The sequence below is a fragment of the Anopheles merus genome, chromosome 2L (assembly GCF_017562075.2).
Source record: "Anopheles merus strain MAF chromosome 2L, AmerM5.1, whole genome shotgun sequence".
Lineage (NCBI taxonomy): Eukaryota > Metazoa > Arthropoda > Insecta > Diptera > Culicidae > Anopheles > Anopheles merus.
In genome coordinates this window covers 4,483,195-4,627,373 of record NC_054083.1, presented here as the reverse complement: position 1 = coordinate 4,627,373, position 144,179 = coordinate 4,483,195, and the positions used below count along the sequence as shown (strand labels likewise).

Sequence of the window (144,179 nt, the reverse complement as noted above, 5' to 3'; positions counted from 1 at the left end):
CTAGGCCTTTTTTAAGCACTGGTTTTGCAGAAAAAAACATTTTACAGCTTGAAAAGCTTATTATGAATTGAATAGGTAGTTTTTATTACTGCAATTTTTCATATCGACAACATTCTATAATGTTCAAATTAAGTTGATTATTGGATAAATAAACGATTTTGAATCTTTCTTTTTTAAATACGAATAATCTCGTAATGGCCCATTGTCATAATCCTGGCTCATTATAAACTTGAAGTCTGATATGTTCAACTTTAAAATAACACAGCCTAAATCATGGAATGTCTATGTCTATCTCAGTTAAGGACCCCGAAAAATAAGAAATTGATATATATATTTTATTCAATGTACACTTTCCCGTGTAAACTAATGTTAGAGCTTTCATTAAAACCACTTGAGTTCAATGTGTTAAATTTCGAAGAAATGAACAAATAAATAAACATTTTGTGAACATTTGATTTTCTTAAACTTCCCTTAACAATTAATTGTTCAATTATAGTGAAACTGGCTTATTATGAATTAAAAAAAAGCCTAAGAGAAAACAACTGGCAATAATCTCTAGAATTATGAAGACACTTTCCATTTTTAAGCGACCTATATAAATTTATACCAGTACATTTATGATACTGGAAACCATTTTTTCACATTTAATATAGATAATATGAGAAAAAGTCTCCCGCACTGAAACAGATTTAACTCGTTGTTTGGGGTTATACGACTTATTATTCCAATCAAACCATACCCCATAATTGCGTAAATTTATCGGTAATATTTTTTTAAATGCTGTTATAACATAATATTTATATAGCTTGATCTAGAGAAAATCTAGAGCAGTGGTTTCCAAGCTTTTCATGAGCCGGGCGGGAGGTTCGTTGTAACCATGGGTTAAGCGAAATTTTGTTAAAAAATTCCCCCCAAAAAACAAATTAAAATTTCCTCCCTATGGGAGAAATACTACACCGGCTTAAAACCGCTGATCTAGAGTATCATATAAAGAAACTAAAATGTCATTCTACAAATATGTGCTTGCCTTAACAGCCCCTTATGAAATTTGTATTTAGAAAACAAAATACTTAGTATGAACATAAACGAACCACAAAATAAAAATATGAAAAAGCTAAGTTCTTGCTCTTACTCAACAAATGCACAGGCTAGCAGGGCGTTTATGATTATGATTTAGAATATACTATTTGATTAGGCGTTCTTCATATCTAGTCCTACGTATGGGAGCACGGTGCATTTGAGACTTGAACCCATAACGGACATGTTGTTAATTCGTAAGAGTTAAATATTTTACCACGAACCGATCACACTACCCTACTAGCAATGAGAATGAAAAAGTATGCGACTTTCAGGCGAGGGGCATGTAGAAGCATGGGGAGACGGTTGGAAATACGCGGAATTACGCGGAGGCGCGAGCGTGTTTTGGTTTCTACACAGTTTTTGCACTCACACAATTACACATGTGTGCGTTCACTTTCAGCCTGCGCGCTCAGTTTGGTTTTCTCGCAGCGGCATGCGGCTATCGGTATCTCGCTCGCACTAGTGCAGCGAGTGTTCCTCTGTGCGCTCCCTTTCTTGCCACCACACGAAATCGTCAGTTCAGCTCAAGCGTTCGCCGTGAAAGGCCGCGCACGTGTTAGCCTAAGTCCCGGGCAATCGAAGATTCGCTAAGTGTTGTGCACATTGAAATGAAGCTGCGCTTATCTTTCACCATTTATCTTAAATGTGTGATTTGCGCTGCTTTATTTCAATATTTTTTTACTGCATTGAACAGCAACAAAGGTATTCATGCAGTTAGACGGCTATTTTAAATAAGACGATTTTTTAAATATAAATAATGTGTGTGATTTTGTGGCAAGATTGTGTGAAGCTATGTGCGAAAATGCCCCTTTATTTGCAATAAAAGTGATAAAATATAAACCAACTTTAATGTGTTCAAGTTTTTGTTTTGATTCGGGTGCACCAAGTCCGAATGAAGGGAAGCGCACAGCGTGCTACGAAAGAAACAAGTGGGAGGGGGTGTCAGTCCAGCGCAGCGCAATTCGCTGGAATCAAGTGGGAGGGGGTACCAGCTCAGCGCAGCGCAAGCCGAAAGAAACGGGAAGGAACGGGTATGATGAAACAGCGCGAGCGAGCGTTCTTTACAGCGAGAGCGCCTCGTGTATTTTAAAGGCAAGCAAGAGAGTGCATTCTCTCCGTGGTAGCGCTCCATCCGCCATTTTTAATTTCGAGCCCAAAACAACGGACTTCGGATCCGATCTTGGGCCGGGCCCCAACCGCGTGTTTCTACCTACCCCTCGCCTGAAAATTTCGTTCTCTTTGTCTGTCGGGTAAGCATTAGGACGAGTAATTGGTTGGAAAATGAAACAGTTCCATAGGAAGCAAATTTCTTACGTGTACAAAAACAAAACATTTTTTTTTATTATTATGGAGGAAACAATTTACAACATAAAGGCTACATATTAAGCAAAAATGAAAAAATTAAGCGCTTAAATGTAAAAATACTGTTGCTCGTAAATATCGAAATGTTGTAAACCACATAAATATTAATAAAATAATCTTTGATGATCATGATGATACTTATAATAAGACAATTACAGTCTATCAGTACCTAGTATTGTATACCAACACATCAGCAGATGTGTAAAATTCATTTGTTCGGTGGACCACTTGTTAACTCGAAAATCTATTCATCCATACTTCATAGCATATATATCTATCTTATCTATCTATATATATAAAAATCTCGTGTCACGGTGTTTGTTGCGAGCAACCTCCGGAACGGTTGGATCATTTTCAACGAAACTTTGCACACACTTTATGGTGGTATGAGAATAGGTTTTAAGATATAAAAATTGTTCAAATATAACACTAAAATCAATTTAATAATGATTTTCTAACTCCCATACAAAGAGCAGGATTGTTGTTGTTGTGTTATTGTAAAAAAGCAATAATGGAATATTTTAGTTTTTTTCGGAATAACTCAGTTTGTCGGGCCAGCTAGTATATAAATATATATATATATATATATATATATATATATATATATATATATATATATATATATATATATATATATATATAATATATATATATATATATATAATATATATATATATATATATATATATATATATATATATATATATATATATATATATATTTGCTCGATTCATACTTCACAAGGCTCGAATAGAAATGACAGTGCCCAATTGAGGGTTTACGTCGCCCGAAAAAGTATTTACGGCGACCGATAACGCTTTGACGATGCCGGATTGGCTAGGTAAACCCTGTATTGTCAATTGAACACTTTCTAGTACGTTTGCATCCACAACTGATGCAAGATAATTTCAACTGAATTATTTAAAAATAATTCTAAAACAACATTAACAAATATGTGCTCTGTTTTTAAAATACAGTCTGTTCCGGAGATACGCAGTTTATAAGTAATCGAGGAATTCGCGTAACTCGAATATCCGCGTAAGTCCATTACTCGTTATTTTTTTATTAGATTTAGTACTTTTATACACTTTATCTTTTATTTGATCAGATTCATGCAAAAAAAATGTGATTATTCTAGCTTTAAGTGGTTTAAAATTCTTAGCAAAAATGCAAATCATACTGATGTGAACAATTCCTGAGGCAAATTGTACTGATTTCACATTTGATCCTTTTAGAAAACCGCGTTTCTCCGCATCCGCATAAGTCAAGTACCGCGTAAATCGGTAACCGACTATAATTAGAAAAATCCGGAAATGTTGTCATTGAACAAATGTTGACACATTCTCAAATTCTCATAGACCCGAGCCTTAGTTTGATGAGTTATTCTAATAGATATAAATTAAGTTATGTTATTGTTGTATGACCATTTTTTTATTCAAATTCTGGTAGTTGAGTCTGGTTGAGGCTCTTAGGTTTTCAACAACTTGTTTATTTTGACATTTGCTGTCATACTATTATTCGGCAATTTTGTTCTGTAAATCACACCACATACAGAACATTACAAACGAGATTTCAGTCCAACTAGAAATATATTTATAAATGGTCAACCATGAAGTTATGTACGATAGTATGTTTCTAACAGTAATTGTAGGTACGTTCTAAAATAGTTTTGGTTGAAATGAAAAAAAAAACTAACATATTGGATTGTTGCATAGTATGCAATATTGATTGAATATAATAGCTTGTAATAGCTTGAGGAACTGTATTTGCTAATATTAATACGGTTCCTAAGCAAAACCGTATTCCGTAACACAAACAAACAATAGATCACTATCGTTGTTCGGCCGTTATTTAAATAAAATTAAATAAATTTTACTGCTTTATGCACTTCTATAATCACTCTGAGCACAAATAAGTTTGTCACCACACAGCTTTCTCAGAGTCCAGTTTATTTAAAATGTTGCCACCAATAAATGCCCAAGACAAACCTCATTTTCCTCGGTTATACTCTTACATTCTCTTGCTGGAGCGAAATTCTCTCTATTTCTCACATCTCATTTTTGATGTACTCTCGTTTTCTTGTTCTCATTTATTCCGTATCGTTTTCTCTCTTTCTTCAACTTCGCTCTTTGGATACTTAGGTATTGTATGACCTATGGTTCATACTAGTGGACTAGCTCTGTTGCAGGTTGATGTATGTCCTTAGCGGCGCCAACTAAAATCAATATCATATTCTCGTGTCCATAATCAAAGCTTTTCAAGACACTTTTTTATTTTCTATTGCTATTTTCCAACTAGCATGATAGTGGATAATTGTATCACAATGTACCACGTATACAATACGAGTAGGAACAATTAATATGTGTACATTTGCATGTGGTTCATGTGAATCAAGCATTCAGCAAATTCAGCAGGAACTTCGTTACTTAAATTAAAAAAAGGCATAAATAGCAAGGTGATTTAGGATTGCAATGTTGAATATAAACTGAAAATTTTAGTTTAATAAAATGCCGTCTATAAAATGGCAAAAAGAACAGATATAGTTTAGAACCGATTCAGATAACGAAAAAAATAATAAAATAAAAATAATTCAAACGTTTTTGTTTACGTTTTCTTTTTTATTGTTGCGTCTTGACAGGTAGGGCTACAATGTAAAACAGAAAAGTTAAAGTTAAACCGCATACGGATTCTTCTATTTCTTTTCCTAATGGCGTAACCGCCCTACGAGGACATGCCGGCCTGTGCTAATTACAGGCTTTTAAAATATTCGAGACTTTATTCAATACCACGCAGCTGGATAGTCAGTCCTTACTACGGCGGGTAGATCAATTCTAGACTAGAACTCACAACGGGCACGTTGTTAAGTCGTAAGAGTTGAAGACTGTACCACAAGACTGCTTCATCGAATACGGCTAGATTGCCCGAAAAAAATAGCACTAGCATATTCAAATGTGATGTGTGAAGTACCAGCTCGTAGATAAGAGCGACAAAAATGAATTTGTAAAACTTATTCCCCGAAAAAAGAGTACTCACGAAAAAAGTGACTCACAAAAGCGTGCTAATAGAACCCCAAATATACTATAGGAACCGAGACCGAAACTGACATATGAAAAAGCTCAACCTTTCCAACAATAAGGAAACATGTCCTAGTAAGCTTTTTTGTATAAACGAAGTTTCCGATATACGACTAACACATACACCCAGAAAACAGGATGGCACCAATACTACCAAATATCAACTGTCGCACTTCAAAACGAACTTAAATTGGAAGTGTGCGCAATACATACAACGCAAAGAAGCTTAGGAGTGTAGTCGGAATGGATAAAATTCCTCTCAGGGCTGAAGAAAATCGATAGCTTTCGAGCAGGAAAGTAAAACAATCTACATTATTTAAATTCAGAAAAAGTGAACTTTTGAATTGCACACGATATAACAATTTGTTATTATAATAATATAAATGTTTCTAGAATGTGCAATCTACAAATGTTAGTTATAGATTATTAAACCAAAGATCTTAAAAAAACATGCGATGGTAAAAAAATAAAAACAAAATTATTCATCTAAACATTACATAAAATACATAGAAGATGTTTGTTCAAATATGTCCACAAAACGTAACAATTACCGATGAATATCTTACTTTCTCGAAAGCACCGTAATATAGTTATATCGTAGCGTAGAGCAAAATCAATCAAAAGCTTTTTGATTCCTAAAAGCTTGACGCAGCTGCTGCGTGTAGTTATAGTTGCTTTTCAACTATTCGATTTCTTTAACTAAGCCTTTGTGTTCCTGGTGGTAATGCTAATATTGCTAGCACTGCGGTTGCATTACTACCACTGCTATTCCTTATTTCACGTAGTTCCGGCTCTGGCTCTGATAATGAAGATAATGAAGATGTTCGGAATACTAAGCAATTTATCTGGCACTAATCACTTATAATTCGCACAAAGCTAAGGGAAATGTTACTCCACACATGAGTAAAAAAACACAAATCGATGGTATCGAACAGGCCGTTTCCAGCTATTGATTCACGTAGTTAAACGGGCATCTTTTTGCATTATATATATATACCCAGCACTCACTCATTTACATTCATTCACTACCGCAATATACGTATCTAGTTGTTCGCTCTTGAACACTTGATTTATTTTTTGCTTTTTAATAGATGAAATATCTATGGACAATTCAACGAAAAAAAAAAATAAAAAAATACACATGCTATCAATACGGCGGAAAAAAAACTTTATCACTATCGCTTGATTAATCCAAAAACTCCGCGTATTAAATTAACACAACATCAGTTTCATTTTCAGGACAAACCTTTGCGCACTAAAGACTCACAGCAAATTCTTCAAATATCAATTCTAAAAGCAACTATTAACTCGAATGCAGCAATTCTTACGTTCGTCCGTTCGTCACTAAAGTCTCATACTGCAATACGCAACGTTATTTCATTTTATGATTTCCAATCGGAGAGAAACGAACTTGGAGAACTTCTCTCGATAGTGGCTCTGCATGAAACATTCTCTGAAAAGTATCGCCTTTTTACTCAGTAATTTCTATGCAAGGAATGAATGCTTCTTCCATATCCTGCTCTTGCAGTGGCTTTTCTCATTTACACACACATCTGCAGCAGCTTAAATCGTTCTCTAAAAAATATTTAGGTGGCTGCTCTTACAATTAGGAATGATTCTCTTTTTTCTTATTTCTCATTTTCACTGGCGTTTCAGACTAAATTGAGTCTTCCATTTCATTGCAACGTTTGAATAAGTGTAGTATATAGTAAACACGGCGAAACGAATTTCTCTTCTCTTATTTGTGTGCACACGCACAAAACCACACCACTAATATTATATGCCACGAACAGAAAAACACGAGCGAAAAAGCTCCGACCATGTCAATAGGCAATCGGCAGCATAAAACAAGTAAGGATGAAGAAAGGACAAACTCTCTCAATTTTCCTGGTTTTTACAATTATTAGAATAAAAAAAAAACAATACAAAATATTGATGGGTGGTATGGATTTTTCTGAGAGAAAGATTTTTTTTACTGACATCCAAGTAGAATGAAATGACAAAATCAAACATAAAATGCATACATTTGCATTTTAAACAACTTTTTGATGAAAATATTAGTTCTTTCGATAAATGCACTTATGAATTGCATGAAGAGAAGGTAGTTTTTTCAATATTCAATTATTGATATCTAAGAAAAAAAAATGTATCACGTTGATACTACCACGACACTATGCTACTTTCCAAACGCTTCCGTCACACGTTACAACACACGGTAAACTGAAACGTTCGTCATTGCTCGAGCAATGATCCTATCGATTCATGCATTTGACATGAACTGCAAAGCGCGTTAGTCTTGACACAAATAAATACAGTCTGCTCTCGAGATACGCGGTTTATGCGATCCCAAGGCATCCGCACTCGAATATCACGTTTTTCCGCCAAGATCAATTTGACGAAGAGATATTTTTGATATACTTTAAGTTTTATTTTACCCATTAACATTCGTTTCTATGACCAAAAATACACCCTTATCTTTATGACCACCTACCCGGGTAGGTAATTCAATTTATAAGGTAATTTGTATTTTTATTGGTCAAAACATGTCTTATTTAACTTATTCTATGCAGCTATAATAACAATACTTCTTTTTATGTTATAAATTTATGAATTATGGCTTTTAGTTACATAAATTTAATGCACAGCAACTAGTTCAAATGACACTAATACATCACCATGTCTTTCCGACTGTCTGGGCAATCATTTCAATCTATGTGACTTTAGAAGAATATTAGGAGCATTAAAACTTTTGAAATAGATTCTATAAAAATAAATACATGCATTACTATACCTATCATTACAAAATTAACGACTAACCGAAACCAAAATCTTTTATTGCATGTATTACCTACCCGGGTAGGTGGTTATTGAAGTAAAGGGTAAAAGGTGATTTTATTTTTAGAGCACATTTAACAAAATTGAAAAATTCTGAATTTTTTACCAATTTTTTAAAACATATTCCTCTAGGCATTCTATTTTTTTATCGATTCAATAATCCAATAAAAAAAATCATAAAAAGAATAAACAAAACATACCTGGGTAGGTGATAAACAAAATGAAGGTTAAACACTAGTGAGACTCGGGCTGTGATTTTGTTCTCCGTTTCTATTCAATCGTCGCGGAGGAGATGAAACATTGATACATTTTGCACACCATCTTTTATGTAAAGCTACGGTTTGTAAAATGGGCCAAAATTAGTTTCTTTCATTGACGTTTTGCCAGTATCTGATTATGGATTTGTACATTTTCTACAAAATTTAGAACTGTCAAAGGGTTAAAACGATTCTTGTATTAAATTAATATATTTAAGGTTTTTGAGCGGTTTATAAATTTGGCGAAAAAGCATTTTATTTTGCATTTGACAATTCTTGGAAATGCACTTGAACATGAACTTTCATTTAAAAAAACGCGCATCTTCGAATCCTCTTAACTCAGCTCTTCGCTCTTAAAAACTCTTAACTCGAAAGCTCTTAACTCAGGAACAGACAGTGGCCTGGATCGAAATCGAAATCCGATGAATAAAAGTTAATTTTGAATGAACAAATTCACTTTGGCATCGCATACGGATTATTAATTCGATCGTAATAGAAATCGAAAAGTCAGTTTCGACCAGTAGACAAATCCTGTGTAAAACATCGAGCAGTCGACAATTTTGTCGACAATTGATATCGCATATGCTCTTTGTCGATCGAATTCATTTCGACTAGGTAGGGGGTAGTCGAAATCTATTGTATAATCTGATTTCATTCAAATATTACAGAAAAATAATTTAAAAATGCATGCAAACATGAAAAATACCAGTAAAAATATTATTTGCAAAACAGTAATGTATTGATTGAGGCAACAATTGATGAATAAAAATCTGTTTTGAAATACTGATTTTTGTTGTTATGTAAATCAATACAAATGTATATGAATATGTATGTAATCTCCAAAAAAAACGCAGGACAAAACGTGTAAACTTTCTCTGTACTGACTCCAATTTTTTGAACCAAAAGCTGGATGAAGGAGACCATACTACAGAACAAGACTCAAGCAGTGGACGAACAAGAGACTTGTACAACATTAAGAGGCAGTGTGGGTCGGAAAATTCTCTCGATTGTCTGCGAATGAAACCTACCATTTTGTTGGCCTTGTCTAAAATATCGGAGTAGTGCTGATGAAAATTTAATTTAAAGTCTAGGCTAACGCCTAAGTCCCTAAAAGTCTGACAACGTTGCAGTATGGTTCCAGATATATTATAGTTATGGGTTATGGGACAGGCAGTTCGGTGGAACGACATACACATACACTTATCGACAGATATTAGTAGGTAATTTTTCTCACACCAGTCGGAAAAGCAGTTCTCTGAACTTTGCAGGGAGATAACATCGGATGCTTGACGGATTGGAAGGAATAGCTTAAGATCGTCCGCGTACAATAAACATTCAGAGTAGCTAACAGCCGAAGTAACGTCATTGAAAAAAGTGAAAAGAGTAGTGGTCCCAGGTTGCTACCCTGTGGAACGCCAGAAAAGCTCTCAAACACGGTAGAAAAGAAGCAATCAACTTGTACACGGTAGCTAGGCATCTGTTCATAATCGAGTTTTGCACGACGATCTCAAGAACTTTGGCACCAGCGGGAAGTGTGGTAATCCCGCGATAGTTAATGGCAGAATTTTTATCACCTTTTTCGTACACTGGAAACATCACAGAGGATTTCCAAGCTTCGGGAACAGTGCATTGGTTTAACGAAAGTTTAAAAATGCGTGCCAGAGGTTCTGCTGACATGCCAGCAGAGCGTTAACTATTGAATTGAATTTGAATTGAATGAATAAAGAGCGTTCAACTATTGAATTCTGACTGTAGCTAAATTAAAATTAAAAACAAATAGCCAGAATTCAATAGTTGAAAGCTTTTTACTTGGCATACAGTTTAGTGTATGCCGCAAGGCCAGACGAGGTGAAATATACAGCAAAATGAATGTTCCCTCTCGTTCTCTTCGCCCTCGTGATCCTTTGTCAATTGAAACACGTCATACTCTTTATACTTTCAATGATCCTCTTCTATCCTGTTTCAGGTTATTTAACCACTCTTTACCATCTCTTTGATTTCGACTCCTCTCTTAACTCTTTTTTTCTCTTCTAACCGTATTTTCTCTTCTAATTCTCTTTAATTATTCTTCTAAGTTTTCATTAAGTTTATGATAGTAAATGAAATGAAATGAAATGAAATGAAATGAAATGAAATGAAATGAAATGAAATGAAATGAAATGAAATGAAATGAAATGAAATGAAATGAAATGAAATGAAATGAAATGAAATGAAATGAAATGAAATGAAATGAAATGAAATGAAATGAAATGAAATGAAATGAAATGAAATGAAATGAAATGAAATGAAATGAAATGAAATGAAATGAAATGAAATGAAATGAAATGAAATGAAATGAAATGAAATGAAATGAAATGAAATGAAATGAAATGAAATGAAATGAAATGAAATGAAATGAAATGAAATGAAATGAAATGAAATGAAATGAAATGAAATGAAATGAAATGAAATGAAATGAAATGAAATGAAATGAAATGAAATGAAATGAAATGAAATGAAATGAAATGAAATGAAATGAAATGAAATGAAATGAAATGAAATGAAATGAAATGAAATGAAATGAAATGAAATGAAATGAAATGAAATGAAATGAAATGAAATGAAATGAAATGAAATGAAATGAAATGAAATGAAATGAAATGAAATGAAATGAAATGAAATGAAATGAAATGAAATGAAATGAAATGAAATGAAATGAAATGAAATGAAATGAAATGAAATGAAATGAAATGAAATGAAATGAAATGAAATGAAATGAAATGAAATGAAATGAAATGAAATGAAATGAAATGAAATGAAATGAAATGAAATGAAATGAAATGAAATGAAATGAAATGAAATGAAATGAAATGAAATGAAATGAAATGAAATGAAATGAAATGAAATGAAATGAAATGAAATGAAATGAAATGAAATGAAATGAAATGAAATGAAATGAAATGAAATGAAATGAAATGAAATGAAATGAAATGAAATGAAATGAAATGAAATGAAATGAAATGAAATGAAATGAAATGAAATGAAATGAAATGAAATGAAATGAAATGAAATGAAATGAAATGAAATGAACTATTTTACAGGTGTAAAGGCCGGGCTACATTGATCGTACTCTCTGGTGTAATTTCGATTTTCACTAGCGCATCTGGCGGCGGCTGACCGAAGCATTTTGCCAAACAATTTGGAGCCTACCACTACTACTTATAACTACCAGCATGGTTATTTATAATATACATTTAAGTACGCGAGTGCAACAACTACGGATTTTTTTAAGCATTACTCGCCTGCTCTATTAGCGGCTGGATAAACTGGCTGGCTTACTAGCTCACTCACCGAATAAACGTGGCCACATGCCTGTTGTGTTTGGTTGCTGCTGGTGGATCGAGTGGACGAACGTGGCGATAATCATACGCACGTAACTATGTACAGTAATATCTTTCTAAAATCAATTCTCTTCAAGATTGATCAAGGAGAAACTTAACTATAGCTACGTACACGATAGCGACTCGCCCAAACACATTATCGGACGAATTGGCCATCGACCCGCTGAAATAGCGGAGTATCACGGACGATCGTAACAAGCAGGGTACGCTCGTCTATCAACTACGCACCTGCTTCCAGCGCAACGATCGATTGCCAATTGTTATTGCCGATTGCAATTGCACTATGATTCCGGACGGCTATACATATTGGTCTCGTGCTGTTGACGTGGTGCGGTGGTCAGCATTTCCTGCTTGTCGTGATCGTCCGTATATGTGTACATTTTAAGGATCATAGGAACACTTCGTGTGTGAAATGATTCATTTGTATTAAAACTTTGACGAACGAAGCACATACTACTGTGGTGTTATGGGGAAAACCACCATGATATACTTTGTTCGTCAAAGTGTTAATTATATAAGTGCAAAAGAGAGCTTTTTTATGTATATAACAAACGAGCTTCGCATTAAGTTAGTTAAATAGAATGTGAGTAAGGTCAATTAGTTCGTCGGAGAACATTTATCAATCATGTGTATTTATGTAAAATTGATTTGAAAGCTGACATTAGCTTCCACGCCAAAGATTAAACAAACTAGTTGACCCACACCACTAGTTATTTAAAAAAAGTATAAACATACTCACCGTGTCTACATGCACCGCATCTTGGGTGGCCTCGTCTACAAAAGACATCGCATGGTAGGCGAACCACCGTGGCCGGAACACGTCGTCATTGCCTAAAATAAAACAATAATCAATTGGGATGAGAAATAATAAATTAACTGTATATATATATATATATATATATATATATATATATATATATATATATATATATATATATATATATATATATATATATATATATATATATATATATATATATATTTTTTTTTTTTTCTACATGTACCTGCACCGGTTTGCGTCGTCTTCTTAACCTTGGCCTTGTTGGTCCGATAAATGCCAAGGAGTCGGGACCACAGATGTTTCGCATCTTGTGGCGAAACCTCCTCCTTGGCCGCTATCGCAGCCCACGCGTCGCCCTTCAAAACTACATTTTTGTAGTTTTTATGTTTTTTCTCCCACAAAACACGGTGCTTTTGCACCTCGGCAATGAAGCGGAGGCTTTTTTCATGGTCCTGGAATGAAAAAGAAAATTCAGTTAAATACTTCCCTTTTTTAATTTAAATTAAAACAACAGAAAGGTCGATAATCGCGTGATAATTCGGTCATGCTAGCCGTCACACCGGAACCACAGTGATAATAATAACACGTGCTATTTTTATATTAAATGTATACAAATAGGCCGGTAAATTTTGCTTACAATTTGATAAAAAAAAACGTTCTACCAAGCAATACGACAAAACCGTTCCTCATGAATAAAAAAAACACGCTCTATACTAAAAACCGCTACAATACCAAAACGAACAACCAGTTTCACACACTCTGCAATGTAGTTTAAATGATGAAATAAATGGACAAACCCTACACCAAATTATTTAAGCACTTGTGATACCTACAAACACTAAATTATTCAATAAAATGTTCAGCACAATTGCGGCCCCGAGCCGAGCCGGCGACTCACAGACAACAGTTCACACACACACACAAACATTTTCGTTAAAAACAGTTGTACTTACTATTTTTTCATTGCGTCGACTGCTTCCTGCTTGTTCCATGGCTAGAAATACAATATGTATGTTAAATTACCACATATTTTCAAAAAAACATACACAACAAAATATCAAACATACTCACCGAGCTGTTTGTTTACTGGTTTGTGATCAAAATTATAGGCTCCTCGACCCAAAACGCTTTTTGACAGATAAATTATACCAGCCTCTAGCTTCGACCCGCCGCCGCTAGATGGCGTACGCGTTCACAAAAATTAAGGCCGGGCTACATTGATCGTACTCCGTAGTGTAATTTCGATTTTCACTAGCGCATCTGGCGGCGGCTGACCGAAGCATTTTGCCAAACAATTTGGAGCCGCTCAAGAAAATACGTTAATTTTCCATTTGTTTCACTTAAATCGGAGAAGAAAAGTTTTGTAATTGATAGATAAACATATTGTGCAAGTATTTCAGCCATTTTCGCATAAAAAAACGATGAAAAAACTACTTAATTTTGAGATCCGGTGCGACCGTTCCCTTGATGACGTGTACAAAATCACAACTAAATCCATTAAAAAACTTCCATATCAGTTATTTCATCAATTTTCAAGAGATTTTCGAAAGCAGATATTGTATCTCCCTCAACCCTTTAGCTTTACCTGTAAAATATTTCACCTGTCAAATAGTTCATTTCGCTGTATATTTCACCTCGTCTGGCCTCACGGTAACGCTCCTCAAGCGCCACAGAGCCACTAGCCGGGTAAGTTTTGCATTTTTATTCCAAAAAAATTTGAGTTAAGAAGTCGTACTAACTTCAAATTTAAAATATGCTTCAGGAAAGATGTTTTCTAACCATGTGCAAAAAATAAAAATATAAAAAAAAAGTTTTTTAATTTTTAAGTTTATATAACCATCAGATGAGCAACATACATTTTATATGCATTTAACATATCGTAGTAAAATTAAAATTAAAAAAATCCTATCAATATTTTTTTCCATCAAAAATGTGCTGTAACTCCAACACCACCTTGGCCTTGCCGCATGTTTTGAGTGGATACGTATGTCTTTTCCTTATCTTTCATACTTTTTATTGCAGTAACACTGATAACTTCTTGTTTGTAATGATATCAACCACTACAAGCAAACGAAATACAGTCAACTCTCTCTTGAGAGGCGTTGGGACTGTTGCTATAGGAAACTGCGCACACGATTGCCAATTTGAGCATATATCATTCAATAACCATGGCAACACCATACACAAATAAGAGGGATGTAGAATTCAGAGGTTTTCCAAATTAGGGGGACAAAAATGTACTGGAAATCAAGGGACTGTGGAAAATGTTCAAATAAGATAGGTTTTTCATATGGGAGAGGTATCAAATAAGAAAGAGTTCACTGTAGAATACGCTGGCTGAAAGTTAACACCAGTGCTGCAACATGTCATGAGTATCACGAGATTTTCACCAACACCACGGATGAACATATCCGTGATAGCTTGATGCTCATTGCTGATAGTCAATAAAAGTGCGTCATGACATGCTGAACACGACATTTGAATTCTTGAGTCCAACGCGATACTCTGACTGACAAGCTTAGCTTAATGCCGGCGCAAGCATAATCATGGTTCTTTCTGGCTGTGAACAGTGCTGTCAAATGCCACTGTTTCAGTCACCAACACTGATGACTGAAACGACGCTCAAATCAGATCACGTACACAACTGAGATGATCAGTGACGATACTCAAACAGTTGGAGAATCAATCGCATGATTGGTGACATTTTGATTAGCACCCAACTTTTGGTCACTCACTTGGACATGACATTTGTCGGCGATAATCACGACATTCCTGAATATACTCGGCGCGTGGGCTCTAACAACAAAATGAGCATGCTTTCTCCCTCTGACTGTTTTGAATACCTGTTGGGCCAAACAGAGCGAGAAAACATGCTTCTTTTTGTTTCTTGGAACCATTCGCACGCACCGCATATCTCCCATGACCATCGCGATGATCACCGACTGAAAATATCGCCTGAAACTGACTGACCATGATTTGGATGCACACAATGTCACCAAGCACGTGATGGTTGCACCAACTGTTTGAGGCTCGCCTATAATCATCGCAGTAGAGCTCGTGACGCTGACATGATTTTGTTTCAGCTGGAATTTGTCATGAGTATGTCAGTGACATTTTGCAAAACCGATCACAGCAAAAAAAGTCGGGACATGTCATGAGCATGTATTGGTCACACCAACCGTTCTAAGTATTACCTCTGATTATCTCAATTGAGTACGTGACGCTGTTGTTTCAGTTAGATTTTTTATGACATTGACGGTGACATTTTGCTGCACTGGTTAACACACACATTCATACGTTTGTTATAGTGTAACTGCCGGAAAGTGATGAGCGTTCCAATGGCTCCGAAGCCGGCTCCGCACACTCGGCTCCGGAGCCGGGTCTGCACTAGTGATGGGTAAATTTAGCAAAAATCCGCAGTCGTCTCTGATAAATTCGGAATCGACTACGGAAGGTAGGTCCACGCTGCAATATCCGGAGTCACCCGGAGTCGCCCGGAGTCGGAGTCGTCCGGAGTCGCCCGGAGTCGTCCGGAGTCGTTCGGAGTCGTCGGAGTCGTTCGAAGTCATCTGGAGTCGCACGATTCCGGAAGACTCTGGAAGCCTCCGGACGACTCCGGGCGGATCTAGTGGTTCCATTTTGCCAGAGTCGGAATCGAACTAACAATAGTCGGAGTCGGATCGGAGTCGTGGGTGCGCTCAATACAGCACATCACTAGTCTGCACCAACAGCTCCGGAGCCTGCTCCGCACCAACAACTCCGGAGCCGGCGGCTCTGGACTAACGTTTCAATAGAGACGGCATTGTATGATAGCGTAAAAAAACTAATCCATCTTCTCGCAAGTGTAGAGGCTAACACCCTATGTGATTGATTGTTGAACAATGTTCAAATTTTATCGATATTTTTAAACTTTATTGAAAAAGATTTTTTGATTCAATCTGTTAAACCCGGCTCCGTAGCCGTGGATGCGGAGTCGTTAGTGCGGTGCCGGCTCGGGAGCCGCTGGAGCGGAGTCAGCTTCGGAGCCGTGGGTGCGGAGCCTTCTCCGAAATTGTCTGGAACCGTTCGGAGCCAATTAAAAAAAAAGGTCATAACTCCCCACCGGTTAAAATTAGTCACTCAGCGTAAAGAAACCACCCTGGTACCAAAATCCATGCGATTTTGGCTCTCACGGATTGATTAAATGGCACCCGATTAGATGATCCGATAGAAGCACTTTTCATGCTTAACGGATTGAGCGAGATACACCGTCGCGGCGGCGTGATACGTTGCATGCATGTGTACTAGTGATGGGTAATCCGGAGCGGAGTCATGGATCAACTCCGACTCCGGTGCGCAAAATATGACTTCCGACTCCGGGTCACACCCGGATTCAACTCCGGATCAGTCCGGATCACTCCGGATCACTCCGGATCAGTCCAGATCACTCTGGATCACTCCGGATCACTCCGGATCACTCCAGATCACTCCGGATCACTCTGGATCAGTCCGGATCACTCCGAATCAGTCCGGATTACTCCGGATCAGTTCAAATGAGTCCGGATCAGTTCGGATCAGTCTTGATCAGTCCAAATGAGTCCGGATCACTCTGGATCACTCCGGATCAGCCCGGATCAGTCCGAATAAGTTTGGATCAGTCCGAATGAGTCTGAATGAGTTCGAATGAGTCTAGATGAGTCCGAATGAGTCTGGATTAGTCTGGATGAGTCCAGATGGGTCGGGATGTCAGCGCCTACACGCACGGTCCAAAACAGCCGAAGTCATACAAAACCATGAAAAAGTCTGCGCCCTTTTGTTCCGGCGTCCTCGTGAAGATTACCGAGCCGAACCGAATAGTTGTGTTCGATAAACATGTGTGCGTATCAGGTAGCATTTGTACTGCTTACCTGCCGTATGCCGCTGTGATACCGAGCGAGACGCATAGAAAACGCATCTAGAGGACATGTGTAGCCGTGTAACTTTTCTATGTCTCTTTTGCCTTGTCCTTGCCTTTAGATCCTGATGAGTGAAGCATGCACACCTTTCGGGTACGTTCGTGGTATATGCTCTGTCCCTCTCATGTTGACCGGCATCGGTTGTTGAGCCAAAGAAGAAGAAGAAGTGATCACGTTCAAGGTTTCTAATCGATCTAGCTCCTCATCAACAGTCTTCAGCATTGCGTATGCCACCGGCCGCTTGGGACGAAATATGGGTCGACTGCCTTCCTTCACTTTCAACTTTATGCTTGATTTGGTGCAAAGACCCATCCCTCGGAAAACTGTTGGAAAACGTTCCTCCCATGTCATCTGAGTTGCACTTTCCGCATCGATGCTACTACAATAATGGTCCATCGAGATAGATCCGAGTGAAAAGGACTCCACGACGTCTGCTGCTAGTAGCAACAGGTTAGCATATGCGACTCGAACTACTGCCTTTTGGGTCCTAGAAGCAATGGTTAATAACGCTTCAAACTCACCCATTAGTTCAAGATACTCCTGCGAGGCCGCCTTAGCTTTTACCGTAGCCCTTATCAGAGATGGCTGTCCGATATCCTTCCACAAGCCCTCGCTGATCACCGTAATATCTGATGCCGTGTCTAGCTGCAACTTAATTGGTCTTCCGTTGATCAAGATATGTACATACTTTTGCCTTGCTTCTACGTTGCACACATTTATGTTCACGACGCGCGTTGCCACATTTGTACCTTTTTTATTGTATCCACGCCGCTGCAATCGATTTACGACTTCACAGTGCCCTTCGCGATGCCCATACCTTCCACAATCCGCACATTCGTGGGACCTATATGGACACTCACGCTTCCAATGCGGGCCACTGCACAACCAACACGCATTCAACGGTTTTTGTACTGACATGGTGTTATCATTTCCCCGTGCATGCGCCTGTGTCAGTTGACCGTAGGACTTGTACTGCTGACGATTAAATTGAAATTGTTTCTGTCTACAGCCACCGCTCTTCACTGCAAGGACCCGTTCTCCTGATTCTTTGGCAATTAATGCACTATCAACTTTTATATTGGTGATACGCTGGCATTCCGCTGATAACTGCTCCAACGTCACATCATGTTTCTTCTCGATACGGGCTAATAACCGATTGCGCATGTCACTATCGACTTCTTCTTTGAGCCCGCAAACAAGGATAAGGCACTTGAATTGCTCCTCGTTCATTCCGGCAAACTCAAAGTCGACAGAGGCACGGTTTGCGCGGCAAGAAAACGTGAGCAGATCTTCCCGGGGTGCTTTGGTTATCTGCATGCACTTGTAACGTTTGCTGAGTAAGGATTCCGTTCTACTTAAAAGGGCCGTTAGCTTTGCAACCGTTTCGTCAAATGTTAGTTCACGAGGCGCGCGAGGTAGTATAAAACTGGTGAAACGAGCGTGTTCTGCCGTGCCCATCTTACGCCCAAAGAGCCGTACTTTCGCCCAATCGTCGAGTCGGGAAGCGTCCCTAAAAAATAAGTCCTCATAACGCTCGTACCAGGCCTTAAACGTTGCTCCTGATTCAGCCTCATATCTAAATTCGCTTATGTTGCTCGCCAACGCATCAATTATAAGCTCAGGATTAGTTGGTATCAAACTTGGTTGCGAAGGCTGCGGGACGGATTGCTGTTGGTATTGCAACATTTGTGCCATAAGCGGCTGTTGCTGGTTCCTTTGCTGTTGCAATAATTGCAGTATTTGCGATAGCATCCCGGCGTCTTGCCCCGAGGTCGATGCACCTTGCTGCGATGGCGCCCCGACTACATTTTGGAATGGTGGTTGAGCTAGTAACGCTACGTTGCTCTGCGGTGGCTACTGCTGCCCATTACCAAAAACTGCATTTCCTCCCCAATTTTGGGATATGCGTCGATGCTCTTTTTCCTCCATCATTTCGTCCGGGTTTAGCATCCTTCTACGCTTACGCGAAATTGTACCGATTTCTTTTGGCGCGATTCACAAACGATTAATAAAAAATAATAATAACGACCTGATGCGTATACGGCCGACACACTTTGAATAAATAATACGTTATAACGAAACAAAATAAATTAACTCTGCGTTCGGTTCGATAAAACAGTTGAATAAATAAAAAATGTAACTAAACTCGTCGCCACTGTTGTGATATTGCCACCCTTCTATCGAATACAGTACACTTCGTCTTTCTGCTGGCCGTGCGGTAGCCCTCAGTGTAATAATGCACTTTGCCGCTCGGCTCTCTCTCTCTCTGGTCCGACCTGCTACACTCACACATCACCCGAAGACCCTTGCCTGTCATCGGTGAGTGCCCTTAGCCGTTAAACAGGTTGGGCCATAACAATTATTCCTTTTTCTTTTGACATCTCAACAAGGTGCATGCATGTATCAAAGTAGCTAGACATTCCTTTCCAACAGTAATTACATTCAAAAGGGATTGTTTTATAATTATTCACTGGAAAAAGGGTGGGAATAACAAAATAAACAGAAGTAAGGAAATCATACCACAAGCGCTACTTTCCATGACATTGCTAAACACATTTAAAGAACTATAATATGCCACACATAGAAATAATTGGTACGATACTTCATGCGTTACGCGCTGCAGTTTGTTTTGACAAACAAATCGATTTCAGATCAATTTGGTGGCAATGTCTCGAGTCAACGAAAGAAGTCTCTAACAAGCTTGTATAATACCGATTTCGTTTCAGTTTGTGTAGCGCGGTTTTGTTTGACACATTTCCGTTTGAATAAGATAATCGACACTGATGTGTATTTTTGTCAGGTTCTAAATGTGTTACGAAAGTTTACATTCAGCCATACCGGTGAACTCGTTCGACGAGAAACATTCGTCAATCATGAGTGGACAGGATTGTACACACTAGGTTGGCCAGTACAAAATCTATACGGTTTTCTAATTTTTGATCTAGAGCAGCGGTCGGCAAAGTCCGGCCCGCGGGCCAAATGCGGCCCGCCGCAACATTCCATCCGGCCCGCGAAAGGTTTTGACTGATTTTGAAAGATGGGAAGAAACTGTTCGTATACAAATTACTGAATATTTTTTAGAATAACATTTTATACCATCGTACTCTTTCAACTTCAATTAAAGTACTATGGAATGACGGATCAATTTCCCGGCCCAGATAACCCAGTAATGTACCCACTTGTACCTCTGTCTTCATTTTTAGCTTCTTTTGGAACCTCAAAAAATAAACCTGGGCTCTCTTGCGATGCTTTGATTGTAACCTAATAGTACCAAGATGTTGGTGACCAAAACGCAGACACGTTCTTATGCGACGACAGACTTGTGTACGCAGTCCATTTAAGACGCTACGGGGCGTCATTCGTTGATCGCGCACGCTTCTACGTTGGTTAGTTCGCTTTTGGTGATTATGGTAAGAGTTCGACTGATAGAGGTGTCAAGGTGAGGTGACTGATAGAGGTTTTCCGTTGTCTCATGGGATGCTACTATTCAAAGTTCAATTAATGTTTTGTTAGAGCGGGTGAAGATAATCCCATGATAAACCTATGAATTTGTCAATTGTGTTAATGCAACCGTTATGTAATTTTAACATTGTTTCAACACGACAATAAGACTTTCGGAATGAAGGAAATCGCACACAAAATTTAATATTGATGAGATATACTAAAGCCTGGTTACAATAAATTTATTTAAAGTTTTGAATGCGACTTGGTTTTGATAGGAGAGTATTAGACTTTCACCAACGCAAAACATTCAATACAACATTTTAAATATAGTGAAACAGCTCCATACATTTTCGCGCTATAATTTTTTTATTTTGTTTTATTCGATTTTCTTAATTTGACACAAATCAGTTGGTTTCCCTTTAAACTATTTTAGAGATATTTTCGATCGTATTTGAAAGCAAAAACAAATAATTAAAAACACCTGTTGTTTTAACGAGAACGACGATTCCACACTGTTTCTGTTTACGAATACAACAATTATGAAAGAGCTTTTTCATAAGGAATCAGTTATCAATTGATCTGACATGGCATTACTTATCCATAAAGCATTTTTAAAATTACTGAATCTATTTTTACTTCGATAATTTTTCAGCCGTTCAGACTTTTGTATCATCCCCAGAATATCTTGAATATTTTTTGCGGCGTTGAGCTTCAAGTTGTTGAGCTCGCTGAAAGAAGACACACACATTCACAGACGGGTCGTCAAAGCACGGTATTTGTATTGGTATTAGTGAAGCGCGCGTATAAAACAGAATGCGAACTCTCATCGCAGCGCGTTTCTCCTTGCTTCCTCAAGCTTCCTCATACCCCTCGGCCTGAATCACTCAAAATTTGGGGTCTCATTGTTTGCGTGGTGGTCATGCGACACACTCGCAATCCACTACCCCCTCCCATGGAAAAACGATCCCACCATCGAGGTGTTGACCAAAATTTCGCTGTATGCATGAGACACACACTCGCACTCCTCCAGCCCTCCATAGCCGATCGTTTCCACCGTTGCGAAGATGGGAGAATTTTTGCTCTGAGTGTGAAACCCTGAAGCGCAAGAGATGACACACTATGTGTAAAGACGATCATAATTCCATATGGTGAAAATGCGTCGATTGTCGTGTCATTTATCTGGTAATGATGTTTTCACTTCATCAAAATTTTAAACATTAACAACTAGGCTGATAACAATATTTGAAATGTAAATCAGAATAAAATCAATTCAATTGAAGTAAAATAAATTCCATTATACTTCATTATGATCATATGATCAACACTGTTACATAGTGTCATATACTTTGTGTTCTTCGCTCTCGCGCTGTGTTGAAAACGTTCGAAACTCATCGCCAGAACAAATGCAAAGTTCATTTGGCAAGGATCGGTGCCGGAAGATGCAGCGAAAACCTCTAAGTGTTAATAGAAAAGTGGTTAAGTAAATCGTGACAGATGTCAGCGCAGGCGTAAATGCAGTTTTTTTTGTTACTTGATCTACGGGTAAGTGCATGCATAGTAAAAAGAATTTTCCAAATGATGTTTGTGTTCTAACAATCGTACTACTTTTAATGTTTGTTTATTTTTCTTTTATTTTTAATCACACCTAGCTATTTCATTACCAAAGCTCCTTATAACAGATCAAAGCAGATGGATTGGGCATACAGAGTCGCCGTTTAACTTAAAATATCTTCGTGAGTTTTAAATAGTACTAGTTTTGTTCACCATTCTAATGCTCGATTTATCTTTGATATCGATATTATCGTGTATGATACTTTCTGTATGCTACATTATTGTTCAATTTCTTTCATTCTCTCCTTTCTACCAATACAAACTCAGACTATCTCTCATTTTTCCATTCCACCCATTCGCTCTTTATTTTTACCTCTTTACTCGCACATACACTTTTCAATACTCACACAATTCACACTGCCGAAAACCGGTGCAGGATACACACGTACCCGTATTGCCTGTCTTCTCTCCTCGTTTCTCCTTTCATCCAGCGTTGTCTTCGTCGAATGATGTGCACACGTTGAAAATTCTCCCTGCTGCTTCTCCTTCGTCCTGCTCTATCGCGTTGAATGATCGTTTCTGCCTTCTTTCCTCTCCTGTTGTTGTCGACTCTCCTAGGGATAGAGGGAAATATTAACTATTTTGCCAACAGCTGTTCCATTTAACGCGAAGCACAATACAGGTGTCCCCCGAGATACGACTGTATTTGGGACCGGAAAAAAGTCCCAACGCAAGGCGTAAGTCGAAAAAGTCGTATGTCGAATATCTCTCAATGTAAAGTTTATAACCGAAGTTGAAGAGTCGAAATCTATGATATCGTGTTTTTTATTTGAAACAATGTTCGATAATGTATTAATTTTACACAAAAGTCGTTTACACGATATAGATATTCAATATCGGGTAGTTGTGGAATCTTTGGAAATTTGTGTGTAACGGTTATCAGCTCAGAAATTCAAAAATATACATCAATTTCTTCTCGATGACAACTTTTCACTGTCAAAATCAAAATCGTCGTATCTGCGAATTGTCGTTGATCGCGCAAATCCCTAAGTTGTGTTATATTTTTATGAAAACCAGAACACGCTTTCACAATTTTACAAAACTTTATTATAACGCGCGCTGTCGAGAGCCGTTTCTCCTTCGTGGTCGGTTACCCAACCAGCAAAACCGAAGCTATTGGAAAACTTTCCTGTGTGCCAAAGCGAGAGAGCATGTCTTCTTTCTCTAGATTTTGGACGGCGCAACGCCGATCGTGTGGCCTATGAACGAAATACGGGAGAAGGGGAAACCGATATCCTTCGAGTGACACACACACACATGCATCTGCATGCGTATTCCGCTGAACCGAGACTACCCATCTCTCTCGATCTCCCATGATTTTTCTGCTATCGCGCTCATCCGGGTGTTAGGCATCCTCAGTCTGTCCAGAACTTTCACTGTGGAAGGATGTGTTGGAGTGATGTGTGATTTCTTGTGCCCCGTACTTTGCTCGTTTACGTTTTGTGCCGTGTTCCATCTTCTTCAATTATGGAATGATTTATCCTTGTAAATTTTTAAGGTAAATTTCTTATCCTCGTGTGTGCTTCAATGAGTACATTCAACTAACGCCTGTTGTCTAAAAAGTTATAGTGCACGCGCATGTTAATCGACGGTTGCCAACATCCCGCAAAACGATCGACGGAAGGAAAACGGTGTCCGGTTTTAAAATATCAAGGTAAGCGTTTCTATAATCAGATGTGCAAAATATTGTTTAGTTTGTTTATTTTTTTATAAAAAAAATGGATTAATTATTGATTAATTTTTATCTACAGGGTTCATCACAGCTCTTTCGTAGAAGAGCGCACTTCAAGGACGCCTAGGATACGGCTAAACATGCGCAGCACCAGTCCGTGACGTCATTTCCAGACAGGCGCCGGCTGAACACGCGCAGCACCAGTCGAGGATATCCTAATGCAGAGGGTAGAAGGAAGAACGAGAGGAAGGGTAACAGAAAGCAACCGCAGCATTTGAAAGGGGTGAAGTATCCAGCCGTATACAGAGTGTGAGTGTTCCAAAACGTATGTGGAAAGAGTAACACCAATAAATAGCATGCGAAAGTGTGCATAAAGCAAAAAGAAAAAGCATTACTACTACATCCAGCAATCCGAAGATATAAGGGGAGGGATAAATACATTTGTATGCGTGAGCAGGACCAGCAATCCAAGCATTTGAATGTGTGCGTCGGTTTGTGCCGTGCTGAAAGTTTTTACTTTAGCTGCTGCTAGTGTAAAAACTTAAGGAAAGCTTAAAGTAAATTTTTTTTACACGGGGCGCCTTCGTAAATTGTTGGCTGGGTACAAGATGAATGTCATTATGGCAGCTTATTCCCGCGATCTAATTCCCTACCAATGTACACAAAACCAGCACCTGTCAATCGTTTCGTTTATCGGTGAAACGCATATGCAAATAACGCAAGTGAAATATTTCACTCGGAACTATGGGCATTTAAAAACATGAAACGTAAACATACTCCCCGCCTTGATGGGACATCAACAGCAAAACAATAACAAACTTTCACCTGTCAAGGCGGCTCCGCTTCTAATAAACATGTGCTTTCCACTCAACGTTCTCTAAACTGTGTGATTACTAGTGAGTAAAACGCAAATTTTCGTAATCGGACGCTTAATCGTTCCCTTGGCGGTACGCAACGTTACAACTCGTACAAGTCCGTCCAGTCCGGGGTGAGTATCAGTTATACGCGCTAACGGCCAACGTGTGGTAGGGAGTAGCTCGTCGACCACAATCACCATCCTTCCAGGCTGGATGTCATCTGCTCGTGCGTTCGATCGCGGGACCTTCTGCATTTCCTGGAGATACTCTTTCTGCCAGTGCTTCCAAAACCTCTGCACTAGTAGTTGAAGCTTCTGCAGGTGCTCGTAAGTGTTCATAGGTACGTGTTGGAAATCGGGGTCTGGCAAGGCAACCATGGACGTGCCTATTAAAAAATGAGAAGGGGTTAGTGCAGCTAAATCATTAGGATCATCAGATACCGGCAATAGAGGACGAGAATTCATAGCAGCCTCGATCTGATGCAGCACCGTGTAGTAGCCCTCGAAGGAAAGGCGTGTGCTCCCAAGGTGACGAAACAGATGACGTTTTGCTGTCTTCACGGCAGCCTCCCAGAGACCGCCAAAGTGTGGTGCTCGCGGTGGTATCATGTGCCATCGGATACCTTGCTCAGCACATGATTTTGCGATGGCGCCCATCTCGGCCTCATTGGACAGCCGCTCGAATAACTCCTTCAATTCGTTCCTAGCTCCTTCAAAGTTCTTCCCGTTGTCTGAGTGCAAATGCTCTGGTAAGCCTCTCCTTGCACAGAATCTTCTTAGGGCAGCTAAAAACCCTTGCGTGGACAAATCACCAACAAGTTCCAAATGGACTGCCTTTGTAGCAAAGCAGACAAACACGCACAGGTACGCCTTCAACGATGCGGCACGACGATGTACTGGTTTCAAGTAGAACGGTCCAGCATAATCAACACCAGTAACTGCAAATGGTCGACTCGGCTGCACTCTTCCGGATGGCTGCTGACCAGTTTGCTGCTCCACAAGTGCAGGTTGGTAACGATTGCATCGATAACAGCTTCTCACAACGCTTTTGACAAGCATTCGTCCATTCATCGGCCAAAACTCCTCACGGATGTGTGAAAGTAATACACGACCTCCACCATGCAGCAATACACGATGCTCATGTTCAGCAATCAAACGAGCCAACGGGTGATGTTTTGGGAGAACCGCAGGATGCTTGGTTTGGAAGGGCAGTTGCGCAAAGTTTAACCTACCGCCTACTCGGATGATTTCCTTTTCGTCAAGGAACGGGGTAAGTCGATTTAAAACCGAACGTTTTCTCACTTGCTTTCGTTCTTTTAGATCCCGTAATTCTTCAGTGAATACTTCACGCTGCGCAAGACGGACTAAAACATTGACGGCTTCTACTCGCTCTTGAACGGTGAGCACTTCTGCAGAGATTGCATCCTCATTCACTTCATTCGTCGAAATAGCCGCAGAATTGTTGCTCCTTTTTTGCTGAACAAGTTGCCGAAGGTACGTGGCAAATCGTAAACAATATGCAACAACATTTACAAGGCGAGTATACGATGACCAACGCAGGAAAAACCAATTGTAACTCGGCGCCGTATGAATCGATGTCTGCAACACCTTCAGCGCTCTCTCTTCATCATCTCCTTCAGAAGGATCGGATACGGGCCAAAACTTCTCTGAGAGCGCGAGCCACGAAGGCCCATGTTTCCACGATCCACTCTCGTTAAAATCAGCAACTGACATACCACGAGATACTAATCAGCTGGGTTCTCAATTCCAGCAACGTGTTTCCATTTGCATCTGGCGGTAAAATGCTGTATCTCGGAAACTCTATTGGCAACAAATGTCTTCCATGTATTCAGCGGCAGCTTTAACCAATTTAGACAAATTGACGAATCGGTCCAAAACCACGATCCATCTATCCTCATGTCGATAGCACGCTTAATGCGGTTATGTAAGTGCGCAGCAAGGACGCAGGCACACAGCTCAAGTCGAGCGATGGATAACCGCTTCAGTGGCGCTACTTTGCTCTTGGATGCCAGTAGCACAACACGAACAACTCCAGCTTCCTCCGACCGCACATAAGTACATGCTCCGTACGCAGCGATGGACGCATCAGCAAACGTGTGCAGTTCCATTTTGGTTACATTAGGAAGCAACACATAGCGATCCATGCTACAATTAGTCAAAGAAGATACCTCGCGTTGAAACTGCTTCCATTTAGCAACAATACAATCAGGCAAAGGATCGTCCCAATCGCACGAAGACACCCACATCTCCTGCATGATGATTTTGGCGCGAATGATGATTGGAGCCATCATTCCGAAAGGGTCATACATTTTAGCTATAGTGGAAAGTACTGACCGTTTTGTTGCGACTGCACTGTCTGGTTGTATCATGCAATCAAATTGCTACACATCTTCTTGAGGCTGCCAGCTGATGCCAAGGGTTTTCACCGTCTCATGCGTAGTGAAACACAACGATGATTTTGTACCGATCTGAGAATCATCCAAACCCTCAAGCACCTCTAGACGATTGGACGTCCATTTTCGCAGCTCGAAACCTCCTTTGCTCAGTAGAACGCTCAACTCTTTCCGCAACTGGATGGCAGCTTCGATGGATTGCGCTCCACCGATAAAATCGTCGACATAAAAATTCTTCTTCAGCGCGGATCCAGCAAGAGCGTAGCCAGCACCTTCATCCTCTGCCAATTGCAATAACGTTCGTGTCGCAAGAAACAAAGAAGGAGCCAGTCCATACGTTACGGTATTCAGCTCATATTCTTGCAAAGGGTGTTGTGGTGAGAATCTATACAAAATGCGTACAAGAGCCCGGTCATCAGGGTGCAGTAACACTTGCCTATACATCTTGCCAATGTCTCCAATTAATGCAACACGGTATGTGCGAAAACGCAACAATTGATCCAGTAGATCATCTTGCACCACTGGGCCAACGCAAAGAGATTCATTAAGAGAGAAGCCATTTGTGGTTTTCGCCGAGCCATCAAATACTACTCGTATTTTGGTCGTGGTACTTGTTTCTTTAAATACTGGATGGTGAGGTAAATAATAACATTCTGTAGGTTCCGGCGTTCCTTTACGTACTGCAGTCATGTGCCCAAGATCCAGATACTCTCTCATGAACGCGTGATACTCCTCCTTCACCTTTGAATCGCGTTCAAACCTTTTCTCCAGAAGGTGAAACCGGCGCTGTGCACCTGATTTAGATTCGCCAAGCCTCAGTCCAAAGTCAGGATGACGTGGCATGCGTACAACATATCGACCTTCTTCATTTCTCTCCGTCGTCTTCTGGTACAGCTCTTCACACCTCTTTTCTTCGGGAGAGTATCCATCTTTATTTTGCAGCGATTCGATCTTCCAAAACCGCTCCATACTTTCTTCCAGCGACAACATACACACGGCTGCAGATACTTGTGACACAGGAGAATGAGGAGGAAATTGTGCAGTTGCTGAGCCGGCTACGATCCAACCAAATACACTCTCGATCAGCCAAGGAAGTTTATCAGATAACTGAAAACGCGCAGAGGAGGGGAACAACGAGTAATAGTGTTTACCCAAGTAACATTTTAAGTTTTATCATAGTTCTAACAATGTTGTTATCATCATGGCATTAAGTATTCAGTTAATAGGTGTTTTTCTTGTATGTCCTCATAAAACCATAATAAAGCTCTTTTAAGCCTGCAAGGGCCCATCTACAGAACTCTATTAAAACTATTCGTTGCAACCTTCTCTAGACTTTAAGATCTTGTACCTTGAAAATTTAATTAAATCTCCAAGTACATGTTACGACTGAGATAATCATATTTTAACAAGATTTGATGGTCTTTAGAAAGTCTTTCAAACACATAAAAAATGAAATCATGGGATAAAAATCAAAAACCGTAGCACTGTGAAATGTTTATTCTTGAAAGATTTCAGTGGCAATAAAAATACAACCATAACATTATCTGCCTGTGAATCGTGATAGTCAACAAATGAAAAAGTCATATTTTTATGTTAAGCAATATAACATTGCCGAAGGGCAAATGTAAATGCCAAGAAAGTTTTACTGATGAAATATTACATTGTACCTCGAATTTTTACGAAGCGCCTACAAAATAATAAACTTAATAAATAAAGATTATTGTTATAAAAAAAATTAATTAAAAATAACTGCCGAGTGTTCTGCTATTTTCCAATAATAAAAAAATCTTTGACTTTAATCCCATATTGTAGCATAGTGTAAAGTAATATCAAGTTAAAAAAGGTCATGTATTATTAAAGATTTAAATTATAAGCATGAAATCAAACACATGCATACACAGAAATTCAATATGGCATACACATTTATGTACCAATAAATGTCAATTTCATTAATAAAAATGGTTTCCATTTCATTAAGACGCTTAGATCTTGATTTACGACTCTTTCACGCACATTTTGATTTAACATGTATGGCAACAAACAATGTTTAGACTTATAACTCTTAGTTTACCTATTCAGCACATGTTAAGCATACGTAACAGCAACAGAGCACATGTTAAGCATAAATGACTGTACAGCACTTTACGAGATTACATGTGAAACATGTTAACCTGTATGGCAGCACTGGTGCAAGCTATTGTGTCTTATGAAGCTTCATCGTGTCAAGTGTCAAACTTATAAACAAAAGCGTCTGTCGTTGTAGTGCTCCCGAAAGAATTGGAAATTCAGTGTTGTAATTAAACAAAATTGACCCAAATAGGCCAGAATTCGTCTTTCGAGCTCTTATAAAGTGGGAGTCCATCAATGTTTATATTTAGCGATATACTGTCCAGCTGATGAATTGCTGGGAACGTCTGCTCAAGGCACGCTCCAACTCCATTATGCCAATATTTATCATCACCTATCGTGTCTATTTCTACATTTCGGTCAGTTTTTAGAAAAGTCCGTGGATCCTTCGGAAAAACTCCCGGTATCCTTTTGTCAAGTAAACCCATAAGCGACTTCAGGGCTTTTTTTCTTATGTTGAAACGGACGGAACAGCTTTGAAGATCGTTGTACAGTTGTTCATCATCATTAAAAGAGTTTTGAACGGGAGTTACACTTGGGCGATGAATTTCATCATTTACAGCTGGGAAAAACATTTGTTGTCCCAGTTGTAGAGATTGTGTGGATTCCCGAGGCGTTGGTTTGATGTTTGTTGGTCCAACTGCATTTTGAAAATACTGATTTACTGCTCGTAATGTTTCCACTATTCTTATAGGATTTTATTCTGCTCAATTTGTCAGACATGATAGCTACTTTTGTTGGTACAAAAATATGACAACTAGCAACTATTTTTCCAACATTCTTTTTATAATGCTGACGTGTCGGTATTAAGAGATTATAGTTTTAACGAGCGTAATATTAGACAGGATGGTCTTATTGCTATGAGTTTTAAATAGATCTTAAATCAACGGTTTTTAAAAGCTCTTTACAGCACATCTACAGTGCGATTAAAATCACCCAAAAAAAAAACAATTTTGGTTTTAATAGGTGGTTTTGTAGGTGTTTTAAAATGTTTTAAAGATGCTCCTATTTCAAAGACTGCTTAGCAAGTAAAAATTGTGTATTACGACATTTATTTCTTAGGCCAATCATGATAAAACTTTGATACGACATGTTTAAGTCTAAAAAGCGTAGGAAATGTTCCTTGGGTAGCCCCTATGATCAAATCAACTGGCTGCGCTTTATTGAATTGAGGATCTGCTAACACGATTCCTTCTGGTATTTTCCAATCAGCGATAGATACGTCTTGAGCAGGAAGGTTAGCAGTTAACTTGTCCATCAACAAAAACTTCATTGTGCAACTAAATGGTTGCTTTTCGACACCACTTCAGCTACGACCGCTTCTCGAGCATGAGATGTACAACTGCCAGCACCGTTGATTTTTACATTCGCTCTCTCTCGTGGTAGTTGAAGTAAACATGCGAGCCTTTTGGTCATTAAGTTCGGCTGCGACGCGCTATCCAGCAGAGCACGAACCGGATGTTCCTGGCCAAATGCGTCAGCAATAACTAATCGCACAGTGAGAAGAAAAACATGCTCATTTATCTCGATGTCTCCAGCGGCATTTTGGCTGTGCACGACAGTTTCATTTATGGCTTTGTGAGGACCGGGAGAGGCTGACATCGCCATACTAGATTCCGCTCGGCTTTCGGGTGCGCTATTCGAACCGCGATGCAACAAAGAATGATGCCTCTCTCCACAATGTCTACAATTATGTACCGCAGGGCAGCTACGTACTACATGTCCTACCTTTAAACAATTGTTACATACCCTCTTCGTATGGACTATCTGCATACGTTCAGACAGCGGAAGGCGGATAAACTTGTAACAGTTTCCCAGCAGATGGTCATGTTGGCAGTGTGAGCATTTTCTCGTAGTACTCGCAACAGACGAGCAAGAAGAAAGATGCGTTGGCGTTCGTCTCATCTGTGGGTAGGTAGGCTCTCTGCTCGATTGATGGTTCATGGAGAGAATACTCAAGTATTCTCATTTTTCGTTGCAGGAACTCGATCAAAGTATTGTAGTCAGGCGTTTCTAATGTGGAGGCATGATCTTCCCACGTTTTTAGGGTCTCTTCTGGCAGCTTGGTGCACAGCACATACTCTAGCATGGTGCTCCAATGCTCCGTTTTCTTGCCGAGTTGCTGCATCGATTTACATACGATCAAAATCGTCCACAAGCTTATGCAGGGCCACAATAGATTCCCTAGTTACACGAGCCATACAAAATATTGACTGCAGGTGTCTCTTCTTTCGCAGATAGTCATTAGCGTAGCGATCTACCAAAGACTTCCAAGCTATCTGATAATTTCCTGTGCATAATGGAACCAATTCAATGAGCTTCGCAGCTTCACCCTTTAATGCAGCGCGAAGATAATGGAATTTTTTAATTTCCATAACTTCGGAATTGTTGTATATAAGCGCTTGGAACGTGTCACGAAAAGCAGCCCAATGCATGTCGTCTCCACTAAACTCCGGTAGGGCAATGGTAGGCAGTTTTATGCCGGACACTGCCACGCTGCTGGCAGATGAAGTAGCGGAGGACGCGTGCGGCAAAAGCGCACTTAACGATGCTCTCGTGACGTACAGCTTCTCTTCGATGACAGCACGAACTTGGCCTTCTTCTCCACGTAACTCTGATGTTGCCAAGTTTTCGATATGCTGCTGAACATTGTCGAATTCTGCCGCCAGATTCTCAAGTTCCGCAATCCGAAACGGTACTTGGGAGCAGTCTCTAGCAGGAACGTAGTTCGATACGAAAACAGATGCTCGGTTCAATTTCTCTTCCAGGGTTAAGCGGCGGGAAAGCAGAAGCTCCATGTTGGCCATTTTTGACGCGCTGAGGACGATGAACTAAGATGACGATTTTGCGCGCGAAACCACTCGACACTTAAACCGACGTGTAGAATACGGAAATATCTTACGCGAGACGCGGAACGTGGGACGGGGTTACAACATGAACGCGTAAATGTTCAAAGAATCGTATCCTAACGTAGAAGACGATTTACACGACGAATAAATCAAACACTCACGGAAAACGCACAAAATCTTAGTCCTGATTTTTGAAAATGGTGTCCAAAAAAGGTGTGGCCGAAAAACTGTCGCAATTGCTACGCAGCAAACGTACAGACGTAGCAGGACAAAACACGGGCGCACAAACACTTTAAACCAAAAAAACGCGAATCAGCAACTAGCGAAATAACGATGTGTAAGGTCCACGATTTAACCGAAAAGAATGTTCACAAATCACGAAGGAGAAAGTAGTGTCACAAATGTTCACAGAAAGACGGTACTGTGAAGGGACGGAGCACCAAATAAACGGACAAACAGGCACAAAAGTTATGTAATTAAATTTCCGCAGCGATCCTGGTCACGGCACCAATTTATGATCGTGCAAATCCCTACGTTGTGTTATATTTTTATGAAAACCAGAACACACTTTCACAATTTTACAAAACTTTATTATAACGCGCGCTGTCGAGAGCCGTTTCTCTTTCGTGGTCGGTTACAAGATGAATATCATTATGGCAGCTTATTCCCGCGATCTAATTCCCTACCAATACACACAAAACCAGCACCTGTCAATCGTTTCGTTTATCGGTGAAACGCATATGCAAATAACGCAAGTGAAATATTTCACTCGGATCTATGGGCATTTAAAAACATGAAACGTAAACAGTCGTAACTCGAGGGGGTCGTAACTCGGGGGACGCCTGTACTTACCAATTGAATATTTTTTCTATCGTGGTCCGTGCTCACTTCTGTTCGTGCATGTGTTACGATTTGCTATAAAAAACTAAATTGATTTGATATCACCAATTATTAATACCATTCAGTTTGATAAAGATTGATATAACCCTCAATTAACACTTTAAGCGCCGTGTCATATAAATTCGTATGACGGTTTTGCTCACCGTTCAGCTTTGCATCTGACGCTCAATGATTCTCTTGAGAACGAATGGGATAGGAAAGAGAGAACGAGAACGACATGTGCTACGCCACTTATCGCAATTAAACAAAAAAGTGATAACAATGACACGAGAAACTGTCGCTCTCATCGCTCTCTTGCCATGCGCTACGTGCAAACTCAAAAACTGTGACGTCAGGCCGGCGTTCAAAGTGTTAAAAGTCGTACTTACCAAATAGTTTTTCCGTACTGGTTTCTCGAGAGAAAAAACGAGCACGCATCGACGCGTCCTTCCCCGCTGCGCAAAGCAACGGAAGAAATCATGGCGTTCGGAGAATTTTCTCATACCTTCTTTTTCCCTCCAACGGCAAATTTGTCAAGCAGCTCGTCGAGCTACCCGTCCCTGGCTCCGCATCATACCCCTCGCCTGAGCGTGCTGTCGAAGGTTTGGATGTGTTGGTGCGTCAGACGGCCAATCGCCGTCGTCCGTGCTTTTTCCCTCCATAGCGCTATCTCTTACTCGCGTGTGGTCAATGCTCGCGAGCTGTTTTGGCGCTTGAAAAAGCCGTTAACAAACATGCAATGGTGCAAATGGTTCTCCCGCCACGGAGCCCCAACGAACATCTTTCCGGGGTCCCTTATCGCTAATACTCTGTCCACTTGTAAACATGCAACATACTACAGACTAGACATCTTCGGCGACCGCCTAGTCCGCCTACCGGTAGATTCACCGCTGGTTCATGACGGTGTTTTTTTATTGTAGAGTGCATCCTTCCCCCTGCCTGCAGCGTATGCATCGGGCAGGAGACAGTGTGGCAGTATGTAAGTTGCCCGCTGGATAGGAGCGGTCCCGCGGCACCGCCTTATTCCGCACATCTCAACAGCATGCCCGTCATGGGTTCTAAACGCGTATGAACCGTCCGCCGTAGCAAGAGCTGACTATCCGGCTACGTGTACGTCAAGTCCTGAAAAGGCCAACATGATCGCGTAGGCTATTACGCCAATAATAATAATAAGAAGAAGAACTTATTATAACAGTCCACACCCGGGGAAGAGTTTGTCTTGACTTTGTTGCTGCCGGGCTACCGCTGTGGCGCGACAAATCAACGGAAAGCAATCGACCAAAACATGAACCTACCGATCCAAACCCATTCCAAGGCATTGCCGGTCAATCGGCGTCATGATAACTACTCCAAACCAACAAGCCACCAGATTCTGGACGGACAGGTGCAGTTTACTTCGATCGTGTGTTTTTTTAATAGCCATCAGAGCCATCAACATCAGAGCCGGTCGCAAAGATGGAGGTGCAAATCCTATGGTTGTGTTGTCTCTCAGGTAGCGAGATCGAAAATGCATGGACTTTGTAGCCGCAGCGGATGAAAATGTACGCATAAGATTCAAACAGTGTTGGTTTCCACACGCACGCACTAACACACGCATGCACGCGCCTACGCGAGCCCCCACCCCCGAACGCGCGCATGCGAGAACTCACCCACGAACGCGCGCACGAGCGAGTACAGGCGTTCCCCGAGCGCATCCTACGACTCCGATGCGACTCCGAATATTGTTAGTTCGATTCCGACTCCGGCAAAATGGAACCACTAGATCCGCCCGGAGTCGGAGTCGTTCGGAGTCGTCTGGAATCGAACGACTCCGGATGACTCCGGACGACTCCAGCACCGGGCGACTCCGTACGACTCCGACGATTCCGATCGACTCTGAACAACTCCAAACGACTCCGAACGATTCCGGACGACTCCGACTCCGGGCGACTCCGGACGACTCCGAACGACTCCGATGACTCCGAACGACTCTGAACGACTCCGGGTGACACCGACGCCGCGCGAATTCGAATGACTCCGGACGACTTAGGACAACTCCGGACGACTCCGGACGACTCCCGGCGACTCCGACTCCGGGCGACTCCGAGTGACTCCAGACGACTCCGATGACTCTGGACGACTCCGGACGACTCGGACTCCGGGCGACTCCGGACGACTCCGGACGGTTTCGAAAGATTCCGGATATTGCAGCGCGGACCTACCTTCGGATCGGAGTCGACTCCGGATTTTTGCCAACTTTACCAATCTCTACACGGTACCTCTCATACGCGGATTCGGAGATACGCGGTTTTCCAAATTTTACAAATCTTATGGTCTTTGAGAAAATTGTACTGATTTGACACATGCATTGTGAAAGACCAAATAATTTCCGTATTGATCGAATGTAAAAAATACAATTTGTAAAGGTTTGAAACTGTTCAATTCAATAGAAACATATCAATTAATAAATGTGGTGGCTAAAACCATCCCCAACTTCCAAAATTGCATGAAAATCAGCGATATTATGGCTAGAAATCACGAGATTCGACTTATGCGGAAATTCAAGATACGCGATATTTTGCGGCCGTTTTCGGTCCCCATTAACCGCGTTTCTTGGGGACCGCCTGTATCGGGGAGTACCTGTACAATGATACAACCCCGGTACCAAAATCTATGCGATTTTCCGCTAACGGATTGATTAAATGGCGCCCGATTAGACGATCCGATAGAAGCACTTCCCAACCGACATTATCGCGCGGCATTTTAAAATTTTGTATGAGAAAAAACGGGCTCAAAACGTTCTCAAAACGTGCTCATTAGCAGCACTAAAGAGCACATTTCTGCAACCGTGCGACAGCGTGAATCATACATGTAGTTTCTGTATGCTACATTATTGTACAATTTCTTTATTCTCTCCTTTCTCCCAAAACAAACTCAGACTCTCTCAAATTTTCCATTCCACACATTCGCTCTTATTTTTATCTCTTTACTTGCACATACACTTTTCAATACTGTAAACGAAGTAGCCGTGTAATCGAAGTAGACTTTAATATGTGTAGGAACGATCGATTCATTTAGTCAGTCGCAAATCAACCATTGACGAGAACGGTCGCATAAAAGAGAAACTTGTTAAAATAAAAAACTTCTAAAGTATTTCAAAGAACAGAGTTCCTTTAGGTTATGGGCTCCTCAGTAAAGGAAGGTGCTGGCATTCCCCAGCTGAATGGAACGAACTACGGAAAATGGCGTTTTCGAGTTCGTTTGTTCTTGGAAGCTTCGGAAGTTTGGGAGGCGCTCCAAGAAGACGTGCCTGAGGCGGTCGGAGAACCGCGGAACAAGTTTTTGCGAATGGACCGGAAGGCAAAATCCTTGCTGGTTGGATTTGTTGGAGACGATTGTCTAGCCATAGTCGAAGAAAAGGGAACAGCCAAGGAAATGTGGAAAGCCCTTGAAGACACTTTTGCGAAGAAGTCGGGGGTAAGTCAGACGATCTTGCGCAAACGGTTGGCCACGTTACGTATGAAGGAAGGATCGTCAATGCGAAACCATCTTGCCGAATTCGACGACCTGGTGCGTCAGTTGAAAACTGCAGGTGCAAAAATGGAAACAAGCGATTTGGTCTCTCAACTCTTCATAACGTTGCCGAGCAGTTACGATCCATTAGTGACAGCTCTAGAAAACATGGACGATAAAGATCTCTCCCTAGAAATTGTGAAACATCGGTTGTTAGGTGAAGAAGCAAAGAGAACAGATCGAGCAGACTACTGTGGCGAAGAAAAATCAACAGCTTTTGTCGGTGGAAGTTTTCAGAAGAAAAAGTTCAAAGGGAAATGTCATCGTTGCGGAAAAGTAGGCCACATGCAAAAGGATTGTCGATCCAAAATGCAAGACAGAAACGCCAACTCTGTCTTGGCAGAGAAAACTGTGAGTTTTATGGTGAAATCGCAGCTTCAAATCGGAGAAAAAGAGCTCGCAGTAGACTCTTTCATCGTTGATTCTGGATGCAGTGACCACTTGATCAACAACAGAAAATATTTGAAGAATATAAGGAAACTTAACGAACCGTTCGTCGTGGACGTTGCCAAAGACGGTGTAACTTTGGTAGGCGAATACGAAGGTAGCGTTACAGGAAAAACCAATGAAGGCGTTACGGTGGAAATCAAGAACGTAATTTACCTACCGGAGTTGAGAAGTAACCTACTTTCTGTCAAGAAAATGTCGGAAGCTGGAATTGATGTTCTCTTCACTCGCGAAAATGGCTGTGAGAAGGCTATAATGAAACACAAGAAGGAAGTGATTGCTGTAGCTCATATGCGGCGAAACCTTTACGAGTTGCAACTAGAGCTGGAAACGACTGGATCATCTGCAAGTATGTGTACATCTGAGGTGAGTACACTATGGCACCGTCGTCTTGGACATGCAAGTCAACACTCTATGGACACTTTAGTGCGGCATAATATGGCAGTTGGTTTAGATCCAAAGCCTAAGCAGGTTGGTTTTTGCGACACGTGCGTTCTCGGGAAACTTTGTAGAGAACCGTTTGATGGCAACCGAGTACGAGCCACGCGCCCACTAGAGAGGATACATTCAGATGTGTGTGGTCCTATTGATCTTGTTGCATGGAACGGATCCAAATATTTTGTTAGCTTCGTAGATGATTTCACGCACTTTGCGGTAGTATATCCAATTAAAAGAAAGTCTGAGGTATTTGAGCGATTCAAAGAGTATGAAGCAATGGCAACAGCTCACTTCGAGAGAAAAATAAGCAAAATAACCGTAGATCAGGACCGAGAATATTGTTCCAGTGAGCAGCTAACATATTACAAGCAAAAAGGAATTCAATTGCAGTGTACGGTAGCCTACTCTCCACAACAGAATGGTGTTGCAGAACGATTTAACAGAACGTTGGTTGAGAAGGTCAGAACCATGCTTATTGATTCTAACATGCCAAAGCGAATGTGGTCAGAGGCGGTGTTGACGGCTACATATTTGATAAACCGCAGCCCAACAAGCGCGTTAGAGGGCTATATGACACCTGCTGAATGTTGGCTGAAGGTAAAACCAGATTTTAGAAAGCTGCGAATTTTTGGATGTAAGGTTTTTACTTGGATCCACGGACCAGAAAAGAAAGAAACTGGACAATAAGTGTGTTGAAGGAATAATGGTCGGCTATGCTCCGAACGGTTATCGTATTTGGGATCGAAGATCTGAGAAGATTATCATCGCGCGAGACGTTAAGTTCGATGAGAAGTGCTTCCCGTTTTGTCAAATGAAGGATGTTGAAAATCACGATAAACAAATTATTTCTATCCGTTTTCAGCAAGAGGGGGAAACGGAGGATAATAATAATGATGCTGTTAACGTAGAAGAAATCAACACCAACATGGATGAACACGATGACGCCGCCAATATCACGCAAGCACTTCAAGATGTCGCACGTAATGATGAAAACGAAACCACACCGCATGATGATTTTTATGAAAATAACGAGGAATATCGCGATGCAATATGTGATGATGAATCTCGCGAAACTGGCGAAAGCGAACAATCAATAGCAACACGACATAGTGAACGAGAACGAAGGCTCCCGAGAAAATTTCGTGATTATTTCACTGGCTTTAGTGCAACAGCTGGAAGAAATAGACAGTTGTCAACTGAACCACCATGTGCGTACAGCGAAATCGTGGATCGGGAAGATTGTACATTATGGATGGAAGCTATTGAGGATGAATTGTTGTCAATGAAAACAAACGATGTTTGGGCATTAGTGAAGCGACCGACATCGTGTAGACCATTGAAATCCAAGTGGGTATTTCGTGTAAAGGAGGATGAGAATGGTAATCCAGTGAAGTATAAAGCCCGACTAGTAGTGAAGGGTTTTCTGCAGAAGCCTGGAATGGATTATCACGAAACATACGCGCCGGTGGCAAAACTAACAACAATTCGAACAATACTGGCCGTTGGTATCCAAAAGGGATGTTATTTTCATCAAATGGATGTCAAAACAGCATTCCTTCACGGCGAGCTTCAAGAAGAAATTTATATGGAAGTTCCACATGGCGTAGAAGCTGCTCCGGGTATGGTGTGCCGTTTGAAAAACTCGTTGTATGGGCTAAAGCAATCCCCCCGTTGCTGGAATGAAAAATTCAATGACGCACTGTTGCAGCTAGAATTTGTTCGTTCCAAGCATGACTACTGCCTTTACACTTGGCTCAACAAAGAAGGTAACGATTTCATATATATTGTACTATATGTCGATGATTTGATAATAGCAAGCACAAACAAAAATACCATCATCCCAAGTGCCACAAATCCACTAAACGACCACTAAACGCCTTCTAAACGCCTCAAATTCTCTACCTAAACGGAATATAGAAAGACTTCGTTTAGCAGACGGCAAACGACTCATGCATTCTAAAAATAGCAAAAAAAGCTGGTGGCGCCATCTGTTTGTGGGATACCCCCCAACCTGTGGAGCTTCCTCGCTTGGAGGAGAGCTTTCTCATTTCCTCTGTACTGTTGTATGGTTTCGCATTGAAGTTATGCATCGCTAGAACTAGAACGGCGATACGATTGTTTAAATACTAAACTCCAACGGAAACCACCAGTACTGAAGCAAGTGAGATTTGAGTAATGGTCGTTGGTGTGGATACCCACGTATCTGACCACACGACCATTCATATAGATTTTTGCTCAGAAAGTTAGAAGGCTATATAGGTCATTATAAGATGAAACTTGTCGAAACACATTGCAAGAAAAGGATAGCAATATAATGATGAGTTGTAATACGCCATCTATTGATCAAACCAATGAAGCTGTGAAGCTTTCATTTTTTTCCTATGGATATTCAATTTTCCAGTCGTTTAAGCTTAATCTGTGGCGCTTGGGATGGAGCTGAAATTTAAACTATTGGAAATATTCGAGATGAAGGATTGTGGAACTTTAAAATATTTTTTGGGAATCAAGATCGACTACGATAAAGATGCAGGAATTATGCAGTTGTCACAAGTTGCCAATATCGATCGACTTCTTGAAAAATTTGGAATGGCAGATTGTAATTCTTCAAGAACACCTATGGAGAAAGGTCTGAAACTTGGAACAGAAGATGCCGGTATAACAGAACCTTACCGTGAGCTTTTGGGAAGTCTCATGTACGTTATGATGTCCACCCGTCCGGATATCTGTTATCCTGTTGGATATATGGGTCGTTTTCAACAGAATTCTGGACACCAACACTGGATCGCGCTTAAGCGAATTGTACGGTATCTCCAAGGAACAAAGAATTTGGTACTGACTTTGAAAAGGAACGAACAAATCGAACAACTCGTTGGATTTGCAGATGCAGACTGGGCAGCCGATACTGTTGATCGAAAATCAGTTAGTGGCTACATATTCAAGGTTTATGGAAACACAGTTTCATGGTCAAGCAAAAAACAAACAACTGTAGCCACATCATCCAGTGAAGCTGAATATGTCGCTTTAAGTGCTGCTACGGCTGAAGCTATATGGTTGAAGGGACTTTTGGAGGATCTTGGACTAAGATTTATAAAACCTGTCCCAATATTTGAAGATAACAGAGGATGTATCGGTAGGTCGAAAAATTTAGAATGTAAACGGGTCAAGCACATAGATATCAAATACCATTTTGTGCGGGACCATATTGCAAAAGAAAACATAATCGTTGAACCTATTTCAACTTTGAATCAACTAGCAGATATTTTTACTAAAGCTTTAGAAGCTGGTCGATTCGAAGTCCTCAGGAAGAAACTTGGAGTGAACGATCGAGAGGGGGTGTAAACGAAGTAGCCGTGTAATCGAAGTAGACTTTAATATGTGTAGGAACGATCGATTCATTTAGTCAGTCGCAAATCAACCATTGACGAGAACGGTCGCATAAAAGAGAAACTTGTTAAAATAAAAAACTTCTAAAGTATTTCAAAGAACAGAGTTCCTTTAAATACTCACACAATTCATACTGCCGAAAACCGGTGCGGGATACACACGTACCCGTCTTGCCTGCTTTCTCTCCTCGTTCTTCCTTTCATACAGCGTTGTCTTCGTTGAATGGTGTGCACGCGTTAAAAATTCTTCCTGCTTGCCTCGTCTCGCTTTTCTGGGACTTGTCCAATTTCGCTTGCTACATCAATCGTTCACGCAAGCGTTCTCCTCTCGCCCGCTCTTTGTATCATTTTACAGGTACTCCCCGATATACGCTATCAATGCGGACCGGAGGCATTGGCGTATCTCGAATATTAGCGAAAATCGAATTTCGAGGTTTTCAGTCAAATTATAGCTGATTTTCGTATAATTTAGCATGAAGTGGTAAGTTTTAGCCACTAAATTAGTTATTTGATCTGATTTCAACTGAATATTTCAATTTTATACCTTTTGAAATGGTTTTTAATGCTCAACCAAAAGGGAATTTATTTTGCATTTGACATTCGATTTCTAAAATTAGTACAATTTGCTCAAAGAACTGTCAAATTTAGAAAAAGGTGTATAGCGAAATCGCGTATTTCGAGTATGGCGTATATTGAGGCATACCTGTATATCACCACGAGGAAGGCGCTGCTTCGCGTTCTCATGAAAAAGTGGTAGTGTGAAATCAAGTTTGCAAGCAGATGGATGCGTCGATGCGTACTCGTTTTTTCTCTAGTGAAACCACTACGAAAAAACTATTCGGTAAGTACAGCTTTTAATAAAGGGTATGTCAATCTTTATCAAACTAAATGGTATTAATAATTGTGATATCAAATCATATTCGTTTTCTATAGAAATTGTAACACACGCACGAACGGAAGTGAGCAGGGACCACGATAGAAACAATATTCAATTGGTTTGTAAGTATTGCGCTTCGCGTTACATGGAATAGCTGTTGGCAAAATATTTAATATTTCCCTCTATCCCTAGGAGTGCCGAAAACAACAGAACAGGAGGGGAAAGAAGGCAAGAACGACCATTCAACGCGCTAGCGTCGGTGAAGTGGCAGGGGGGCAGGAACGATCCTCCAGCGCGCTAGCGCAGCATGTGGGAGCAGCGAGAGGGAGGCAAGCAGGAAGAATTTTTAACGCGTACACACCATTCGACGAAGACAACGCTGAATGAAAGGAAGAACGAGGAGAGAAGGCAGGCAATACGGGTACGTGTGTATCCCGCACCGGTTTTCGGCAGTGTGAATTGTGTGAGTATTGAAAAGTGTATGTGCGAGTAAAGAGGTAAAAATAAAGAGCGAATGTGTGGAATAGAAAAATGAGGGAGAGTCTGAGTTTGTTTTGGGAGAAAGGAGAGAATGAAAGAAATTGAACAATAATGTAGCATACAGAAATCCATGTATGATACAAGCTGTTGTCTCTTGCAAAAACCTTCTCTTTAGTTCTGCTATCGAGAACGATTTGACCGCACTATAGAGAACACTTTTTCAATACAAAAAAACCGGTTGCAACGTGACAATGTCGGTGGGTTATAATGAGAAAAATGATAGATACACATAAAAATCGCGCGATAATGCCGGTTAGGTTGTTGTGGAGACGGACAGCGTCGCGCAACAATGTGGCTCTGGATTGCTCGCAGAGTGGGACAACCCTGGACGTCACCCGCGCTGTCAGTCCATTGCGACCGCGTGACCAAGGTGGATTGAAGATACCAGATTGTGTAAAAGGGCCTTTGGGGGTCGCCATAGGCGGCGCTCTAGAACCAATCGAGCACGACATCTGACTCGAACAAACCCATACAATCATACATAGGTGCACTGTCACCCAGCGATCTAGCTCCAATCGAACGCGACATCGAACATGAAAAATGTATGGGATTTGACATGTTTGTCTAGTTTGTTTGTTTGTGTCTGACAGTGCACCTCCATATGATTTTAAGGGTTTGTTCGAGTCGGATGTCGTTTATGATTGGTGCCAGAGCGCAGCCTCAGACACAAACAAACAAGACAAACATCGAGTCGAACATGTCAGTTAATGCTGTCTATGATGTTCGATACCCACCTGCGCTGTGAGTACCTTGGCTGTCAAACGCTTCACAGCTACAGTAGATAGAGCTCAATTCGGGACATTTTCATGTTTATTTTCGTAGTTTGTCTCTTTTTCTTCTTATAACTGCGTGCAAAATATTTAAAATAGCTATCAAAAATTATTGTTATGCTTCACAATCAATTATAACATCCGCTATACAAGTTTGAAACGTAAAAAACTATTACTTGTGCACAATGCATATGTATGCACTGTATGTGTTTTGGAATGGACGTTTGTTTACATTTTCCAGTATCTGCGTTCCAATATCTATTCCTAACTCGGGAATAAATCAAGAGTAATCTTTTTGAGTTTACGCCTCGTGTGACGTCCGTATTATGTTCAAAATTGTTCTTCTAGTGAAAATACGCACCTAAAGGCGCAAGCCCACGGGAGTGACAAATGGTGATTTTTTTTGCTGATTTCAAAACGTGAGCTTTTATCAAAATTTCCTACCCTGGAGAAGCCAGGAAATCAAGTTGACAAAATTAAACGTTGGCAAAAAAACGTAGACTATTTAGCTCAGTTTTGACCCATTGCCTTGATAATCATCCTATGCATGTTTTTAATTGATTTATGTACCTATTTAGTACTTCTTAAACAAAATATCGATGATATTTGGATGTTTGAGCTTTTGTCGTTCTTGTATATATTTTTGGTGCGGCCACGAGAAAAGCTCATTTTTCCTGTTGACAAGCAATTTTGAAAAAGTAGATTTTTTTTCAACATTTTGTTACCTTAGTAGTCACGCGTTAAAACACAAGGGTTTTACTGAAAATTAACTGTTTTCGATGCGTCAATGTCATCACAATATCACATGAATTCAGGTATTTTTAGGGTGTGTGTCACTCATAAATAATTATTTCACTTGAAACATCATCGAGAAATATCGTTTTACGAGAATTTAAGGTAAAAATTCATGAAACGGATTGAACGAGGCAACCACCCAAGTAGCACAATCCTGTTAAGAAACCGTTAAAAGTATGCCTTAAAGTATTACTTTCAGCTTTCCATACAGCAGTAATTTCAGGGCTTAAAACACTGCGTAGCGCTTTCCTGGCTTCGTCAATGCTTCGTTAAAAATTAAAATTTTAACCAAAAATATCAAACTCAACGAGCAAATCGACAGAGATGGCTGTATAGCTCTTTCTCATTCTATATGCATTTTCTATATCTTCGTTAAGTTGCAACAAAAGGTATTAATATTTCATTTCATTTCATTTCATTTCATTTCATTTATTTAATACAATATCTGCCATCAAGGCTAAATATAATGGACTTAAAACTAATTAAATACTAACAAAAAAACAAAATGATTCATGAAAAACTAAGCCTAACTAACCTAGTCTTGACCTAGCAAAAAAGAAAAGAAAAAAACAAGGGTAGAGCGTAGAGACTATCATAAACTTAACAAAAAAAAAAGAGAGTAATAGAAAACTAAGGAGAATAATTAAAGGGAATTAGAAGAAAAAATACGGTTACGGAAAGAGTTAAGAGAGGAGTCGAAATCAAAGAGATAGTAAAAGTGGTTAAACAATCTGAAACAGGACAGAAGAGGGTCATTGAAAGTATAAAGAGTATGACGTGTTTCAATTGACAGAGGATCACGTGGACGAAGAGAACGAGAGGGAACATACAGCGAGATGGACGAGAGTAAATCAGGAGCATCAGTAGCAGAAAGTAATAAGCCACCAATAAAACAAGCCTGAAACACTTGGCGGCGGAAGCTTAAAGAGTGAAGATTGAATAACTGCAATCGCGTTTCATAGGGAGGTAGTGAGGCAGCACCGAACAAACGACGAAAAGCAATCCTGGTAAAGAGGCGCTGAATGCTTTCAATTCTCGAACAGCCATCAATAGTGGGAGGATTCCAGATGATACTAGCATATTCAAGAATAGGCCTTACCAAAGCACAATAAAGGATTCTTAGGATGCTTTGATCTCTAAAAATAGAGGTAAAACGTAAGATAAACCCAAGGGTTCGGTTTGCTTTTAGTAGCACCTCATCAAGCTGCAGTTTAAAGTTAAGACGACAGTCAAGTATAATACCAAGGTCACGGATGGACATAACACGAGAGAGGGAAGCGCTAGAGAGAGTATAGTTAAATAAAACAGGAGAAAGAGAGTGAGAGAAAGAAATAACAGAACATTTTTCGGGGCACAGGCGAAGTAAATTGGATGAACACCAATGAACAAATGCATTGAGGTAATGCTGAAGTCTCAGACAATCAGAAGAAGAAGACACAGGTAAAAAGATTTTGATATCATCCGCATAAAGAAGATGACCATCAGGAGGTAAAACATTACAAACATCATTGATGAACAAAGAAAACAGAAGTGGACTAAGCACACAACCCTGAGGGACACCTGACGTACAAAAAAACTCCTCAGATAAGTACGACCCGGTTTTAACCCTGCATGATCGATTACTTAAATATGAGGACAGCCAGCTAATAATGCCATCACCAAAACCAAGTTTAGACAATTTAGCTAATAATAAAGAGTGAGGTAAACTATCAAAAGCAGCATGAAAGTCGGTGTATATTGTATCAAGTTGGGTACCGGCCTCAAAAAATCTAAAAATATTGGAAACAAAAGACATGAGATTAGTTGAACTAGACCTACCAGGCATAAACCCATGCTGTTTAGGGCTAATAGCTGAACTACAACTATGAAGTATGGTTGGAAGGATACATAGCTCAAAAGTTTTGGCTGTGGCGCATGTTTGGGTTATCCCACGATAATTAGAAACAATGCTACGGCAGCCCTTTTTGTGTACCGGAAAAAGCCAACAGGATTTCCAAAGAGCAGGAAAAACCCCAAGAGAAAGTGAAAGGTTGAAAATTTTAGCAAGGTGTGGAGCAAGCACGTCCTTACAGTTTATTAAAACAGAGGCAGGAATGCCATCTGGACCAGGAGTAAAAGAACGTTTCAACCCAAATAACACCTGTACAACTGTTTCAGAACTAACCGGAATTTCATGGAATAAATGCATAAATTCACCACAAATAATTTTATTCAACATTTCATCGTTTTGCCACTGCATATTGTCACTGTATCACATAAGTTGCTTTTATTCCATGGGTTTCTTCCTGTTACGACGGCGAACGGATCTGTGGGCCACGCGAAGGATGCGGCCTTGTAAGTCAAACCCGCTCGGGTAACAGCGATCTTCTCAACCGTTCGACACCAGTAATCAACCTTCCCGCTAGTTGCTCTCTCAAGTAATTTGAGGAGCCTATGCCGCAGAAGGGGGTGAAGAGGGATGAGAGATTTCTTTCGTGATCCGAATATGCAAAATTAAAAAAGAGGTTTCTTAGAGTTGCAAAATCCGAATGGTTCTTTATTCGAAGTGTAGTCCCTTTTATACCCCCGGAAGCCCATACATTTTTTAGGGTGTTAGTGTATCCTTTCCGAGGATAATTATTACATAAGTGTACGTACGCGTGAGTGCCGTGTGTTAGTGTTTGTGACGCATGTTTATTCCGCTTTTACACGTAGCGTATTCCTTTTCTAGTTTAAGGTGATCGCGCACCATGCGAAATTACAGTTTGAAACTTTTTGAATAATCGCACGCGTAACATCCTCCTCCTCGTAATTTACCGCGGTCAATTACCCAAAAGAAAAAAAAAAAAGACGGGTGACGATTCTTCATTCGCGATCTGAATTGTCCGCAAGCAATCTGGTTATCCAGTCGCCAGCTGTGATGATCCGCTTGGTTGACGGGGCCTCCCTCAAAGTCACGTCATCTTCCAGCACCCGCTTGGTCGTCTTGGATGGCGGTTGCTTCACGACGAGTAGATGCTCCTTGGGCTTCACGTCCACTACTGCTACCTTGACGGCCGGTCGCTTCAGGATTCCGGTAGCCGTCTTCACGGACACGACGCGAACTTGCCCATCCGCAGCTGGGTGCACTTCCAGCACCTTGCCCTTCAGCCATTGTCCCGCGGGTGCGTTGTCGTTCGTGAGCACCACTACATCGCCCACCTTCACTGGTTCTGCCTTGTTGGTCCACTTGTTCCGCTTGATGAGTGTAGGCAGATACTCCTTCTTCCAGCGATCCCAGAAAACCTTGGCGTTATGCTGGGCCACTTTAAACTGCTGCCTGGATACATAGGATGTGTCCAGACTGTCCGGCGGCAGGCTCTCAACGCCTCGTCCAATAAGGAAGTGGAACGGCGTTAGAACCTCGTCTTCCTCGTTAGACAATGGTATGTGCGTCAATGGCCGCGAATTGATCATAGCCTCTATCTCTATTAACGCCGCTCGCAACGTTTCCGGGTAGGAGTGTCGCGTCTTCCACTCAGTCGCCATGTGGTGTAGCGCTTTCTTCACTATTTGAATAAGCCGCTCCCACGATCCTCCGAAGTGGGGAGCGGACGGCGGATTGAATTTCCATTCAATCTGGTGTCTCAGGGCGGCTTCTCTTCCCATTCTCTCTCCGATCTCTTCCACCAACTTCTTCATCAGCCTATCCGCGCCTATGAAGTTGGTCCCGTTGTCGCTGTATAAGTGGGTGATCTTGCCTCGTCGGTTCGTGAAATTCTTCAGGCATATTAAGAAGCTATCGACGTCCAACTTCTCGGCCAGTTCGATGTGTACGGCCCGCGTGCTCATGCAAGTGAATATTGCCCCCCATCGTTTCTCGATGGACCGCTTCACGGTAACGTCGAGGGGCCCAAAATAATCCACTCCCGAGTGTAGGAATGGCGGATTGTGAGGGTGTGTCCTGAAAGATGGCAGGGGTGCCATCAAAGGGGTTTGCGGGGTAGCGGTGTTGAGGATACATCTCTGGCAGCAACCTTTAACAGCTTTCAAAACGTTCCGCAGCTGCACGATCCAGTAGGTTTGTCGCAAGGTACCGATTACGACATTGTCGGCCTGATGATGATACTTCTCGTGGTAGTTCCGCACGAGAAGCTTCACGATGCGCGGTTTTTGCGGCAGAAGTATTGGTGAGCGCGCGCTTTTTGGTAGCGCCGTTGCGTTCTCTAAACGGCTTCGCGACCTCAGGAGATTGTGCTGATCTAAATAAGGCAACAATGTTTTGATACTGCTCTTGCTGGATATTTCCTGCCCCCTCGTTAGGGCCTCCATTTCATCCGGGAACCCTTCCCATTGCGCCTTGCGTAACAAGGCGTATTTGGCGTGTTCTACGTCCTCGCGTCCAATCATCTTGTTGAACGCATTCCGGTCTTTCAAAAAATCCACAAATTTCTTTAAAAATGTGTGATGGCGAAGCAGGCGGTCCCATGTTGAATAATTTAGCTCGGGAACCACTGTCTCGTGATGGTGAAGCACTAGATTTGCGGCGACACGCTTCTCCTCCTCTGTGTCTGAGACAGGCTGCTGCTCGGGCCAATCACACTCTTTTGATAATAGAAATGCTGTACCATTAAACCACATGCTTGCGTTGGTTACCTTGGTGGCGGCATCGGCTGGATTTTCCTTTGAAGGGACCCACCTCCATTGGCTGGCGCTGCTCGTGTCCAAAATTTCGCTTACTCGGTGCGCCACAAATTGTTTGAATTTCCGATGCTCGCTATTGATCCACGACAATACTGTTCGTGAATCAGTCCAGAACGTGGTGCGGTGGATTGGCAGTCTGAGCTCTTTTGCAACGGTTTCGGTGAGCCTCGCTCCCAAAATGGCGGCTTGCAACTCGAGCTTTGGAATCGTTAATGAATGGATCGGAGCCACTCGAGCCTTGGCAGCGACAAGCCTCACGACATAGCACCCTTTAAAGCAGCTTCTTGCGTACACGCATGCTGCAAATGCATCTAGGGATGCGTCCACAAAGGTGTGGATATCGATCGGCGCATTTCCTGCCGCGGTGATTGGTCTAGGAATGGCTAGATCCTTTGCTTCACTGATGGTTGTCGTCCATTCATGCCACTTTGCTGCGAGATTGTCGGGAATCTTTGCGTCCCAGTCCTCAACGGCTATGTGGACAGCTTGCATGATAATCCTCCCTTGAATTGTAAGGTGGCTGATGAGACCGAGGGGATCATATATACACATGACGAAACTCAACACCTCTCGTTTGGTGGGTAGTTCTCCGCCGACATCGGTGCGAGCTCTTGCTATATTCACTCTATAACCAAACGTGTCCAGCTGCGTATTCCACTGCACACCCAATATTTTTTCGACGCATTGGTTTTTTTCCTTGATGTCCACTAGACTTTGGTGGAGTTGATGTTCTTCCGGTATTGTTTGTCTCAACTTTGAATTATTCGACACAAAATTCCTTATGAGGAATCCACCCATCGCGTGAACCTTTCTCACCTGTTCCACCGTTTCGATAGCTTCTTCCAGCGAGAAAAAGCTGTCCAAGTAGTCGTCCACATAATGCTGACGAGTGATGGGTCTAAGGGCCAGCGGGTGAGTAAGTTGATGCTCTTCGGCGTTTCGATTTTTTACCGCTTGAGCACATGATGGCGAGCACGTTGCACCAAACGTCATGACCTGCACCGGCTTGTTTTTATTCACGACCACGAAGTGCGGCAAATAAAAGGTACGCGGCCCGTGCAGTGCTGCTTCTTCCCGTGAGAGCTTTCTTACATATCCCTTCTTCTCGTACTCCTTGAAGGTTTCACACAACCAAGTCTGCATTTCAGGGTTCCTTTTCAGCTGCTTTTCCTGACTCTCTAGACGTCGTAAAGCAGCTTGGTAGCTGTCCGGAAACTTCACTTCGTCGGTCTTCCATAATAGACCTATCTCGTAACGTCCCTGTGATTTCACCAGGGTGTTGGCAATGATTTTCTCGGCACGTTCCATCTCGCTCGACTCTATTGTTGCTACTGGTTTCACTCCAAAGTCTTCGGTACTGAAGTAGCTTCGCATCATGCTATTCATGGCATTTTCCTCGTAGTGGATCATCAGAAAATGTTCGGAGGCTTCGCGAAGTTTGGTGTCCATCCCGAAGATAACCCATCCCAACTTCGTCTTAATCGCCATTGGCTCATCACTTCGGCCCATTTTTCGTCCTAATGGTATTAGTAGATGACTATGGTTAAGGCCAATTAGAACGGTTGGCTTCGCTCTCTTATATTCGCCTACTTCGATTCCTCTCAGATGAGGATATTTCTCTGCGAGATCACCGCAGTCGATGGATTGGCTCGGGAGCTGGAGCGTTTTTACGGTTCTCATCTTCTCTAGGAGATGCTCTCTCTTCTCCTTTTCTCCTCTTACGAGGCAGCTTACTCTCTTGCTCTCGTCCTCTCGGATGGACAAATTCTGTGTCCATGTCATCGTGAGGGGATCGATCGGTCCTTCTAATTGAAGCTCATTTGCAATCTTCTCCTCGATCAATGTTACCGACGATCCTGCGTCTAGAAATGCAAATGTGGCCTGCGTTTTGTCTCCGTTTCGCAGAACAATTGGCACAATTTGATAGAATATGTTTTGCTGTGCCTGGTGATAGTTTGTATTGGATGCGACAGGTAAGTGTAGCAATTGATGGTGCATTTCCTTGCACCCTTGTATGCCGCATTCTCTTGCTGCTCTACAGTTTCGTGCGCGGTGATCATTACCGGATAGGCAGGCGAAGCATTGTTCTCCTCTATGTGCGATTTCTACGCGTTCTTGTGCCGGTCTCCGTTTAAATATATCACATCGGTATAGTGCGTGGCTTCCGTGACAACACGGGCAAGAAAAAGTTTGGTTCCATTGTCGTGATGCAGTGTGTGTAAATGGTCGAGCAGTATTTGTGTTAGTGGCTGAGCCGTGTGCGTTGCGTGCGTTAGTGAAGCGATGGTTTCTACGCGGCCCTTCGGTGGTTCTTGCTGGAGGCTGGTGTACATTCAATAATTGTTTTGCGCGTTCCGCCCGCTTTGGCAATTCCTTCAAGACTTTTGCTTGAGGGAGCAACCATTTTCCAAAGTCTTCTAGCGATGGAAGCTCGCCCGGCTTTATGCTGGATGCTTTGTACTCGATACATTTTATATGTCGATCAGTGGGTAATTTGCAAGCCAATTCGTTTACCAACCGATGGTCTTGCAAGTATGCAGCTTTGTTTATTGCTTTGAGGTTGGTAATCATATCCTGAATCGCGTCGGATAGTTCAGGAATCTTGTGCTGATTATCAATTTTGATTTTTAGCACGTCTTTTAGGTGTTCATCGTACACAAGGTCCGCTCTACCGAATTGTTCCTCCAATTTGGAGATTATTTCGGGAACGTTTGCCGGTTCTAAGAATAGTCGGCGAACATGTTTCTCGGCTTCCCCTTTGAGCGCATGCTGGAGACGGTTCATATTTTCGACGTTGGAAAATTTTGCTTCTTCTGTGCTTTCATCGAACGCGCGCTTAAACTTGGGCCATTCTCCTGCCTTGCCATCGAACGGAGGAAGCTGGTTTAGTGTCGTTCGTTTTAAATAGGTATTAGTGTCAATGCTACTACCCTTCAACGCTTCGATAAGGGCTGCGATGGCCGTGTCTTGGCCAGAGCCCGTCGGCGTTGGAGCCTTAATTTTTGCATAATCCTTTGTGCATTTAATGCACAAGAATGGTTCGTCCGCTTTAGGCAACCGGCTCAGTTTGGCACATGCCATATGGAACCAGCGATCGCATTCGTCGCATTGGACCATATTGGGATCATCATCCCGGCTGCATAAGCGACAGCTACCATTGTCGTTATCCACGAACGGGGTAAGATTTCTCTTGGTAGTCATGACGTAGCTAATCGGATTCGTGTGCGTGTATGGTGCACGGATTCTTAATTAGTGGTATGGGTGTGCGATGTCGCACTGGTTCAACGGTGCGCAAGGGCTCTCCCTTAGAGCTCTCTCTTAGTGCTCTCTCACGCTATCGCATACGCAGCTCGCTGGAGCTGTACACGTGTAAGTGGAGCCGTATACGTGAGTGCACAAGCGTAGATGGAGAGCGGAAGCAATCCTATCGGAAGCGATGCTGTCTTCCTCCTAGTGTGAGTGCTTCCTCTGGAGCGAGGATAGGTTCGTCTAGGAGCGAAGCAAATTCTCTACGGTGAGAACGTGGAGGGCTAGAGAATTTGCGGAAGCTTGCATCCAACGGGCAAATCTCTCTACTAAGCAAATGTGAGGAAGATTCCTCTCTGGAGCCACCAAATGTTACGACGGCGAACGGATCTGTGGGCCACGCGAAGGATGCGGCCTTGTAAGTCAAACCCGCTCGGGTAACAGCGATCTTCTCAACCGTTCGACACCAGTAATCAACCTTCCCGCTAGTTGCTCTCTCAAGTAATTTGAGGAGCCTATGTCGCAGAAGGGGGTGAAGAGGGATGAGAGATTTCTTTCGTGATCCGAATATGCAAAATTAAAAAAGAGGTTTCTTAGAGTTGCAAAATCCGAATGGTTCTTTATTCGAAGTGTAGTCCCTTTTATACCCCCGGAAGCCCATACATTTTTTAGGGTGTTAGTGTATCCTTTCCGAGGATAATTATTACATAAGTGTACGTACGCGTGAGTGCCGTGTGTTAGTGTTTGTGACGCATGTTTATTCCGCTTTTACACGTAGCGTATTCCTTTTCTAGTTTAAGGTGATCGCGCACCATGCGAAATTACAGTTTGAAACTTTTTGAATAATCGCACGCGTAACACTTCCATTATATCAGCATGGAGGTCAACTGCAGCCGTGGACAAAAAACATGATGTCCAAACGCTATCCAAATCAAATATGCTGCGGAATATAAAACTTATGTAGCTCATGTGAAGATAATGGTAATATCGATACACTGATCTGTTATAAAATCATGCTGACACACAAATTAAACAATAGCTGATAGAAATTGTCGCAGACGCTTGGTTTCGTTGCCATCTACACATAAGCTACACACACGAAGCTTGACGAACTTTTTGACGTAAGAAATGGAGGCGCCATGTACGTGACCATGTACAGTATGTCTCAAAAATTATCCTCATCAAGAGCATATTATTTTGCCCAAGAAAATATATATATATATATTTTTGAAAAATTTTCTCATTTGCAAATATTGCATACCCTTTATCAAACTCTTCACATGTATTATTTGAAAATATGAAAAAAAAAATTATTTTTAAATTCTGGTTTTATTATCACCACAGATTCAAATAGAGGAATAAAAGAAAACATATAGTTTTCAAACAGTTAATAAAAAAATAGTTAGGTATAATAAAAATACGCATTGTTACATAAATAAGAATGAAAAATGATTTTCCGAATATTGAATAAATTGGAAATGGTGTTGATAAAATTTTAAAAACACTGTGTGTTACATTAACCCGAACCGAAAAAACGAGTGTAACGGAATACGTCGTTATGATGTAACGCTGGCAAATGTCATATTCTCTTAAGAAACTCTAGCTGGCATCGCGAAAGAATTGGTATAAAATTAACAGTCGTTAAAAATTAACCAAAGTCGTGAAAAATTGCTAGAATTTGGCATCGCGAACGCATTGAGTTCAATTGTTAATTTTAACGACTGGTCCTATGCCGCCGTTAAACAAACGACTGTCAAGAGCGTATGCGATACAAATTAACAGTCGTTTAATTATACTGCTCGATTTTTTTCCCCGTGTTTGCCTATATGCGATATCGAGCAGTCGTTAACTGTTTTGACGATCGTTTATTTTAACAGGAATGAACAACAAATGAACTCGGTTAAACCAAAATGAACTTTAAACGACTGTTAAAATGTGTTCATTTATTCGCGATGCCGGCTTCTATTTGATTTTTAAAAGCTTTAAAATACTGTTAACCATAGAGTTGGCAACCAGATTTACACACGTATGTTGGCAACCGGCATACCCGGGTATTCCACGCGTTTTGACGCAAAAAATTAACGATTTTCATAGGTAAACAATGCTTTCTATATTTTAATGCTGTAAGCAAGTACCCAAGCGCCACAGATTAAGCTTAAACGACTGGAAAATTGAATATCCATAGGAAAAAAATGAAAGCTTCACAGCTTCATTGGTTTGATCAATAGATGGCGTATTACAACTCATCATTATATTGCTATCCTTTTCTTGCAATGTGTTTCGACAAGTTTCATCTTATAATGACCTATATAGCCTTCTAACTTTCTGAGCAAAAATCTATATGAATGGTCGTGTGGTCAGATACGTGGGTATCAACACCAACGACCATTACTCAAATCTCACTTGCTTCAGTACTGGTGGTTTCCGTTGGAGTTTAGTATTTAAACAATCGTATCGCCGTTCTAGTTCTAGCGATGCATAACTTCAATGCGAAACCATACAACAGTACAGAGGAAATGAGAAAGCTCTCCTCCAAGCGAGGAAGCTCCACAGGTGGGGTATCCCACAAACAGATGGCGCCACCAGCTTTTTTGCTATTTTTAGAATGCATGAGTCGTTTGCCGTCTGCTAAACGAAGTCTTTCTATATTCCGTTTAGGTAGAGAATTTGAGGCGTTTAGAAGCCGTTTAGTGGTCGTTTAGTGGATTTGTGGCACTTGGGTAATATCGACCATATATTCTCTTCTATTTCATTTATTCATTAAGTTTTTTTCATTTTATTATAAAAATAACGGTCAAATAGAAATTTGGAATCGCTTGAATTTGACTCGAAAATAAGCACAATACGAAAAGAGGAAGAAGAGAAACGTCATTCTCCATACAAAATGTATGGAATACCTGGGTATGCTGGTTGCCAACTTACGTGGTAAAGTTAAAAAAAATCAAAATAAAATACTTACGGGTTGTTTAAAATTACAATATATGCACCAAAAAATCAGAAATTAAAAGTCGGGAGGCTACGGAAAATTTCAGGTGAATAAAAGCAATGAATCAAAAGTTATTGCAGTTCGAAGTTGAACAAAATACCCGGATATCCGGTTGCCAACTTAAAGGTTAATAATCAAATAGAGTTTCTTAAGGCTACTTGGGCAAAGTCCATATAGGAAACAGGTCGATGCATGCCTAAGAAATTAACAAATGAAAGTAAGTCAAGGACCGTAAAGATATCAGGTCAAGTTATAAGCCCGTTTTGACAGCGGAACAAAAAAAAGTAAAATTTTACTGAAGTTCAATTAAAAAAGTTGTTGGCGTATGTTAACGATCGCCTTTCGAACAAAGTGGTGTTTGTTTGTCTTGTTCAATTGGTGCCAGAGCGCCGCCTTACGCGGATTCCTCGGGAGCGCATAAACCGCGTATCTCGGAAACAGACTGTACCGTGTATCTCGGGTACTAACTGTACATTGTAATGGAATCGTTGCTTTGTTTATTTCTAATTGCAACGTTCGCTGTACAGTCTGTTCCCGAGTTACACGGTTCTCGACTTACGCGGATTCGGAGTTACAGTCATTATCCGATATACGCTATCGTACGGGACCGAGCGCAATAGCGTATCTCGAGTTTTCGCGTATAGCGGATTTGTATGGAAAAATAGTTTACACTACCAGTTCGAGGGTTGAAAAATATCGCCACAGAATTTTGCATTAAAGTTTTTTGTTGTAAAACAGGTATCTTTTGCACAAATTCAATGCAAAATGCAAAAAGAACATTAAAGAAATCCAAAAAGAGCATAAAATATTTCAATGTATTAAAATATTTGCAAAAAACACATGGAGCTGTCAAATTTAGAGAAATCGCGTACTGCGAATTCGCGTATATCGAGTATCGCGTACTGCGGATAATTGCTGTACGCGGTTTTCTAAATTTGACAGATTAAATGTTAAATCGGTACAATTTGCTTCAAGTTCGGTATAAATTGCATTTTCGTTAACAAATGGAAACCGCTTAAAAGCCAGAAATATTAGAATTTTCTGCACGAATCATATCAAATAAATAACAAAGTGTATAAAAGTACTCCATCAAATCAAAAACTCCGAGAAATCAATAGTATTTTAGGCTGGAAATAGACGAACCGAGATCGTCGCGGTACCGCGAAATTCGCGCCTTGTTTATAACAATTGTAGAACAGTTGAGCTGTCAAATCTTCCGCGCCTCCAATCGCGCCTGCTGTTTCGCAGAGATACCCAACTTCGGTATTGCTGAGATTTTCGCGGTAGCGAGAACCGATTATTTTTACTTTTTCTGGTGGATTTGTGTGAAAACTCATGTCGAGAAACGAGATTTGTATTTCATTTTGCATAAACTATGTGAAATAAATAATTTGATTCGCAAATTGATTAAAAATATCATGTTAGCATATTCAATCGTCACCAGACCTCGGATGGTTAAATACACGAACCGCGATTATCTCGCCTATTTGTCAGATTTTATAACAGAATTGACAGCTCAAGTCATACGCGATTTTCGCGGTACCGCGACGATCTCGGTTCGTCTATTTCCAGCCTTACCGTCCAAATACACATAGAGCGACGAAAAATAGCTCAAAATTTCACTCGGTGTAGATCAAAGTAGCTCATTTGACTCAGTCAACCAACTTGTTTTTTATTTGAAAACACACAAAAATAGGTTAAAATGTGTTCAAATCTATTTTTTTTGCGTTTGGCATTAATCTGGCTTGTAAACAAAGTAGATAATTCGATTATTTCGGATGAAGCAAAATTGTCGCGCGTGACGAGTAGCTCTGTTTGCAAAATTGAGCTACTTTTTGTCGCGCGCGACGTTGTCGCTGTATGTCTATTTGGACGGTTAGTCAAAAAACATGAAATTCGACTTACGCGGATATTCGATTTACGCGGATTCGTTGGGAACGTAGAAACCGCGTAACTCGGGAACAGACTGTATGTCCGAATTGGTGAATCTCCTTAAATCAGGCACAAAAATATTCGGTCTTTGTTTGATACCGAGAATTAGATTGTTATCATACGTATGAAGCTACCAAGGCAATAATGGTTGTTCGATGCAGCATCATGGATCAATTATAATAATTGATAATTCAATGTTTGTGCCGCAGAGTATGACTTGCAAACATGTTATTGAATGTGATATATTAAGCCCCGCTTGACATAGCGTTCTGAAACATTGGGCGAATGTGCCGATTGACAATTAGCGTGAAAAATTAAGTGTAATAAGTGATTAGATACTTTAAAATAATTAATAAACGCCATTTGAAAGATAGCCCTGGTATAATCCAGTTTCTATTGGGTTAATTATGTATCATTCAGTGAGTTTAAAATCGACTGAAAACTCTGGTTACCAACTGTGTGTGTGATAAACCGTGCTAAAGGTGAAAGTAAGCTGGCGCGTCATCTCTAGATGCAGCACCATGCAAACGTAATGAAGAAGTATAATCGATATTGGATAAGTGATTAGACAAGCTAAATAAATATCGGTGTTTGCTTGTGTTAACATGCTAGATAGCATGAGAGTCCTGATAAAATATTTAGCTTCCTAAAATATGGAATGGTGTAAATGCTGGTGTAACATATTCAAACCAATCCTACAGAGACAGATTGCAGCGATCCTGTACAACGGTCTATTTAACTAGTGCATATTGTTGTGCACTCTATCGTAAATGCGTGTTAAGTGTTAAAAGATATAACGTCGTCATTTTCGAATATCGAGTGTATGTAATTGGAGCAACAATTATAATAAAATGCAGGTCGCAAGTAAGTAATGTTCTATTCGTTTCAAAATGCATGAAACTACTTCTGACACAAAATTTTTATGCATTACAAAAACTTGACAGTTTGTGGTGAAACAAAATCCATTACATAAAGCTATTTTTATCAGGTCTTGAAATGATTCACACCCATTTTGGACCGGCTTCCGTCGACAATTACCAGCCACAAACGCTCTATCAGCAGCAACAAAAGCGAAAGCAACAGGAGCAACAACATCAACCCTCACAACAACAGCAGCAGAAACAACAAGATCAGCTGCATCCGCAGCAGGAGGAGCAGCCACAACAGGAGCAGCAGCAACAACAGGAGCAGCAGCAACAGCATGAGCAGCAGAAGCAGCTGCTGCAGTCACAGCAGCAGCAACAACAGAAGCAGCAACAACAGGAGGAAGAACACCATCAGCAGCAGCAGCAGCAGCAGCAGCTACAAAAACAACAACAAGAAGAACAACAACAAAATCAACAACAACAACAGCAACAACAACACATTTCTACAATTATTTGCAACCCCCCACCATCAATAATTAGTACTTCAAATGGAACAACAATGTGCGTTGCCAAACTTATGATTGGGCTGGATCATGCGCCATCAGCATTTAATGTACGATCGCGCGTCCTGGGTGAAGGAGGCACAAATTTAAACTACATACGTACTGAAACTGGTGCTATAGTAACACTAAGAGGTCGGGGATCATTGAATCTTGAACCACAAACTATGCAGGAAGCTCCAGAACCACTGCATTTGTTCATTGAACATCCGTTGTGAGTTTATCTTCACAAGCTGTGTGTTGTATGATGCTAAATTACCTTTTTTTATTTTTAGGTTGGATGGTTTGCAGAATGCTAAGCAGTTGGCAAAAAATTTGATAGAAACTTTGCAAGAAGAGCTCAGCTTTTTTCAAGAGAACACTATACCTAAAGCTAATTTTCGGTTAATACCAGAGCCAAGCCTAATTCAAACAAACCAAGTTGCACAAATGCCTCCCATTATAAGAACGCAACATGTTACACAACCCAATGGTATAATTCATCAACCACCACCAGCAGTTCTTGGACCGCCACTACCAAGCTTTGTGCAGCATCCTCCTGCTTTGCAACAAAGTCAACCCCCTCCACCGCAAATAATTCAGCAGCCTCCAACAATTATACAATCACATGTGCCATTACAAATTCATCAGCAGCCGAATAATGTAGTAATCTCACAAATCCAGACCACAGCGCCTCAGTCACAAATTCCAAATGTAAGCAATCCTCCTCCGGGGACGCAAATACGACCTATTGTGCAGATAAAAAACACCCCTGGCGCTCATTTGACCCAACCTCCTCCAAGCATACAAATTCAACAGGCACCTCCTGAGGCTGCGCAGCAAATAATAGTAAACCCTGCCCCACCATACCAAGTACAATACATACAGCAGAATCCATCCCTTCAAACTGCCAGTGGTGCTCATTCGAGTGGACAGGTCACGATTCAGCATCTAATTCAGCCCCAGTCACAGCCTGTCCAAGGCATTGTACAGACAACAATACCACCGCCTCAATTTGATCACTTTCAAAGACAACCACAAACCCAACAGATAATCACTGTCCAAGGAAGTACAGCGTTCATGGTTCCGCCGCCAAATATTATTCATCAGACAGCACCACAAACACCAAACCAAATAATTTTTCAAACACAGCAACCAATTCTAACGCATCCTCCACCGGAGTTGACCCCACTGGGACCACAAGCAGGCATAATTTTAAATGGGACTGAAGCTAAAAAAGTTGTTGGCTCTACTGAGATAAAAATCAAGCCAGAACCGATGAAGCTCGATGACGGTCCTTCATCTGGAGCCATCCTTCAGCAAATTCCTACCAATAGCCAACTACCAAAAACAACAGTGATTCCCGTATCTTCAATAGCGGGTATACCAATTAGCCAGCCGCCGCCACCAATCATGTCTGTGCCTCCTCCTACAGTGCAACATATAGTTGGCAATACAATCATCACTTCGCAGCCGAATCCACCAATTAGTCATGGCGGGATATCGCAACAAATATTTAGTCAAATTCCGGTATCGATTCAATCTTTTACTCCCGCAGCACCCCCACAACAATTGCAAGTTAGCGGATCCCATTTTGTTGTAAGTGCTCCACAAGCATGGCCCGTGGTAACTGCTTCGGCAGCAGGACAACAAATACAGCAATTACCAGTCAGTACGGTGCCTAGTATTCAAATTACTACACAACCCATGCGAAATCCTAATGAAATTCATATCATAAGTCAACCTACGATTCTAAGTGCAGCAGAATATCGCCCGCCTGCATCTCAACAACAGCAAATAATAGCTAACAGTTCATTTAACCCTCAAATACAGCCACCTCAGGGTGAGTATAACTTTTGAAGAATAAATTGTATAAAAGCCATTACAAGGTTTTAATCACATAATGGACATTTTCAATCAGATATAGGCTTACAGGGTTCCCAAGTCAATTTCGAATGTAAACGTTGCTATTCACCGCGTGTATGTTGTTAGTCCACATCAATCTGAGATTTCATTTTCATCATAATTTTTAATTTCGTCAATATGATTATATGATATAATATGATCTGATGAACGATTAATTTATTTCAACACATGATTTTCAACACACAACAAAGAACTATCAAACTCAATCCAGCATGAGCTTTGTTGAAAATCATGCTGAAGAAATGAAAACTCATTATGATGCAAAGAAATGTCAGATCGATGTGGAATAACAATTTGCACACGGTGAATAACAATTTTTACGTACGAAAGTACAGTCGTTGTCGCTAAATTTTGACTTTAACTCACCTATTTTTGTCTCGAAGGCACCAATTTTTGACAGCGTGTCACGATATTTGCCTCGAAGGCATCAATATTTGACAGTGCGCATCAATTTTTGCCTCGAAGGCATCAATATTTGACTGTGAGTCATTCGCTTTATTTACAACATTTTACGTAACATCTGAAACTGTGTGTTCTGAAATGATTGAAATGAAGTTAAGTAGTGAATATTTTTTTGATAGAATTTAAAATAAAACAATTGTTTTGCCAATTTTGGAAGTTCTAATGGAGTCTCTAATAATCTAAAATTAGATCATGTTTTCTCAAGAATCAATCAATTTACACAGTTTTTGTATTTTTTATGAGATGTGGAATAACAATTGTTTATGTTTATGTTTGATTATGTTTAAAAAAAATCTGTTTAAATACTAAAAATAAATCTGCTTAAATACTTTGTAAAATTGTCATAATTCCTACAAGAGTCAAAAATTGATGACTTACAGACAAAAGTAGGTGCGTTAGATTCAAAAACTGATGCACAATGTCAAAAGCCAAAATTAGGTGGCAACGATTGTAACTTGGAAAACCCTGTGAATTATTAATGCTTTGTTTTCTATTCTATTTCTATTTAAATATTGCAATACATGATTGTTGCTCCATATCAGAGTCTCATTCGCGTAGAATGTGCGCTCTGCTCTGTTTATCAATTGCTTCGAAGCAATTGGTAATTATATCTATCGATATAGTCAATTTTTGTCGTTCGCGATACAAATTACCGATTTTTTAACGACTACTCGACTCTTTACCCACTATTGCTATGGCAGCCATGACAGTTGCTTCCACCGTTCTACTCAAAGTGAGTTGATATGGGCTTATCCGTGCATTTTGACGACTAAAAACGAAAATAGGAAGAAAACCTGGTTTGACAGTTAGATCCATAACAAACTGGATGCTTTGATGATTTTTCTATTGACTCACTCCTAACTCTATCCAAAATTTTCACAATTTTACACTATATTTGAGATAAATCGGTGGTCTGTTGAACAGGACCAAAGGATATATGCGCAAGCACTCTGATAAATTCCTCTCTTTCAGTATAAAATCATATTTGGTTCGGTTGGTACACTGCTCATTGCTTGCTAGTAGAAAGGATTCAATAATTGTTGCCTATGTATCAGATTTGGTGAAGGATTTTTTTTTGAATCTATAGTCTTCAAATCTACGTTTTAATCCAAGAACTGGCTGCCACTTAAGTTTTTTTGCTTCTTGCTTCGTGCTACGCCTGAATAAAACCATATACAATTTCTACGAGATTTCGTTTAAACTTCAAGGCATACTAGATTTTGTTATGGAACAAACCGTCAAATTGTGTGTCGATGTATTGGTGAGAAAGAACACCAAGATCTATTAAGGAGAACAGGTCGATGCAAAGCCCGTTGCTAGGTTGCCATTTTCAGCTCGCTTTTGACAGTTTCATGAAAAAGTGTTTACAAACAAACGGCTAATAGTTAACGCGCAAAAGTGGACGAATTTATTATTAGGAAGGTTATATTGGTTAAATTTCTTGCGGTCAATCACTTCTGGACAATAAAGGAGAAGTAATTGCAGTCTACTCTGTATTCAGAAACATTGATAACCTTTTTCATTGTTTGCCATTCCGTGACCACAAACCACTACCGTTTGCAACGGTCCTGCTGGAAAAACGAAATTTTTAACATGTTCAACTGGGTTAAAGAAGTCCTTTTTAATTTCAATTGAACACTGAGAGTAAAATGAAACATCCAATCGATACACACTGGTACAATATGCATACCGTCATTTACTTATAACCTGACTACGAATGATAAATGAGATCCTTGGATTGTATCAGTCATGTAATATTCTAATTGGATTCTAATTATTCAAATATTCTAACAGGAATTGAATGTGAAATGCTGAACAAAACTCTCATTCACTCCATAGCAACGTCCATCGCTAAACATAAACAATGTTCACTTTAACTGTCAAAATTTTCCCATGGCTTTCTGTCAATTTACTCTAAGCGCTTCGACCTGTTTTCTTTCAAGGACCTTGAAGATCACCATAAGCCCACCTGATATATACACTCACTTTGGTTTTGATGTACTGACTGACAGGTCAATTTGACAGAATTATTTTTTTTCAGTAGGGTAACTGTACCAGTATTCGGCAGTGTACCTGTTTTCGGCAGGGTAACTAAAAACGTGTAATTACGCAAAAACGCGTTGTAATTGGTCTCAACATATATTTTTTTCAAATATAAATATGCTCATTTGTTATTTATATACAAAGTATCACATCATTTCCTTGCATATTTATCAATTTATCAAACAAAATGTGCAGAGTTCACAGTTTTTCGCCAGATTTGCTGTCAGCCAATAGTTCGGCAGGTTTCATTATTAAGAGAACCAGAGCAGTAAAACAATGAAAGTGTGGTTTTTATGAAAGATTCTTTGGTTGCAGAATTCATTCTAGCCCGCTTGGAATTTTAAAATCACGAAAAACTAGTAATAATTAATTTGAAGTGCTGCCGAAAATTGGTACACGGTAAATGTTGATTTTTGACGGATAACTGCTGTTGGCGCCTGCCTAAACATGAAACAAAAACACACTTTTAATTTTGCTGAATAATCATTTAAAACTTGACCAAAACTCTAGAATGCGTATGTCGAAACATAAAACAATATTTTTTGTATCAAATTTGTATTCAAATTTGGTTTGAAAACATGCTATTAGACCACCTGGACTACATACAGTTTGATTCTAGATTCCACCACGTGATCTCTTTAATGCACCTTGGCCCGCTGTGCAAAGCGAAATCATTGAGTTCTGAGAATTTTATCATGCCTTCCTTTTCTCTCCAACGGCAAATTTGTCAAGCAGCTCGTCGAGCTGCCCGTCCCTGGCTCCGCCTCATACCCCTCGCCTATGCGCGCTGTCGACGGTTTGGATGTGTTGGTGCGTCAGACGGCCAACCGCTGTCAGCCGTCGTCCGTGCTCACCCAAGCTCCCGACCACGCTGGTTTTCGCTGGTCTTTTCGGGGATAATTCGTTAACGAATTATCCCCGAAAAGACCAACGAAATACAGATCATTTTCGGGGATAGTGAACACACGTGAAAGATGAACCCATGCAAAAAAGAGCTAAAAATAGAAATGAACATTCGGATTCACTCCCTCCACTCATGATCATGCTTCATCCTTGATGCTACCAACCACATCGCTAGTTCTACTTCGAATCACTTTGCCAGTTGCGCCACCATATTATTATTCATTATCGTGCTATTTACTGGTTTGTTTGTATGAAGGGGTACTGATACTAAAAGAATTAAAAGAAATAAATAAAACAATAAAAATAACTGATTAACTATTAAACACGCATTTCTAACAATGAGTAAATGGGTTTGAAGTTATTGGAGCTGGATGTTTTAAAAATTAAATAAAACTTTAAATCATAAAAAAAACAAAAAAAATGGAATTGAACTCAGGTCGACCATGGTACAAACATTACACCATTAACATTTGACCATAACTAGTTCATGAACATGAATTGTTATCTATCACTTTTAAACCCTTCAAATATAGTACAATGAACAAAGAGATGTGTAAAAGTTCATCGATGCGTGTGAGAGAGTAGGGCTGATGAATAGAAAGAGATGGCATGAGTTTGTGTTCATTATCCCCGAAAAATTTCGCTTGGGCATCCCCTCCATAGCGCTATCTCTTTCTCGCTTATGGTCAATGCTCATGAGCTGCTGTGGCGTTTAAAAAACCGTTAACAAACATTGCGGCGATGAAGTTGCATTTTCACAAATCAAAAAAGCGCAATAAGTTCAACGCTGCAATGTAAAAATGACTACGAAATCGCTAGCTTACGCTGAAGGGTTTGCTGTGCAACGCGCAGAACCCTAATTCGCATTAACACGTTCATTCCGGCGCTGATTTTCATCAACTTTCCTTTCCGCCAGCATCTAGAACGCAAGCTTATTGTGAAACCGGCATCCTGGAAAGTTCACTGGTAGTCCCTGGGGCCTGCCATCGAACTGAACGTGTTAAGCATTAAGCAAAACTTTGTTACCCTAAGCTTTTGCTTTCGTATGGTGTAGATTACACAGATATGCTGAGCCATCTGCGCATGGGTGTGAGTGTGCGTGTGTGAGCAACAAACTTCGCCAAATGTGTTTTCTTCCGGAATGTTATGATCCATCGGTCAAAGAAAGGATGGTGTTGATGACACTGGCGGATTAGGGGAATCGGGGGTCCTAGGCAGAAAGACAAGTTGAGGCCCCTGTAAATGGAAGCTGCTGACCGGCAGGAGAGGGTACTGGCACACAGCTGTTGGAAGATTGAACAGTATACTTAAATTGCCGGCGGGTGGGAGGGTGGAAAGGGGGGGGGGGAGGGGCAAATGGTTATCTAGCCACGGGGCCCCAACAACCATCTTTCCGGGGGCCCTTGTCGCTAATACTCTGTCCACTTGTAGACATACGGCATACTACAAACAAGAGATTTTCGGGGCCCCAGGCGACGCTGGCCAGCGCAGGCTTTGGTACATTTCCTGCGCATGAAACTGCTCGAATTTGCGCAGCGGGGGGGGGGGGGTTAATGTAAACCACATCGTGTTTTCGAGCAGGTACTCGAATCTAATTCTAGCTTTGAGGCTAGAATAATCTAGACCAAGGTGGAATGTATAATGAGGTGTAGTTATAGCGCTTTTGGCGATCCCCCCCCTGGGCTCAGATTTTGACAGATGGTTTTCCGCTTGTATCCCGCTGCGCAAATTCGAGCAGTTTCTAGCGCAGAAAATGTACCAAAATCTGCGCTGGCCAGCGCAGATTTTGGCTGGTCTCACGCGCTGGACTTCAGCGATTCCTGCGCTGGGTCGCGCAGTTCGGGCAGTTCGGGCCAAGTTCGGGCGGCGGCGGAGCAAAAAAAAATGGTCAAAAAATTAAAAAAAAAATGGCGCCCATTTTTTCGTCCGCTTCTTCCTCTCCCCTCCCTCCTTCACCCTGGCTTGCCTTACTTGAGCTTCAGCCCGTGCCTTCCGCCGCCAGCTGATTGGGTGTTGTGGTGTATGCGTTGATACTTATATGTGCATTGCGGTTATGTATTGTTATTGGTGGGTGTTAGCATTTATTAATTAGTGTGTGACCTTGGGACGCTGTGGGAGAAGCTGGATTGGGATTCAAAGTGTTATCGGTGTATTGATGGTTTATTTTATTTCGTGCCGCTGCTGATGAGACCATTCGATGCCCCTGCCAATAGAGGGTGAAGAAGCCTATTTAAAACAAGCGTAGGAGAACGTCTAACACTAAACTAATATTTTTTTATTTGAACATGTTTGATGTTTCAATGACCTTCTAAGCATCATGTAGCACAGTGTATAGTGGTTATAATTTTTTTTTTAATTTGCCGAAATCTGTCTCGAGTTTTTGGGTCTCGACACACACACACACACACACAGCGCGGGGAAAGTGACCTTTCACTCTATCATGTCGCGATCCCCCACCCCGCCCGGCGCTAGGGATGAGGATGCGCTACAAGAAACCTGAACCAGCCGTTCTACCGAGAAGGTAGCCGTAATCGATCATGCGTGGACGGGGGGGGGGTGGTCTAGTGGGGGGGGGGGAGTGCGTGCTTGCGCGACTTCGGGGGTGCGTGCTCGCGAGCGCGCTTTCGTGGGTGCGTGCTGGCGTGCGCGCTTTCATGCTCGCGGGCGCGCGTACGTGCGTGTGTGTGTGCGTGCGTGCTGGCGTACGCGCGTTCATGCATGTGCGCGCGCACGTATGTGTGTGTGTGTGTTATGTGTGTGCGAGTTTGCGCGCGCGTATTTGTGTGTGAGTTTGCGCGCGCGTGTTTGTGTGTGAGTTTGCGCGCGCGTGTTTGTGTGTTTGTGTGAGTGCGTGCGTTTGGAAACCTCAAAACTATTTGATTCTGATGCGTACATTTTCATCCGCTGCGGCTACAAAGTCCATGCATTTTCGATCTCGCTACCTGAGAGACAACACAACCATTGGCATTGGCATCTTTGCGATCGGCTCTGTTGTTGGGGGTATTAAAAAGACACACGATCTAAGCAAACGTGCGTGTGATATATTGCACATTTATTTCTAATTCAGCTAGCGGACGCAAGTGGAAACAAAACTTGAATTGAATTCATACAAAAGAGGATTCTGGATTTGTTTATTATGGTGCGCGTATGGTGCTGCACATGTCCGTCCAGAATCTGGTGGCTTGTTGGCTTAGAGTCGGTATCATGACGCCGTGCGACCGGCACTGCCTTGGAATGGGTAAGGCTCGGTAGGTTCATGTTTTGATCGAGTGCATTCCGTGCATTTGTCGCGTCACAGCGGTAGCCCGGCAGCACCAAAGTCAAAACAAAAACCTTCCCCGAGAGTGGACTGCTATGCTAAGTTCTTCTTCTTATTATTATTATTATTGTTGGGGTAATAGCCTATGCGATCATGCCGGCCATTTCAGGACTTGAATACCACGTAGCCGGATAGTAAGCCTTTGCTACGGCGGACGGTTCATACGCGGTTAGAACCCATGACGGGCATGCTGTTAAAATGTGCGGAATGATGGCGTTGCCGCGGGACCGCTCCTATCCAGCGGGCAACTTGCATACTGCCACACTGTCTCCTGCTCGATGCATGCGCTGCAGGCAGGGGGAAGGATGCACCTCCACGATAGAAAAAAACACCGTCATGAACCAGCGGTGGATCTAACGGTAGGCGGACTAGGCGGTCGCCGAAGATTTCTAGTCTGTAGTATGTCGTATGTCTACAAGTGGACAGAGTATTAGCGACAAGGGCCCCCGGAAAGATGGTCGTTGGTTCCCCGTGGCTAGAGAAGTATAATGTTCAATCCATCCATCCGCTGGCAATTTAAGTATAATGTTCAATTTATCTCCCAACAGCTGTGTGCCAGTACCCCCTCCTCCCGGTCATCAGTTACCATTTACAGGGGCCTCAATTCGTCTTTCCGCCTTTCATGAACACCTTTCTTTCTTTGACCTATGGATCATAACATTCCGGAAGAGCATACATTCGGCGACAGTTTTGCATACACACGCACACTCACAACCATGCGCAGGATGCTTAGCATATCTATGTAATCGGGTAACAGTTTTTGCAACAGGCGAAAGCAAAATCTTAGTGTTATGCTTAATGCTTAGCACGTTCAGTTCGATGGCAGGCCCCAGGGACTGCCAGTGAACTTTCCAGTATGCCGATTTCACAATCAGCTTGCGTTCTAGATGCCGGCGGAACGGTAAGCTCATTAAAATCAGCGCCGGACTGAACGTGTTAATGCGGATTAGGATTCTGCGCGTTGCACAGCAAACCCTCCTGCGTAAACTAGCGATTCCTTAGTCATTTTTATATTTCAGTGTTTGAACTCATTGCGATTTTTTGGTTTGATTTGTGAAAATGCAACTTCATCGCCGCAATGTTTGTTAACGGCATTTTTAGGCGCCACAACAGCTCGCGAGCATTGACCACACGCGAGAAAGAGATGGCGCTATGGAGAGAAAAGCACGGACGACGGCTGACAGCGATTGGCCGTCTGATGCACCAACACATCCAAACCTACGGCAGCGCGTTCAGGCGAGGGGTACGAGGCGGAGCCAGGGACGGGTAGCTCGACGAGCTGCTTGACAAATTTGCCGTTGGAGGGACAAAGATGGCATTATAAAATTCTCCGAACGGCATGATTTCTTCCGTCGCTTTGCGCAGCGGGGCATGATTTCTTCCGTTGCTTTGCGCAGCGGGATATGTATTGATGGATTGTTTACATTTTGCATGGTCAATATTTGGTGGAGATCAATTTGGGTGAATATTTTAGTTTATTAGAACACAGCCCGTGATTTAAAATGGAAATTTTCCTTCGAGAACTAGAAGCGTTCGCCAAACGCGGAAAACTAACTGTCAGTTTTCTTCGTCGATTCTTCTTCCACCTAGCTGGCCTATAGCCCTAGTAAAACGGGCTTATAACTTGACCTGATATCTTTACGGCCCTTGATCTAGACTGAAAATTGCAGGCTAGTTTTTTGTGTGGTTTTTTATGGAGTGTTTACATGATTTCAGCCTCCAACTGTCAAACTCCATACAAAAAACTAACTAGAATCGTGAAGGGCCCCAACTTCAGACAAATAATAATAATTTGTGAGCCAGTCGGAGCCGTACTCTGCAGCCGCCAGACTGTCTCTTTTCTTTAACGCCTACTTAGTTTGCAATTCACATCAAAGCGACTGTAAAAACTGCCCTCAAAATGACCAAAATGGGCAACATAAAATTAATAATTTAAGTACTTTTCAACACCATTCTTAAGAAATTGAGTGTGTTAAACTGTTTAAAATATTTTTGTCCACCTATTGGCATTAATTAAAACATTTACCGACCCGTATTCACGTTGTCGAAAATAGGAGCACAGCCTGCCGAAAATACGAACAAAAACAGTGTTTGAATTTTCACGAATATCTCTAAAAAATACATTTAATTCGGCACATAAAAAATAGCACAACATAATGCGATAGTTTATCGTTCAAAATAACGCCACTTTGATAAAAAGTAATAACTATTGTAAGTGTACGAGCAGTTTTTGTGAAACTGCTGCACTAACCTGCCCAATACTGGTACATTTACCCTAATTTGTTTTACTGAAATTCACTAAAAACAAGGTCTATGAAAGAGAACAAAGGTCGATGCGTTTAGAACAAATTGCCATGTGAAAATTTTGACAGTTAAATTAAACATAGTTTATGGTCGTTACTACGGAGCTGCTTTTCTACTATTTTGGACTCATTTTATGCTCCTGATTGCAAACATTCTTTTTTCTATAGCTGATTTGATTCAAGGATCTCTTTTATCATTCGTTGCCGGGTTATAAGCAAAGGGCGGTATGCATATTGTACCAGTGTGCCGATTGAATGTTTCATTTTACTCTCAGCGTTTAATTCAAAGAAAATAGGATTTCTTTTACCCAGTTGGTGCTGTGCTGTTTTATGCCTGTTAAACTTTTCGTTCCTCCAACAGGACCGTTGCAAACGGTAGTGATTCGTAGTCATGGAATGGCAAACAATGAGGTTATCGGGATACAGAGTAGGCTGCAATTACTTCTCCTTTATTCTCTATAAGTGATTGACTGCAAGAAATTTAACCAATAAAATCTTCCTAATAGTAAATTTGTCCACTTTTCCACGCTAACTATTAGCCGTTTGTTTGTAAACACTTTTTCATGAAACTGTCAAAAGCGATCTGAAAATGGCAACCTAGCAACGGGCTTTGCATCGAACTGTTGCCTCGAAGGCATCAATATTTGACTGTGCGCATCAATTTTTGCCTTGAAGGCATCAATATTTGAGTGTGAGTCAATCGCTTTATTTACAACATTTTACGTAATCTCTGAAACTGTGTGTTCTGAAATGATTGAAATTAAGTTAAGTAGTGAATATTTTTTTAATAGAATTTAAAATAAAACAATTGTTTTGCCAATTTTGGAAGTTCTAATGGAGTGAAAAAATTGACAGATATTTGCAACTGTAAGCAAAAGACTTTAGAATTACTAAAGTTTTGTAATTTTTCTCAAGAAACAATCAATTTACACAGATGTGCAATAACAATTGTTAAAAGTCTTCTTTAATACTTCGTAAGATTGTCATGATTCCTACAGGAGTCAAAAAATGATGACTTGCAGACAAAAATAGGTGCGTTAGAGTCAAAAATTGATGGCTTAGAGGCAAAAATTAATGCGCACTGTCAAAAATCGATGCCTTAGAGTCAAAATTAGGTGGCAACGACTGTAACAATCGCACGGGACATTGTCGCGCTCTCTTGCCATGCGCTACGTGCTCACTCGAAAAACTGTGACGTCAGGCCGGCGGTCAAAGTGTTAGGAGTAGGAGGATCTTAAGTAAAACGACTATTTTGACGCTGATGTAGCCGATTTTCAGTAAAATGCGTGTTATAAAATGCATTCAGTTAATTGTTTCACTGAAAATCAGTGAAAACAGGACATTTATGCTGAAAATCAGTAAAATATTCTATTATTGAACCGTTTCAGTAAAAAAACATTATTGAAACAGGATGAGAAAATTTGGTGTGTAGTTTTGCGTGTAGTTTTGTATGAACATGCTTTCACCAGCCAACTGTCAAACTTCATATAAAACAGCTGGCTAATATCGTCATATTAGATTGGAGTTCATTCTTCAAACGTGGGCTTCGACATCAAAAATCCTGTTGCACGTGTAAACCAAGAAAATGGTTTATGATTACAGTAAAATCTCTCTCAGAACGTTTTCACATACACCGAGGGAGCAGCTGAGACGATGGGAACTCATAGGAGAACGCTGGGCAAAATGGGCACCTTCTATTTAAGCATTACTTCACTACAAAGATACATTCCAATGCTCAAAATGTATTCATTGGAGTGTTCTATGAACACCATGTAAGTTTTATAACCCTTTAATAATAAATACAGTAAACGTTCGGTAATGCGTACGTTTTTAAATCGAACGTTCGATAATCCACTCTTCGATAACACTTTTGTACTTTTGACAATCAAAATCAGGAGGTGAACAGTGTTCGGTCAAAAGAAGTGAACTATGATTAAGAAGATAAATATCTTTCTATTTTTTTAAATTATAAGCTTTCTTTGTGCAACACGTTGTAAAAAACACGTCAATACATTCGATAATCCGCACTCAATCAAGTTCGGATTATCGAGCGTATACTGTTACCAAAAAAAATGCAGAATAGATTAAGCTTAAACCACACACAGGGATGCTTGGAAGTTTTAAATGGTTTATTTTTAAAGATATGACATTTCTATACAATTTGTCTGAGGAAAGCAAGGCAATTGAATAAGTACACTCAGACATGGCATATATTTCTTCGCGAATTTTTCCCCTTCCACCAGAAACAAGTGTCAAAAAATATTCGCCAATATTTTTGCGTTTACACATAGTAGGATAAATTTATCGTAATTTGACAAAATAAGTCGTAAAACACTTGTTCTTGTTGTAAGAAATGCACAATATACAACCGTTAGAACATTTAGGACTTGGAAGCAATCCAAAACTAATGTTTAAAGGCGAAAAAACACGATATTGCTCTCGGCCTGTCAAAAAATTGCAAGCAAATATTGTTGTTATCGATCCAGCGATGGATAGCTTGGATTGCTCGAAAAAGATTCGCCACGAGCTGCTAGACTTCCCCTACTTCAGTGGGAAAGTGTGTTTTACAGATATTTTCTAGCAGAACATGCTGCGCCGGAACGCGGCTAATGTGTATTTTTTACTAATAATAAAAAATACAAAATTGTTTCTCGTGGGGCAAAATAAGTAGTTTCGCTTGGGGCAAAATTCTTTTGACATGTGGCGCTTGGTGAGGCTATGGTGTTTTATTTGTCCCCACAATAATGGTAACAGGCACAGTTTCAAAAGATTTGATATTGTAAATTGAAACGTGTTAAAAGTGTTTTAATTTTGATAACATATTTTACTTACTTATCCGGCGCTACAACCGCTTTGCGGTCTTGGCCTGCCTCAGGAGTGTCCGAAACCGCTCACGATCTCGCGCCTTCGTCTGCCAGTCCGTTATCCCGGCCTTAATGATGGACGCCTTCACGCCATCTTGCCACCTCAGTTTGGGCCTACCACGCCTCCTCTGTCCTTGTGGACGGCCTAAAAAGACTTTATGGGCTGGGTCGTCCGATCCATGCGTACAACATGGCCCGCCCACCGAAGCCTAGCGAGCTTGATACACTGTACGACAGTGAGGTCACCGTACATTTCGTATAGCTCGTCATTATAGCGGCTCCTCCATTATTCTTCAACACATACGAGGCCAAGTATCCTTCTGAGCATCTACCTCTCGAACGCGGCTAAGAGGGTTTGGATAGTCTCCATGTCTCAGAGGCGTATGTGAGTACTGGTACTATATAGGTACTATATAGTCCCAGCTTCGTCCATCGCGACAGGTTCTTTGAGATGAACTGAACTGAAAAAAAAGAATGACCGGTTGGCAGCCAGCATCCTTGCGCGCAACTCCATGCTAATGTCGTTGCTGACCTTTGACCCAATACAGGTGAATTGTGGGACGACTTTAAAAGTGCGTTCATCTATCTGTACGGCACGCCTATGTAGGTTCTGATTATTTTTTTGGTAGGGCCGCTGATGTTGCCACCATCAGTTTGGTCTTTGCCTCGTTTATCTGCAATCCGAGGTGCTCGATTCCTTGGTAGGCTTCTGCTACATAGGAGAGCCGCAGACCAATGATGTCTATATCATCAGCGTATGCCAGGATCTGGGTTGACTTATAGAAGTTGGTTCCCGTAGTCTCCACCCTCGAGTCGTGGATGACCCTCTCTAGCGCCAGGTTGTATAGGAGGAAGGCAAGTCCGTCCCCTTGGTGCAGACCGTTGGTGGTAGCAAAAGGTCCTGAGAGTTTTCCACCCACCTTCACCTGGCAAGTGACGTATTCAGCCATCTTCTCCCAGATCTGCTGCTTTGGGAAGATCTGATCAGTGGTTGATTTTCCGTTTCGGTATCTTCTTTGATAGTTTATCTCTTCGACGAGCGGGACAAGACGATCCTGAAGGATCAGGGAGAATATTTTGTAGACGGTATTCAACACCGTAATATCCCGTAGTTGTTGCAGTCCAACCTGTCTCCCTTCTTGTATATGGGGTAGATGATGCCGAGATTCCATTCACAAGGCATTCGCTATCCGCTCAGTAACAACTCAGTAACAATTTGATGAATCTCGTTTGATAAATTTGATGAAGCTTTGCACCTCCATTCTTGACCAGTTCAGCTGCGATTCTGTCGGTTCCAGGTGCCTTTTTATTTTTCAGCCGACGGATAGCCTTTTTTTGTTTCTTCTATGCTAGGTGGCAATAGCATGATACTATTGGAGCTGTTCGTTAAACTGATAGTTGAGTAATTCATCAAAGTACTGAGCCCATCGCGAGAGGACCTCTGGCTGGTTACTAATCAGATCTCCATCCTTGTTGCGACATCAGGTTACCTTAAGTACAACGTTTTTTCGGTGACCTGCTATCGCTTGGTAAAACTTTCGTGTCGGTCCGTACGCCTCTGGTTTGCTCGAGTTCTCGCATGTTTTGCTTTTCCAAAGCATGTTTGTTGGAGCGGTGAACTCATTTCGCTTCGCATCTGAGCCGTGAGTATTCCTCTGCGCATGCCCGCGTTCTATGCCGTTGCTGCATTGCTCGGTATGCATTTTTCTTACATTCAGTCACTTGTCTGCATTCATCGTCGAACCTGCCAGATTTGGTGTTGCCACGAGGTGATGGGAGTATAATTCATGCACAGTTTATTATTTTGTTTTTATAGCGTTCCACGTCTCGCTCGTAGTTCCATATCTGTTTGACGGTAGTAGAGACTCTTCTAAAGCGGCTTTGAATTCCTGTTGGACAGTAATGTCCCTTAGAGAGTCCGTGTTGAGCCGAGGTTGCATGTTTTCTCCGCCCCATTGGTGCGGGGGCAGGCGATTCTACAACGTATCACAAAGCCAACCAAGTAGTGATCGGATTCGATATTGGCTCCTCGATATGTTCTGACATATAACAGACTCGACTGTCGTCGGCGGCTTACTAAGACGTGGTCGATCTGGTTGAGGGTTTCTCCATCCGGGTGCGCCCGCGTAATGGATTGTTGTGGATTTTCTTGCGCGCAAATTTGGTACTTCGAACAACCAGATTGTTCGCTGTGACGACCTGGACCAATCTACTACCATTATCGTTACTGTGCTCATGCAGACTGTGACAGCCAGTTTATTGGCGGTACATTAGCTCCCTACCGACTTTAGCGTTGAAGTCCCTCAGAATGATTATGAGGTCATGCCCGGGGCACGTATCTATGGTTCTAGCGAGGCGGCCGTAAAAAAGGTCCTTCTCCTCTTCCTCTTTCTCTTCGGTAGGGACGTGAACTTTTATTAGGCTTATATTATAGAATTTGCCTCGCATGCGCAGGGTGCATAGCCTATCGTTTATGTCTTGAAATCCATGATTGTGGATTTCAACCGCGGACCTACGGCAAAACCCATTCCGAGCACGCGATGGCGGTCGTGGCAGCTGTAGTAGATGTCGTAGCATTGCTTAGTAGTCCAAAAAAACAATAAGTTAGTTTTATTTCGTAGTTAATAATTGTTTTTCTCGGCCATTTAGTATTAGTTGTTTCATCTGGTGACAGCGGTAAAGCGCATACTTAGTAGCGCAAACAACGCTAATTCTGTCTGGTGTATTAGAATCAGGTATAGTGGTGAAGGTGAAAAAAATCTATGGGTAAGTGGTGAAGGGAAATCGCAGCGTGTTAGTGATTAAGCGATAATTAGTGAAATAAGTGTAAATTTTCATTGGTTTTTCTCAGGATGTTTCCTTAAAAGTATTAACAGTATAAGGACAAGAATGAAGATAGGTTCAATCCAACCCGACCCGACCCGAACTCGTTGCACCAATGGGTCGGAGTCGCTTATGCTTTCTTGCACCTACCGGAGTCGTTGCACCTACTGAACCAACTTGTACCTTTCGGGTCGACCCGAACGACTCCGGGTCGCTTACGGATGGCTCCGACCCGATCGGTTCGTGTTGACCCGCCCATCACTAATCCAAATCTTCCTCAAGGCTCAGCGCAGCAATAACGTATTCTTGTTCGGGTTGGATGGTCTGTTCGATCAGTCAGGACAACAGATATACATATCCGAACTTGTTGGTGGACACATGCTGAATCTCGAAGTCGTAGTTCAGCATCGCGAGAGCCCACCGTTGAAGTCGGTTTGCAGTGTGTAGGGGAATCCCCTTCTTAGCACCGAAGATGGAAAGTAGTGGCTGGGGGTCAGTCAGCAGCGTGAAATGGCGACCCATCAAATATTTGTGGAATTTAGTTACTGCATAGACCAACCCAAGCGCTTCCTTCTTTGACTGTCCATAATTACGCTCCGCGGGTGCGAGCGTCCTCGAAGCGTGTTATACTGCCTTCATGACTGCCCCGATGCCTGTGCTTGATGCATCCGCAGTTACGATGATTGGAAGATTAGCGTCGTAATGCATTTGCAGCAGGTTTGATTGAAGCGTCGTTTTGAACTGGACGAAAGCTTTTTGGCATGCCGGTGTCCAATGAAATTTTACGTCTTTCTTCAACAGCTGGTCCATTGAATGCCGCTATTCGTGAACGTTGCGCACGAACCTATCGAACTGGATCTGGACAAATGCCTTCACGTGGAAACCATACTCTTTGTGTCGCTGGAAGAGTATGTTTAGTGACGTTGCGTGTGAGTTAATGTCCTTTCCAAACACGATGACATCGTCGATGAGAGAACGGTGTTCCCAGAACGTCAGGGCAATTAACCCGTAACGGTGCTCTCGTCGAAGCGAGGACGATTGGAAGCAACTCTAATCCTTTCGATCCCAAAGCCAACCAAATAAATAAGGCTTATTTCTTTGGTTGTGAGAAGTTCAATTTATTTGCTCATTTTTAATGCGCGAGCCCTTCTCGCAACGCGTGCCTATTGTAGCGATGCGTAATTTACACTTACTTGAGAAGGCCGGCCTGTCATTTTTCCTTACTTCCTAAACTAACTTAGCTTCCTAATTAATTAATTATACCTAAAATTCTATTTTACTAATCCTTGAATAATCGTATGACCCAACCTTAATTTTCGTTAATTCACTTAATTCGCCTTATTTCTTACTATTAATTAATCCAAATTAAACCTAACGCTTCTACGCTTATCCCTTATTTTACTTCCTATGCTCTCTATTGTCGCTTACTTCCGTAAGCAAGATAGGATACGCTTACGCACGCATCTCGGGCATTGCTCTTCCGAGAAGAGCAATCCTAGAGCGGCGCGCCGTTGAGCCGATCCTAGCCCTTCGCTCATTCCTAGCTTGCCCTCTCCTTCTAACATGCCATTCTGCTACGTTTAGCCTCTCTCTCCCATCCTAGCCTCCTGAGAGTGGCACATCGTTAGGTCAGAGGAGTCAAACTATTAGGGGGTGGCGAACCACTACCGGGCTAGCACAAATATTATATGTTCGTCAGCGACAAGCGGACACCAGGTATGTGCTATCATTCCATCCACCACAAGTTGGAATACGCTCGGTGCAGATTTCATTCCGGGAGCCAGGGGATTGAACCGGAACAATTCTCGATGCGTGTTGATTGTGAGCAGGTTTTTGGAGTCGTGATGAATGATGATGATGATGTGTCCCAAACAGCTCATCATCAAACAGCTGTCAGTTGATCTACTAATATACATGAAAAACTGCACTAAACAACAATTAAACAGCACCTCTTTTCACATAACTAGCATAGTTTTTTTTTAAACTTAAACAGCGACTCAACAGAACTAATTGACCTTGGTATTTTATTATAAAATTGAAATCCCTTCAAAAATATTAAATTTCTGGCCACAGACGAGTTATAGTTAGGGAGTCTTCGATCATGAGCTTTTCGAGTAAATGTTGATGGATATCCGATCCTCTGACCACTCTCATTCCCAGGTATTGTGGCAAGTAACTGTTGAGCAGTTTATAAATGAAAATCATAGTCTGGTAAACCAACCTCTGCTTGATTGACATCCATTGTAGAATATCACGTATGACAATTGAGGAAGTGTACCATCCCATGTTGAGAAAGTACCTCATTGCTCTATTTTGCTATTTTTGCAGCCTATCTAGCTGCGTTTCATTTGCCAGAAAGAGAATAGATCAGCAGTTTTGTGTTTCGGACAAGGTGCACAATTGAGAGATTAAGGACACACGCGGCTCTTTGGTATAAACAATTTATATTCTAATATAATAAATATATGCGCTAAAAGGACTGTTGTATGTGTCGGGTCGTAGCCTCCCAACCGACATTGTCACGTTGCAACCGGTTTTTTTTTGTATTGAAAAAGTGTTCTCTATAGTGCGGTCAAATTGTTCTCGATAGCAGAACTATAGAGAAGGTTTTTGCAATGGTGCGACAGCTTGTATCATACATGGATTTCTGTATGCTACATTATTGTTCAATTTCTTTCATTCTCTCCTTTCTCCCAAAACAAACTCAGACTCTCTCATTTTTCTATTCCACACATTCGCTCTTTATTTTTACCTCTTTACTTGCACATACACTTTTCAATACTCACACAATTCACACTGCCGAAAACCGATGCGGGATATACACGTACCTGTCTTGCCTGTCTTCTCTCCTCGTTTCTCCTTTCATCCAGCGTTGTCTTCGTCGGATGGTGTGCGCACGTTAACAATTCTTCCTGCTTGCCTCCCTCTCGCTGCTCCCGTATGCTGCGCTAGCGTGCTGGATGATCGTCCCTACTTTCCTGCCGCCTACCAGGCGCTACCGAGCGTAGGGCACTCGATCATAGCCCAACCGACATTATCGCGCGATGTTTATGTGTATCTATCATTTTTCTCATTATAACATTCAGAAAATTTTTCGTTCTGCCTCGCTCTTCTGGGTGTTGGTCTGGTTTTGCTCGCAACTTGGCTGTGTCGCACCAAACATCCTCACGTTTCATATGGCTCTTCTCTTTCCATCGTTAGAGAGAAACTCTTGCGTCTCGCTTTTCTGGGACTTGTCCAATTTCGCTTGCTACATCAATCGTTCACGCAAGCGTTCTCCTCTCGCCCGCTCTTTGTATCATTGTACAGGTACTCCCCGATATACGCTATCAATGCGGATCGGAGGCAATAGCGTATCTCGAATATTAGCGAAAGTCGAATTTCGAGGTTTTCAGTCAAACTATAGCTATTTTTTGTATAATTTTGCATGAAGTGGTAGGTTTAAGCCACTAAATTAGTTATTTGATCTGATTTCATCTGAATATTTCAATTTTAAACATTTGGAAATGGTTTTTAATATTCAACCAAAAGGGAATTTATTTTGCATTTGACATTCGATTTCTAAAATTAGTACAATTTGCTCAAAAAACTGTCAAATTTAGAAAAAGGTGTATAGCGAAATCGCGTATGGCGTATATCGAGGCATACCTGTATATCCACACGAGGAAGGCGCTGCTTCGCGTTCTCATGAAAAAATGGTAGTGTAAAATCAAGTTTGCAAGCAGAAGGACGCGTCGATGCGTGCTCGTTTTTTCTCTCGTGAAACCACTACGGAAAAACTATTTGGTAAGTACAGCTTTTAATAAAGGGTTACATCAATCTTTATCAAACTAAATGGTATTAATAATTGTGTTATTAAATCATATTCGTTTTCTATAGAAATCGTAACACACGCACAAACGGAAGTAAGCACGGACCACGATAGAAACAATATTCAATGGGTTGGTAAGTATTGCGCTTCGCGTTAAATGGAACAGCTGTTGGCAAAACATTGAATATTTCCCTCTATCCATAGGAGTGTCGAAAACAACAGAACAGGAGAAGAAAGAAGGCAGGAACGATCCTCCAACGTCCTACCGCCTGGTAGAGGAGGAGCAGCAGGAAGGTAGGGACGTTCATCCAGCGCGCTAGCACAGCATGTGGGAGCAGCGAGAGGGAGGCAAGCAGGAATAATTTTTAACGTGTGGACTAGGCATGGGACAATTGTGCGAAACCTATGCCGCACACTCAGTTCATTATAGTGTGCGGTTGATCGCCGCACGCGAAAAAGTGAACGGGTAGGTCTTCCGCACGCATACAGATCTGACTGAAATGTGCTCCGAACAAGATGCAAGATAACTGTCGGTGTCTTAGACTGAACGAAAAAAAAAAACATTCGTTTTGGGTCGGCAGAATTTTTCACACACAACGACACAAGAAGATCGATCGCACTTTGAGCGAGAAAGAATGCACATATTGCTAGCGTGGTCAGATTGATCAATCGCACACAGCCACACAAAAAGAACTCCTGCCGCACCCTGACGCCATACTGAGTGAGAAAGAACACTCATAGCCGATGGGACATTCGCACACAGCCGCACGCGTGCTCAGTTGGGTCAGTCGCACACTACCGCACAAAAAGAACTCTTGTCGCACACTGCCGCACCCGCGTTCTGTTAGTTCAGTCGCTCACTGCTGCACGCGTATTCAGTAGGGTCAGTCGCGCACTACCGCACAAAAAAGATCTCTTGTCGCACACTGCCGCACGCGCGTTCAGTTAGTTCAGTCGCACACTGCCGCCCTCGTATTCAGTGGGGTCAGTCGCACACTACCACACAAAAAGAACTCTTGTCGCACACTGCCGCACGCGCGTTCAGTCGCACAAAAAGAACTTGTTAAGTGCACAGCAACATAAAAGAGAAAGCTTGTAGATTTTACTCGTTTAGATCAGCTTTCGTTACAAATCAACTTAAGTATATACAGTCTGTTCTCGAGCTACGTTTTCTAAGTTATTGTGTGCAATTAGTATAATTGGCTCAAAGGATTCTCAAATGCAAGATAAATTAATGTTTTGCCAAAAATTTGAGAGCCTCTTAAAACCCAGAAATTTTCAAATTTTCTGCATTAATTGTGATACATACATGGTTTAATGTAAAAACCTAGTTACCTAGTTATGCATAAACCGCGTATCTCTTACTGACTGTATTTATAATTAAAAATGCAGCCTTAAAAGCAGTAATTTCGGTTCTTGCATTAAAATCTCGATAAAATTAAACATGATGTTTCAAGAAATGGTACATGCTCTAATTGAGCGACTAACCTAGCGCACGCGTTCAGTTCATCATACTGAACGAACTACATCGCACGCGTTCACTGAAAAGAATCAAGTTGCCCAAGCCTAGTGTGGACACCATTCGACGAAGACAACGCTGGATGAAAGGAAGAACGAGGAGAGAAGGCAGGCAAGACGGGTACGTGTGTATCCCGCACCGGTTTTCGGCAGTGTGAATTGTTTGAGTATGTAAATTTGTATGCGCGAGTAAGAGGTAAAATAAAGAGCGTAAGCATGTGCGGAATCGACAAATGAGAGAAAGAGCTTTATAGTGAGAATGGAGAGAATGAAAGAAATTGAGAAGAGATGTAGCATAAAGAAACCAAATGTATGATACACGCTGTCACACGGTTGGAAAAACCACGGTTGGAAATAGTTCTGCTATCGAGAATGATTTAACCGCACTATAGAGAACACTTTTTCAATAGAAAAAAAAAACCGGTTGCAACGTGACAATGTCGGTTGGGCCAGAAGCCCTTAACGGCCATTCAGACGTCGGATGCTGTCAGTTGCACGACAGCATCGAGTCGCGGTTACACTGAATTGTTTGTGTACATTACATCCCTCCCTCTCTTAAATCAGCTGGTACAGTTGCAACCTGCGTGGCGCCCTTCTAACACGAGAAGAGCGGCGAGGCGGATCATTCATTTGTTCACATACGTGAACTATGCTAAGGGAATGTTGTGCCACGATGGCTAAAACTGGGTTTCCAAAATGCTAAAAATTGTGACCGATATTTTGTTCCCGAAACTCTACCCTCAGCCATTAAAATCTCGTACCTTACATTAATACCATTATTTTTCATTCCTGTATCACTTAATTTCTAGCACTTCTTTCAGACATGTACCCTGTCGCCAGGGATCCTTTAACTCATGTGTCTCCCTTTTCTTTGATACGCTTCGTGACAAATTATCGACGAGGGCTGTTTACGAAGGTAATTGGCGCTATCTATTCGACCTTCATAATTGCCATAGCTATATAATCTGCGCAGCATTGTATCACGTTGCATGGGTTTAACCACCTCGTTGTGGAATGGAATTGCATTTCCCGTGCCTGCTGCATAATCTATGCCATCACCAGCCTTTATACTAGCTACTAGACATTCGGTCTGTTTTTGATTAAGCCTATCATGCTACTTTAAATTTCTGCCCTCTCTATAGTAATAAGTTTCAATGGGTGTTGACCAACTCCTCAAACAGATCCGCACCGAATAGCATAAGATCATGTTTTGCCACTATTATGGTTACTTCAGCCGTAACATTGCCTAGTGTGGCCTCACATATAAATTCACCCTCGAGCATAAGATCAGCTCCTGAAGCAGTTCTCGCTGCGACGGAAAGAGGGTTGAGCCGGGGGCTCCCTATTTGTTTCCATGTACGCATGTCTATGATAGAAATATCCGACCCTGAGTCGAGTTGCAGGTGCACTGGCTTGTTGTTGAGAATAACCTCCACGTATTTTCTCCTAGATGCTACGCTCTGCACACTCACAGTTACTACTTGTGCAACATTCTCTTCCTGTTCCTCATATCCGAGGCCATACTGTGGTTGCTTAAATTTCCTTCGATTTTTGTTGCAATGACTCGCTTTGTGCAGTTGCAATGAATCCGCCTACACTTAAAACATTTTTGTACGATATGGGCAATCACGTTGCCAGTGGTTATCCCCACATGCCCAGCAGGGCTTACTCGGCGTCGTACGCTGATTTAACTGCGATCTTTTTACTTGTAAGTGTCTTTCCGACTTGTAAGTAGCCAACACATTCTCCTGTGCTGGGGACTCGATCGTGGCACTATCCTTCTTTAAGTTAAATATCCTGCTGCACTCCGCAGACAACTGCTGCAGCGTAATATCTGCTTTATCTTCTATTCGCGCAAGCAGCCTCGTACGGAAATCAACTTCGTGCTCTGACTTCAAACCACACACAAACAATAAACACTTAAATTGTTCCTATGTAAGATTTCCAAGCTCATATCCGACGCACGCCGTGTTCAACCTACAAGCATATGACATATGGTCTTCATTCTTATTTTTCGCTATTTGCATGCACTTGAACCTTTTGCTAAGTAACGACTCTTGCGTGTCAAACAACTCGGTCAACCTCTGGAACGTTTCCGCAAATGAAAAATCTCCCGCTTTTCGAAGCAATGTAAACGACGTGTACCTGTCGTGCTCGACCTCACCCAACTTCCTCATCAACAGCCTGACTTTCGCGGCTTCATGTATACGCTCCGCATCCTTCCTAAACAGCTCCTCATATCTCGCAAACCACCCACCGAACGTTACACCCCCTTCCTCATCATAACGAAATTCCTTTATATTTCTCGCTAGCGTGTCAATGATCTGCTCGGGGTGTACCGCGGCCGTAGACGCACCTAAGTTATTTCGCGCTAAGTTAAACGCTGGCATAATAATTCACTAATCAGCTGACATACACTTTGGTGCTGCGGTGCGGGAGCCGACTGCGATGGCGCTGTTGGAGGTGACAGCAATAGCGCCTGACCACCGTGGAACAGTGGCAATGACCCGGTTTGCGATGGTGGTTGCGCACGTATCTGCAACGGCGGGGCATCTTCACTTTGCTGCATACCACCGAGAATGCGCTGGTCGCCCAAAAGATGCACGTTGGGTTGCAGCATCGCACCGTTCTGCGGAATTAGCCCTCCGCTCGCGCTAGCTAGCCCTAGCGATGAACAGCGCATCTCCTCGTCCATGGCACCAGTCTCCTCAGAGGTCATCCTTCGCCGCTTGGGTCGCGGAATTTTCACTCAAATAAAACGAAACAACAAACAATTAGAAACTCGTCACCACTTTTGTGTTTCGGACAAGGTGCACAATTGAGGGATTAAGGACACACGCGGCTCTTTGGTATAAACAACTTATATTCTAATATAATAAATATATGCGCTAAAAGGACTGTTGTGTGTGTCGGGTCGTAGCGTATGATCGAGGGCCCTGAGCTCGGTAGCCCGATCGCTCCCGAAGTTCTAAACGGCCATTCAGACGTCGGATGCTGTCAGTTGCACGACAGCATCGAGTCGCGGTTACACTGAACTGTTAGTGTATACAACAAGCAGAATTCAATGTGAGGAGCCACTAAAGATTTGTATAGTAGAATTTTTCCTTGTATATTCACGTCTTTCGTCACTCTACCTTCACGCTCCACTTTTTTTTTTAATTTTCTTAATTACATTACCAATGTGAGTCGCGAATTTATGCTCTTTGTCTACTGTAACTCCTAAATACTTCATATTATTTACCACATCGATTTGTATGCCATCAATCTTTATTATAGGTGCGCTGTGAAGTGTGTATCGAGAAATAAATAACAATTTCGTTTTTTTACGTTCAATTACAGTTTTCAAATCTTTAACCATTTGTCTAATGATTCCATGTCTTCATTTAATAGTTCTGTAATGTTTTCATCTGATCTTGCACTAAGAAAAATCACTGTATCATCTGCAAAAAAATATTATAGTCGTTATGCTTCAATACACTTTTCATGTCATAAATGTACATAATAAATAGTATTTGTCCAAGTACGCTGCTTTTAGGATCTCCTAAAAAGTTTTTTATAGGATGAGATTGAGATTTTTTAAATAAAGTCGTTTGGCTCCGTCCCTGAAGGTCATCAGTAAACCAAAGAAATTCCTTGCCAGCTATGCCGCTATCTAAAAGTAAAGGTCTTGATATCGTTTAAAACGCCCGCTTCAAATCCAAAAATACTGCATATGTTTTTTTGTTTTTTGTCCATTGCTTCCTTCGATTTGACTAAAAATAAGTTAGTCACAAGAATGACCTCACAAGGAAACTGATAACTCACAAGAATGACCTTCTCTATAGCCGGGCAGTTCAGGAATCAGCAACTTATATTTACTAAGGTATTCAACCAGTTGATTCTTGACAAACGTTTTTAAAACTTTTTTAAGATTCATTAGTATGTTAATTGAGCGATATTCTTCTGCTTTGTTTATACCATTTACTTTTTGTATGGGAATTATCACAGATCCAAGATGCAGGGAATACTCCATTAGAGAGCGACTCGTTTATAATTTGGAATAACTCGCTACTTAATTCATCTAAACAATCCTGAATTACCCGGAGTTAACATGCGCTATACCAGCACTCTTTTTCAAGCTAAAACATACATTTTAAGCTTAGCCATTGAAATGGGTTGGTAAAAAAACCTAGTCTGAAAAGAAGGTGTTTGGATCAAATGCATTGGCTCATCCACATGCTTGATACTTCGATTAATTGTCAGTACACTATCAACGAAATAATTGTTATATCTTTCGGCATTATTCATTTCATTGTGCACCTTTCTCACCGTTGAATGTAATACAACTGGTTATAACATCGATTCCTGGATGCATGATATTTTTTAGTTCTTTCCATAGAGCTTTGCTGTCCTTTTTGCATTTATTCGGCTGTATCGGGGAGCTCGTTCATCGTTCATGAGTGGACAGTGTTGTACAACTAGATTTGACAGAATAAAACCTAGACAGTTTTCTAATTTTTGATCATAGAGGGCTATGAAATGAGAGAAAATGAGCGTCGCGGCGAACGTTTCCGGGAACGAACGAGCTCGCCGGCCATATCGGGATTAACTTTTATAGTTCAATAGTCTTTACTAGCGTTGGGCATTGTGCGCGAGTGCGCACTGTGCGCACAGCACATCTCATTGTGCGCACTGCACAGCACACTTTGTAGTGTGCGAGCACACTTCGCACAGTGCGCGCACTTCGCACTTTTCGCACAGTGCGAGCACACTCCGCACTTTACGCACACTTCGCACAGTGCGCGCACTTTTCGTACACTCTGTACAGTGCGCGCACTTTTCGCACACTCCGCACAGTGCGAGCACACTTCATACTGTGCGAGCACACTCCGCATAGAGCACGCACTTTACGCACAGTGCAAGCACAGTCCGGACTAGTGTTGGGCATTGTGCGCGAGTGCGCACTGTGCGCGAGTGCGCACTGTGCGCACAGCACACCTCATTGTGCGCACTGCACAGCACACTTTGTACTTTGCGAGCACACTTCGCACTTTTCGCACAGTGCGTGCGCACTCCGCACTTTTCGCACACTTCGCACAGTGCGGGCACTTTTCGCACACTCCGCACAGTGCACGCACTTTTCGCACAGTGCGAGCACACTTCGCACAGTGCAAGCATATTTTGCTAATTTCGTGCAGTGCTTCACTTTGTACTGTGCGAGCACACTTCGTACCATGTTATAGGAAGTCAGGTGGTGTAGTGGTGGTCCAGCACAGCGTTGTGTGCATTCGATTCTCGCAGAAAATGTCTCCGCGCAGTTTCGGTGTGCTCGTGCACCGGCCTTCCACACTGGCAAAGAATTATGTTTCTCTCTTTGCCCAATGCCTTGGGCCAACGATGATTAAATTGTATTGATTTCAGCTGTGCGCGTGTGTTTCAGCGTTCAGCGCAGCAATACAATTTAATCATCGTTGGCCCAAGCCATTGGGTAGAGCGAGAAACATAGTTCATTGCCAGTGTGGCATGTTTTGATGCAAAAATTACAATTTTCACTCAGAGCCCTAGTCAAATTTTGTAATTAACTAAAGAGGAAGGGACATGGGACAGGGCGACAGGGGGGGGGGGGGGAAGGGAAGGGGCGATGGGCATGTGTGTGGTATGAATGTGTACAAGCGATTTATGGACCTTTGATTCGCCCCGACTTGAACTCGTTGCACCAACGGATCGGAGTCGCTAATGCTAACTGATGTTAATGCTAAAAGGCGGTTTGACAAAATATGCTCAGTACTACACCACCTGACTTCCTATAACATGGTACGAAGAGTGCTCGCACAGTACAAAGTGAAGCACTGCACGAAATTTGAAAAATATGCTTGCACTGTGCGAAGTGTGCGAAACGTCCGGACTGTGCTTGCACTGTGCGTAAAGTGCGCGCACTATGCAGAGTCTGCTCGCACAGTATGAAGTGCGCTCGCACTGTGCGAAAAATGCGCGCACTGTGCGGAGTGTGCGAAAAGTGCCCGCACTGTGCGAAGTGTGCGTAAAGTGCGGAGTGCGCACGCACTGTGCGAAAAGTGCGTGCACCGTGCGGAGTGTGCTCGCACTGTGCGAAAAGTGCGAAGTGCGCGCACAGTGCGGAAAGCGCGCACAGTGCGAAATGTGCACCGCACACTGAGATGTGCGTGCGTGTACGCACAGCACACTCAATTGTGCTATTTTACCCAACACTAGTCCGGACGTTTCGCACACTTCGTACAGTGCGAGCACACTTCGCACAATGCAAGCATATTTCGCAAATTTCGTGCAGTGCTTCACTTTGTTCTGTGCGAGCACACTTCGTACCATGTTATAGGAAGTCAGGGGGTACTGAGCACATTTTGTCAAACCGCCTTTTAGCATTAGCGAGTCTGATCCGTTGGTGCAACGAGTTCAAGTCGGAGCTAATCAAAGGTCCATAAATCGCTTGCACACATTCATACCACACACATGCCCATCGCCCCCCCCCCCTCTCGCCCTGTCCCATGTTCCCTTCTCTTTATTTAATTACAAAATTTGACTAGGGCTCCGAGTGAAAATTGTAATTTTTGCATTAAAACATGTCCTGCTATCACAAGCCTGCGACGCGAATAGCAGTTTTCGCGTGAAACCAACTGTCTGTTTTATTGCACAATCGCAAAGGCTCCGAGTACAAGCACAGACACGTTTCATCTCAGCCAAATTCAAGAGAAACTTCAACCCACTGGAGCGTCGTTTACCTACGACCTTCACAGTTCATAGTTGTTTGAAAGAGACGCGTGCTTGGTGTCAGCCGATTTTTCCTGATAATTTCTCCGGCTAGGGACCGCTGTGTTGATATTGTGTTTCGAGGCCTTTAAATTTTTGTCTGGATGTGTTGTATGCTTGTGGTTCTGTAACGGGTTTTCGATGGTGGTCAAGCGCAGCGTTCTGTGCATTCGATTCGCGCAGAAAATGTCTCCGCGCAGTTTCGGTGTGCTCGTGCATCGGTCATCCACACTGGCAAAGAATTATGTTTCTCGCTCTACCCAATGCCTTGGGCCATCGATGATTAAATTGTATTGATTTCAGCTGTGCGCGTGTGTTTCAGCGTACGCACAACTGTACGGATTGTGCGAAAAGTGCACGCACTGTGCGAAGTGTGGGTAAAGTGCGGAGTGCGCACGCACTGTGCGAAAAGTGCGAAGTGCGCGCACTGTGCGAAGTGCGCGCACAGTGCGGAGAGCGCGCACAGTGCGAAATGTGCACCGCACACTGAGATGTACCCAACACTAGTCTTTACCCCTTTTTTTTTATTCATATTCATTTATATTTTTTTCTGGCAACGTTTCGAACTGAATGATTCTCTGACCAGCTCTTCCATTAACAAAATTATTAATTTTGTGGTCTTTAGGCTACGCTCTACTAAGCTACGCTCGCAGATCTTTCCTGGTCACATCACATGTCTGTTCTTCTTTGGCACAACAATCGCTGTCGGTCAAAGCCTGCCTTGTACCCACTGGTGAAGTGAGCTTGGGTTTCAGTGACTTATTGTTACCATAGCAGGATATTCAGTCCTACGTATGAAGGCACGGTCTATTCAGAACTTAGAACCCATGACGGGCATGTTGTTACGTCGTACGAGTTGACAACACCAGACCGGCCCTATGTCTGTTCTACATTTGGTATAATAACCAATGATTTATGTTCCTGTGGTTTTAGTTTATTTTCTGGAAAATTATCCTTTTTATATGGTTGTCTAGTTTTTGGGGTAATTTCTGGTGTGAAAATATAGCATTTGGACTGTTTGTACGCTTTCTTTCGTTTCTAACTGTTGCCCATTCCGAATCACTCATTACTGGTTGCGTGCAGAAACTTAAAGGCAACATGGATATTTCTGAATTCTTAGTTTGCATACAAGGATCAATTAATTTATCCGAGGCAAAATTATTCACCGTTTCTCTATGGAAATTGTCTCCCTTCCTGATCTTATTCATATCACTACAATCACATACAGGAGTTTTTAATTTCAACTCAATTAGCTTACACATGGGGCGGTCCCGTGGTACAGTCGTCAACTCGAACGACTCAATAACATGCTCGTCATGGGTTCAAGCCCAGAATGGAGCGTCCCCCCGTAGCAAGGATTTGACTATCCGGCTACGTGGTAATGAATTAAGCCTCGAAAGCCTGTATGGACCGGCATGTCCGCGTATGACGTTACGCCAAATAGAAGAAGTAGGTTACACATATTTTTATAGAATTCATTTGTTCAATGGTAATAGTGAACTCTTTTTTCATATTTTGGAGCCCCAACTCCATACATTGCTGTAAGTTAACCAAATCGGCACCTACACATTTATGTGTTTTGTCCTCATTACGACACTCATCACATCGAAAAACAATATTAACAGACTCATTGACCATTCGCGCAGATACTTTATTTAGTTTCATAAAAGTTAAGTGGAAGCTACGATTGCATCTCCCACACACCAATGGATCATCTCCGATTAAAACGGATCTGGAGCACTTTACGCACTCTATTGCGCGGGCAAAGAGCTTCAGTGACTACACACACACAACTAGTGTTGGCCGTTCCGGTCCGAACCTAGTAAAAAAGTTCCGTTCTTTATGCAGGCCGTTCCGTTCCGATCCTTTATACAAAATCGTTCCGTTCCGTTCATTCCGTTCTTTCCGTTCTTTCCGTTCCATTCATTCCGTTCATTACGTTCCGTTTATCTCGTTCTTTCCGTTCATTTCGTTCTTTCCGTTCACTCCGTACCGGTTTTTTGCCACTTCAATATTGGGGACCTTTCCGTTTTAAGTTCGTAGGTTGAAATTTCAGCTGTTTGCATTGTATAGCAGTTTTTGAGCAGCTATCTAAGTGAGTATAATATACAGGTGGGCTTATCCCAAGGTGTATGAATTTAAAACACTGATGTTTATCGCTTCTGTTTCTGAATGAAGATTTTAAGAGTGATTTGTGTATTCGTCAAGCCTCCAGAAAGCTCGTTGGAGCATAAGTTTTCACTCGTTCTGTAAAAAAGTGATGTTCAAAATTGGTTATAAAAAAATGCTATGAGACCACCTGGACTACATACACTTTGATTCCAGATGCCATCACCTATGTACCTTGGGATAAATGTAAACAACACCGTCTTTTCGAGCAGGTACTTGAAACTAATTCTAGCTTTGTGGCTAGAATAATCTAGACTGAAAATTGCAGGGTAGTTTTTTGTGTGGTTTTATATGGAGTGTTTACATGATTTCAGCCTCCAACTGTCAAACTCCATACAAAAAACTAACATTGGGGGCCTTCATGATTCGACCACTTCTCGAAAGTGATTCCGTTTTCCGGGTCGAACGAAAATTCACTTATGTTGGTTGCAAAGGACTCGAGAGTTTGCTCCATATTGTTAGGCTGTGGTAGCTTCTGCAGGAGTTCCGTTATCAATAGGATTGCTTCCTGTAGCTCTGCCATCGCTTCTTTCGTTGTGCTTCAAAATTTAAAAATCCTCGTCACAAATAGATATGTCCGAACTGCTTTGGACTATTACACATAGGTTCTAGTTTGAAAAGATTTGTTTGAAAGTCATCTTAAGAGTGAGAGTGTTGCGCTATCGAGCTGATTTTATAACGTATGGTTGCTATAGGTTGCCTTTCGACTTCCATTATCACTGTGGTAGCTGGGATCCTACAGTAATGTATGCAGTTTTGGCAAATTTTAGTTTTTTTTCTTTTTCATAGAATAATTCATTGATATCCATAAATGGTCAAAATAGAGAATATAAATCTTCTTCTTTGGCACAACAACCGCTGTCGGTAAAGGCCTGTCTGCAGTGGCGGATATAGGGTGTCGGGGGCCCTAAGCGGTGAAAGGAGTTGAGGGCCCCTGTTGGGGGGTCGGGTCTATGCTTTTGCGCACGTTTCGTGAAATGTATTCTCTTCCTATCTTTTGTTTTGCTGTTTAGGAAAGCCTTTTCATTCCTTTCTTCCAAAAATATGTTATCAAAATTTAAAGAGTTTTTACACTTGTAATCTACAAAATTAATCTTTTCTTTAGATAATCTTTTTTAACGGTGTCTGTTACCATTATTGTGGGGACAGATACATCACCATATCCTCATCAAGCGCCGTATGTCAAAAGCATCTGCCCATTTTGTCCCAAGCGTAACTGCCCATTTTTCCTCACGTGAAACATTGTTGTATTTTTTGTTATATCAGTAAAGATGCGCATTCAATCGCTTTGCTTTCTTCAGAAAAATTGTATTGAAATATCATATCTTTAAAAATATATCATGTAAAACATCCACGCATCCCTGTAACACCGGTTTAAGTTTATTTTCGAAGTGGTAAAAATTACATCAATATGCTACTATAGCTTATTTTGCATTTTTCTTGGTTATTTTTTATGTAAGGGTTATGAAACTTACATGATATTAATATAACACTCTAATGAATACATTTTGAGCATTGGAAAGTGTCTTTGTAGTGAAATAATGCTTAAATAGAAGGTGCCCATTTTGCCCCACATGGCCATTTTGCCCCGCTTTCCCATACTTGTAATTTTATTTATTTATTTAGCGATTGTTGCGTACGACCTCATTGTGAAGTAAAAACATATATGCGGATGTAGCGAAGTAAAACACTTCAAGTTAAAATAAAGTTCAAGCAAAACATGTCTCAAGCAATAGCGCGCGCTTCAGAAACGTAATAAACATAAACAGGTAGTCAACCGTTCTCACGGTTCAAACGAGGAAGTAACTTTACGCAGTTCATAAACCATAGGTGCATGTCGCATTAAGCATAAATAGAACATGTTATCAAAATAGTCATAGTTACAGTTAGCTGACCTATATGCGGTCAGCAACTAAATAGCATATAAGAGATCCTAAATGAAGTAAGCGCATTCGAACAAAAACCTCTGAATCGCTCGTTTCTTAATAGCCGGAGGCACTCTCCGGTCGACGAAGGAAAATAATTACCCGACTCGGTATAAAGCACCGGCGTTGGGAGCTGCGATGGAGCAACACATCCGCCAGCAGCATTACCGGTGTCGCTAAAATTGGAAATTAATAAAATATTTTCTTTAAATGCGTTGGTCGTTTAATTAAAATCAAAGTGATAAGACCATGTATTGAAATGCCTTGTCATAGCTAGTAATAGCTCATTGTATCCATGTAAGGTACGCCTGCTCTCACCAACAAGCAAGTTACGAGAGCAAAGAGGTCTCGAAGGCACGTAGATGTTGCTTCTCTAATAGACAACGTCTAATTCGTTTTTTTAAACATATTAGCAACAAATACACATTTATTTACCTTAAAATGGTGCTGGAGCGTCTGTAGGTCAAGCAGAAGGTAAAGTGAGCAATAACTTGGCATGGTTGTGAGTCCTCTGAATTAGCAAGTCTTGTAAACTTCTGTTGTATTGTCTCTATTGTGTTAATCATCGTAGTGCATTTAGGGAACCAAAGTACTGAACAGTACTTCACCTACGAGCGCACAAGACAAGCAAACAACGACATAAGGCTTAAGACATTTTTACATACGGAATTGTCGAAAGGTAAAACCTAGCATCTTGTATGCCTTGTTAACAGTGTTGTCAACGTGTAAACGGAAATTTAAACTAGAGTCCAGTGTAACGCCTAGATCACAAACTTCTTGATGACGATCTAACACAGTGCCTAACAACGAATTACGAATCATACTTAATCGTTTTTTCAAGTCTATGAAACGATATAATAAAAAAACAAAGGGCTAGCTCGATATCATTTTAGACACCAAGTACCAAACACCAAGTATGAGTCTCTTCGTCCATGGGACCCCTATTGGGCACAGAAGTTCTCGATGAGACTACTGTACACATTGTTGTATATGCTGGAATTACTATCCACGGGACCCCCAAATTGACGGGGCCCCCAGCGGCCGCTCAGTTCGCGTTCCGTTAAATCCGCCACTGCCTGCCTGTACCCAAGTGAGCTTGGCTTTCTTTGACTTATTGTTACCATAGCAGGATAGTCAATCCTACGTATGGGGGCACGGTCTATTCGGGGCTTGAATCCATGACGGGCATGTTGTTACGTCGTACGAGTTGACGACTATACCACCAGACCGGCCCAAAGAATATAAATACAAAATAATAATTCCGTTAATCAATTTAGAGCAGCCCCATTTTTTTAGTAAAGCTTTAGTCGAAACTCATATTAGGGCATTCAAACCGTCTAGTGTACAGCATATATATTTTAAAATATTATCTAAATGTCAACATACGTTGTTTACATGATCGCTTTTCATTGAAGCTACCTTTTGGGAATAATCTATACATTACATTAAACCTACGATGTCAAACTCATTTGACCCCGCCTGCCGAAATGCAACTGAAATTAGTAGCACGGGCCGCAGCCCAGTATGATACAAAAATCAGTTCTTTAGCAGTTACAGTGGAGCGCCGTTTATCCGGATACCTTTTATCCGGCTTTCCGTTTATCCGTGCTGTTGAGAAATGCCAGTTCAATACAAAAGGAACATTGCGTTATGGGGAGGATATTTGAAAAAGCAGTTATAAGAGCTCTTTGTCTTAACGAAAAATACTATAATTCATGGCAAATTTCAAACATTCTCATTGGAAAAACATGAAGGTAATAAAAACTGGGTTATTTTTTATCAAAAAATAAGAAAATTTTCCAAAACTTAATCTGGAATTGATGATAAAATATATCATTTGACTTATTATCCGTGTTATTCGCATATCCGGGCGAGGTCAAGTTCCGAGAAGCCCGGATAAACGGCGCTCCACTGTATTTCCATTTTATTCTGAAACTAACAATTACGTTCCATTAGTTAAAACTGTAATGTAAAATAAAGTACAAAATGCATCGGATTATTTTCAATTAGCCATAGACTTCTGATATTTCTTACATTTCCAAAGTTTTATGCAAACTAAAAAGATAAGTACGCAAAGATAATTACAAAAACTGGTCATGACTCATGACTAACTACGTTAGTTTATCCAATACAGAATAGTAAATTTGATGTTGATATTGGTGTCATTTTGATTATAAATATTTTTGAGCTGGTATTAATTGCGAACAGCATTTACGTACGTTAAAAACAATGGTTTCTTACATTTGATGCTCCCCAAGCTCCATAAATTACTTCAGATTGGTTCATCTAGTCCAGTCCAGACCTGGACAAAACTACATTTTACAGTCGGGGAGTACAAGGTGTCATACAAGTCCTTCGTAACCGTTACTCCCGTCCTGCCAATATCCATAAAATCCTAATTTATTATGGCCATCAACAACAGAGTCATAAGCTCACCTGTTTTTTTTCTAATCACACTCTTGGATCTTGGTAGTATGGCTCATGGAAAGCTTGTAATCGTTTGTAACAGCCTATCATAGTGTTCGTGCTGACATCTGATTTCATTTGTTTTCTAAACGTTTTGCAGAAGTAAAATGTTCTAAACTGCATTGAAATCTAAAGAGGACTTCGATCTTTCCCAAACAATATGCCACAAAATCTAAGAGCTTGCGTTTTAAATTCCTGTTGGCTGAATAATTTGGTTAATTTTTCCAAGTCTTTTTCTTATAGAAATTACTTTTTTTCTCCAAGTACCTTGAGTATTTTTTTTTTCTTTGGCTCAACAACCGTTGTCAGTCAAGGCCTGCCTGCACCACTTGTGGGTTTGGCTTTCAGTGACTTATTGATTTCCCCCCATAGCAGGATAGTCAGTCCTACGTATGGCGGCACGGTCCATTTGGGGATTGAACTCATGACGGGCATGTTGTTAAGTCGCACGAGTTGACGACTGTACTACGAGACCGGCCAGACACATTGCATTCACATTGTTAGCTGTTGCAAAATGGTTTAATAATGCGATACTTACCATCTCTCGATGTATCTGAAGGTCTAAAGTCATACATACTGAAAAACACCTTGAGTATTACCTTGCTTAAAAATGAAAATAAGTCATCTTTAAAACCACATACAGATGGGTAAGATACTTCCGGACGTTCCGGGTTTTATACATTAGTATGAGATTGAAGTTAAAATGCGAGTTTTTTCTTTAAAAAAATGCTCATCACATATTTGTGCAGAAATGCTTCTACAAATAAATGTTGGCTCAAGCGGTCGCGGGCCACATCAAAAGACCTCGCGGGTCACTAGTTTGACATCTCTGCATTAAGCTGTTGTTTTTGCAATTAAATGATAGAAAAAAGAAAATACAGCAAGAAATCAACCAAAGTTGAATAACACCTCACTATTTTCTTAATCTTTTAGTTTGTTTATATTCAGTAACATTTCCCTGAAGGAAATGGCTATCATATATGATAGCCATAACAAATATAAACAAAAAGTGCTTGGTACCCAGGGTAAAATATTCAAAAATGGTCTGGCACTCAAAATGTTAATTCACACTTTTTTAACTCTTGAAACTTTGAAGTGAAATACAAAAAAATACCTTCTGTTTAATCTTGATTTTTACTTCTCGTAAATTTATCATTACATACTGTGAGATTATATCATAAGTACTATTTTCACAACTTTCATAGTTTCATAGTTTCATAGATTTTTAGCTAGATATGTGATGTTCCTGGGCGGTCCCATGGTACAGTCGTCAACTCGAATGACTCTATAACATGCCCGTAATGGGTTCAAGCCTAGAATGGATTGTCCCCCTGCAGGCAAGGTTTGACTATCCGGCTGCTGCGTGGTAATGAATAAAGTCTCGAAAGTTTGTATAGGCCGGCATGTCCGCGTAGGACATTACGCCAAATAGAAGAAGAACATATCAAATACATTTTGATAGCTCTATTGAAAGGAAAAATGAGGAAAATATGTATTTCCTGCTAATAATAAAGGGTGAACAAAGTGAAATTAAAAAAGTTTTTTCAAAAGGTACCATTTTAATTTTGCTACTCAATAAATATTGTTTATACGAATTATAGGAAGAAACTATTAATTTGAATAGAAATCAACACAAATAAAGAAAAAAAGTTCTCATAAAAATCAGATATTGAACACTCACTTTCTCGGTTAGGAATCGAGAGCGCTATCACTGCTCTGTTTGGCATTTACGTTAGTGAGGGTGCAAAACCGGTATATAAACAAGCTAAGATGGCGGCAAGCTATCTGTTCTCGTTGAATCAAAAAGATGAAAGATTTCGAAGAGAATCCGTTACAGCCGTGAAAGTTTCGGTTGAAATCTTTATTTGCCTTCAGGGGCGACTAAGGCCTTAAATGCCATCTGAATGCCTTCAAAGTCGTTTAATTCTGGCAGGGATAGAAATGAAATACATAAAAGTATTACATTTTACCAAAAATAACTGTATATCATCTATTTTTCTGTGATTTTCGAGGCGAAAATCAGAATTATGCGAATGTCTCCAGATCGCGTTAGTCGCATAACTCGGAGAAAGACTGTACTGGTCGAGGTTCAATTGATTGTTTCTATAGCTACAATTTGCCACAAGCTTGCTTTTAAGGTTGTGCACCTCGCGCCCATCTATGTCGAACTTGGTGGTACAATATGAACCAGTATTGTTAACGGTGATAATCGTCGACATAAAATTTAACAAAATGATACTGTTTGTAGAATCACAATCTAGGTTCACGCTTTCATTCGACAGTCATGGACAAAATTTCATTTTACACGATGATTTTGTTATGATGCATGCAGTTGATTTTTCATTTTTCCGTACTTAAAGTTAACTAGATCTTCATCAAAAAAATGGGTCATTTCTTCGTGTTTTCGCGTAAATACCTATACTGCTGTAAAAGGACACCAATTTTCTGGTTGACTTTTCTTCTATAAGTCAACCCAGATCCTGGCATACGCTGATGATATAGACATCATTGGTCTGCGGCTCTCCTATGTAGCAGAAGCCTATCAAGGGATCGAGCAGGCGGCAGAGAACCTCGGATTGCAGATAAACCAGGCAAAGATAAAACTGATGGTGGCAACATCAGAGGGCCTACCAATAAATAATCAGAATCTACGTAGGCGTGATGTACAGATAGGTGAACGCACGTTTGAAGTCGTCCCAGAATTCACCTATCTGGGGTCAAAGGTCAGCAACGACAATAGCATAGAAGTTGAGTTGCGCGCAAGGATGCTGGCTGCCAACCGGTCATTCTACAGCCTGAAAAATCAGTTCACCTCAAAGAACCTGTCGCGACGGACGAAGCTGGGACTATATAGTACCTATATAGTACCAGTACTCACATACGCCTCTGAGACATGGACACTGTCCAAATCTGACGAAACCCTCCTAGCCGCGTTCGAGAGGAAGATGCTCAGAAGGATACTTGGCCCCGTATGTGTGGAAGGACAATGGAGGAGCCGCTATAATGACGAGCTATACGAGATGTACGGCGACCTCACTGTCGTACAGCGTATAAAGCTCGCCAGGCTCCGGTGGGCGGGCCATGTTATACGCATGGAAACGGACGACCCAGTTATACGCGTGTAGGCGTCCACCATTGAGGCCGGGATAACGGACTGGCAGACGAAGGTGCGAGACCGTGAGCGGTTTCGGACACTCCTGAGGCAGGCCAAGACCGCAAAGCGGTTGTAGCGCCGGATAAGTAAGTAAGTTCTTTCTGGTTGACTACGTGAAAGTATTTAGTGGTCCAAAAGCTAAATATTGGTAAATGCACGATTGAGCAGTTCTGGCGTCACATACAAATGTTAAATGATATTTTTCAAGCATGTCATCGCAAAAAGTCTTGGAAAGTCATATCGTGGCATATAATGTGAATATTATTAACGAAAAATGATTTTGACCAGCCGCTTACAAATAAAAAATGTGAACAACAAACAACACTGATAGTGAGATAATAAAATTCATTCTCTCTACGTTTTTCATTTTATTATATATTTCCCAGGAGTACAAGTACAATTTCACACGGTTCCGCCTCCTCCTCAGCAAATCATTACCAGCCTGGGCAATGCACAGATTCAACATCCACCGCAAGCACCACAGTCGCAGCTGATTGAAAACCAACGAGCACCTCAGCATCAAATTATTATAAATGCCTCTATTCCTCCACAGCCACCTCCACCACCACCTTTCACAGCTGCACAATACTCTGCGCAGGAGGTTTCAAAGGTATTTCGCGAATGCTCTAAATATTGTTTATTTTTAAACTCTGAACAATACTTTAAATGGCGTATAATTTTCAATTACTGCGTTTCGAACAAAGTGAATATATATATTCGGTGGGATTCTTCTTCTTTTGGCTCAACAACCATTCTCGGTCAAGCCCTGCCTGTACCACTTGTGGGCTTGGCTTTCAGTGACTTAAGCAGCGGTAATCGCTGATGCGGGCGTGCGTGCGTTTTCTGAAAATTTATGGAATTTGACACCCGCAGCGGGTGACAGTTTGCAACCGCATGCGTCAGAATCAAACAATTTTGATTTTTCCCCACGCACGCCCGCACGCCCGCAATAACGATTACCGCTGCCTTATTGATTTCCCTCCATAGCAGGATTGTCCTTCCTACGGCATGGTGTTCTTCTTCTTCTTCTTCTTCTTCTTCTGATATGTGTCAGGTTTCAGCCCCCTATGACGATGCTGTCATAATCAGGGACATGCTGTCATTGAAGATTAGTCCTATACAGTGCTGCAAAATGTCACTATCAATGTCTGACTGAAACAAAATCCATATCAGCGTCACGTACTCAATTGTAATAATCAGAGGTGATACTCAGAACGGTTGGAGTGACTAATATATGCTCATGACATGTTTGCGACCATCTCTTGATTAGTCACTATGTCACGACTTTTTTTTTGCTGTGATCAGTTTTGCAAAATGTCACTAACATAGTCATGACAAATTCCGGCTGAAACAAAATCATTTCAGCGTCACGAGCTCTACTGTAATGATCAGAGGCGAGCCTCAAACAGTTGGTGCGACCATCACATGATTAGTGACATTGTGTGCAACCAACTCGTGTTCAATCACTTGGTTGCGACATTTTCAGTCGGTGATCATCGCGATGGTCATGGGAGATATGCGGTTCGTGCGGGTTGTTCCAAGAAACAAAATGAGCATGTTTTCTCGCTCTGTTTGACCCGACAGATAATCAAAACAGATAAAGGGAAAAAGCATGCTAATTTTGTTGCTAGAGCCCACGCGCAAAGTATATTCCAAGAATGTCGCGATTATCGCCGACAACAATGTCGTGATCAAGTAAGTGACCAAAAGTTGGGTGCTAAACTTAATGTCACCAAGCATGTGATTGATTCTCCAACTGTTTGAGTATAGTCACTGATCATCTCAGTTGTGTACGTGATCTGATTTGAGCTTCGTTTCGGTCATGAGCGTTGATGACTGAAACAGTGGCATTTGGCAGCACTGATCTCAGCCAGAAAAAAAATCATGATTATGCTTGCGCCGGCATTAAGTTAAGCTTGTCAGTCAGAGTATCGCGTTGGACTAAAATATTCACATGTCGTGTTCAGCATGTCATGACGCACTTTTATTGACTATCAGCAATGAGCATCAAGCTACCACGGAAATGTTCATTGTTTTCGTTGGTGAAAATCTCGTGATACTCATGCCATTTTGCAGCACTGGTCCTATATCTATTTTCCTTTTTTCTGTTGCCGGGTTTCCCAAATCGTTATCACAGGTATACTTTCACCCTATTTACTCTTTAGTATTTCCATTTGGTGTTCTTTTTTTTGCTTAGGGTCGGTCTGGTGGTACAGTCGTCAACTCGTACGACTTAACAACATGCCCGCCATGAGTTCAAGCCCCGAATAGACCGTGTCCCCATACGTAGGTGTTGCGAAACGATTAAAAGAATGTGAAAATTGTAGATATTTCGGTGTTGAAAAATCACAAATTTAGTTTTTATACCTCCTTCTTAATCTGTGGCGCAAATACAGGGTTTACCAGCATAATAAACAACTGGCCACTTGTTTATAACAATAGTCGTTTTGAATAGACACCGCTGTCTGCCACTTGCTCACACGTCAGATGGTGTAAGCTACTCTGTCCAATTCAATAACACAATTTTCGCATTCGATTAGCAACTGTCAAATTCGGCACAGTTTGTTTTGTTGGGACAAATTTTGCAAAAACCAACCATTTTCAAACACGTTTCTTTTATTCAAGCAATATGCAGTGTAAACCATACATTTCAATGAATCAAAACATTAATTTTGTTAATTATACAACAACCACAAGAAACCGTGCCGAATCCGACCGTTGTGCAATCGAAGGCGAAAATTGTGTTATTGAAGTGGACAGAGTAGCTTACACCATCTGACGTGTGAGCAAGTGGTAGACAGCGGTTTCTATTCAAAACGACTATTGTTATAAACAAGTGGACAGTTGTTTATTGGACTGGTAAACCCTGTAAGAGGCCGAAGACGTTTCCTTCGGCTCTATTTATACCGCTTCGTTTTCTCCCGCCATCGCCCTTTCCGTTAGCAATGGAGGGCACTGTAGCCCTACGTTGACCTTTGCTGCGGAACCCTACAAAGTCGTATCATGACGAGAAATTGTGTGGTTCCGCCAACGTAAACAAACGACGTTGTCACAACAGTAGGACTGACTATCTTGCTATGGTAACAATAAGTCAAAGAAAGCCAAGCTCACTTCACCTGTACCCCCAGGCAGGCCTTGACCGACAACGGTTGTTGTGCCAAAGAAGAAGTACTTTTTTTCATCTTTCCCATTTTTTCCTACATTTCTCTTTTTGCAATTGCATTTGTCCAATAATATGAATTTTTTGTTATACATTCTGTATTGTTGTGATTATTTTCTGATTTAAAAGTCGGTTGGTATCTCCAATCGCTCACTGGTCTGTATAGCTAGTTGTTTTTATTTTTGCTCTGTCTATTTTTTTAAAAAAAATTTTTATTACTTTTACTATTACTAATTTATTACTATTTCATATGATGTCAAAAAAATAAGGAGCGAGAAAACTATATATCCTTGAGATTTTTGTTTTAAAATATCCTGAAGAGGCTTTCTAGTTTCGTCTTTTTTTTTAATCTATATATATAAAAATCTCGTGTCACGGTGTTTGTTGCGAGCAACCTGCGAAACGGCTGGATCGTTTTCAACGAAACTTTGCACACACCTTATGGTGGTATGAGAATAGGTTTTAAGACTTAAAAATCGTTCAAATATTACACTAAAATTATTTTAACAATGATTTTCTAACTCCCATGCTAAGAGCAGGATTGTTGTTGTGTTGTATACAGCACTTTGACACTTGGTGTAAGGTGGCTGGGGGTTTACACTCGATGATCGGATCCTGAGGGGATACGGGCACGATACAAATATCCCGAGTAAAAAAGCAATAATGGAATATTTTAGTTTTTTCGGAATAACTCAGTTTGTCGGGTCAGCTAGTCTATATATATAAAAATCTCGTGTCACGGTGTTTGTTGCGAGGAAGCTCCGAAAAGGCTGGATCATTTTCAACGAAACTTTGCACACACCTTATGGTGGTATGAGAATAGGTTTTAAGACTCACATCATTTTCAGAAGTTGCACTAAACTTATTTTATTAGCAATTTTCGAGTCCCATGCCAAGAGCAGTATTGTTGTTGTTGTATACAGCGCTTTGACACTCGGTGTTAAGTGCAGTTTACACTGATGTTAAAACCCCGCAAGCAAATTCGAGCAGTTTGCGAGCTCGCACGAGTCCTTACAATCGCGATAGCTTTTTAGCTTATTTTAATTTGATTTTCTTTAGATTTTCTTAATTTGACAGTTCTTATACTTAGTTGAAACATCAAATGCCAAACTCAAAATAAATTCTCTTTACGGCAAATTTTAAAAATCATTTAAAAAAGCACAAAATTTCAATTTTTTTGTTGAAATCAGATCAAATAACTAATTTAATAGCTAAAACCTACCCCTTCAAGCAGAATGATACGGGAGTTAGCTATAATTTGACCGAAAATATCGAATTTCGACATACGCTAATATCAGAGATACGCGATTGTCTCCAGTCCGTATCAATAGCATATATCATGGAGTCCCTGTATATGATATATGGTATATATGGGTCCAATAAACTCCGTGGTAAACCAAAAACTCAGTAGTACCCAAGCGGATGATTGTAGATCTTAATTACCTACTGTTATTACGACCGATAAGAAGAATCGAAGCTTTGGAATAGAACCATAGTAATCATTGTAATCGTTGTTTTGGATTGCAAATTCTTCTATTTTTAATAAAAACGGGACATTAATTTTATCCCGCGTGAAACCGGGTAAATCAGTAGTATATATATATATATATATATATATATATATATATATATATATATATATATATATATATATATATATATATATATATATATATATATATATATATATATATATATATATATATATATATATATATATATATATATATATATATATATATATATATATATATATATATATATATATATATATATATATATATATATATATATATATATATAGGGTTTTGAGATAAATTTGACAGTTTCTGAGGGAATAGGAAAGGAATTTTTATCAAATTTATGTTAATTATATAAAAATTAAATTTTTCTACAAAGTTTTGATTACCATGGTTGCTGCATTTTTTATTCGAAGTACGCCTCCTCCACGTCGATGGCCGCCTGGACCCGCTTCCGGAACCGCGCGCAAGCCCGGACAACCATGCCTCTGGGGATGGCCGCAAACACGACCTTTATTCTGACCACCAGCTCCGCTTTGGTATTGCAGGACGCCCTGTTGGTGTCCCGCTCAACTGTGCCCCACACAAAGTAATCCATAGGATTAAGGTCAGGGGAGCTGGGTGGCCAAACGTCGGTGCTGGTGTATCGGTCGAAATTGGCAGTGAGACATTGGCGTGTTTTTACGGCCGTATGGCATGGTGCAGAATCCTGTTGCCAAACGTACGGCCGCCCATTGGTCACCGTCTCAATCCACGGCTTCACCACGGTACGACGCGTACCGCAGGTACTCATTTAACGTCACCTTGACGGTGCTAGGGGCCACGCCAACGTCTCGCGCCAGGGCCCGGATGCCGACGCCGGGATCGGCCGTCGCCCGCTGCTGCAATCCGGCCAGGAACGCGTCGGTCCGCACACAATCCGACCGCCTGCAATGCTGTTTGCGAACTATGCTGTTGCGAACTATATATATATATATATATATATATATATATATATATATATATATATATATATATATATATATATACATATATGTATATATATATCAGTTATTGGGGGCTCCACAATTCTAGTCAGCTTTTTTATATGGAGTTTGACAGTTTGAAGCTGAAATCATGTAAACACTCCATATAAAACCACACAAAAAACTAGCCTGCGATTTAAAGCCTAGATTATTCTAGCCTCAAAGCTAGAATTAGATTAGAGTACCTGTTCGAAAAATTGCAAAACAAGGCAGTGTTTTCATTTATCCCAAGGTGCATTAAGGTGCGACGCGTACCGCAGGTACTCATTTAACGTCACCTTGACGGTGCTAGGGGCCACGCCAACGTCTCGCGCCAGGGCCCGGATGCCGACGCCGGGATCGGCCGTCGCCCGCTGCTGCAATCCGGCCAGGAACGCGTCGGTCCGCACACAATCCGACCGCCTGCAATGCTGTTTGCGAACTATGCTGTTGCGAACTATATATATATATATATTATATATATATATATATATATATATATATATATATATATATATATATATATATACATATATGTATATATATATCAGTTATTGGGGGCTCCACAATTCTAGTCAGCTTTTTTATATGGAGTTTGACAGTTTGAAGCTGAAATCATGTAAACACTCCATATAAAACCACACAAAAAACTAGCCTGCGATTTAAAGCCTAGATTATTCTAGCCTCAAAGCTAGAATTAGATTAGAGTACCTGTTCGAAAAATTGCAAAACAAGGCAGTGTTTTCATTTATCCCAAGGTGCATTAAAGAGATTAGGTGGTGGAATCTAGAATCAAAGTGTATGTTGTCCAGGTGGTCTCATAGCTTATTTTTATAACCAAATTTGAACGTCTTTTTTTGACGGTACGGGCGAATACTTTTGCTCAAACAGGCTCTGGTAGCTTGACGAATACATAAAACACTCTTAAAATCTCCTTGAAAAGCAGAAGGAATAAAAATCAGCAGAACATTCTGTTGGAATTTTCTAATAAAATAATTGACACAACTTAAACTGTTCTGTATCCTTTTAAGTTACACAGAAAACTAAAACCTTTTATTCTATACTATATTCTACTTTGATTCAACAACACAACGTTGTATTGTATGATATCCAACACTCCTCCTCAACGCTGTGTTCTTACTTGCAATATTCACTATGCAAATACTAAACCACACAATTGTCTCAGAGTCTGGATGCGGATTCTCGATATTGGTTTCGTTAACATGTCAGTAAGCATTTCTTCAGTCGGACAATACACACATTTCATTACCCCGAGTGTCTTCAAATGTTTCGCAAAGTGGTACCTAGTATCAATGTGTTTCGTCCGATTGCTATATTTCTCTGATTCTAACATCTGCAAACAGCTTTGATTATCTTCATACATGATAATGTTTAAATGTTCTTCTTCAAATTTTTTCAAAAAAAACTTTGGTAGCCAAATTGCCTCTTGTGACGCTTCAGATAACGCAATAAATTCTGCTTCTGCAGTTGATAACGCAACACAGGTCTGTTTTCTAGAACTCCAAGATATTGTTCCACCACAAAATTTAAATATGTATCCACTGTTTGATTTTCGATCAACTCTGCATTCCGCCCAATCTGCATCTGCGTAACCAAAAAGTCCAGAATCTGTATTGCAATCGGAAAGACGTAACTTTAGATGACTTGTTCCTTTGAGGTACCTCACTATCCTTTTCAGTTCTATCCAATCATTTTTCGTGGGTTTCGACATCTTTTGGCTCAGGATCGATACAGGAGCTGATATATCTGGCCTAGTATTAGTTGAAATGTACAGCAATTGTCCTGCTAACTTACGATATAATTCGTTATCTTCTTGAAATTCTCCTAGTTCGTGTTTTCCGTATCCCGTATCCAATGGAATATTCGAAGGTTTTGCTTGTTCTAATCCACTCGATACAACTTTGACGTTTGACTTTTAACGTAAAAGTCGCATTCGCGTTTCGCTTCGTATATTTTCTTGAAAATCGCGCTGTTTATCACACTATTTTCCGGTTTCTGTATAATCACAGTATTTTAGAACACCGTTCCATTACCGTTCAATAGTGCGTTTATCTCTGCTGACAATAAAATTCGCGTAAATTTCGTTTTTCGGATCGCATCTGAGTTCACGCGTCCTAACCGCCATCGCTCTTATTGCTGCAACGAAAACCTGCACCGCTCCCGTAGAATGGCCCGTATTTGCAACGCCTGCACTATGGAAATTGTGGAGGCATCTATCAGCTGCTGCCTGTGCGACTCTCCATTTCACCAGCGCTGCACTTCGGTTCCTGCTGATCTGTTCCTGCGCATTGCGGAATATAAACAATTACACTGGTGCTGTATTGGCTGCAACAACGTATTTATGAATCCGCGCACCAAGTTCGTAAAAGACGCAGCCATGCAATCTGGCTTCCAGGCGGCAATAACAACAGTCGCCGAAAGCATCAAGACCGTTATGGAGCCATTGACTAATGAAATTAAAACTGGGTTTACACGGATGAGCCAGCTCGATCTAAAAACTCCACGAAGTAGTCACCCCCCGCTAAAATTCGTCGCATAAATCGGTCAAAACGTTTGTTCTCGGAAGTCGCTACTGACAACCGTACGTTGTTTACATTTGGCGCCAGACCCATCAACACCCAAAACAATAACAACCAGAACCAACATAATAAGCCGATCAATGATATGTATCGCAAAAATCGAGCTCCACCCATGATAACAGGCACAAACAAAGATACAACTACAGTTCCGATCAAAATAGTCCCCGCTCAGTCTACGGTGCAAAAGTGCGCATTGTATATTTCCCGGCTCGATCCAGATACATCCAGTGACCAAATAGTGCAAATGGTCAAACATGCTTTGTCCATTGAGGATGTCACTGCATATTGCCTTATACGACAAGGCACAAACACAGCAACACTCTCATTTCTATCCTTTAAGGTGTTAGTGCCTCTTACTCAACGTGAAAGGGCTCTTTCCCCCGATACTTGGCCGCTTGGTCTATCGGTGCGTGAATTTGTCGACTACCGAGCTCAACAACCAGGTGCAAATTTTCGTCTACCGCCAATGAGACTTTCAACACATACAACCCTATCTACAGCGCAGGATATTCGATCACCACAGCTGTTGGATCACACAATACTTACACACTCCACGTACTTCACCCACACCGCAAACCCACTAATTATCAACACCGATAAACAATTCACACACATCACGCACACTCGTACGCTCGCTAATCAGCTGTACACCGCATATGAGCCAAATAACGCCGAAACAACTTTTGTTGATAATTTACGCACTCACCTGATGATTGTTCCTCCAACAACAAACAACTTTACCACCACTGAAGCAGTCTGTAGTAACGGCATCTCGTGCAGGCTACTTAACGATCGTGAACCCAACACTACGCAACATCAGCAGCACTATTGCTACAGTACAGATCCTACACTCACACAAACGCACGACGGTCATGTCATTCCTGCAGGGGTTGCCTCCTTAAATAATACTGACGATTTGTTATTTTTTTATCAAAATGTAAGAGGACTAAAAACTAAATGTCATGAGGTGTTCGATTATGTTTCTAATACTCATTACGACGTCATTATCCTGACTGAAACATGGTTGGACTCCTCTATTAACTCGGCACAGTTGTTTCCGGACCATTATATCGTCTTCAGAAAGGACCGTAATGACAGAAATAGTAGGAAAACCAAGGTGGTGGGGTTCTCATAGCTGTCGCCTCACATTTGCGAGTACTCTTATGTTCTACAACAGACACTGTCGAGCAACTTTGGTTAAAGATTTACAGTATGAAGAAAACGTATGTTATCGGCGCAATGTATGTTCCTCCTGACATGGCAAATAACACGTCGGTTATTCATACAATCTGTTCAACTATTGACGACGTAGCATGTAAAGCTAATGAAATGTGTTTGTTATTCGGGGACTTCAATTTGTCAAACCTGAATTGGATACCCGATGAAACAAATACACTTATGCTCCAAGTTGACTACGAAAGCTCGAGGATCACGGACAACTGTCGCCTTCTTCTTGATTGTATGAATAGCAACGGACTGTACCAGATTAACAAAATTCATAATGCGTCGATTAACTACTTCGATTTGATCTTTGTATGCGACGATATCCTGCAACAATGCTCTCCACCGACAATAACACCCTTCCCTATAGTTGCTATTGATTACTATCATCCGCCTATAGAGCTGTGCCTGCCGAACGGCTTAGCCAAAGCAGAACATCATACAACATCACATCAAGAATCAGGCATGCTCGACTACAGTCGCACTAACTTTTCGATTCTAAATGATTTACTGCAATCTTCTGACTGGTCATTCCTTGATGGAAACCTGGACGTAAACCATGCACTCGATATGTTCAATCGGAAATTTACGGAACATTTATCTGCCTGTTGCCCTATAAAACGTCCACGACAGGGTCCACCGTGGGGTAATGCTCAATTACGCCGCTTAAAACGAAACAAATCTTCCTGCTATCGGTTTTATCAAAACAGTGGAACACAACAATCGAGATCGTGGTTCATCGCTGCACACAATGTATATCGAAACTATAATAGACAACTTCACTCTCGTTTTTTGATCCGTATAAAGTTCAGCTTAAGAAGAAAACCGAAAAAATTTTGGAGGTATGTCGACACAAAACGGAAAAACAGCTCCCTGCCAGCTATAGTTTCCTTTAATGGAACAACTTCGTGTACCAAAGAGGAAACCTGCAATTTATTTGCCGATCGTTTCATGAGTTCGTTTGCCACTGAAGCTCCTGGTTTCTCATTGGATGCTGCTCTCAACAACGTGCCCTCTGACGCTGTCGATGTTAATGTGCGTGACAAAAACATCTCCAGAGATTCTGTGCTAAAGGCGCTCAAGCAGGTCAAACCATCCTACAACCCTGGACCTGATGGTATTCCAACCGCAGTTCTTGCCAAATGCAGCGAAGTTTTGGCCGGACCTCTGGCTCGTATCTTCACACTCTCGCTCAATCAGCGTATGTTTCCAGCAGCATGGAAATCGTCCTACATGTTTCCTGTGCATAAAAAGGGGGATAAGAGCTTAGTGGAAAACTACCGTGGCATTACTACTTTGCCTGCAGGTGCTAAGGTTTTTGAAGTCGTCGTCCAGAACTCGCTCTTGAACTGTTGCCGCTCGCTGATATCAACACGCCAACACGGGTTCTTCCCTCGCCGCAGTGTGACCACCAATTTGGTGGAGTTTGTATCTCACTGCCATGCTGCATTCGCTTCGGGAGCCCAGATGGATGTCATCTATACCGACCTTAAGGCTGCCTTTGATCGGGTGAATCATCGCTTGTTGTTGGCGAAGCTTGCTCGTCTTGGATTCTCTACCCCTTTAGTGGAGTGGTTCGAATCTTACCTCACTAATCGTCGATATCGCGTCAAAGTTGATTGTATGACATCTAGGGAATTCGTGAGTTGTTCAGGCGTGCCACAGGGTAGTAACCTTGGACCATTGCTGTTTTCTCTATTTTTCAATGACGTTACTACTGTAGTAAGGGAATCTGAATGTTTATTGTATGCGGACGATCTTAGACTTTTTTTCCTGTGAGGTGTTTTGGTGATTGTCTTGTCCTGCAAGCATCGATCGTTAAAGTTATCTTGCCCGGTGTTTGATTTTTGGACTCGAATCTCTCGCTACTCGTCGCGAAACGGCGCAAATATTGTTCATGAAAAAAATCATCCTAGGAGAGATAGATTCACCGGACCTTTTCGCTAGAGTTAATTTCCACGTACCTGCTCGTATTTTAAGAAACTTTAGGCTACTAAGAGTTGACCAAACTAGACGTGCATATAGCGATAATGAACCTTTGACTGCGATGGCTATCCGATTTAATGCGCATTATGACTCTTTCGACTGGAATTCCCTAGGTTAACTTGTTTTTCTTGTTGTGATACTCTTTGTTATTTATTTTGTGCTGATGTTACATTGTACCGTGATGCTTTATGTTATTATAAGTTTATTTTATAAGATCACTAATAAGGCCAATTATGGCCAATCACTTAACATTTACAAATAAACAAATAAACAAATAAACAACTACTTCGTTAATATATTTTTTCTGATTTATATAAAAATCGCCTGCTTCATTTCGCTCAACTTCAATTCCAAGATAATAACGAATGTCACCCAAACTTCTTATTTCTACACTGTTTCTTTAAACTCATCTTTACAAGCAATTAGCAGATCATCAACATAAACTAACACATAACAGTGTATGTCATCCGTCAATTTTTGATATAAACATGGATCTGCATCGCTAGCACTAAACCCTTCATGCTGTAAAACTGTATTCAAACGATCGTTCCAAATTCTAGCTGCTTGCCTTAATCCATAAATAGTTTTTTTCAAATGGTATACCTCATTTTCTTCTTCTTTAATTATAAAGCCAGGTGGCTGTTCCATGTAAATCTCCTCCTTAAGTTTGCCATGTAGAAAAGCTGTTTTTACGTCGTATTGCTTTACAAGCATTCGTCTTTTTCCGGAAATGCACAAGAATGTCCTAAAAGTAGTTTGCCGAACGACTGGTGCAAAAACTTCATCATAATCTACTCCATAACGCTGACTAAAACCTTTTGCCACCAATCGCGCATTGTATCGACAAATGTTACCTTTCTCATCTCGTTTTATTTTATATACCCACTTGCAACCGATTGGACGTCTTCTGTTTGGTGATTCAACTAAATCCCAAGTGTCGTTAGTTTTCAATACATTTAATTCTTCTTGCATTGCTTTTGTCCATTCTTCTTTGTCGTCACTTTCAAGAGCTTCTTTTAAATTTCCTGGTTCTTTTTCTTCTGGTTTCACTGTACATGCGTATCGTGCTGGAGGTAGACCACGTGTAACTCTTGTGGATCGACGCAATTGTTCTTCATTCGACGTTTCATCTGAATAATTTTCTTCCGATTCGGACATAGTATCATAATCTGTCTCGCTATCAGTTAGTATTACATCCCCTTGAGCTTCATCATATTCATTAGGTTAAAATTTAGTTTCTTCAGAATTATCGAGTAGTAACACTACTACTTTATTACTTTTTTTTCATTTTTCTAAAGTGGGTTGAGGTATTTGGTAATTGTGCGATTCTATAAATTTAACATCACGGCCTATTGTAATCTTACCAAATGTAGTGTCTATTAAACGATAAGCTTTTGATTCGACACTGTAACCCAACAGTCTTAACTTTACCGCCTTATCATGCAATTTACCACGATGCATACTTGGTACATGACAATATACCTCTGTTCCGAATGCTCGCACGTGTCCAAGATCAGGTTTTCGTCCAAACCACCTATAGTACGGGGTATCATCTATAGCTTTACTTGGTAGGCGATTCTGTAAATAGCTTGCTGTATTAATTGCTTCACCCCAATAACACTCGTTCAAACCTGCATCAATAAGCATACATTTTGCCATTTCAACTAACGTGCGATTCTTTCTTTCCGCTACTCCATTTTGCTGCGGGGAATAAGGGGCTGTTGGTTGCTGAATTATTCCCTGATTTGCTAGAAAATCTCTCCAGTAAATTCACCACCGCGATCAGATCGTAATATTTTGGGCTTCTTGCCGAATTGAGTCTTGACCAGTTCAACATATTGTTCAAATTTTTTTATTGCCTCGGATTTTTTTATGTAACATATAAATGACTGTATATCTGCTATAGTCATCTATAAATGTTAATAAATACCTTTTTTCTCCCAAAGTGGCATTGCGCAAAGATCCACATATATCTGTATGAACTAGATCCATCACTGCATTGGTTTTTCGTTCAGATAGCTTCGAGAACGGAATTCGCTGCATTTTTCCTTTCAGGCAAATTTCAGAAATATCCGAACAAGTACAATTCTTGAATATAATTCCTCTTGATAGTTCCATCATTTTTGAAATACTATGACATCAAACATGTCCCAAACGACGATGCCAAAAGTGTATACAATCAGTTGAATTAACCATAGTTGCTGAATTTTCTTCTCTCCCAGGCATGATACGAACAAATATCCAAAAATCTTAGCCACTGCAAAGATTATTCTATCACGCTGGATTTGTGCACCTGTCTGGTTAAATGTGATGGCGTATCCTTCTTGTACTAGACGTTTCACTGATATTAGATTCGATTTCATACTCGGCACGAATAGCACATCCTTCAACGTTACAATTCGTTCATTTCCGCTTCCATCCAGCATGATCAGCCTACCTGATCCACGTCCTTTTGATTTTGATTTCATTCCATTCGCTACGCTTTCTTCCTCTGATATAATTGAAACAACATTAGCTTTTTCTCTGTCACTAACCTGCTGATTTCTGTCTTTCCATCGTTTAAATTTCTCGCACTGTGCTTTATGATGTCCGGGCCGTTTACAGAAGAAACACGTTGTAACATCATTTTCTTTGATCCTGCCTATTTGAAGTGCTGTTTCCGTTAATTCAAAATCAGCTCGATTTTTTTGTTTGTGCCACTCGTCAATAAGTTTTCCCCTCACTAGATTCAACGTCAAGTCTTCATCCGGACGAGCTTCTAATGCTGTTACAAGTACATAATACTCCTCGGGAAGACTACTAAATAAAATAGCTATCACCCATTGGTCATCAAGTATTTTTTCAGGAGACAATTTATTCAATTTTTCAAATAACTCCGTTAGTTTCGTAATGTGTGCATCCATATCGCCACCTTTTTCTAAACGCGAGCCACAGATTTTTCGCATTATCGATACCTTCGTCGTCATAGTTTTCTTCACATGGAAGTCTTCCAGTTTTTTCCATGCATCCGCTGCATTGCCCGCCTTTTTATATGAATCAACTGGTTGTCTTCCACGCATAATCCAATATGAGCCATGGCCAGCTCATCCAGTTTACTCCAAGCGGCCGTTATTGGTTCCGGTTTCTCTTCTTTCACGACTGACCAACATCCTTCCTTTATGAGAAGAAGTTTCATTCTGAAACTCCAATTCTCGTAGTTGGTACCATTCAATCTCGCAAACGATACTTTATCAGCCATTTTCCTCGAAAAAATCCAATACCTTTATCAGCGTAGACGGTCTGGGCCCATAACCTGTTGGAATTTTCTAATAAAATAATTGACAGAACTTAAACTGTTCGGTCTCCTTTTAAGTTACACAGAAAACTAAAACCTTTTATTCTATACTATGGTCTACCTTGATTCAACAACACAACGTTGTATTCTATGATATCCAACACATTCACCTTGGGATAATCCCACCTGTGTACTATACCCACTTAGATAGCTACTCGAAAACTGCTATGTAATGCAAACAGCTGACAGGCTGAAATTTCAGCCTACGAACTTAAAACGGAAAAGGGCCCTTATTTAGAAAACCGTATAAGAGTAAGTATAAGTATAAGGGGTACCGTGTATCTCGGGAACTACCTGTATACATTCCATGGAATATATTTGTAGTTCATTGAAACTAACAGTAAAATGAATGATGATATAATCGATTATTAATTAATATTATTTAATTGCCTTTTATCGTTGTACTAATCTTACATTTTCTGTTGCAGCCTAATGTTGAGCAATTGCAACGTCCGCCACCTACATCCCATCCTCCACCTAAGCAATTGCGGCATAATATCAACACACAAACTAAACCACATGCAATGCTTCGACCTGGTCAGAAACGTAAAATATCGGACGAGGATGTTAATAAACTTATGCCTCCCAAAATCGGCTTGGGGTAAGTTTCGAACTATGTTACGGTATTGTTACAGGGTTTTCAAAGTCTAATTCGAATATAAACATTCTTATAGAAGTTATTCCACATCGCTCTGATTGTTGTTTCTCCGTGAATGCGAGGTTACGGTTTCACAACCTTCATTTTATTTTCATCATAATAATTTTGATTTTCTTCAGTATTATTTTCAACACTTTACTTGTCAACGGGTGATGAGATCTGGTTTCAAACCTCCTGTGAAAAAACTATGGCAGCAGCCCATTGAAGTGTTGAAAATCATGGTGAAGAAATTATGATGGAAATGAAATATTATATCGATGTATAGTAACATTTTGCACGCGATGAATAACAATGTTTACATTCGAAAATGACTTGGAAACCCGTGTATTTTAAATATATATCTTTTTTGTGGTTATTATGTTAACAAATGGATCAAATGATTGTCAATTAAAATCAGTTGAAAACTGAACACAATGGTTCGATTTTGATTTTGCAACAATACAAATAGGTTGGAAGTTGGAATAAGGCCTAGGTCAGACAGACCGAAAAATCCACCGTAACAAAAAAAAAAAAAGAAAAAATACGCATAAAATGTAACATTTCGGAACGCTGCATAACATGTCGTAATGTCTATATTCGCTTTTAGTTACGCAGCGCAAACCAACAAATTAACATTATTTTTTAAGAATTTTTTATGTGTTGTTGCCAAAATTATGGTGAATAATCCGCAATATTTTGTTGATCACATTGGCAAGCGTTACCCGACGACAATGAAACACGAATTCGAACATGAAATATGTTTGGAATTTGACATGTTCCATATGTTGGTTTTCAAATTAAATCTGTAAAATCCCAAACATTTTTCATGTTCAATGTCGTGTTCGATTAGTATAGAAGTATTTTTTTTGTCCGTCTGCCCTCGGCCTAAAACTATTCCAATATTCGAGTGCATTGTTAACTTAGTTTTGCAGTCCGAAGTCAATAGTTGAACGTTGTTTAGTTGATATGTTTTTTAATTGAACGCTCAATAATTGGTTGACTTTTCCATTAAAAATCATGCATTTGTATGAAATACCGTGCTAAATAAAAAGGCACATTTTCAATAATTCGCATGCAATCTAAGCTCAACCAGTGTGATCTAAGTAGCGGAATTAGGGGCAAGTGTGGCACCTCAAGCATTTCATATTATAACTCACTAAAACGTGTTTGTCAAAAGTTGATTTAAATCTTAGAACCATTTTACATCTATTTTTTATCTCACTTATAAATGAGTTTCGCTTGAAAAAATTGCAAACAAAACTATTTTTGAAGCGTTCAAAAGGGTCCGAAAAACGTTGTTTTTTAAGCTATGGGGCAATACGGTTAAAATAAACGAATTTCTTAGATAATTGGAAATTGTCACGTTTGAGGCACTAGTTTATGGTTTCCTACATGTCTTGAGTCACCAATGAACCCCTTTTGACCACCAACTGTACTACAATATGGTTTGTTACTGTTCTGTTTTTCCGGGATGGAATCCGCTTATAATAGCGCACCATACAACAATAGCGCTGCACGTTACAACAATGTTTACATTTTTGACAGCTCGCGCTTATGAAAGATGGTGGCACACTTGCCCCAAAAGATGTATCTTTTTTTAAATTGAATTTTTCAGTGACAAAAAGAAAGTTTCTTTCAGCTAACCCAGCAAAAAATCTTCAGTTTTCTCATCTTTACGGTGGTGTAAATATTTTCTCGGTTGATTGTGCCCATGATTTTTGACAGCTAATTTTATTTCATTAGAAAACTATAATATTCGGCTCAATTTTGAAACTCAACATAAATCAGTTCAAAACAATAGGAAATATCGATTGATCTATATGAACTTCGGCACAGTATACCTAATCATTGGAACGCAACCAACTGTATACACAATTGATCATTTAACTAAAGTTTTTATGGAAAAAATGCTTGGTGACACTCTTATCCCTACGGCACACTTGCCTCAAATTCCGCATTATAACAAATATTTATCTTTGTAAATTTCTTAGGAGACACATTTTGATTGTTTTGCAAAAAGTACTATATTTTCAGCCAAAAGCCCAGATTGACCAGACAAGAAAATGAGATGGCTACTAAGAAAAACCTGTACAAATTTCAAACCGTTCCTAATATGTGAAGAGTTCATCACTTATTGTGTTAGTCATGTAAAATATTGTTATTATTAATGTCTTTTTTCTTGTCAGGCCCTATTGTTGTTAATATTAGACTAATAGTAAAAAAGAACAATTTTAATTTCATTTATTTATCGAATTATATAATATTATACTCCAATAAATTATGTATATTATCTTACTGAAATAATTGTGTTGCCAGTGATTTGATTGTTTGTTGTTTTTTCATGGGATGCCTTTGTGAATAAAGAGATATTCTTATTTCGGTCTACCTATGGTCCAACCTTATAGCTTTATTCTTTTTATAATGTGTACGAATTTCACGGGTCTATAAACAAACTTTAATAATGGCTAATTTACTAGGCATTATTAGAGGTGTACGTTGAGGTTGATTATAATTGTAGTTAAAATGTGCATTTCCAGAATACAGGCAATAATACAGGGTATCGAATCACATAATCAAACAGCAAAATGCCACAATCAATGTCATACAAACTTCTGACTGAAACAAAATCCATTTTAGTGTCACGTACTCAAATGTGATGATCAAAGTAAATACTCAAACAGTTGGTGTGACCAGCCCTCAAGAGAAACCCTCATGAAGGCATTTGCTCTCTAGTTTGAGAAACTGAGATGCGATTTGGTTGAGTTAAACGCTAAACTCTCAGTGACCAAGAGAGAATGTAGTGGTAAGATACAAATGATACAATTAGAAAACCCAGTGGGATTAAATACTATGGGAGAAGATTGCTCTAATGCATGCACACCAAATAATAATTCCCGGCAAAAAGAACTTATTACCCAGGTTGGACGCAACTCTTAAAACTTCATGCAAAAGTACTGAAAATCTCGCTCCGATTGGGAAAGAAGAGCATGATAAAACGAAATTGGTTTCAAATTTAAATGATGTAACATTATAAAATACGTTTGACGTAATCCGCCCATATAACAATTTTCACCACAAATTCACCTCAAAACCTCTTGATTTCAGCAAAACAAGAGGTTTGGTGAATATGACGTCATATGCAAACGGCGGTTTGCGAAAAAAGGGGGTGGGGCCACGGCCGTGCGTGGCTTGTACCTGTATCCGCTCTGTTCGCTCTGTATTTGTATTTATGTGTGTATTGTGCACAGTTGTTCTTGGTGCATTGTGGCTTTTAATCTGAGGGCGGATCTTCGTTTCTCTCGCACGTTTTTTTTCGCTGCGTTTCTTTGCTGTGATTGAAGAGAATATTGGAGGAAGAGCGTAATCATTTAGGTTTTCATACTTTACCGGCGTGCGTTGTGTTGGATCCATCGTCAATGTTTTCGGCTATCTTGGTTGCACGTACCTGCCTACGCTATGAGTGAACAAAATACTATTCAATGCGTTCTTATTTATTGCCATCAACCCGTACGCAAAATAAGTGGCCGAGCGAGTCTTGGAGATCGAAAGGATTCTTTGAGTTCGCCAGAAGGTCTCGAGAAGAAAAACCCTAGCGCGCTCGCAAGTCAATTTGTCTTTGTTTTCTTCTCCATCTGAGAATCATGAATGTGGCCATTTAGGGCCAAGCTACTAGCGATGGATAAATTTGAAAAAACACCGCAATCGCTACCGAATTACTCCACAATAATCGCAAGTTGTGAAAGGTAGATGCAATCTCGGTAATGTTTGGTGTCATCTGTTGTAGCCGACCAGGACTGGCCGGTTGCGTTAGTCGGTAACTTCAGCCGTCGTATTCGTTGGATCCATCCGAAGCCGATTCCAAACAGCTCGTGACGGTTGCGGATGGCTTCGGACGGTTCCAGGCGAATGCGTCGATGGGCAAAGCTAGTCATTCAAACTTTCCGATTTTACGTACAAAACGGCCGTAAATACAAACGGTACCGTTGCGCAAAAAGTTTTTTGATTGATTCAAACGATCATCAGCGAAGACCTACCGGCTTTTTGATAAGAGCGGCATGTATGAAAATTGAGCAAGCTATAGCAAGCGCAAATATTCTTGCTCTTCGTATGTGTGGCTCTTCTCTTATCCCCTTAGCTACACTCTCTCCATGTGTTGTCACGCTCCTTGTTTTATATCACTCTTTCTCTTTCTTTGTCACCGCTCATTATAGCATCCTCGCTCTCCGTATGTGTTGCTGTTTGCTTCCTCCATAGCTTCTTCTATTTCTTCCTCTTCATTTGTTACTTCTCGCCATGGCATTCTCGCTCTCCTTATGTGTTGCTCTTCGCTTCCCCCTTTATTTCATTCCCCTCTCTCTGAATTAACAGAGCCTCTCGCTCGTCGCAACCTGTTTCTCGCTACCTCGCACCCCGTTTGCCATAGAAATAATTCCCCATTGTTATATGGGCGTGCTCCAATCCTGACGATATTTTGGCAAAAAAAATTAAATAAAATGAAATTGGTTTTAAATTTTAAGGCCAAAAGAACATATAACCCAGGTTGGACGCAAGTCTTAAAATTGCATGCAAAATGACTAAAAATTGGGCCAGTATTGGGCTATTCTCATATAACAATTTTCACCACAAATTCATCTCAAAACCTCTTGATTTCAGCAAAACAAGAGGTTTGGTGAATATGACGTCATATGCAAACGGCGGTTTGCGAAATAAGGGGGTGGGGCCACGGCCGTGCGTGGCTTGCATCTGTATCCGCTCTGTTCGCTCTGTATTTTTATTTATGTGTGTATTGTGCTCAGCTGTTCTTGGTGCGTTATGGCCTTTAATCTGAGGGCGGATTTTCGTTTCTCTCGCACTTTTTTTTTGTCGCTGCGTTTCTTTGCTGTGATTGAAGAGAGTATTGAAGGAAGAGCGTAATCATTTAGGTTTCCATACTTTACCGGCGTTGCGTTGGATCCATCGTCAATGTTTTCGGCTATCTTGGTTGCACGTACCTGCCTACGCTATGAGTGAACAAAATACTATTCAATGCGTTCTTATTTATTGCCATCAACCCGTACGCAAAATAAGTGGCCGAGCGAGTCTTGGAGATCGAAAGGATTCTTTGAGTTCGCCAGAAGGTCTCGAGAAGAAAAACCCTAGCGCGCTCGCAAGTCAATTTGTCTTTGTTTTCTTCTCCATCTGAGAATCATGAATGTGGCCATTTAGGGCCAAGCTACTAGCGATGGATAAATTTGAAAAAACACCGCAATCGCTACCGAATTACTCCACAATAATCGCAAGTTGTGAAAGGTAGATGCAATCTCGGTAATGTTTGGTGTCATCTGTTGTAGCCGACCAGGACTGGCCGGTTGCGTTAGTCGGTAACTTCAGCCGTCGTATTCGTTGGATCCATCCGAAGCCGATTCCAAACAGCTCGTGACGGTTGCGGATGGCTTCGGACGGTTCCAGGCGAATGCGTCGATGGGCAAAGCTAGTCATTCAAACTTTCCGATTTTACGTACAAAACGGCCGTAAATACAAACGGTACCGTTGCGCAAAAAGTTTTTTGATTGATTCAAACGATCATCAGCGAAGACCTACCGGCTTTTTGATAAGAGCGGCATGTATGAAAATTGAGCAAGCTATAGCAAGCGCAAATATTCTTGCTCTTCGTATGTGTGGCTCTTCTCTTATCCCCTTAGCTACACTCTCTCCATGTGTTGTCACGCTCCTTGTTTTATATCACTCTTTCTCTTTCTTTGTCACCGCTCATTATAGCATCCTCGCTCTCCGTATGTGTTGCTGTTTGCTTCCTCCATAGCTTCTTCTATTTCTTCCTCTTCATTTGTTACTTCTCGCCATGGCATTCTCGCTCTCCTTATGTGTTGCTCTTCGCTTCCCCCTTTATTTCATTCCCCTCTCTCTGAATTAACAGAGCCTCTCGCTCGTCGCAACCTGTTTCTCGCTACCTCGCACCCCGTTTGCCATAGAAATAATTCCCCATTGTTATATGGGCGTGCTCCAATCCTGACGATATTTTGGCAAAAAAAATTAAATAAAATGAAATTGGTTTTAAATTTTAAGGCCAAAAGAACATATAACCCAGGTTGGACGCAAGTCTTAAAATTGCATGCAAAATGACTAAAAATTGGGCCAGTATTGGGCTATTCTCATATAACAATTTTCACCACAAATTCATCTCAAAACCTCTTGATTTCAGCAAAACAAGAGGTTTGGTGAATATGACGTCATATGCAAACGGCGGTTTGCGAAATAAGGGGGTGGGGCCACGGCCGTGCGTGGCTTGCATCTGTATCCGCTCTGTTCGCTCTGTATTTTTATTTATGTGTGTATTGTGCTCAGCTGTTCTTGGTGCGTTATGGCCTTTAATCTGAGGGCGGATTTTCGTTTCTCTCGCACTTTTTTTTTGTCGCTGCGTTTCTTTGCTGTGATTGAAGAGAGTATTGAAGGAAGAGCGTAATCATTTAGGTTTCCATACTTTACCGGCGTTGCGTTGGATCCATCGTCAATGTTTTCGGCTATCTTGGTTGCACGTACCTGCCTACGCTATGAGTGAACAAAATACTATTCAATGCGTTCTTATTTATTGCCATCAACCCGTACGCAAAATAAGTGGCCGAGCGAGTCTTGGAGATCGAAAGGATTCTTTGAGTTCGCCAGAAGGTCTCGAGAAGAAAAACCCTAGCGCGCTCGCAAGTCAATTTGTCTTTGTTTTCTTCTCCATCTGAGAATCATGAATGTGGCCATTTAGGGCCAAGCTACTAGCGATGGATAAATTTGAAAAAACACCGCAATCGCTACCGAATTACTCCACAATAATCGCAAGTTGTGAAAGGTAGATGCAATCTCGGTAATGTTTGGTGTCATCTGTTGTAGCCGACCAGGACTGGCCGGTTGCGTTAGTCGGTAACTTCAGCCGTCGTATTCGTTGGATCCATCCGAAGCCGATTCCAAACAGCTCGTGACGGTTGCGGATGGCTTCGGACGGTTCCAGGCGAATGCGTCGATGGGCAAAGCTAGTCATTCAAACTTTCCGATTTTACGTACAAAACGGCCGTAAATACAAACGGTACCGTTGCGCAAAAAGTTTTTTGATTGATTCAAACGATCATCAGCGAAGACCTACCGGCTTTTTGATAAGAGCGGCATGTATGAAAATTGAGCAAGCTATAGCAAGCGCAAATATTCTTGCTCTTCGTATGTGTGGCTCTTCTCTTATCCCCTTAGCTACACTCTCTCCATGTGTTGTCACGCTCCTTGTTTTATATCACTCTTTCTCTTTCTTTGTCACCGCTCATTATAGCATCCTCGCTCTCCGTATGTGTTGCTGTTTGCTTCCTCCATAGCTTCTTCTATTTCTTCCTCTTCATTTGTTACTTCTCGCCATGGCATTCTCGCTCTCCTTATGTGTTGCTCTTCGCTTCCCCCTTTATTTCATTCCCCTCTCTCTGAATTAACAGAGCCTCTCGCTCGTCGCAACCTGTTTCTCGCTACCTCGCACCCCGTTTGCCATAGAAATAATTCCCCATTGTTATATGGGCGTGCTCCAATCCTGACGATATTTTGGCAAAAAAAATTAAATAAAATGAAATTGGTTTTAAATTTTAAGGCCAAAAGAACATATAACCCAGGTTGGACGCAAGTCTTAAAATTGCATGCAAAATGACTAAAAATTGGGCCAGTATTGGGCTATTCTCATATAACAATTTTCACCACAAATTCATCTCAAAACCTCTTGATTTCAGCAAAACAAGAGGTTTGGTGAATATGACGTCATATGCAAACGGCGGTTTGCGAAATAAGGGGGTGGGGCCACGGCCGTGCGTGGCTTGCATCTGTATCCGCTCTGTTCGCTCTGTATTTTTATTTATGTGTGTATTGTGCTCAGCTGTTCTTGGTGCGTTATGGCCTTTAATCTGAGGGCGGATTTTCGTTTCTCTCGCACTTTTTTTTTGTCGCTGCGTTTCTTTGCTGTGATTGAAGAGAGTATTGAAGGAAGAGCGTAATCATTTAGGTTTCCATACTTTACCGGCGTTGCGTTGGATCCATCGTCAATGTTTTCGGCTATCTTGGTTGCACGTACCTGCCTACGCTATGAGTGAACAAAATACTATTCAATGCGTTCTTATTTATTGCCATCAACCCGTACGCAAAATAAGTGGCCGAGCGAGTCTTGGAGATCGAAAGGATTCTTTGAGTTCGCTAGAAGGTCTCGAGAAGAAAAACCTTAGCGCGCTCGCATGTCAATTTGTTTTCTTCTCCATCTGAGAATCATGAATGTGGCCATTTAGGGCCAAGCTACTAGCGATGGATAAATTTGAAAAAAAACACCGGAATCGCTGCCGAAATACTCCACAATAATCGCAAGTTGTGAAAGGTAGACGCAATCTCGGTAATTTTTGGGGTCATCTGTTTTAGCCGACCAGGACTGGCCGGTTGCGTTAGTCGGTAACTTGAGCCGTCGTATTCGTTGGATCCATCCGAAGCCGATTCCAAACAGCTCGTGACGGCTGCGGATGGCTTCGTTGCGCAAAACAGTTTTTTGATTGATTCAAATGATCATCAGCGAAGACCTACCCCGACAGACAAAGAGAACGAAATTTTCAGGCGAGGGGTAGGTAGAAACATGCGGTGGGGGCCCGGCCCAAGATCGGATCCGTAGTCCGTTGTTTTGGGCTCGAAATTAAAAATGGCGGATGGAGCGCTACCACGGAGAGAATGCGCTCTCTTGCTTACCTTTAAAATACACGAGGCGCTCTCGCTGTAAAGAACGCTCGCTCGCGCTGTTTCATCATACCCCTTCGTTCCCGTTTCTTTCTGCCTGCGCTGCGCTGAGCTGGTACCCCCTCCCACTTGATTCCAGCGAATTGCGCTGCGCTGGACTGATACCCCCTCCCGCTCGTTTCTTTCGTATCACGCGCTTGTGCGTATGTGCGCTTCCCTTCATTCGGACTTGGTGCACCCGAATCAAAACAAAAACTTGAACACATTAAACTTGGTTTATATTTTATCACTTTTATTGCAAATAAAGGGGCATTTTCGCACATAGCTTCACACAATCTTGCCACAAAATCACACACATTATTCATATTAAAAAAATCATCTTATTTAAAATAGCCGTCTAACTGCGTGGATCCCGTTGTTGGTATTCATTACAGCAAAAAAAAATGAAATGAAGCAGCGCAAATCACACATTTAAGATAAATGATGAAAGATAAGCGCAGCTTCATTTCAATGTGCACAACACTAAGCGAATCTTCGATCGCCCGGGACTTAGGCTAACACGCGCGCGGCCTTTCACGGCGAACGCTCGAGCTGAACTGGCGATTTCGTGTGGTGGCAAGAAAGGGAGCGCACAGAAGAACACTCGCTGCACTAGTGCGAGCGAGACACCGATACCCGCATGCCGCTGCGAGAAAACCAAACTGAGCGCGCAGGCTGAAAGTGAACGCATACATTTACACATGTGTAATTGTGTGAGTGCAAAAACTGTGTAGAAACCAAAACACGCTCGCGCCTCCGCGTAATTCCGCGTATTTCCAACCGTCTCCCCATGCTTCTACATGCCCCTCGCCTGAAAGTCGCACACTTTTTCATTCTCATTGCTAGTAGGGACCGGCTTTTTAATAAGAGCGACCCCGACAGACAAAGAGAACGAAATTTTCAGGCGAGGGGTAGGTAGAAACAAGCGGTGGGGGCCCGGCCCAAGATCGGATCCGAAGTCCGTTGTTTTGGGCTCGAAATTAAAAATGGCGGATGGAGCGCTACCACGGAGAGAATGCGCTCTCTTGCTTGCCTTTAAAATACACGAGGCGCTCTCGCTGTAAAGAACGCTCGCTCGCGCTGTTTTATCATACCCCTTCCTCCCCGTTTCTTTCGGCTTGCGCTGCGCTGAGCTGGTACCCCCTCCCACTTGATTCCAGCGAATTGCGCTGCGCTGGACTGACACCCCCTCCCACTTGTTTCTTTCGTAGCACGCTGTGCGCTTCCCTTCATTCGGATTTGGTGCACCCGAATCAAAACAAAAACTTGAACACATTAAACTTGGTTTATATTTTATTACTTTTATTGCAAATAAAGGGGCATTTTCGCACATAGCTTCACACAATCTTGCCACAAAATCACACACATTATTTATATTTAAAAAGTCGTCTTATTCAAAATAGCCGTCTAACTGCATGAATACCGTTGTTGCTGTTCAATGCAGTAAACAAATATTGAAATAAAGCAGCGCAAATCACACATTTAAGATAAATGGTGAAAGAAAAGCGCAGCTTCATTTCAATGTGCACAACACTTAGCGAATCTTCGATCGCCCGAGACTTAGGCTAACACGCGCGCGGCCTTTCACGGCGAACGCTTGAGCTGAACTGACGATTTCGTGTGGTGGCAAGAAAAGGAGCGCACAGAGGAACACTCGCTGCACTAGTGCGAGCGAGACACCGATAGCCGCATGCCGCTGCGACCCAAATAGCCAGAATTACTTAAGCAGCTCATTTTGGCACGCTAAAGATCGCTGCTCTAATTCGCCTTTTGCAGTAGATAAACAGCATCAAAGTTCTATGTGGGTCTTTCAAACAGCGCCTAAGCAGCTTCCTTATGCCACGATGTCAGGGATTATTTTTCTGTGTGTTTTATTTTTAAGCAAGCGTCATCGATGAAATAAACAACAAGATTTTTTTCGTTTAAACACATATGTATATTTTTTAATCTTTTGTATTGATAAATTACACAACATTTTACACAATTTACTAATAATTCACAATTACTTCACTCAATATTCATTCTTCAATTAACGAATCTAACTTGTGCAGCAGCAATGAGATTATTGCCGGCGTCCGTCTTTGACACTTTGACAAGAGCCATCTCGTACCGATGTCATGCATTAAAAAGCTATAAAGTTCCACCAAGTTCGGTGCGATTTCTTAACAAGCCTTCAAGTTCCACCATGAACCCTACACATAGTGATAATCAGCCGCAAAGTTCCAAAAAGTACCATGTGCCTGTCAAAAAGCTCCATAGTTCCGCAAAGTACCGTCTATCTGTTAATCAGCCACACAGTACGACATCGAAACGATTTTTCGTTAAACAGCCCTAAATCAGCTATAAAGTACGAGCTGGCTATTTGGGGAGAAACCCAAACTGAGCGCGTAGGCTGAAAGTGAACGCACACATTCACACATGTGTAATTGTGTGAGTGCAAAAACTGTGTAGAAACCAAAACACGCTCGCGCCTCCGCGTAATTCCGCGTATTTCCAACCGTCTCCCCATGCTTCTACATACCCCTCGCCTGAAAGTCGCACACTTTTTCATTCTCATTGCTAGTAGGGACGTGTATGAAAATTGAGCAAGCTTTAGCAAGCGCAAATATTCTTGCTCTTCGTATGTGTGGCTCTTCTCTTATCCCCTTAGCTACGCTCTCTCCATGTGTTGTCACGCTCCTTGTTTTATATCAATCTTTCTCTCTCTCTTTGTCAACGCTCATTATAGCATCCTCGCTCTCCGTATGTGTTGCTGTTTGCTTCCTTCATAGCTTTTTGGCAACACCTCTTACTTTATTCTATTTCTTCCTCTTCCTTTGTTACTCCTCGCCATGGCATTCTCGCTCTCCTTATGTGTTGCTCTTCGCTTCCCGCTTTATTTCATTACTCTCTCTCTGAATTAATAGAGCTTCTCGCTTGCCGCAACCTGTTTCTCGCTACCTCACACCCCGTTTGCCATACAAGTAATTCCCCATTGTTCTATGGGTTGGGCGTATTCAGCGCCCGTTCTGCAATGGGATGAGATCCGAAGCCCCTCGAGGGATAATACAGGCTCTCCCATCCAACTCCTAATCCGACATGTCCTCGTCGTGCAGAGTGGTAACATCACACCACATATCCAAGCTTGGGTACACGGGCTTGACCCAACCCTTGGGCGGATGGTGGCATCCCTACTAGCAAAGAGAATGTAAAAGTGTGCGACTTTCTGGTGAGGGGCATGTAGAAGCAGGGGGAGACGATTGTAAATACGCAGAATTGATCGGAGGCGAGAGCCGTGTTTTGCTTTCTACACAGTTTTTGCACTCACACAATTACACATGTGTGAATGTGTGCGTTCACTTTCAGCCAGCGAGCTCAGTTTGGTTTTCTCGCAGCGGCTTGCTAGTGTCGGTGTCTCGCTCGCACTAGTGCAGCGAGTGTTCCTCGTGCGTTCCCTTTCTTGCTACCACACAAAATCGTCAGTACAGTTCAAGCCTTCGCAGTGTGAGGTTGTGCGCGTTCTAGCCTCCCGGACGCCCGATGCCCCCAATGTCCCGAGCGCCCGATGTAATTTTAAGTGAAGTATTGAAGTGTTATTTATTCAAATTAACATTATTACGGCTTCGGCCGTATTTTCAATCAATGAAGTGTTGTGCGCATTGAAATAAAGCAGCGATAATCTTTCATAATTCAACATGAATATGTAAATTATGATGCTTTATTTCAATGCTTTTTTTACAGTATTCAACAAAAATAACTGGATACAGGCAGTAAGGCAAGTGCTTCAAGTGACGATTTTTGTATTATTTTATATAAAAAATATGTGTGGTTTTGTGGCAAGATTATGGTTAGCTATGTGTGGATTATGGTTATCTATGTGTTTATTTCGATGCATGCGATTCGATTACGCAGCAAATTAAAGTGAACGAAAGCACACAGCGCACAAGGCGCAACGAAAGAAACAAGGGGGAGGGGGTGTCCAGCGCTACGCGCAAAGTGCGGAAACAGCACAGCGCAATCCGAAAGAAACGCGAGAGAGGGGGAACAGCTGCCCAAACCCAAGCGGTATCGCTGAAAGAGAATTAAGCTTTTCCCGTTGTTTCCCTCCCTGATTTACCCACGAACGTTTTAGTTCAAGTTTCTGTTAATTTTGTTTTTAACACATGTGATCTGAATCGTTATGAAATATCCATCACTCATCTTTTCCAAATTCAGTTCGACCATTTCGCTTTGCTTTGAATTCTAAGTCAGAATGTATGAGTGGCGCGGTACGGGTAAGAAGAACATAGGGACGGGGGTACAAATAAACGCATCACAACACCAATGTTTAGGTGAGACGGTGATGGTGTGAAACGCTTCTTGCTTCAAGCTCTTACGGTAACTGTGTGAAAGCCAACAACAACAACAGAGAATAATATTTGGGAATAGCATTGGAGCGTTAAGTTTCGCGGTTTTTGTATGGAGGCGTTACTGCTCACTACCTGCTCATAACACTGCTCGATATCAGTCTTTAGTGAGCAGTAAACGTGTAACATTCTATGTAAGCTCAATGAAAGCTCAAAGCTCAAGCGTTACTTAGCGAGTGCTCGAACCACAGTACAACGCTATGGGAGTTTGTGTTCGGATGTAAACAAAAACACACACTTTTTTTTAATTTAGATGCACATTGTCCAGTACAACGATAAAACATGTTTTATTTATTTAAAATCAATACTCACATGTCAAAATATCCCGTTTTCCACTTTTACATACGATATTTACCATTACTTTGCATTTTATCAACGGATGCCGAAGGCGTTGTTGTCACTGCGTCAGCCACATTAATTGTCGCTGCTTCTATTACTCGAGTCGTTTTTTCGTTAGCTGTAGCACAACGATTAATCGTTCTAAATGTACCACTTGTAAAGCGATACAAATAAAATAAAACACATAATACACCGTACAACACACTTCATCGCAACACTTGCACATAAACACCACTTGTCAATGCGGTGATCCACTGTCCTGTTTGCAGTGGAAAAATAACAAGAAAATATTAGAATGCTTTCGTATATGACATTAATTTATAATACTTTCCTTTTCGTGCTAACTTGTGGTACGTGGCAACGTTGGTTTGCTTGAAGATACACAACGACACCGGTCTAGTAGAGAATGTGCCAATTTTGTTCAAAGCACGGCTTTGGTGATTATTGTGGAAACTGTAACAAAGATCAATATTATTTTATCTGCATTATTTTTTACAATTCATTGTGATTTAAAAAGTAAAACATTTCATCTTACCGGCGTCGTATTCCGTCGGCATACACACACACAGCTGCTCAACCATACTCAGACGAATGTTGCCAAATTTCGGGATGAAATGATGTTTTTCCTGGGGAATAAAGTGTTCAAGCATTAAAAGATGGTTTATGAAAAATGCACAGAATACTTACCTTTTCTTGAATTTTCATATAAAAATTTACGATTATTCTGCACACAATCTTCACGGACGGTTTTCCGTGTTTGTTTACGTTTCTGACTTGACAGATATACGAGCTGTCATGTGACGAAGTCAAATACATTCAAACCTCGCCTATTGCAAGTCTGCTTTTTCAATTTAGTACAAAAAAATTCGAGTTGTTCATATAAATATGAGAAAAAGTCAGATAATCCACATTGTATAAAATAATAAACATGACAAAATACGTAGATATTAGTCGTGTTGGATACAAAATGTCTTTCTAATAAACAAAATCTATCTTTTTTTGTAGACATTATTACAAATGCAATTAGCGAATTCTAATTGTATCATATATATTGCTATTTTCAAACCGTTTTAAATTTAAACAAACATCAGAGTTTTTTTTAAATAATCCGAAAGATAATGATAAACTTAATAATGATTTAAATGTATTTTATTACTGTTGTGGGCAGCCGTACCGACCCCCGGACTTGCCGTGGTAGTTGTGCTACCACTGGTCAATGTCCAAGGGACGACAGTGTGTCACGCACACTGTCGTATGCACGCTAAGCGCGGGCCGCTTAGTGTGTGTCGTGGGCTCGAACAAGAGAGGTGTTGCGAGCAGCCGGTTGAGCAGAGCTCCCGGCAGGGCACGATAGGCTGGCGCGGCAGAGTATTTTAATGTGTAATTGTGCTTGTGAGTTAATATTTATTATGTGTACTATTTATATGTAGTGATTAATAAAGTACCTGCAAAGCCAAAGACACAACAGTGGCGACGAGGATGGGATCCTCTTGCGTAAGGAGGATCCCTAGAAGAACCCGCGGTCGCCATCGCGATCGAGCGCGTCGGTTGGAGCCGGCGCCATCGCGAAGGCACGGGTCCCCGCGACAGTGGGACACCGTTCAACAAGGACCGCTGCCGCCGCCGTTAAGACCGTGACCCCGGCCTTCGTCCCGCGATGGGGACAGAAGGGACAGCCGCACACACACACACTCGCGATGTTTGATTCGCCGGGCTGCAGGCCCAGGGAGCGCCGGCAATGTAAAGGGCCATCTGTGGCGACGCTTGGTGTCGCCGGGCTGCAGCCCAAGGATCACCGGCAGCGTAAAGGGCGAGGTCCAATGCCGCCCCGCTGCAGCTGTAGTGTTAACGGAGAGGGAGCGAGGCCCCATGCCGCCACGCTACTGCTGTTGCGTTCAATGGAGAGGGGGCGAGGTTCCATGCCGCCCCGCTGCTGCCGTTGTGTGAACGGAGAGGGGGCGAGGTTCCATGCCGCCCCGCTGGTGCCGTAGAATTCATCGGAGATAGGGGATAGGTCGCAGCAATTGTACCACCGCTACAGGATGTCATAACGTGCTGCTGGGATATGCTCTTCAGCCGGATGAGGCTTGCGGGACAAACCGGTCGCCGTCGGGGAGATTTCCTGCAACGTCATAGCAGCGTTGCGGTAGACGGGTAGCGGGGTCGCAGCTTAGGAGCAGCATTTGCACACAAATGCCCCAGGACAAGTATCTAAGGCCGGAGGGTGTCACCACACCGATATTCCCGCAATGGAATATGCGCGTGTCGGTTCGACCCCTCCGGATAAGTAAAAGAGGGAGATGTTGTGGGCAGCCGTGCCGGCTCCTGGACTTGCCGTGGTAGTTGTGCTACCACTGGTCAATGTCCAGAAAACGACAGTGTGTCACGCACACTGTCGTATGCACGCTAAGCGCGGGCCGCCGCCAGGGCACGGTACGGCTGGCGCGGCCGAGTATTTTAATGTGTAATTGTGCTTGTGAGTTAATATGTATTATGTGTACTATTTATATGTAGTGATTAATAAAGTACCTGAAAAGCCAAAGACATAACGATAACTTAACTAGTAAGCATGTACATGCACGTGTGTAATTAATTAATACATTTTTTATGATCCCTAAATGAGTGCTGTTAAGTAAAACAGACAATTTACTCTGTTCCTTTTTCAATTGTTAGACATATGATCCCGATGCGGCCACTGTGCTTCGTGTATCAAACTTGATCATGACCGCTGTCATGATCAACGTGTGCGCGGTAATGAACAATAAACGTCATTCGTTTACGGATCGTCGTACCGACAACATCTTCAGTCTTCTTCTGCGTCGGTTTATTTATTCTGCCTTTATTCTTCTGCCTTCGGATTAATTGATTGGATTAATTCAAATTAATTTTAATCATTACATCTCAGAAGTGGGATACGTCCTATCGACTACACCTGTTTTGCTGTTTGCACCCTCACGATAAAAAGTATAGCGAATAGTGTGGGCGTGTGTATGTGTGTGCGGGGTGACGCCACGATCCACCATCACGATGCCTACAAAAGATGAGATGTTGTGTGCTCTTGAAAGTAAGGGTTGAAACGTTCAATAACGTAATCCGAAAACGTTCTACAACTAACACCAGCGGAAGCAGTCGTAACAACTTCCCTAGATGAGATATGCCCCCCGTCGAGTACCGCCATAGCCACCACCACCACCGCCGTAGCTGCCGTCGCTGCAAATAGCGCATCCACCATTTTAAAAGGCGACAACGATACCGATTCTGCCACCATTTTGAGTGCTTCCGTAGCTTGTGCTTCCATTGTGCTTAACAATGAGAATTCTTCTTCGCTTCCTGCTAACGCCGACAACGAAAATGAACTCAACGAAATGCGATGACGCTTGGAACTTTTAAAGCTTTGCCAAAGGGTCCAAACCCTTGAATATCAACCGGGAAAATTTTCGGTAAGCAATTTGAAGCTGGATGGAATTATTGAGCCTTTTACTGGAGACGATGCATCAAAGTGCATCATTGAATGGCTTGACGAGCTAGACCATCACTTTTCTCTGTACAGCGTCCAAGATTCTGATAAATAAAATAATAAATAAATTCTACGTGTACCGTTTACCGAAAGGATCTGCTGCTATGGTCGCTAAAACCTCTCGTGCTTCAACACTGCAAAAATTAAAAGATGAGCTGGTTGCAAACTTTTATGTGACAGCCACGACCGAAGGCGAAGCTGTCTACCGACAGCTGCTCAACCGTCGACTCTCGCCCCATGAGACAGCCCTGCGTTATGTATTAGATATGCAGCGAATCGCCAGTCGCGCATCCGATCCTGAGCCTGAATTGATTAACATCATCTTCGAAGGGCTTGGCAGTCCGTCCCACACCGCTAGAATGCGTTTTCTGGTCGAAAAAATGGACGATTTGAAGCCATTTTTGAACAAGTTCGAGACAATTCGACCACGGAATGATGCCAAATCACCCGAGACGTCCTGTTCCAGTGATCGCAAACGGGCTAAAACTAATCCAGGAACAACATCAACAGTCCGTTGTTTCAATTGCTCCCAGTTTGGTCATCATCAGAGTTCTTGTACACGCCAACGCCGCCCACCAGGAGCTTGTTTTCGTTGCTTCCAGCTGGGACACAACTATAAAAACTGTCCGAATGCTGAAACCAGTGCTGCTGCTTATCCGGATACAGCCAATCGCGTTGATATCGATAATGCAGAAACACTGCCATTAAATGAATTGCACGAGGTGAGTGCTTCTTTTCTTAAGTCAGGGAAAATAATCATGACTGTCGAAGAATATTCCTTATTTGATACAGGTAGACCAGTAAGCTTTATTAATGAGAAGATCGTGCCTTTATGCCTGTTATCTGATCCAGTTCCTTCCAACTACAATGGTTTATGATATTCGCATCTTTATACTCGTGGCCAAATACTCTGCCGAATTCAATTCAGGGAGACGATTCTCCATCACATGTTTGTACATCACATACTGCCACATACATCTACGGCATGGCCAATAATCATAGCGAAAGATCTACTTCCAGCACTTAATGTTCATCTTATCTAGCTATAGAGGAACAAAAAAGGAACGTTAGCAAATCTGGTATATTAGATAATGCCTTTAGTGAAATCTGTGCTATTGATACATTTATATCTGAATTTAAACTTGATACTGGCCCTTCTCTATCCCTCGAAGAGACTTCAACCATTTTGTCTATTTTTGAAAATTCTTATCTAAATAATACTTCTAAAAATAATGAACTATCAAATCACTGTATGAAGATTAATCTAACTAATCAAACTCCTATTTTCACAAAACCTCAGAGATTATCATGCGGAGAACGTAATCAGGTGAAGAAAATTGTTTCAAACTTACTTAAAGAAAAGGTTATAAGACCTAGCAATTCTCCTTACCCTTCGGCTCTGGTACTCGTGCGAAAGAAGAATGGAGAGGTTCGAATGTGCGTGGACTATCGACCGTTAAACAAAATTACTGTGAAGGATAATTTCCCATTACCGTTGATTTAAACATGTTTAGAGCATCTTAGTAACAAAAAGATTTTCAGTTTACTAGATCTCAAAAGCGGCTTCCACCAGATACGGATGGAAGAATCTTCTATTCCTTACACTTTTTTCGTCACCCTTGATGGTCAGTACGAGTACACCAAAATGCCCTTCGGTCTTAAGAATGCCCCCTCTGAATTCCAGAGATTTATTAACTCTATTCTTCGTGAATTTATCGATGATGAAAAAGTGGTGGTCTACTTGGACGACATTATAATAGCCTCCTTGGAGCTTCGCGTTGACAAGTGTAAATTTGCGCATCAAGAACTTGACTATCTAGGATACAAAGCAAATGCCTTCGGTATTCGACCTAGTGATCGGCACTTTGAAGCCACTAGAAATTATCCGATCCCTAATAATATTAAACAACTCAGAAGATGTTTAGGACTCTTCTCTTATTTTCGACGCTTTGTCCCTTCGTTTTCTTGCATCGCTAAACCACTCACTAACTTACTTCAAAAAGATGAATTATTTAACTTTGATACAAGCTGTTGTGAAACATTTGAAACATTGCGAGAGAAACTTACTCAATCCCCTATCCTTGCTATTTTTGATCCCAAAAAGGAGACTGAACTTCATTGCGATGCCAGTTCGTTCGGCTTTGGTGCTGTATTATCACAGAAACAAGAAGATAATAAGCTTCATCCTGTAGCTTATTTCTCGAAAACAACATCAAAAGAAGAGGCAAAGTTGCATAGCTACGAGCTAGAGACGCTTTCCGTTATCTATGCACTTAAAAGATTCAATGTATACGTACATGGGTTACCTTTAAAAATCTTCATTGACTGCAATTCATTGGTCAAAACCTTAAAAAAACAGGAATGCATCGGTTAAAATAGCAAGATGGTCTTTGTTTATAGAATTTAATGATTACACAATTCATTACCGATCTATAACTTCTATGGCTCATGTAGACGCTGTAAGCCGAACTGAAGCCGTTGGAGCAATCAGCGACTTAGATCTTGATTTCCAACTTCAGATTGCTCAATCACAAGACCCCTTAGTAAATACCCTATGGCAAAAACTTGAAGCTGGTACTGTCCAAGGATTTACCCTCCAAGATGGTTTGGTATATCATCAGTCTTCCACAAATCATCTTCAATTATAAGTGCCACGAGAATTGGTAGACAATATTATCCGACATAATCACGAAAAGATTGGTCATCTTGCCATCAGCAAAACTTGCCATACCATTAGCCACCACTATTGGTTCCCTCATATGAAACCAAGAGTTGAGAACTTCATTAAAAATTGTTTAAAGCGCATCGTCTATTTAGCACCTCCAAGAACTAACAACCGAAATATGTACAGTATTACAAAGACACCCGTACCATTCTCGACACGATGCATATTGATCATTTAGGACCCCTACCCAACATTATATCTCGCAAGAAATATATATTGGTTGTCATAGATGCCTTCACCAAATTTACAAAACTATACGCTACCGCTACAACTAATAATAATGAAGTATGTGAAGCTCTCATTCAATATATGTCATATTATACAGGGTGGCCACTCGAATCAGGATTTGAAATTCCCGGTTTTTTCCCGGTTTTTCCCGGATTGTTTAGGGGTTTTCCCGGTTTATTACACTTCATTTGCCCGTAGTTGATTGCCTTATGCGATACTAAAATTTCAAAGCATTTTTTGACAATGTTATAGGTAACTCTAATAGTATTTATAACTTCGTCTATAATTAGTATGACAGTGCAAAGCTGCTTGTTATCGATGTAACAAGAATTAAATAAAATAACCTTAAACTATTATTTAAAAATAAAACTATTAAGCATTATAAACGTTTTTTATAAGATTGCTGAAACAGCTTATTTATTCAAATTACTCATTTTCTCTTCGATCAAGGCTACTTCTTTCTGAGCATCTGCGAGAATTTTGGCTTTAACTAATTCTAATTCCTTAAGTGCTTGATTCGTTGTCTTTTTTCTAGCACTGGCATCGTCCTTTTGTGCCCTTTCCTTCTTCTTTTGCTCCAGGCTCTCGACGTATCGTCCATGCGCGTTTCGGGCGTACTGGATGAGTGATTTATTTATGTCTACCCCTAAACACCACCGGCGTTCAAAATAGCGTCGTATACTATTCGCTGCGCCACTAAGCTTTCGTCGATTAAATTAACTATCAGACACTCTTTGTTTATATAAAATCCTCGCTCCAGTGTTGCATTGCCATGTGATAGAATTAAAATTTTTTTAAAAAAATTCTTAAGTTTGAGAATTCTTTTCTCGAATCCGCAAGAACTTTAAACCAAAAATTATCTAGTCGACATTCATGTCGCTTGTAGGCAGCTAGAGATGACTTTATGCTAAAAATTTCTACCGCATTTGTGAATTCCTGACGAACTTTGTCCGCTACATTACCCCCTAAATGGTCTCTTTGGACCATGTAATCTAGGCAGTACTCCAACCTTTTCAAGGCAATATCAAGCGATTTTGTGATGGTCTCACAGTGGAGAACGGTCACAAATTTTTGTTAAAAATGCAATATAATAAGCTTTACAATCATTCTTAAACTGAAGGATCACCTTTTCAGATATTTTTCCACTTGTCATTATTGTTTTAATTGCCGCTTTGACTCCAAAGCCTATATCAACTTGCGATGTCGGTAGTGTGTTGTTATCTTTGAGCTCAATATTGGTAATCGCTTTAGCTTTTACATTTAAGTATTCCGATTTTAAAACCTTACTCATTATAGAATGGGTAATTGAAGATAACTCATCAAACAAAAATGGCGCCATAGGAGCATCACATTGAAATTCTCGCAAAAAGGGTTCCACACATCCAGCTGAGGAAATAAAAAAGGCAAGTTTTGGGCTCAACATTTCATCAGAAATGGTCTTTTCTATTAAAGCGAATGGCCTAGACTGAGCAACTGCAGCAAAACTCCTTTTGAAAGAATGGTGACCTTCCTTGAGTTTTTTGTCACGTTGGTTTTTGACCGCAGCCACATAGACTTTCAAATAAGGAATCATTTTAGATGCACGCTCAGCCACATTCAAATTTTCAACCCATCGAATAGGACAAAATTTCAGTGGGAATAAATTGGATCCGGTAGTTTCTTTATAATCTGCACGGCGCAACGGAAAGTCTTTGAACAAATAATAGAGGGATGTCAAAAACTCGTCAATGTTCCATTCAGTGTGCTTCATACCATTTTTAAAAGCATTATGAATAGCATGTAAGCCGCAACTACCTATGTTTAATAAATCAAAAGATGGTACCCCACGCAGATTTCGAAGTTCTTCGCATAAGTCCTTCATTAAACGCCAATTTACATTCGGTCCGTCCATGCTTAGCTGAATCACGTTATTCAGTAGAGCAGGCTTTCTTTCTGTGCACTGTTTCAATCCGTTAAGGAGATCAACTGCACGAGAAGAATCTAAAAACGCTGATCCAATGTATCGACATTCTACCTGTTCCTTATTTTCATTCCAAAATCTCACACTAACATCCATCTGTTGGCGTTGTGAAACTTTGTTCAATGTTTCATCGAAACCAATTACTATTTCGGAACATACATCAAGTTGCTTAAATATTTCGTTTGTGAAATAAGGTGTCAGACCAAAAGTTATTAGATACGCAAGTTTTGTGCGTCCCATCTCGAGCTTGGCGGCAATTTGGCTGTCCGGAAACATAGTTTTGAACAAATTAGTGTTAGCCCCAGCACTGCGATAGGAGTTATGAGTGGCAATAGTTTCCAGAGCTCACACAATTTCAGCACTTGTAACTTGCTCGTTTAGCATGAATCTATTCAAGACGTTGGAAGCCTTAGAGTGTTGATTATCAGTGTTCGTGGAAGAATCTGAAGCTGAGATTTGGGTAGCCATTGCAGTGGAAATTGAAGAAAGTGACGGAGATGACGACAACAGGTTATTACCAACGATTTGATCTATAAAAAAGAAGAAAGGAACTCTCTTAAAAATCAATAACCATATTTTTGCGTGCATAGCACTACCATTATATAACACTACATAAATTTAATCATTAAGCTGAAGTTACAGAATTCGTGAAAGTGTAAATTAATTGCTAGTTATCGGGTTATACACCAACTACCATAACTGTAAATTAGTGATCTCCAACCTGTGATCCGCTGCATTAACGGTTCGCGAAAAAAAATGTTTTTCTAAGAATAGCTTATTACCATACACATAGTGCAATTGTTTTCACACCATCAAGATAAAATTTACAACAGTTACGTATAGAATAAAGTGAAATTGAACGTGAAATTTTGGGGTTTTCGACTATATTGCATATTTTTTTATTAGAATATGGCTTATTCTACACCAAAAGAAAGGAAATTAAATTCCCCAAGTATCTAGACTAGAAATCATATTGAATTAATAATCTAATGCTTTTCATTGTAACTCCCAGATTTGTTCACGGTGAAACAATAATGGTCAGCGGAGAATCATAACGAAATGTATTTAATTCTACATTTTAATATTTAACAGTCGAAAAAGTTGGGGAATTGAATATTCTTTCTTTTGGTGTGTGATAGGCCATATTCTCATGAATATTAAATGAAATATAGCAAAATATCTAAAATTGCACATTACTTTCACGCAAAGTCTAATTCGTTCTTATGATTTTACACAAATGCTTAAAAACGTTGAACTAAGTATATAAAATAAGATGTGGGCCGCATCAAATATATTTCCAAAGCCAAGTGGTCAGCGATCCTAAAATAGTTGGAGAGCACTGCTGTAACTATATGATTTGCAGAATATTTTATGCCGCATATCAGTACTACAACCAATATCACAAATACTTTATTAATACTTGTAAATAAAATATCACCAACATCCAGCTATTATTTATACTCATACACAAAGAAACTTTAAAAACGGCCGGCTGTGGGCGTCTTTATAGCGGTCTAGATGAAGTGGGTAGTGAGATGAAAAAAAAATCAGGTTATGATTAAAATCATTACGTTGTTGAGGTTTTTGTGATCTGATCTAGCTTTTGTCTCATCGGATTAGCTTTGAATCTATATTCACTTTATGGGTAAGGCTGTTAGGCAGTTTTTAAAAAAAATTTGAAAACCTTTTTGCACATTTTGGTTTTTATTCTCAAAACAATCAAAACTTCCAAGAATGCCAACGGCATACGGAAATGATTACTGGTGGTCCTTTCCTTGGTGACCGGCATTAGCGTTTTGCGGGAGTAACAACAATCATCGTCAAGAACTGTACTCTACTCACAAGAATAGCAGCGAAGCGCAGATCAAAGAATGTTTTTCTAAGAATTATTGCGGTTGGCCAAAATCTCATCGCACACATAACAGTATTGATGTACTTTGAAGAGTTTAAATCGTAATACAAAAAAAAACTCAATTTTGCTGCAGCATATTTGGTTCAAAATCAACTGCTTGCGTTGGTGATGCCAGCGGAACGGAAAGTTAATAAAAATCAGCATCGGTCGGAAAGGGTTAATCTACTACAAACACTCTTTTTAATACTTCTATATAGAACACCATCCTAACTTTGCTACTTTAAAATTATAAACACGTTATAACTTTTACACATACCAAAAACCAAACATTAAAAATGTAACTACCGCCAAACGGTTATTTACTTACTTGGTAAAAAATGGCTGATTGGAAGGTTAGTTTTTCGAACCAACACTTGATGATGATGTGCTTTGCTTTTTTCATGACTTAACAAAGCCACTCTACCCATAGTGTTGATTTTTATTTTTTTGTTACACCATTTGCAAACCGCTGCATATACGTCCTTCGGGTCAGGAGAACACCATGGAAATGAATTTTCATAGTTTGGATTGTATGTGGTAGGCATAGCAGACAATCTATGGGAGACTATTATTAATAATTAATAAATCAACCAATTTGCAGCCAGTGCTGTATAAAACTTACCTGATAGCAAATTAAGTAATTTGAAAAACACACTTCAATAAACTGAATATCAACCAATTCAAACGATACCGTGATTTGCACTTGCACTTCGAGAATCCAATTTTAAATCTTATCACATCACATTCGATGCTGTTCTGTTCAACTCAAACTGCAAAATGAACTAAAAGTGTCCACAACCACGACAACCCCCCCCCCCCCCCACCCACTCTTACTTACTCCATCATTTATTCTGTTGCAGCTTAAGCTTTTGATATCATTCTATACACATACCATTACACGATCACGGCTGCGCTGTTGAAACGGTTGTTCTTCGATTCTCGGGAACGGAAACGACGCAAGACTCATCCATACTACTAGAGCACCCATTCTGCATAGGCTAGAGCAAAACCCCGTGAAAACAAAAGAGCAACAATTGGACTGTGGGAGAAAAGACAGATCAACGTGCGCGCACGATTTCTGGGACTCCACACAATCGGGCGGAATGATGGTAAAGACCATCCAAACCGAAACGTAAAATTCCAATGTACTGGTGATATGTGGTTGGTACGTTGAAATTGTTTAAGGGGGGAGGGAGGATAACAAGTTCCCAAAAAATAATACATATCGCCTGGACAAATACGGGGCGTAATGTGGATCGCCCACTCCACCCACCGTTAAATCCGCCACTGCCACAACCTACGGTGTGTTGAACAAAATACAGACGCACGGAATAGCGTGTACCCGATTCGGCGAACGTAAAGTTTGCACCAGTGCGAATGAGAAGTACAATCAATTCGTACCATATGACGATGAAACAGACTGTGTTTTCCATAGACATTGGTGCGACGATGTAGGTAAGCCCGCGGTAGGTTGGGAAGAAAACACATAAGAAAGCAGGTGGCTGAAAATACACTTGGTACACGAGAGCTGTGATATATTCCCGTTTTTTTTAACGAAATTCCCGGTTTTTTCCGGTTTTTCCCGGATAAATAAAATTCCCGGCTGATTCCCGGTTTTCCCGGTTTTCCCGGTTGAGTGGCCACCCTGATTATAGCAAACCGAAGCGAATTATAAGAGACCGTGCAACATGCTTTACTTCAACTGCTTTCAAAGAATTTGTTGATTCTAATGATATCACTCATGTTCTTAATGCAACCTTCCCCTCAAGCGAACGGGCAGGTGGAACGTGTTAATCGTGTACTTCGCCCCATTTTAAGCAAATTATGCAATTCTTTTGACCATTCTGATTGGAGCTCGCATTTGAGATCCGCTGAACATGCCCTCAACAATACGGTCCATAGTTCCACAAACTTTCATCCTTCGATTCTTCTTTTCGGCATTGAGCAACGAGGCCAGATCTTAGACGAATCACATGAATATCTTAATGATACGCATGTTACAACAAACCGTGACTTAAACCTTCTTCGTTCTGAAGCATTATCTAACATTGAATATTCACAACATCGAAATGAAGAATAGGTAGCCCATAGAACCAAGCCAGCCCCTAGTTTTACTGAAGGAGATCTGAAACACATCAGATTCAAACACATAGATTCCAGTAATGCAAATAAGAAAAAGGTCTGCATGTTCCGCGGGCCTTATGTAATTCACAAAGAACTTCCTCACGTCCGTCGTTCCATAAGAGATGTTCATGGATTTGAGGTCACGCAGATGCCTTACGACGGAGTTTTACGACGGGACTACATGGACAAGGCCCTCCGGAACGAGTTCGTCTTTGTCATCCAGAACCGTGTGATACAGTATCGATTGCTGGAAGTGCGCGACTTAACCTTGACAAAGGCAAAGGAGATCGCATGGAGATCGGAATGGAAATGTCTCATCGTAGAACCGATGAAATGCACAACTCACGTCAAAAAAGTGAGGTTCAGTACATCGAGCATGGAGCAAACAAAACTAAAAAAAGTTTCCAGTCATCGAGCCAAGCCAGTTCCAGTCAAAGTTCCGGTTGCCTGTCGAACAAGCAGAATGGTTACTAAAAAGAAAACAGAAGAAGAAAACTAAAATACTTTAACAATTTTGACATTTTCCCTACAAACATTCGACCCGTGAGTTACTGCGATAATGTCATTGGTGTACTCGGCAAAATAACGGTAAAAGTAGTTGCAAATGGTGAGGAATTCACATTGCCTCTACGTGTTGCAGAATCTAGTAGACATCCGTTGTTAGGGCGTGATTGGCTACTTGCTTTGAATTTAAATTTCAATCGTGTTTTCCAAACTGGTACACATTCAGTTTCCTACTGTAGTGGCAAAACTAATGCATTGAATAATTTACTAACAAAATTTTCACGTGTCTTTGATGAACATGTATTCCTTCAATTTTCATTATGGAATACATGTTAAGGCAAAGGCATATCGATCAACTACGTAGTGTTGGTGCAGGGATATCGAGTTCCACTAAGGAAGAAATTTATTTGCGCCGTGAAGAGATTGGTGGTGAAATTTTCTACGTCAACACTATCGAAGTCACTCCAGACATCTCCCTTTACAAAACGAAGTAAGAGGTGACGCTCACGTTACGCTCACGTTACGCTCATAGGTTACGCTTGCTCATGTAAACCGTGTTTTCGAGCAGTTACTCGAATATAATTCTAGCTTTGAGGCTAGAATAATCTAGACTGAAAATTGTAGGCTAGTTTTTTGTGTGGTAATGTATGGAGTGTTTACATGATTTCACCCTCTAACTGTCAAACTCCATACAAAAAACTGACTAGAATCGCGAAGGGCCCAACTGTTAGATTTTAGGAATATGAGTGCTGAGCCATGTCCACAGGACTGGAGGGTAAGATATGCAACTCCTCCCGAAGAAACACCAGATGCAAAAAAGAAACGTCTACAACGCAAACGATTGGTGATACTTCAGGTCCGGAACCATCGGAAACAAGGACAAACGATCGTGACGAGGAGCCGTGTACTCAGGACTGGAGGGTAAGATATGAAACTCCTCCCGAAGAAACACCCGATGCAAAAAAGAAATGTCTACAATGCAAAAGGCAGGCCGAGTACCGCCATCGTCGACGGACAGTTGGTGATAGAACAGGTCGGGAACCATCGGGAACGAGGACAAACGATCGTGACGAGAATCCTTCTTCACATGAATTGCAGGTTGCTCCATCAGAAGATACGCATGCTGCTCGATCACATCTTCAGATTTATAGAGAGATAGTAAGTATATCATAAGTCAATCATTTTGCAACAGCTAAAAATAAGAAAACTTATTAATCTTCGCCATACGCAGCAGACAGAACTCGTTCTTCCGCTTCGCCAACGATGGGAAGCCTTTACACGGAAACGAATCCAAAACAAATACGGAGCACGAACACTAAATACTGGGCTCGGCTATCACGATAACTAAAACTACCCTATGCATCATAAACTAAACGCTCGCACACCGTGCCCATATTGCGCGGCAGAAAAATGGACTGGAGAGACTGGAACATTGTGCTGTAATGGTTGTCAGGTCATCTTGTCACCATTTCAAGAGCCTCCAACTGAGCTATCTGAACTGTTTGACGATGTAGAATTCATGCGAAATATTCGTGTATACAATAACGCATTCGCCTTTACGTCCATGGGAGCATCAATACGTGCAAATGATCATGTGCGTCAAGATCGCTCCGTCGCCAACGGTAGAGGTTCGTTCCGTACGTTCCGTATCCAGGGTACTCTGTGCCATCGAATTGGTGTGCTGGTCATGCCAAGTCCCAGGTCATTCCCCAGCATATGCAGAACTTTATTTCAACGACACGCGTATAGCAGAGAATCAGAACAATGTTATCGAAGCACGAGTTGCTTTGAGCAATAAGCTAGATCGAATGAAAGTGGCAATTCTACAGCGTATATTTGATGCCGATAACTCCTTGGCTCACCTGTTTCGTCACGCATATGAACGTTAGACGCTACAACAAAATGTCCAGCTACACATTCACGCCCGCTTGCCGGTCCTCGATCAGGGTCGCTACAACAGACCAACCGCCGAAGAGGTCGGTGGTATATTCCTTTATGGAGAACAAGGACAGTCACGTGATATCGTTTTACATTGGCGTGCCTCTGGCAACCTCAGCCGTGTTTTCGAATCACATCAACTATATGACCCACTAGCCTATCCGCTCCTGCATCCATACGCAGAAGTTGGGTGGACATATAATATTTTACCATAAAAATAATAGATCATGGCAGATTACGCCTCGCGAATATGCCACTTATCGGATGTGTACAAGGGCCGGACAAACATCACTAATCCAAAGTGCAGGACGGCTTATGCAACAGACGCTGTTGATCAATGCTGTAAGATCGAAAAACAGCGGCTCAAGTTCCATCGTGAACATCAAGCGCAGCTGCGTGCCGATGCATACGGTGGCATAATGGATTTTGCTGGTCCAATCGTCAATCCGTTACCGGAAGATCCGCTCGAACACGACCGAACACTTGGGCAAGCGGGCACACGCATTATTCTTGCCTCATCTTTCCCCGGCGGCGAGTGCTATATGCGCGCCCAATATCAAGATTCGATGGCCATTGTAAGAGCTATTGGAAAGCCAGATTTATGTCTGGCAACCCTGTCACTTGCAACCCGAAATGGGTAGAGGTATCTGAAGCTCTGTTTCCACGACAACATGCCGCAGATCGACCAGATCTGGCGGCCCGTGTGTTTCGACTGAAACTGAAATCCATCTTGGATGACCTTTCGGCTGGAGTTCTTGGTTAAGAGATTGCACGCATTCATGTTATTGAATACCAGAAGCGTGGCCTTCCTCATGCGCACTGTTTGCTGATGCTTGCTGGAGCGGACAAGCCACGATCGGCGGTTGATTATGACCGTTTAGTCTCTGCAGAAATCCCGGATCCAGAAAACGAACAACTTTATCAAACAGTACGCATGTGCATGATGCATGGACCATGCGGTAGATCGAATCCGGATGCACCGTGTATGTAAAGATGGTGTATGTTCGAAAAGGTTCCCGAAAAATTTCACCAATGAAACAAATCAAGCCGATGACGGTTATGCATTATATAGACGACGCAACGATGAGCGTACTGTAACAGTAAAGGGTGTACAACTGGACAATCGTTATGTTGTACTCTACAATCCGTGGTTGCGTCATAAATACGATTGTCACATAAACGTCGAGGTATGTTCGTCGGTGGCCAGTATTAAGTACCTTTACAAGTACGTGTATAAGGGACACGACCGAGTAGTAATTGCGCCATCTATATCATTGAACGAGATACAAAAATATCTTGACGCTCGGTACATACCAGCATCTCAGGCCATGGCAATCATTTTCGGTTTTGAGATGCAGGCAAACACAGTCACTGTCGTCGTACTACTGATACACCTCGAGAACCAGCAGGGAATCGTCTTGAATTCGAACGAAAACATCGAATCTGTTATCGAATGAGGCCACCACACAATGCTAACGCGCTTCTTTCAGCTGATGGCAAACGATCCTTCCGCGCGAAATCTCACATATCAAGAGCTACCGACGTACTTCCGATATGCCAGGATGTCAGTGGATTCAACGCATTCGTGAGGCAAGCATCGTGATTGGTCGTATGGTATACTGTCCGATGTCGCAGATGGAACGGTACTGCTTGCGGTTGATGCTGTGCTATCGCAAGGGCTCAACTTCATTTGAAGACCTTCGGACGGTTGACGGTATCGTTTATGCGTCTTACCATGAAGCAGCTACTATGGCTGGGCTGCTAAAAGATGACCATGAATGGGATCGGGCAATGCAGGAAGCCGTTTCGTTCCATATGCCATCTCAACTGCGCAATCTGTTCGCAATCATCCTTTCGCAACAGTCACAAAATCCTCGCCGCCTGTGGGAGTCGTACGTGTTACATTTATGTGAGGATTTCCATTGGCAGCATCGAGAGCGTTATACAACACAGGGCTCTGATCAAAACATGCTGCTGCGTACACAAGAGCAATGTTGTGCTCTGCGCGTCATCGACAGATACTTGCGCCAAATGACACCATCAAAAACGCTGACCAACTTTCCAGACATGCCACAATTGGCTGATTTTCAACATCTTCCGATCCACCTTCAATCCGATCAGCATAACGATGTAAATTCGCACATCGATGCAAAACGTTTGTATAGTATCAATTTACTAGACGAAACGCTTGCATCGATAAATCTACTGAATGCCGAGCAACGAGTGGTGTACGATATGGTCACTGCCGCGGTAGATCGTATCGGACCAGAGACAGAAGATTTTCCAGAAGTCCAGAAGAAGCATTACAACCTTTTCTTTTTGGATGGTCCTGATGGTACAGGAAAATCTTTCCTCTTAGAGAAAATTCTGGCGTATACGAGGCGAAAGTCAAAGATAGCTTTGGCTGCAGCTGCGAGCGGTATCACCGCGTTACTTCTGACTGGTGGTAGAACAGTGCACACAACTTTTAAGCTGCCACTGGTGCTGGAGGAGTATAGCATCTGCAACATACCTACCCGCGCTACCCAATTGTCGCTTGCGGACCTAATGCGGCAAACCTCGCTTATCGTCTCGGACGAAGCTTCGATGAGCAGTCGCTTTGCTCTGGAAGCAGTAGATCGTAGCTTACAAGACATTGTAGGTGTACATCGGCCGTTTGGTGGTAAGGTGGTACTGCTTTGTGGTGACTTCCGGCAGATTTTACCTATAGTCCCGAAAGGTACCGATGCACAGGTAGTTCAGCAATGTATTAAGAAAAGTCCAATGTAGAGGCTGTTTCGGGTTTTGCGGTTAAAAACCAATATGCGCGTTCGAACTGCGCCTACCGTACATAATGCCAATGACCTACAACAATTTGCTGATTTTCTACTCTGCATCGGTGAGGGTCGCCATTCCACATATCCAGGAATGCACGCCTCTGTAGCAAAGCTTCCGCACGATATGGTGTTACCCCACTCTTCCAGCATTGATGCCGACGTGAGGAATTTGGTTAAGCGAGTTTATCCGAACTTACGTTGACATTATCGAAAAGCAGAATATTTCACAGATCGAGCAATACTGTCACCAAAAAATTCTGATGTGACAGCTATCAACAACAGTGTGTTGGAACAATTACTTGGCCTGGTGCAGGAGTATCTTTCGGTAGACACGTTGGTCGATTCTCGTACAGTTGACAAATGTAGAGTGTGTCTGTGCATCTGTAGCTCCGTGTTGAATCGGCTTTTTAAGTGTGAATTTGACGAGAAGCATCCAATCAGTTGTTGTTATTATGACCCTAACTGAATGGGTGTGGTAATTAATATATAGT

The 144,179-nt window shown here is 41.2% G+C and overlaps 5 protein-coding genes and 2 long non-coding RNA genes across 57 annotated transcripts in view; 4 read left to right on the top strand and 3 right to left on the bottom strand.

Annotated features, from left to right (window-relative positions):
• The window catches only part of LOC121593718 (sodium channel protein para), a 155,455-nt gene extending 147,695 nt beyond the window's left edge, over positions 1-7,760 (bottom strand). For 21 of the 48 annotated variants that reach the window (XM_041916317.1, XM_041916366.1, XM_041916337.1 and 18 more), the window contains exons 1-2: positions 6,763-6,899; positions 6,083-6,616 (exon numbers count right to left, since the gene is read on the bottom strand). The gene's annotated coding sequence lies outside the window, so the exon portion shown is untranslated. Of the gene's footprint in view, positions 1-6,067; positions 6,661-6,762; positions 6,900-7,669 lie in introns of those variants that run through there. The other 27 variants (XM_041916316.1, XM_041916348.1, XM_041916336.1 and 24 more) reach the window with 14 other exon arrangements.
• A 16,306-nt stretch (positions 7,761-24,066) lies between these two features.
• LOC121593720 lies at positions 24,067-25,026 on the top strand. Its single transcript, XR_006004831.1, has 3 exons — positions 24,067-24,256; positions 24,322-24,412; positions 24,510-25,026. It is a non-coding gene; the product is annotated as an uncharacterized LOC121593720 (long non-coding RNA).
• A 17,105-nt stretch (positions 25,027-42,131) lies between these two features.
• Positions 42,132-42,763, top strand: LOC121593729. The gene is made up of 3 exons (XR_006004834.1): positions 42,132-42,216; positions 42,309-42,374; positions 42,445-42,763. It is a non-coding gene; the product is annotated as an uncharacterized LOC121593729 (long non-coding RNA).
• Positions 42,764-47,201: 4,438 nt separating this feature from the next.
• LOC121591404 lies at positions 47,202-50,528 on the bottom strand. The gene has a single exon (XM_041911866.1). It carries the CDS (start codon positions 50,526-50,528, stop codon positions 47,202-47,204), a length of 3,327 nt encoding a protein of 1,108 aa, XP_041767800.1.
• Positions 50,529-58,179: 7,651 nt separating this feature from the next.
• LOC121591403 (mediator of RNA polymerase II transcription subunit 15-like) lies at positions 58,180-114,818 on the top strand. Its single transcript, XM_041911865.1, has 6 exons — positions 58,180-58,358; positions 58,425-58,823; positions 58,885-60,431; positions 97,423-97,646; positions 112,290-112,462; positions 114,533-114,818. Exons 1-6 carry the CDS (start codon positions 58,180-58,182, stop codon positions 114,615-114,617), a joined length of 2,607 nt encoding a protein of 868 aa, XP_041767799.1. The 3' UTR covers positions 114,618-114,818.
• An 18,444-nt stretch (positions 114,819-133,262) lies between these two features.
• Positions 133,263-137,104, bottom strand: LOC121591370. 2 transcript variants are annotated; one of them, XM_041911769.1, is made up of 3 exons: positions 136,929-137,104; positions 136,635-136,871; positions 133,263-134,945 (listed from the first exon to the last, which is right to left on the bottom strand). In XM_041911769.1, exon 3 carries the CDS (start codon positions 134,689-134,691, stop codon positions 133,501-133,503), a length of 1,191 nt encoding a protein of 396 aa, XP_041767703.1. In that variant the 5' UTR covers positions 134,692-134,945; positions 136,635-136,871; positions 136,929-137,104; the 3' UTR covers positions 133,263-133,500. The 2 variants fall into 2 exon arrangements, with proteins under 2 accessions (XP_041767703.1, XP_041767704.1); XM_041911770.1 differs by having other exon boundaries at positions 136,635-136,861.
• Positions 137,105-139,619: 2,515 nt separating this feature from the next.
• LOC121591369 overlaps positions 139,620-144,179 on the top strand; it is an 18,177-nt gene continuing 13,617 nt past the window's right edge. For 2 of the 3 annotated variants that reach the window (XM_041911767.1, XM_041911765.1), the window contains exon 1: positions 139,620-144,179. This exon is cut by the window's right edge and continues 6,446 nt beyond it. In XM_041911767.1, coding sequence (XP_041767701.1) covers positions 142,427-143,641 — 1,215 coding nt within the window. In that variant the 5' untranslated portion in view covers positions 139,620-142,426 and the 3' untranslated portion in view covers positions 143,642-144,179. The other variant, XM_041911768.1, reaches the window with a different exon arrangement.

Coding starts and splice junctions, on each gene's coding strand:
- LOC121591370 (XM_041911769.1), bottom strand. CDS start 134,691: ATGTTTCCGGACAGCCAAATTGCCGCCAAGCTCGAGATGGGACGCACA.
- LOC121591403 (XM_041911865.1), top strand. CDS start 58,180: ATGATTCACACCCATTTTGGACCGGCTTCCGTCGACAATTACCAGCCA. Junction 97,647..112,289: donor CTGCGCAGGAGGTTTCAAAG/GTATTTCGCGAA, acceptor TTTCTGTTGCAG/CCTAATGTTGAGCAATTGCA. Junction 112,463..114,532: donor CCTCCCAAAATCGGCTTGGG/GTAAGTTTCGAA, acceptor CTATATTTTCAG/CCAAAAGCCCAGATTGACCA.
- LOC121591404 (XM_041911866.1), bottom strand. CDS start 50,528: ATGGGCCGAAGTGATGAGCCAATGGCGATTAAGACGAAGTTGGGATGG.